The following is a 144,179-nucleotide window of genomic DNA, read 5'->3' as shown; positions in this document are numbered from 1 at the left end:
TGTCACAGCAGTTACTCCAGCAATCAAGAGATGAGGCTTCGGCACGCCAGGTTTCTGACTTGTCGATTACGTTTGACTGATGTAAAAATAAACTTGTTTTTAATTCATTAATTACTCAGTTCTTGCATGTTTTAACCCACCAAAGTCTTCCACGAGAAAATACTTCATATTCAGCGACAGTCAACATAGTCCATTGTCATCTCTCAAAACCTCTGGGGCTTCTTTTTCGAGACCAACCTGTGTCCCTACATATCTGCTGACTTTGTACAGGGGTATTATTCACTCTAGTAAGGAGAACACCTAGCATGTGTGGTGGGGGGTTGGGGGATAGGAGGACTCACCGCATACACCTCTTTAAGACAGGTCGAGTTAATGGTGTTTCGTCTCATCATATCCTTACCTCTTACTGACTCACTTCGACATCTCTCTTCATCGCAGTGTTTCATCTTTATTTTTCTACTGTCGTTGCTTGAACGGTTATTGCTCTTCTGAACTTACTGCTTGATTCCCCCCACCATTACGGAGGCCGCATAGTAATCATCTGATAATACACTATCACCCCCTTTCTCTTCAACTTTCTGATGCAAGAATTATCCGGTATTCTCACTCCTTCATGTCTTAAGTCTGTATATCCCTCTTCCCGTTACTTCCAGTCTTTAATTGTAGATATTACGAAACGAAAAAGATCTCATTATGAATATCTTATCCAGTTTTTCATTAAAAATAAACACATAAACTTTAATGTTCTTAATTCCTTGCACAAAGACTACCAGGGTTCTCTCCTGAGCGAAAAAACTCATGTGGAGGCAGCATGAATATAGCATCAGCATTGTATTATAGACGTTAATGATGTTGTGTGTGGAAATTACTATAATTATGTAAACTTTTACTTTGTGTATAACCGACTGATGTGGCTTCCACTTTTGTAAAGGTACATTTTTAGTCTGCTAATTTGTTCTCGTCCATTTGTGCATTACTATGTTAAGTCCGGATGACGATTTTGATGACGATGATATGATGACAATGATGATGATTATGATGCAGATGGTAAAGGTGATGGTGATGAAGATACTGATAAAATTAATCAATTTGAGCCCAACGTCCTAAATATAGGACGGAAGTAAGCGTTTTCGAAGGTTAATTCAGGGGGTCACTCAAGTGAAGGGTCCTATGTGCTTCACGACTATGAGCTAATATGTGGAGGGCGGTACGCTTAGTACCCTTCCCGCTCAATCCCTCACACAAGATCCCTGGGCACAAATGGGTTAACAAGAAAAAAACAAGAATCGGTGCCAAGGCATAGCAAACCCGTCCCCCGCAGTCATTTCAGTGGTGACGTATAAACACAACAGGATATCTAGTCAAAGATGTCACAAATCAAATTTGGAGTAAATCGTGTGAAAACTGACGATTTTATGCACATTTGAAATTTTAGGCCCGAGCCACCTGACATTGACCCCCCTACCGCTAACTGGGGGGGGGGGGATGACCCCCATGATATAATGAGGCATATTATAGGATGCAGATTTGAAAGCTGCACCTATAGGTTTTGATTTCATGTCGATATGACGAATTTGAAAGGAGTTATGGCGAAAAAAATAAAACGATATTTTTAACCTTTTTTGGGCCTACAGTCTGGCCCTTGGCCCAATTCGGCCCAAAATTTGATCAGGTAATCAGAAGGTCATAGCTGATCACCCCTGTAATTTTAGTCAAATTCGCTTTAGTCGTTTTCGCGTGAAGTTGTTAACAGACATATTGGCAGATAGACGGACAGACAGGCAGACAGACAGACAGACAAACAGACAGACAAACTGAGTGAAAACAATACCCGTTCCCGAACCCTTCCTTGACAGGGATGGGTAATAACGGAGAACAAAGATGATGATGATGGCGAAGACGATGATAATAATGATGATCATGATCTTAATGACAGAACAGTGATGATGATGTCTAAGATGATAATAATGATGATGATGATAATGATGGTGATGATGACAGGGATGATGATTATAACGATGTTTAATATATACTGTAGGCAAGAGGAACGGAGACACAAGCAATTCCTATGAGGGTGTAATCCGTGTACATGGCTGGTAATGATGGACGTGATAACGGCTACAGTATTATCAAACCACACACCATCCCCTGCCACTGAGGCCGGACAGATAAAATTTAAAAATCTCTCTTAATATCTGTTTATGACGCTATTTTATGTATTCGTACAGCAGTTGTATCCAGCCCTACATAATCTTCCGGAGAGAGAGAGAGAGAGAGAGAGAGAGAGAGAGAGCTGAAGGTGTTCACGTGTGATGAGGAGCAGACAAGGGCATCAGGTCGGGAGCCAGAGAAAATGTGGTAATATTGGTGGTATTTCCCAGGAGGCCGCGTGAGGGAGGGGCGAATAGTATCACTGTCAGGAACCTTGTTCATAATGGAGTCCTTACAATGTATAAGGGGCATGTTCTAAGTGGTTTCACAAATTTCGTAACACCACCTCAGGAATGATTTATTCTTAATATTTTATTGCAAGTTACTGCTACAAACTATATCGACGTTGACAGCACATATACAAGAGTATGGTAAGTGTACTATGATAACTAAATCGCTAAAGAAGATATGCTACTAAGCCTCTTATACCACTTAAACGCCGGCCTCATGTGTCCACAGAGGTGATTGGTTTTCATGTTTATACCCTCCACCTGACAAAGTCAAAGGGGGTGTTGTTATCACTGGGATCAGTAGGTGTCCGTCCACAGAGTTGGGCAGCAGGATGGCTGGCCGGGATTTTTATATCATTTTCGGGCCAGAACTCAGATAGTATTCACTATAGAATCATGAAATTTCACAGAGTTATGTCTTATAGTGAACTGGTGCCTTTTGATAGGTAGACTTCAATGTCTTAACCCATGGACTGTGACATGCCTTATATGGGCATGTCTTGCGAAGCTGCAACATAACTCTTATGAGCGATTTTTTCAACAACGCACCACAAAAGTTCTAGAAGGATCAGTGTGACACAAAATTTATGGGGTATAAGGGTAACTGATAGCTCTCATTCCCACAGCTCATCTTGAGCCCAGCTGCTAAGTTGCACCAGCAACAGTGACCCAGAAGTACACACTTCGTAACGCATTTCTGAAATATTATCGCCCCGGAAAACGCATGTTGTGGGTTAAAATTGTTTGAAATAACATAAAATTTAATGTGAGGTCAATAGTAGGTAATACAACAGAAGTAGGGTGGAGTCAAAGGCTTTTTGTCTCATTAACTCTACACCTCTTACTGGCTCCCATCAGCCTCTGTCTCTTCGCCACATTGTTGCCTCTTTATCTCTTTTCTATCGCTACTTCCATGGTCACTGCTACTCTGAACTGACTGCTTGCATCCCTCCACCTCTACGACGGGCGCGTAGCACCCGTCAAGCAATAAACTCTCATCCCTTTTCTGTCCAACTCTCTAATGCAAGAGTTAATCGTTACCCTCAATCTTTCATTTATGCAACGAGTCAACTCTGGAACTGTCTCCCTCTGTCAGTGTTTCCTACTTCCTATGATCTCCAGTCTTTCAAACGCAGTTTGTCCAGGCATCTCGAAATGAACAGATCTTGAATTTGGCTCACTTTTGCATTGTTTTTGTTCTTTTCTTGGAAGGAATTGTTTGCGGGCCACTAACCTTTGGTTCCTTCTTATTCACATAAATAATAATAATAATAATTTGTGTGAAAGTAGCGCCCTAAGCTCATCTTGCAGCAAGCTGGCAACCCACCTTGTATGCGGGGACCCTGGCGACAGCCTCTCTTCTGCCCCAGTATACTGTACACTGCTCTCTCTCTCTCTCTCTCTCTCTCTCTCTCTCTCTCTCTCTCTCTCTCTCTCTCTCTCTCTCTCTCTCTCTCTCAGCATAGTTTTCATGTTCCTGCCAGAAATGCAGTTTCTGGCAATTGCTTATCCAAAACTATGTCAGTTAGAAAAATATGTGGGTAGCTGCACGTTACAATTTCCTAGCCACTGACATACATTTCACAGGAATTTGTTAGAGTGACCAAAATTGCCATTTTGCTGCATCACGTGGAATGTTTGTACAACCCCTAGCCGCAGCTCGTGGGCTAAGTATTTTTTTTGAAAATGAAGAAAAAAAGATAATTTCCCAGAGATTTTAGCGTGATCTGCGCAAGGAATTTGAATGGCCCAGGTTATGTGTCCTCGAGGCATTCTCCTTACGCCCACCTTTACAAGAAAAGACCAAGGGAGGGGGTGAGGGCCGTTATACGCTTGGTTAAGTGTGCAAGGAAGTTGGAGGTATGTGCTTGGTCAGCTGTAGGATTGCAACATTGCCTGCGTTTGTTGCTTCATCTGTAATTTTCACTGTGATATTTAGTTTGGTTGTGAAGCGTTTGGTAGCTGAAACTATCAGCAAAGATAAGAAGTAAAATCAAACTAAAGGGCCCTCTCAAGGAGGGAATCACACCAACCGCAAGCCGATGCATATCTAGCACGGCTCTGAATATGACCTTTTTTCGTAGGAGCAACAAAAGAACCATGTCATTTTACTGAACGTGTTACATGATCTTTCTCCAAAATGTACAAAATGTGAGCTGATTATTAGTGCGTAATATGGTGGCGGTGAGAGGTATCAGAGGCAGTGTAGCGGGAAATATGTCAGTCTGATGCCAACCATCCAGAAAGAGACTGATAGTAATCTTGTAGTCAGCCCGACCGAACTTCCTCCCTCCTCTCCTTCTCTCCCCTACACTTTTCCCTTCTCTCCTCCCCTCCCCACTCTTACTCTTCCCTCTCCTCTCCTCTCCTCTCCTTCTTTCCTCTTCTTTCCTAACCTCTTCCTCTACTCTCCATTCAAGGTTGTTACCAGCCGCGACAGCGAAGCCGGCATTGTTTTCAGTTTGTTTGTGTGCCTGTGTGTCTGTTAGCACGATAACTTCTCAACCGCTCAAAACATCATTACAAAGTTTTACAGGTGTGTAGTAGGGGAAAAAATTCGATCACAAGTTCAGTATTGGTAATAGGAGGTCAAGGTCTGTGTGTCTGTTGCCACGATAACTTTGCAACTGCTCAAGATATCATCACGAAGTTTTACAGGTGTGTAGTAGGAATGAAAATCTCCTACGAGGGCATTTATTAGGTCAGAAACTCTTCAACAGGAAAAATTATACCCACATGGTAAAAGTTTACATATAGTGAGATACGACACCATAAATGAAGAACGTCCAAGTCGGGCAAGAACAGTTGTATATCCCCAATAAGCAACTGATTTATGTGCGGGTATCATTCTTCCAAGGTCAAGAATGGTGGAACTCTCTCGAAAACCGACAGGCTTGCTTATAGGATGCTGTATAAGCTGCCTAACTTCATCTACTGAAGGAAAGCATAAAACTGTCCAACACTTGGGTGTGTGATGAAAAGAGGTGAAAGGCTGTAGTGGATATTATGTTATCCTAAGAACGAGATTTTTTATTTAACATTTTTTCCTTCCTCTGTTCATCTTCTGTAATAACAAAAGGTCATCGCATTGGAGAGGTTACTTGTTAGTGTTTTGTTCATTTCATCTGTCTCTGATGCCATCTCCAAATCTTGAATATTGAACTGATCAAGATAGAAATGCTATAAATAACATACGAGAACAAACTGAGACGTAGTATGCAAAATAATCTATAGTCAAGGAATTGGTACTTCAAAGCCTCTTGTGTCAGCCAGACTACGATCCTCAACGATATACATGTAGGTTGTACTCCTTCTTCTTCTCTTTTATGAATACATTCTGAAATGTACCAGGTACAAACCTGAAATGTGTACAATCTGTCTACATTAACTTGCAGACATTTTGTACTTGTCTAGTTGATCGCAGCTCATTAGTAAAATAAGACAATACTACGGCTCTATATCCTTTGTGTAACGCTTTTATATGATAATTACCGTATTTTAATGATTATTTTGATCAATTCAACATCCAAGATTTAGAGATGGCATCATAGACCGTTGAAATGAACAAAGCACTAACAAATAACCTCTCCAATGCGATGACCTTTTGTTATTACAGAAGATGAACAGAGGAAGGAAAAAATGTTAAATAAAAAATCTCGTTCTCAGGATAACATAATATCCACTACAGCCTTTCACCTCTTTTTCATCACACATCTAACTGTTGGACAGTTTTATGCTTTCCTTCAGTAGATGAAGTTAGGCAGCTTATACAGCATCTTAAAAACAAGCCTGTCGGTTTTTGAGAGAGTTCCACCATTCTTGACCTTGGAAGAATGATACCCACACATAAATCAGTTGCTTATTGGGGATATAAAACTGTTCTTGCCCGACTTGGACCTTCTTCATTTATGGTGTCGTATCTCACTATATGTAAACTTTTACTATGTGGGTATAATTTTCCCTTTTGAAGAATCTCTGGCCTGATAATTGCCGTTGGTTTAATAAGCTCTAGACATTGGCGTATGCAATAATTCCGACACTATGCCGTCATACTGAACAGTCCTCTCACACTCACCCTCACTTCTATCCCCCACACTCTTGGAAAACTACTCTTATTTCACAAGAAACCAAGTCAAAATTTAGTGACCACTCAGAGACCCAAGTTTGTTCACAAAGAGTGCATGGAGGCGATCGCCTATAGATTCTCTCTTTGCTCGAACAAAAACAAATTTCCGTCATTCACTTTTGCATACGATACAACACTGCTGCATATCCGGCAGAGTCCCAAAAGCTCATCCAAGGGGGAAGCAACAGAGGGCTATTTCCAAGTTCTGATTCATTATTTCCAAATCTGTTGTCAGACGCCTTAATCCCGTAAGGGGTTTCCACAAACAAATCGCCTCCATGTCGCCATGTCCCCCGCAATTTCACTGCCCTTCTCCCAGCTCACATCCCCCTCTCTCATATACCTCTCCACCCCATCCCTTCATCTCATCCTTGGCCTCCCGCTCTCTCTCCCTCCCTCCACCTCCCTCACATACCCTCTCCTCGTCAGTTTCTCGCTCTCCATCCTCTCCATATGGCCAAACCACCTCATTGTATTTCTCCTAATGCTTTCTATCACATCCAACCACAACATTCCTTCTCTTCCTCATTGTCAGTCTGTCTCTCCATTTGACTCCACATTCTCCTCTCCAATAACTCATTTCCACCGCTCTCACTCTTGACTTGTGTCCCTCCAACAAGGTCCAAGCTTCACTTCCATACGTTAGAGTTGGTATTACAATACTATCATGCAGCAATTTTTTACTTCCATGCTCTCTTCCCTGTTTCTTATCACTGCTTTCAAAGAACCAGCAACCTTTCTTCCTTGTTGTACCTTTTCAAGCACTTCCTCTAAAATTCCATCCTTACTCATCACACTGCCCAAGTACTTAAACGCACTCACATTTTCCATTTCCTCCTCATTCAGCCTCACTGCATTCAGTGACTTCATTTCTCTCGAAGACCATGATTTTACGCTTCCCTAAATTCACCATTAGATTCCGTTTCTTACACACTCTTCCAAACTCATTCACCAAACCTTGCAGCTCCCCTTCGTCATCACTTAACAGCACAGTATCATCTTCAAATAACGGTACAAGGAGTTTCCAAACACTGCCCTCTCTCATTACTGTCGCTCTAACATCCACTGCCCTACCTTGTATCTCTTTTATAACCTCATCCATATACAGGTTTAACAATCATGGAGACATGGCACTTCCCTGTTTCAATTAAGCCTTCAAATAGAAAAATTCACTCATTTGACTGTCCACACACACTGTAGCCTTAGCACCCTCATGCATACTCTTCATGGCATTCAGCAACTTCCCATTTACTCCATATATTCTTAATACTTTCCACATTCCTTGTCTATCCACCCTGTCATATGCTTTCTCCAAATCCATGAAGGCCACATACAAATTCTTTCTCTTCCCTAGAAACTTTTTAACTAAAGACCTATAAATGAATATCTGATCTACACAACCTCAGGAGATCAGGAGAATGGCAGTGTGGAGGAGGAATGGCAGTTGTTTAAGAGTGCTGTGGTGGGGCATGTGGAAGAGGTGTGTGGTGTGAGACGAGTGGGTGGTGGTGTAAGAAAGGGAGGTGAATGGTGGTGCGAGGAAGTAAGTATGGCTGTGGCTGAGAAGAGACGTGCATATGAAGTGTGGCTGCAGAGGAAGGATGAGGTGTCATATGAAAGGTATATGGAGAAGAGGAATATGGCGAGAAGGGCTGTGTGTGATGCTGAAGTGGCAGCAGATGAGAGGTGGGGGTAGGCTGTTGACTGAGAATTTTCAACAGAATAGGAAAATGTTTTGGAAGGAGGTGAAAAGGGTGCGAAAGGGAGAGTCTGGGAGGGGATAGCGAGTAAAAGCAGAGGGTGGAAGGATGTTAATTGAGATGGATGCAGCAAGGACGAGATGGGCAGTGTTTTGAAAGATTGTTAAATGTAGAGGAGGAGAGGGAGGCTGAGATTGTTGCAGATGGAAGGGTGCAAGGAATAAAGGTGTTGGGAGAATTGAATGATTCTTTGATCACGATGGAGGAAGTGCAGGAGGTAGTAAAGGAGATGAAAACAGGGAAAGCTGCAGCTATGGATGGGTGTGCTGTGGAATGCCTGATAGGTGGTGGGGCGACTATTGTTGACTGGTTAGTAGGATTGTTGAATGTGTGCTTTGTGCAAGGTATGGCGCCAGTTAACTGGGCAAGTGGTCCCATTGTATAATGGTAAGGGTGAAAAGTCAGAATGTACTGGCATTAGGGGTATAAGTCTGTTGAGTGTTGTAGGTAAGCTGTATGGTAGAGTGTTATTAAGAGAGTTAGAGAGGGTACAAAGGGAGTGATTGGTGATGAGCAGTGTGGCTTTTGGAGAGGAAGAGGATTCATGGATCAGGTGTTTGTTGTGAGACAGATGTGTGAAATGTATTTAGCGAAAGGTAAGGATGTGTTTTGGGCGTTCATGAATTAAGAGAAAGCGTATGCTAGAACTGATAGGGAGGCTGTGTGGACTGTTATAATCTTGTATGGACTTGATGATAGGTTACTAAAAGGAGTGTAAAGTTTTTATGTAAATAATTGAGTGTGTGTAAGAGTGGGAAATACTGTGAGTGATTGGTTTCCCATGAGAGTGGGGCTTCGGCAGGGATGTGTGATGTCGCCTTGGTTGTTTAATATTTATATGAATGGTGTTGTAAGGAAGGTGAATGCAAGAGTGTTAGGTGGAGGTCTGAGTCTACTGAATGTTGTTGGTAGAGAGTGGAATCTGAAGCAGCTGCTGTTTGCAGATGATACTGCACTCTTGGCTGATTCAGAGGAGACTGAGACAGTTGGTAGAGGAGTTTGGAAGTGCGTTTGAAAGGAGGAAGGTGAAAGTAAATGAGAAAAATAGTAAAGTGATGAAGTGTACGAGGTTGGTAGATGGTAGGAGGATGAATATAGTTTTGAATGGTGAGTTGCTTGAGGAGGTAGAGTGTTTTAAGTATTTAGGGTCACATGTTGCTGTCGATGGAAAAATAGATGGAGAAGTGAAGTTTAAAATGAATGAAGTAGGAAAGATGCTGGGAGGAATGAAGAAAGTGATTAGATGTCGTTCGCTTAGAATGGATGTAAAGAGAAGGCTGTATGAGGGTATTGTTGTACCGACTGCATTATATGGGGCTGAAACAAGGAATATGGCTGTAGCAGAAAGGAAAAGTTTGAATGTAATAGAGATGAGGTGTCTGGGGAGTACAGTATGTGTGGAGTGACACATATGGATCGAGTGAGAAATGATGAAGTGCGAAGGAGAGCTGGAGTTGTTCGGGAGATGGCTGATCGAGTTGAGCAGAGGGTGTTGCGATGGTTTGGGCATATGAAGAGAATGGATAATGAGTGATTGGTGAAAAAGATAACTAGATCTGATGTGAGAGGTGTAAGGCTGAGAGGAAGACCACGAATAGGATGGATGGACAGTGTGAAGAGAGCGTTGGATGTGAGAGGGATGTTTGTTGAGCAAAGAAGAGTGGCTGTGGGTGATAGAAATGAATGGAGAGAAATTGTGGATGAATAAATGATGACGCAACCTTGAGGGGATATTCTCCCGCATTTTGTCTGATCAGCTGATCAGGTCAGGTGCGGGTAAGGGAATGAGTTTATTATAATGTGGCAGGGGTAAACCAGCTCTGCTGTCGAGCCCTGCTACAGATGCCACTGATTGTACTGCGCAGTTGACCCTCGTACGATGTGGTTCGGTGAAGATCTGTCCCTTCTTCCCTTTGGGGCTAAGATGCGAATGAATGTGTTTGAGTGGATGAGTAGGCTAACTTGGGAGTGTGTCGTCCTGTCTCGGCTACCTCCCTTTCCTGGGGGGAAGCAGCCTGGGTATATAGATAGATAGATAGACACAACCTCTTCCCTTCCTACGTATGGTAAGAATGATTAATGAAGACAGTTTTTGTAGACTATTATTCTTCAATATTAACATTTTAAATACCACCGACTATTTAGTTATTTCGTTCTGAATACTGTCAGAAGGATCTTATTGATTGTAGATGTGACCACTGAATCTTGAAGCATTCGTAAGTAGTGTTTTTGACGTTGTCAAGAAAAATCACAAAATGATATTTTTGATTCCTATCTACGAGTATCTAACATTGCTTGTAAACTTCAATGGTGGTGCAGTTATCTGTGCACTGCTAAAGTGCGCAGAGTAACAATGGATCTATAATTTTGGTTCAGATCTGACCAGCTTGCCCGAAAACCCTAAATTTCACTTTTAATTGGATACGCGACCGTAAACAATAGACAGAGAAAGCAGGGCAAAAGTGGAATTAGCTGTCAGCCCAATATTTGTTCTTTGCAGTCCTTAACAATAATGTTTACAACCATGGCGTAACCACTCTTTTCCTCCCTTCACATTCTTTTCCTCCTTATCTTTCCTCCCTCCACACACCTATCCTTTCCCACCTTCTCTCTCCTACCTCCACAGCTCTCCTAACTCCCTTTCTCTCCACCTCTATTTTCTCTCTTCACAGTCCCCCTCACCCCCTCGTTTCTCCATCTGCATTCCACCTGTTCTCTCTTTGTCCTCCCACAGTCCCCACCCCCACTTTCCTCTCTCCCTTTCTTTAAGCCTTTAAAATCCTCTTTTCTTTTCTCTTCCATCCCTCCGTCTCTTTCCCACTTTAACACCCTTTCTCTACTCTTTCCTCACCTCCCTCGCGTTCATTCCTCCCTCCACAATCCTCGTCTCTCATTTTGTTTCCTCTTACTCTCCTTTTTCCTTCTTCCATAGTTCCACTCCCCTGTACATTTCCCTCCACCTCATTCTTTCCTCTCTCTTTAGTCCCTCTACCCCCTTTCTCCTTCCACCTATCTTTTCTCCACGACCAGTCAGCAAAAGTACTTGGCCTTTTTTTTTTTTTTTTTCCCACACGTTTTCAGTTATTGGCAAAAATTGGCAGAGTTGCTAGTCTTTGTGCCTGTTTTTTTTTTTTTTTTCCCAAAAAGTTTGGTTATCTCCAGCTTTGCCTCCCCGACCAAGGTTACATTATAATGCTTTTGCCACCGGGCCCAACGGTATTCAGGTTATACGGGGCTGCATTTTGAACACTTGGGGTTTGGCACTGCATTTTCCAGAGATTTCTCTTGTAATTATTTTAATTATTTTTAAAGGGTACTCCCGGTATCAGGGGATATATTCTAGAGATGTTAGTATTGTTTTTGGAAAATCTGGAGGCTTTTACATTTTATTAGAGGTACGTTCACATTTTGATCCCAAGGAATATGGAACTAAGAGTTTTTCGAAACTTTTTAGATTTCGCCATTTTTTGGAATGTTTTGAATATTTTAACATTAAAGCTATTATATTTATTTTTACCATTATTCCTACGGTATTTCAGTCTCTGATGCTACATCGCGATCGCTTTGCATCTGAAAATTAGGGATAATCTTGATTTTAGGTAAGTTTTCACATATCTGAAGAGTATTCCAGAGATTTTATCAATAAATTACCAGCATTCACGTTTACCGCATGCTACATCTTGATCATTGTCGATATGACACATTGATTTTACTGTGGTTTGGTTATTTATGTAACATCTAAGAGATTTTACCAATTTTAGAGGATATTTAGAGATTTATTCCCGATACTTTGATGATAATAATATAATGTGATAATGTTATAGAAGTATTTTAGAGATTGTGCTGATTCTTTGGTGATATTCCCAAAATCTTAGAACTGGTTTGGGGATGTTTTATAGATTTTATCAGTATTTTAGCCGTACTCAGGTCTGTAAGTCATTACTTTTAGCTAGCAAAACGTGTGGCATAAATAGAAGGTTAGTTACTGATATTTCATGAACACTCAATATGTTAAATGTTTAAGTGGTGATCTACGAATTTTGTAAATATGTTAGTGATCTTGCAGAGAGTTTATCAGTATCTTTTGAATAAGTAGAAAATGATGGCATCACTTTGACGATAATCTTGTCTGAATGGTTCTTTGCTTTGAGTGCTGTGCCAGAGAGCTAGCCGATATTTTGCAGATGTTCTAAAAAGCTTAACCTTGACTCTGAAAATAGTTTAGAGCCTTTTTCAATGTTTTTCGTATATTTTTGAGAATTTTTTAATTTTTTGGTTATATTCTAGGAATTTGTCAGTATTTAGCAATATTCACAAATAAACAATATTATTAGGTGTGCCCTATGTGTGAGAAAGTGAACTGGTGGAGGGATAGTGCCCTTCCCCGTTAAATAACCAACTCAAACAGCCACTGCTTATGGGATTATAGCGTCTGACTTTAGGTAAATAGATATTTTGATGGGTAAGGGTGTGAAACTGGATGGTATTTTATGCAGTTGTGATATATCCTGGAAATATTTTCAAGACTTTGCTAATAATGTAGGGACATTCTCTAAATTTGGATATATATTTTAGCAACACATAGATACAAACTTGTATGCAATGCAACACTTTTGTGGCTGCAGATATAATATCTAGCAATATTTTAGGGACTACATATTGAAGTGTTTTTTAGGTACTCTAGAGACTTTTTCAGTATTTTTCCTTTGGGGGTTATGTAATTGTTTGTGGGATATTCCAGAGGTTCTGTGACTATTTAAGGTATTCTTGGAGATTCTATAAACATTGCTGGGATATTCTAAGGATTTTGTCAACGCTCTGGTATAGTCACATGCATATAGTGCTAATTTGATGGCGGACGATTTAAAGCTGGCCAATATTTTAGAAATGTTGTCAATACGCCTGTCATTTTCTAGATAGTTTATCACTATCTTATCAAGGTCCTAAGTAAGAGATATTACAATTTTTCTAGAATTATTGTAGGATTTTATCCACATTTCAGGGATATTCAAGAGAGTTTATCAAAATTTTAGTGACTGTCGACATATTTTAAGGTTATTTGAGGATTTAATTTTTTTCATTTTCTTGGGTAATCCACACAGATTTTATCAATTTTCAGAGATATTCGAAAAATTATAAATAGTTTAGGGACATTCGAATGTTTATCAGTAATTCAGGGACATTCAAAAACTTATCAATAGTTTAGGGACATTCGAATATTTATCAGTAATTTAGGGACATTCAAAAACTTATCAATAGTTTAGGGACATTCAAAAGTTTACCATTATTTCAAGGACATGTAAAAGCTTCTGAATAGTTTGGGGACATTTGAAAGCTTATCGGTATTTTAGGGATAGTCCAAAGTTTATCAATAATTTAGAGAGTCAATATTTATCAGTGTTTTAGGGAATTTCAAAAAATTATATCAGTATCTTGGGATATTTGAGGTTTTATCAATGCTTTAGGGATATTCGATATTTCTTTATATAACACGGATGCTCAAGAGAATTTTCCCTTCCGGGCTTATTACAGAGACCCTTGTCATCATAGTCAGGGTGTTCAAAAGATACTCATACTATAAATATGTGGGGAGATTATCTTATGTAACTGTTTTATAAGTTATTATTCTGAGTATAGAGATCGCGATAAATTGTTTCCAACAGTCTAGAAGATGTTCCACTATTTCTGTTATTTTCCAGATATATCAACATTACAACAACGTTTTCGATATTTTCATCATTCCACTTTTGGTGGGTAGCCTACTGTTGAGGTTTTGTCAACATTTTTGGAATATTCAGGAGGTTTAAACATTAATCACCGATTTTCATGAGATCTGTGGCAACTGTGGGTGTTTTTAAAAAGATTTCACCAGTTATTAGAAGTTATATTGCAAGTTAAGCACTTATCGGTAATTTCAAAGAGGTTCTGTAATTTTTAATGGATTTTTAGCAGTGACCAGCAATTTCCAGCGTTTACTAACGATTTTCCTAGAGAGTTCAGCATTTACCAACGATTTTCCAGACATTTAGCATTTTTTTAAAAAACATATCAACTTGACGGGGATTTTTCAAGATACTCTAACATTCAGCAGCAATTGTACTGATATTCTAATGATGCTCAGCGATTTCTGATATATATATATATATATATATATATATATATATATATATATATATATATTTACTCTGAAGGTGTTAGTTCAGTTGCTTCCAAGATATATTAACATAAATCAGAGATTCAGTGGAAATTTTATCACTTATTCCCTGTGATGCTCAATATTTATTGTTTTTTATGACTTTCTAGGGTCTTCTGAATGGAAGTTTATCGACATCAGAGAATTTGACTAGATTCCAGACCACCATATTTGACTTATTGGACTCCAGCATCTGATATTCACTGGAAAACTCATCTCTTCTCCCAATTATGCAGAAAGGACGAGAAGAACGGGAAGAGTCTTCCTGTGTCTCTTGTCTGTCCATCAAAAACAACCCTCGGTTAAGACAAGAAAAATTATCGTCCATTATATATACTTCTGAATGAGAACTTTGAAATGAAAATGCAGAATCTTCCAATATTCTCACTCTTCCTCCTCCCTTCTCCCGCCAAAAGAAAAAAAAAAAAAGTACAAAGAAAAAAAAATTATTTTTTGTTTAAGGCAGAAGATGAGAAGAGTGCTGAATCTCCCTGGAACTCTTGCTCCTCCTACAAAAGCAGACCTTCGCACGAGGTAAATTATTGAAGGTTATATTTATTTTAATGGGAAGGACAAGTAAAGTACAGCCTTCCTGTTCCTCTTGTTCTTCCTGCAAACAAAGAATCTAGTTACAACGGGGAATTGATCGTAAGTTTGTTTGATTCCAGGTTGCCGAAAATAAATAGTAGGCGTAGATGTGAAAATATTCATTTGGTAATAAATAAATACCAATATTATTATTTTCACAATGAGCTGCACCTTTATAAGCACCTTGATAGACCAGTGGCTATCCTCCTCCCCATAAATACGGTACGTACCTACTGTACATACTTACGTTCATACAGGTATACGAACACACACACACACACACACACACACACACACAAGCATACACGCATCGATATAAACATACACAGGTACAAAAATACATATATTATACACACACTTATATATGTACACACGCACATGTATATACAAATCAGAGGTATTACCGTTATCAGCATGACAACGTCTTTTTTTTTTTTTTTTTTCACTTTGTTCCTGTTACCGCCGGAGAATTGTAACTCATATTAATGGAAACCCCTGCAACTGATGGGACTAACTGATAAATTACACACTGTCACAATTTCAAGCAGTTCCCAGCAACAAACATACGAGTACACTAGGAAGAGAAAGGCCGTGGGTGAGCTTGGGTGGGCGGTGGAGGGAAGGAAAAGGGTGTGGAGGAAGCAAGGTGAAGCTGAGGAAACACCGCTGCCCTTCTTTCTCACACCTGTAGAAGGAAGAGAAATGTACTGGATTTGTGATGGCCGAAATTATACAACAGCCATTCAGTTAATATCTCCCCCCCCCCCCTCTCTCTCTCTCCAGCACTGTATTCCTTATACCACTTGCAAAGGCGTGTTATCAGGTAACTCGCACCTAAGATTCTTTCACTCAGGATTATCAATCACTCTTACTCAGAATTTTCTCAAGATTCTCTCACACTCAGTCAGATTTTTCTCACGCAGGATTCTTTCACTCAGGATTTTCTTCCTCTTACTGAAGAGTCTTTTATTCTCTGGCAGTGTTCATATACTTCGATTTCTCTCAGTCTCTCAAAATTCTTTTACTATCACCAACACAAGTTGGGCAACATAGCACATAACAAAGCGCACGCCATGACTCCTTGTGTGGACAGGGCTTTAAGGATGATCTACACGATCAGTTTTTAAGCACTATTTTGAAACATAATGACAAGATAGCTTTAAAACTCTTCGTGTAGACTGGCAGAAGAATAGTTTAATTTATGGCTGTCCACTGCAAGTATCCTCATTTCCTTCCATCCGATAATGTATTTTTATTCGTTCTTGCTCTTTCCAGGAGTTTTCATTCAGTTTAGAGAGAAATTTTAAAATGGAGGAGTTATGAGTGTTGCTGTCACTAATAATTTTACTACTAGAGAACTAATTTTAAGCACCATGTGAACCTGGCTGCTGCACCGCCAGTTTTTTTTATTAGGTTAATCAATCAGTCTATCTATCTATAAGTTGAAGAAATCGTAATTCAAACGGAAAATAGCTAATCTTGTTGATGAAGTTGACAGAAAATCAGCGCGTGCATAATACGAGCCTTCCCTTGGAACAAAACCTGCAACAATCGAATTTACGTCCCGGTTCCCCGTTCTATTATTGAGTGAACAAGGACAAGGGGTAAATAAATCTGACAGGCAAACTCAACCACCATACGTCTTCAAACTGGATATTTAGTGACCTGAATAATTACGTGTCCACCTGCCCCACACATGCACCTCTACATCACTCTTATACACTCCGAAGTGACCGTTTACAGAGAAAGTGAATCATCTTCCCTACGATAGCGGGGTTTACAGTGAGCTAAGTAATCTGTCTTACCCACCTGTCACACACACACTCACCTCAACACTGTGTTCGAGAAGTGGTTGTGTAGAGGGCCCGAGTGAACCACAGACCCTGCTTTAGCTGGATATTCAGCAAGCTAAGCAATATGGTATGTCCTGTCACAAACAAGCTCACCTACCCAGTGCGTCGAAACTGGCCATGGAGACAGGCAAATGTAATCAAACTATCTGTTTTAGTGGAATATCCAGCGAGCTAAATAATCTGCGAATGTATTAAAAGGCATCCAGCACCAGTAATATTACCAGCATCTCTTAGTTTCATTTATTGTCATTATAACTATAGTTGTTATATGCGCCTTGTGGCCCTACTGGACCACCCACCACTTGTCCTCACGAGAGCTGTTTCTGAATAGCTGCCACCACTACCGCTGTCGCCACACTTACCATCAGCACCATCATCATCACAGCTACCACCACAAACACCAGCAACATCACAGCTACCACCACCAACACCAACAACATCACAGCTACCACCACCACCATCATCACAGCTACCACCATCAACATCAACATCACAGCTGCTGTCACCACAACCACCATCATTATCATCATCACAGATACCACCACCACCACCACAGCTGCCACCAACACCACCGTCATCATCACAACACCACAGCTACCACCACCAGAATCATCACAGCTACCACTATCACCACCACCACCATCACAGCTACCAACACCACCATCATCATGACCACACCACAGCTACCACCACCAGAATCATCACAGCTACCGCTATCACCACCACCTCCACCACTGCTACCACCACCCCACGTACTACCATTTTCTCCTGAATAAAATCCTCTTCTCCTGGCATCAATGAAGTAACAGATATTGGACTGTAGATATACAGCATGCACCCCCTGCCCTCCCTCCATCTTCCACCGTTATGAAGAGACGCATGAAACTCCGCGGAAATGATCTACCTTATTTTCCATGCAGTATATCACCAGTGACCAAAACATCCCTTCAGATAATTTCAATTGACATGAAATTGAAACTGGCCCATCTGGGACTCAGTTCCAACCATCCTGCCAAGTTTCATAAAGATCCTCTTCCCAGTCTTGTACACACACACACACACACACACACACACACACACACACACACACACACACACACACACACACACACACACACACACACACACGCACACACGCACGCACGCGCGCGCAGTATTATAATGTATTAGATTGTAGACGACCACTTTATTTTTTTTAATAAAGCTAACAATAGTGGTGCTTCTCAGGGTTCTATCCTATCATGTGAGCATGCAATCAACATATAAAACTGAAAAACAACTCATCCCCCGTATGTGTCACTTTCATAGTGCATTAAATCGATGTCATAGTGGAACATGTAAATTGAATCCTCGGTACATTCCTTCGGAAAGCTGGGATTGCAAGGGGTTTCTTTGGTCTCATGAGAAAATATATAGCTAAAAACAAAATCTATTGAATGTTTCTTTTACCTACTGAAAGAATCTCTTCTCTATCTCACATGGTAGAAAAGTTATTTGCCTCTGAAAACAATCGCGGTCGGGCCGTATCATGTCGGGCCAGGCCGGGTCGTGTCAGGCAGCTCGTTGGTCAGCTGAGCGTTTTGTAAACATTGCTTCGCTACGCTTGCTCGCTTGTTCTTAATAAAGGGACATCATCGTAATGTAGACGTTACTGATAGTGTGTGAGGAAACTTAGTGTATGTGAACTTTTACTTTCTTTGTAACTGACAGATGAGTGTAATGAGGCTTTTTATATATATATTCAGGCGACTGTTCTTGCTCATTTGTGCTTAAAGGTGTTGTGTCTGAGTGATCATGATGATAATGAAGATGATGATGATGGTATTGATAATACATAACAACGATGATTATGATAATGATGAAGACGATGATGATAATGATGATACCATTATTGACAGAAAACAAAGATAATAATGACAGCGAAGACGATGATGATACTCATGATGATGATGATGATGACGATGATGATGAGGAGGAGGAGGATAAAGGGGATGGTGAAGACAATGATGGTAATAGAGAACCAAGAATCCTGGTACATGGGTAGTAATGGTGGACATGACAGCGACCACATTATTATCAAACCACACAACATTCCCTGCCAGTGAGGCCGGACTAATTTATTAACAACAGTCCCCTTAATGTCTGTTTATGACGTTATCTACATACATAGCGGTGGTGTTTAGTCCTATATGCTTTTCCGGAGAAAGAGAGAGAGAGAGAGAGAGAGAGAGAGAGAAGTTACTGACGTGTGATACAGATCAGACAAGGGTATCAGGTCTGGAGGCAAAAAATAAAAAATAAATAGGTAATACTGGTTGTATTTCCCATGAGGCAGCGTGAGGGAGGCGCGAATATTACTGCTGGGACCTTGTTATCGCCCGCTTTTAGAAGGCGGAGCGATAATGTTTTTGCCTGTGTGTGTGTGTGTGTGTGTGTGTGTGTGTGTGTGTGTGTGTGTGTGTGTGTGTGTTCCCATTATATCTCATGATTTGCTTGAGCTATCAACATGAAACCTTCAGGGTATCAAGATATGGCCAAAATCTTGGCCGAGTTCGAAAATGGGCACTTGGGGTCAAGGTCATGGTCACCAAAATGGCTGCCAAAGGTCAACTAGTTTTTATCGTCCATCTTTAGTACCATTATATCTCATGAACGGCTTGAGCTATCAACATGAAGCCTTCAGGGTATCAAGATATGGCCAAAATCTTGGACTTGACCAACAGCATAATCTGGCTGGCGAATACCATTCGGCTCCCGAATGCTTTTCTTTCAATTATAAAGGAACCTAAACAGTCCTTACCATGAATAAGCGGCGTATTCTAAGTGGATTCGCAGATTTTGTAACACATCTAAATAATTTATTCTTATCACTGTATCGTACGTTAAAGTACAGTATAATGTAACTAATCGCTAAGGAAGATGTGTTAATAAACTTACAATACCAGTTGAAAGACGAACCAACTTCTCACAGCGGTGAATTGTCATTATTATTATTATTATTGTTATTTTTATTTTTACTGTTATTATTATTATTATTATTATTATTATTATTATTATTATTATTAATGCTATTGTTATTACTATTATCATTATTATTTTGTGTGTTTTTTGCTACGTCGTAATTTCCCTTGTGATATTATTCTTGTTTGGCTGTGAAGTGTTTGGAAACAGTAACTACTAGTGAAGATAAAAAGTAAAACCAAACAATCTTATTCTCATCTGAGGCTTAAGAAATTTACTGGATGGAGAGAGGAGAGGATTGGAGAGGAAAGGGAAGGGGAGGAAAGACTAGGAGAGAGGGAGAGGGAAGGAGAGGGGAGGTTCGGTCGGGCCGACTGCAAGATTATTCCTATCAGTCCCTTTCTGGATGGGTGGCATCAGACAGGCACAGTTCCCGCTCCACTGCCTCTAATACCTGTACCTCTCACCACAGCCATATTACACACTGATAACTATTATTTTGTTTACTTTTAGAGGAAGATCATGAAGCACCGTCAGTACGATATCATACATTTGATGCTGTTACCAGACGATTTATTCAGTTCGGGAGAGCGCCTTTGTACTGGATGGATTAATGAAGATTGTATCTGACCCTTGCAGTTCCGAAAGTCTGTCCCAAGCTGAATAAAATCGTCTGTAAACAGCAAGAATAAACCGCAGCAATATGTCATATGACTCATGAGGATGTAATTGTTGTGGGATTTACGACCACACAACCCCTTCCCTTTTAGTCGCTCTCTGGGTCGCATTCTAGGTGCCTTAGAAGACTTCTTAGCATTTTGTGTGTGTGTGTGTGTGTGTGTGTGTGTGTGTGTGTGTGTGTGTGTGTGTGTGTGTGTGTGTGATTTATTCTGTACATTACACTTGAGAATCCTGTCTTATGCTACTGAGGGAAACCATGTCAATTATTACACACTATAAATAACATACGAGAAAATATTAAGATGCAGTAGGCCAAATAATACAGTATATACTTAAGGAAAACATGTTCCGAAGCCTCTTGTGCCAGCCAGACTATGATCCCTTACAGTTATGTAGGTTGAGCCCTTTATTTTCTATTTCTAAGGATACATTCTTAAACATACCATGTAGAAATCTGAAATGTATGTAGTCTTTCTCCATTAACTTTCAGAGACTTTGTACTTTTGCAGTTTTTTTATCACTGCTCAGTCGCAGAATGAGACAATACTGTAGTTCTACTGTATACCTTTTCCTTAACGCTTTTTTCATGTTAATCACTGTATTTCAATATTTATATCCTGATCAGTTCAACATTCAAGATTTACAGGTGGCATCTTGGGCCGTTAAAATGGACAAAGTACCAACACACATAAACTCTTCACTGCGATGACCTTCTTTATATTCAATTGTATGTAAGGAAGAGGAATAAAGTGAAAAAAAAATGTCATAATACTGATTAGATTAATGGAGGTTCTCTAGTACATCACCTTTATTGGGCTATTTCTGTATATGCCAGATCAGTGTGTTATTATATGTCATTACAGCAATCTATGTAGTCACGATAAATAACATGAAAAAATAATACGATGAAAGTATGAAATTAATAGCAAAGGAAGATTAAGATAGATGGATATCAGTGATGACATATCGTAATCTAGCTGACAGTCAACAAAATAATGGAAAATATTTACCTTCATCAATATGGTGATATCTTTTAGTAAATCAGCAATACTGCTAACACTAAATGTGTTTGAGTAGTCTTGTTTATATATATATATATATATATATATATATATATATATATATATATATATATATATATATATATCCTATTCGTGGTCTCCCTCTCAGCCTTACACCTCTCACATCAGATCTAGTTATCTTTTTCACCAATCGCTCATTATCCATTCTCTCCATATGCCCAAACCATCGCAACATCCTCTGCTCAAGTCTACCAGCCATCTCCCGAACAACTCCAGTTCTCCTTCGCACTTCATCATTTCGCACCAGATCCATATTCGTCACCCCACACATACTCCTCAGACACCTCATCTCCATTACATTCAAACTTTTCCTCTCTGCTACACCCATATTCCATGTTTCAGCCCCATATAACGCAGACGGTACCACAACACCCTCATACAGCCTTCTCTTTACATCCATTCTAAGCGAACGACATCTAAACACTTTTTCATTCCTCCCAGCACCTTACCTACTTCATTCATTCTAAACTTCACTTCTGCATCTATTCTTCCATCCACAGCAACATGTGACCCTAATTATTTAAAACACTCTACCTCCTCAAGCAACTCACCATTCAAAACTATATTCATCCCCCTACCATCTACCAACCTCGTACACTTCATCACTTTACTATTATTCTCATTTACTTTCACTTTCCTCCTTTCATACACCCTTCCAAACTCCTCTACCAACTGTCTCAATCTCTCTTCTGAATCAGCCACCAGTGCAGTATCATCTGCAAACAGCAGCTGCTTCAGATTCCACTCTCTACCATCAACATTCACGAGACTCAGACCTCCACCAAAAACTCTTGCATTCACTTCCCTTACAACACCATCCATATAAATATTAAACAACCAAGGCGACATCACACATCCCTGTCGCAGCCCCACTCGCACGGGAAACCAATCACTCACAGCATATCCCACTCTTACACACGCTCTACTATTTACATAAAAACTTTTCACCCCTTTTAGTAACCTACCATCAAGTCCATACAATCTTAAAACAGTCCACAAAGCCTCCCTATCAATTCTATCATACGCTTTCTCTAAATCCATGAATGCCCAAAACATATCCTTGTCTTTCACTAAATACTTTTCACACACTTGTCTCACAGCGAACACCTGATCCACGCATCCCCTCCCTCTCCTAAATCCACACTGCTCATCACCAATCACTCCCTCTGTACCCTCTCTAACTCTCATAATTAACACTCTGCCATACACCTTACCTACAACACTCAACAGACTTATACTCCTAGAGCTAGTACATTCATACTTATCACCCTTGCCTTTATACCACACAAGCACTTGCTCGTTCAATTGGCACCATAACTTTCACAAATCACACATTGAACAATCTTACTAACCAGTCAACAATAGTCACTCCACCACCCTTCAGGCATTCCACAGCACACCCATCCATACCTGCAGCTTTCCCTGTTTGCATCTCCTTTACTGCCTTCTCCACTTCCTCCTTCGTGACCAAAGAATCATTCAACTCTCCCAACACATTTATTCCTTGCACCCTTCCATCCGCCACAATCTCAGCCACCCTCTCCTCCTCTACATTTACAATCTTTCAAAATACTCTGCCCATCTCTTCCTTACTGCATCCATCTCAGTTAAAATTCTTCCATCCTCTGCTTTTACTCCCTCTTCCTTCCCAGACTCTCTCTTTTGCACCCTTTTAACCTCCTTCCAGAACATTTTCTTATTCTGTTGAAAATACTCAGTCAGCCGCCTAACCCACCTCTCATCTGCTGCCACTTTAGCATCACGCACAGCCCTTCTCGCCTTATTCCTCTTTTCCCTATACCTCTCATATGACACCTCATCCTTCCTCTGCAGCCACACTTCATATGCACGTCTCTTCTCAGCCTCAGCCATACTTACTTCCTCGCACCACCATTCGCTTCCTTTTCTTACACCACCACCCACACGTCTCACACCACACACCTCTTCTGCATGCCCCACCACAGCACTCTTAAACAACTGCCATTCCTCCTCCACACTGCCATTTTCCTGATTTTTCACTGCGTTCCACTCATCTTTCAATTTCTCCTGATACTCTATCTTTTTCTCTCTTTTATCCAACTCACTCACTTTCAAAACCTCCCTGCCACACCAAACTCTCCTAGCTCTCACCCATCTCTTACCTATTCTTAACTTCCCCTCCACCAGGTATTGGTCACACATACCTCCACCCTCCCCTCTCAGAACTCTCACATCCAACAATCTTCCTATTACATTCCTAGACACAACCACATAGTCCATCAATGCTTTATCAACAACCCTTCCACCCTCCTGTCTCACCCATGTATACTTATAAATATCTTTCTTCTCAAACAGCGTATTTCCAATCACCATCTCTCGCTCAACACACATTCCTATCATTCGTTCCCCAATTTCATTTCTTCCAGGCACACCATGCATACCAACTACACCTTCAACTGCTACATTTCCCACTGTAGCATTCAGATCTCCCATCATTACCACATGCACATTCGCTCCAAAACTCTGCAGACACTCATCAACATCATTCCAGAAAGACTCCCTGTCTTCTTAATCCTTTTCACTACCAGGCCCATTTGCACTCACAAACACCCACAACTCACGTTCAAACTTCGCTTTCACCCACATCCGCCTCGATGACACCTCCTTCCATTCAGTCACACACTGCTGTACTTCCGGACTCACTAACAAGGCCACACCTTCTCTTGCTCTTCCTCTATCAACACCTGACAATCTTCCATTCACACTTCCAAACATAGACTCACCCTTCCCTTTCCTCTTCGTTTCACTCAAAGCTAACACATCCAACTTTCTTCTCACAAACATTCTCCCAATCTTCTCCCTTTTAGCCTCAATCGTACTACATCCACGCACATTCATAGACCCATTCTTCAGGGTACGGGGATAACTCCATCCCTCATCCCTTTCTCTGACCTGTTTTTTTTTTAGGAACTAAAATGCAGAGGAGGGGGTCCCTAGTCCCCTCACCCCGCCCCATTTAGTCGCCTTTTACGATACGCAGGGAATACGGTGGCAGTATTCTTCCTAACACAACCTGGCCGCAGAGTAGTCGTACCACCCCATAATGCAGCCAGATTGTGTGTTGTGCAGTGCTATGTGTTGTGCAGTCCTCCATTATGTAATGGTATGTTATGTGGGTCTGTTCTTAAAGCGAGGACTTTGTTGTTTGCGGTGCACCCAACTCAGATCTAAGCTGATAACTTTTAAAGAGCGGATGATATTTTAATGTAAGCCTAGCTGGGTGGACGTCGTGAAGGGGCGTTTGTAGTCTAGATTTATGCTCGAGTTGTTGTATTGCCCTGGGCGTGAAGGATAGCAGTCATGAAGGTTTTCCTTCATTTGTTAGTGTAGGAATATTTGGAGATGAGATGTTATTGTAATGATGTGGTAATGTTTGTGTGATCTTTTGGAAGCCTGAACTTTATCTTGATTTTGCAATGATCATTTGGAAGCAGAACTGAGATTATCCTCAATTATGTAATGTATGACATCATTCACGAAGAAAATATAATTTTTGCGAGATTATGTAATGGACAAAAGATTAGGAAAAAGATAGATACTTCAATAAAAAGTAAAACTGTGAAAGGTTTTTGTACATGAAAGCTAAGGTCATTGGTATGATCAAATTTCAGTTTGACAGTTGATGATCTATTCGTGTAACTCAGCCAGCAAGCTCATCCACAAACAAACTGAATCAAGGCAAAATGCACACTAAACCACAACGGTTGGTACGTAAATACAGGGCCACCATTTATATTCTGGAAGGCAGAGGAGCCGGTGGTGCATTGGTCAGCACATCCAGCTGGCAATTGAAAAAAAAAAAAAATCAATCCTCTGGTTGGTCAGGCTTTTGGGAAAAGATCGCTTCCCTCATGTCCCTGTTCACCTACTAGTACAACTGAAGACCTGGATGTAAATAGGACAGCTGCAGGTCATGCTGTGGAGGAAGACTGGGATTGAGCAAAAACTTTTATTGTCTGCCTTACTGGTCCACATGCAGTCGATATCAATTAAATGGAACCTTCTTAAATACCAAAAAACTAATGCAGTTCTGGTCTTCGGTGTACTGTATGTTGCTTTTCAACAGCTGTTCATTCACTCAATGTAGTTCTGCCGTAAGGTAATTACAATGACACTCTATATGCTGGTAATAAACAAAAATGCATTGATTACTTTGAGAAGTAACAAAATAAAGTAGCGATTAGCGATCTAGTGGCTCTGGTCCAAGAAGGTTCAACTCTAATGTTGTGTTGATGATGTATTTCATTTTGACTTTCAGCCCTTGATACTTTTGATGAGTTTTTTACACACTTTAATAATCTTGCTCCCTTTTTTATATATAAAGTTGAGTGGGAAAATGAAAGTATTCTTCCTTTCCTTGATGTACTGATGGTGAAGAAAAATAATTCACTTAGCTTTAAGGTGTACAGGAAACCTACCAGTTGTAACTTGTTTAATCATTACTCTTCATATCATCAGTCTGCCACAGAATTGTCTGTTATCTCATCAGTATTCATTAGAGCTCTTAGAATTTGCAATCCGGAAAATATACAAGAAAATAATCTCATCTGGAAACTCTTTCAAAACTTAAAGTATCCTATCAAAAATGGATATCTTAAAGTTAGGCAATCGTACTGCGTACCTTAAAAAACCACCACAATTAAGAAATGCTTCCTCACCTTGCCTTATGTTGCACACTTGAATATGTTTAAGCCAATAGGTGACAATACTGATATTAATATAGCCTTTAAGTATGCCTGCACCATCAAATCACTGTTAGTTAAGAACAAATGCACAACGTATTCAGAAGCAGACATATATAAAATTCCTTGCAAAGATTGTAAATTAGTTTACATAGAGGAAACAGGTCGAAGTTTGGAAACACGGATTAGGAACACAAATATGCCACTGAAACATAATGCAACATTTAATCATGTTTGTGAAGCATACCATAGAACTGACTGGCATAAAAGTCATCACTTTTGGACACGAAAGATCATTGAAGCCATGTGAATCCAAGATTACGAGAATTTCAACTTTACAAGCTATACCTTATAATGAGGTCAGTGGTGGAAATGTCCCTTCCCGCACCGACACAGGAGAGGTTAGACAGGAATTACACCTGACCTGTCTGGTGGTGTCCCCTTTCCCCGTTGGGAATTCCTTGCTTACATCCAACCCCACTCCACCCTTACTTCCCCCCCCCCCCCACACACACACATTAAAAGAAGACCTTGTTTTGTCAGCATGTCATTCCTTCTCCCTATCTTGACCTGTGAAGATGGTGGCAGTGTCCGCCATAATGGTAAATATTCTCTATCTACAAGTGTTTTATTCACCGACTACCATGGAATCCTTAATTAATTACATAGGCATTGAAGCCTTACCTTCGTGGGGATTCTCTTTGTTGAGTTACAAACAAATCGAATGTGGAAGCTACTCATAATGTAGGCGAAAATGGAAAGTGTGCTTAAAATGTAAACCAGTGAAAGTATAATAGTATTTTGTTATGCGTTTGTCCCGACTTACACGATCGGATAATTTGTCAGAAGTGGATTCTGGCCTTGGAGTGAATACTGTACTTCCCTAAGGTCCGTGTCACACTGAGACGTCCATATTCTGGGTGGCAAAGAAACCTTTGCAGCACATATAACATAGTTATTTATATTGCATTTTTAACCCTAACCTCTATTACATATTTTTCATCTTAATATCGACATAGATAGCATCAATTACATGCAAGGGATGACTAATGTGCAAAACAAAGGCAAAAACAAATGTGTTACGAAATTTCTAAAGCTGCATAAAACACGACCAATACTTTTTGCAAATTGTCTGATCGTGTAGCCCGGGGTGAATGTTGAAATAAGAACACCCGTGTCATTAGGCCACGTTTTGGACGTTCTATTTTTCATACCAAACGTGATGTTAGTGACATGATAAACGAAATACCTGAAACGTGCCTTTATAGACAAAGTGTTTTTCGAACGTAAGATTATAAGCGAAGTGTTTCTTTTTTTTTTTTTTTTCAAGCTTTCCCTCGACTTAGGCCAACTCGGAAATAACATTTGCATCAAAATATATCCGATTCCGACCTCTGTGTGAATGCATTGTAACACATTTTGGAAGAACACTCCTACGGCATAGAGAGGGGGCAGGGGTGCGGGGCTTGGTTCAGCTCCTGGGGGTTCTGCTTTTCGATTCATAAGAGAATGATTTTTCATCCGTGGGTGTTCAGAATGATGCTAAGTCAGAAAGTATTGTATTAAACATATGACTTTATTTTGGGATCTTTACTTTTTTATTTATTTGTTATATTTTTGTGAGAGTGTACGGTATATACAATCTCAAGTGTCTGTTTCTCATTCACCCCGTTGCCGTGTTTTACACTTCAAATGTCCTGTCGCCAGATGCTTTTACTCAGGTTCAGAAAGGCTCTTTGAGCTGGAATACTGTAGTTAGAACTATGGTCTTCACTAACCTCCTCAGCACAAAAGATATCCTCTAAGTAATGAAATTGAATTATTCAGCTACGCAAGAGAGGTACCCTCTCCCTCCCATATGCAGGGAATACGTGGATAATTATCTTTCTGCCCTACCGACAGTGATGCAGGTAGACCTACATATATTCGTAAATATAAAGCATTGAGGATGCGGACTGGGAGGCCCTCAGGCAGTACTTCTTTGATTTTCCCTGGAATGATTATTGCTTCCATGGCCGTGAGCCATCTGAGTGTGCCTTGCGCATTACGGAGGTTATTCTCTCGGGCATGGAAGCATACATTCCTTTCTCATATCCTTTGACTAACGCAAGAAAGCCTTGGTTTAATCACGCTTGTTCTAATGCTGTCCGCAACAAGGAGAAGGCCTACAAAAGGCACCGGAGCCAACCCACCCCTGAATCACATAATCTTTACGTTTCTGCCCGGAATCTTGCTAAGTCTGTTCTTCGCTCTACTAAAAATAATTTCATCCATACTAAATGCTCTCAACTCTCCAACTCGAATTCTTCCCGCTCCTTCTGGCACCTTGCCAAAAATCTTTCTAACAACTTTACCTCATCATCCTTCCCTCCTCTTTTCTACTCTGATGGTTCTGTAGCTATTTCTTCTACTGATAAAGCAGATCTCTTTGCACAGACTTTCTCCTCCAATTCCACCTTAGACGATTCCGGTGCTGTTCCTCCATCACTTCCCCCCTCTGACTTCCTCATGGCTGACATTAAAATTTCTTCAGTTGATGTATTTTCTGCCATTACTGGCCTCAGTACTAACAAGGCATATGGGCCTGATGGGGTCCCTCCTGTTGTTCTCAAAAACTGTGCTTCTGTGCTTACACCCTGCCTAGGCAAACTATTTCGCCTTTGTCTGTCAACTTGTACCTTTCCTTCTTGCTGGAAGTTTGCTCTCATTCAGCCAGTCCCAAAGAAGGGTGACCACTCCCAACCCTCCAACTATCGTCCAATTGCTTTAACGTCCTGTATTTCAAAAGTTTTCGAGTCAATTCTTAATAAAAAAATTTTAAGGCATCTTTCCTATCACAACCTTCTTTCCGATCGTCAGTATGGGTTCCGTCAGGGACGCTCCACTGGCGATCTTCTCACCTACCTTTCAGACTCCTGGTCATCCTCCTTTCGGGACTTTGGCGAAAGCTTTGCCATTGCACTTGACATCTCAAAGGCTTTCGATCGAGTCTGGCATAAATCTTTAATTTCCAAACTGCCCTCCTACGGTTTCTATCCTTCTATCTGTACCTTCATCGCTAGCTTCCTTTCTGGTCGTTCTATAGCTGCTGTCGTAGACGGCCATCGTTCTTCTCCTAGATCTATCAACAGTGGTGTTCCTCAGGGCTCTGTCCTATCACCAACTCTCTTCCTTTTATTCATCAATGATCTTCTAAGCTGTACATCTAACTCTATCCACTCATACGCTGATGACTCCACCCTTCACCTTTCCATTCGGTTCCCGCAACGCCCATCTCAACAGTTACTTCAAGAAACAAGGGATGAGGCTATGGCACACCTAATGTCTGACTTGGCTCATATCTCTGACTGGGGTAAAAATAATATGGTTGTCTTTAATGCTTCTAAGACTCAGTTCTTACACCTATCAACCCGACAAAATCTTCCACAGGTATACCCACTAATGTTTAATAATATTCAGATTAATCCTGCATCATCCTTGAACATGCTTGGGGTTTCATTTACTCGGGACTTATCTTGGAAAGATCATATTGCATCTCTTGTAAAATCTGCTTCCAAGAGATTGGGTGTGCTAAGCCGACTCCGCTCTTTCTTTACCCCTGCACAATTGTTGACTCTATACAGGGGTTTTATCCGCCCCTGTGTGGAGTACAACTCTCATGTGTGGGGAGGCTCCCCACATACAGCTCTTCTCAATAGGGTGGAGTCAAAGGCTTTTCGTCTCATTAACTCTCCTCCTCTTACTGACTCCCTTCAACCTCTGTCTCTTCGCCGCACTGTTGCATCTTTATCTCTTTTCTATCGCTACTTTAATGGTCACTGCTCCTCTGAACTGTCTGCTTGCATTCCTCCACCTCTACGACGGGCGCGTAGCACCCGTCTGGCAGCAAACTCTCATCTCTTTTCTGTCCAGCTCTCTAATGCAAGAGTTAACCGTTACTCCCAGTCTTTCATTCATGCAACAGGTCAGCTCTGGAACTGTCTCCCTCTGTCTGTATTTCCTCCTGCCTATGATCTCCAGTCTTTCAAACGCAGTGTGTCCAGGCATCTCAAAATGATCGGATCTTGAATTTGGCTCTCTATTGTATTTTGTTTTTCTCTTGGAGGGAACTGTACTGCGGGCTCATGGCCTTTGGTTCCTTCTTCCTCGCATAAAAAAAAAAAAAAAAAAAAAAGATGATCAAAAATAGCGTAGAAATATGCCTACAGAGTGCTTAGAAATATGTTTGGGTTGAAATATGCATTAATAGAGAGCATAAGGAGACGCTGAAGTACAGATATGTTTAAAAGTGTATGGGAAAGTGGTTAAGCACACACTTGGCAATGATGTGTATGATTACGAGCCAACCAGCGCAGCGAGCATACGTAGCGAAGCGATGTTCTCGTTCAGCTGTGAAATGAGCGGCCAGACACGACCCCGCCCGGACCGACGTGACACGGCCAGACCGCGATGGTTTTCCGAGGCTAATAACTTCTACTGTGTGAGATGAGATGGAAAAGAGATTCTTTCTGCAGCTAGTAGATACATTCAAGAGATTTTGTTTTTAGCTATATATTTACTCATGAGACCAAAGAAACCCCTTGGAATCCTGGCTTTCCAAGGGAATGTACCGAGGGCTTCAGTTGACTTGCTGCACTATGAAGTCGATTTAAAGCCTTATGAAAGTGACACATGCGAGGTATGAGTTATTTTTCACCTTCATATGTCGATTGAGAGCGCGCGCGTGTGCGCCCGTGTGTGTGTGTGTGTGTGTGTGTGTGTGTGTGTGTGTGTGTGTGTGTGTGTGTGTGTGTGTGTGTGTGTGTGAAATGTGAGAAAGTAAATATTTTAGCTCAATTATTCTTCTGTTCTTGTTCAACTACCTCACCAGAAATGTTGAAAGTTTACACCAAGATGAAGTTATTATAACAGGGGTATGCTCAAACGCTCGCCCACTCGTCACGCCCTCACAAAGCGCATGTTACTGGTTGTATGTTTGCATAAATGTTTAGCACAGGAATATGTTTGCTAAGAATATGCCCATATAAATAGAGGGGGGAGACGTATTACACGACAAATAAGCGTCAATAACTGGCAGGCTTGGTACACACACACACACACACACACACACACACACACACACACACACCGGTATCCGTGTAAATAACAGAGGATAATATATGGCGGCAAAGAAATTTCATAAAACTAATATATGAAAACATGAATAATCAGTACACATTTCCCTAAACACCGATTTCAGCCTTGCAGCCTGTACCATTATTTACCCCTGTTGGTTAATTAATGTACCTGCTTAATGCCTCACCCCCTGATAACGCACTCTGCTGCTACACTATATTTTTAGACAACAGAGAGAGAGAGAGAGAGAGAGTGTTGGCGGTAAAATGTGAACAGGGATATTTATTTGGGTAATATGTAGGGCTTGAAGCTCTTTTTTTATGGCGCGCGCTCGCTTTTGTGTGTGTTTATGTTTGTGTGTGTGTGTGTGTGTGTGTGTGTGTGTGTGTGTGTGTGTGTGTGTGAGAGAGAGAGAGAGAGAAACCATACTGTATATCTCGCAATTATTTTCAGTTACATGTGGGTGTTTCTTTCTGGAACATGTCTCTCTCTCTCTCTCTCTCTCTCTCTCTCTCTCTCTCTCTCTCTCTCACACACACACACACACACACACACACACACACACACACACACACACATTGCTACCATATTTTATTGGCAACTAGAGTAAGAAATTCCCTAAACTGAGCCTGGAAAAAAGGCAATAAACAATAAAATGTGGATGAAATAGTTTTCGATTCCACGAGGACCTGAGATGTTAATTTTTTACCATTAAGCTGCCAGAGTGTTTTTGGCCTTTTCTTCGGGAATTTTTGGTTTTGTTTAGCCTGTTCATTATGGCGATGCTCCATTTAATATATTCTTCCTGTTTCCAGGCAATCAGAAGAGAGACAGGGGTGGAAACGTGACCTCGATGTTCCATAAAGCACCAGAAAAGAATAATTCATTTAGATCTGTCTGGACATATTGCCTCTGAGATACAGCCATCGTTATTACCAAAACACATGACAACAGCTGCACTCCTTTTTAACCTGGTAGTCGACGGAAAGATTCTAACAGGTATGTGGAATGTAGGATATATTTAATGGAAAATGATTTTTTTTTTTTTTTAATGTGTCCAACTTCTGGGCATAGGCTTCACAGCCTGCTCTCAAGGCCCAGTAGTCCTCCTACATACCATACACCTCTCTACATGTCACCACTTCGGCGCTAACACCCACCGTCCATATTGAATACGTGCTAGGGCTGTCTCATACAGGACTTGTGTATTGGTATTAGCGGGGGTACTTTTATGACATGTCGGCGGGTTATCTGGTAGATCAGGAAAGTCTGCTTTTATGAAATTCAAATCCTTAAACTGTTCCCTGCCCCAGCCGGGATTCGAACATGGGTCCATCAGGACTGCAGGCCACCTCTCTACCGATTCAGCCACTGCCTCCCCCTAACAAGCTGTGGTTTTTGCCTGTAAGGTGGAGCCAGGATTTAGATGGTGTGAATGATGTGTGATTCACTGAGTGATACATTTCACTGGATATGTTGCTTGTTTCCATTATTACCGGTACTTTAGTCCATGTACTTTATCTTAGTTTATGAACCATGCCTCATCACATGTTTACTTTGAATCTTACCACATCTCAACTCTGTGGCAGTAATTAGGATTGGAATAAAAATAATGATGATGTTACCTCACCACCCAACGAGTGGGGAAAAGAGAGGCGAGATGATGATGATGATGATGATAATGATGAAGTCGATAACGATAAAGATGCCCAAATAATTATTCAATACATGATATGTAGTGTCAGTTGTCTCGCCATTTGCCAGCTAAACTATATACAGTACACAGTACATACTTTTTTAACTCACGGACCTGAGGAACGTCTCTATTTTATTCATGTTGCGCCCTTGTACTTCATTGATGTCGCGTATTATATCAGTCCCACCGTTTTTGTTTCATTCGGGTCCGTTCAATAACAGGTAACACACAGGGGGTGGCGAATATGAAGCCCGGGGTTATGATGTGTTTCCGGGGAGGGGGTGGGGGAGACAGAAGATGTGTTGTGTTATATGTGTAAAAATATAAATCTATAATAATAATCCATGTGTACTGATTTTATATGTTGTGTAATTCATGTGTTATCTATGGCCACTTCGCAAACTCTTACGAACATGACTCATAATAAATATGTACTGTATTAAGGAATTTTATGATCGTGATGACGGTACTCTCTTGCTCACAATACGAGCTTGTTACTACCGCTACCTGCGCCTAACGCAGTAGACGGGACTCCCAAGATTATCTTTTGCAACGTTTAGACTGTGGAAAAGAAAACACACACACACACACACACACACACACACACACACACACACACACGCCACCTCAGATGAAAATTCAATGTTTGGTCCAGATTTTATGGTTTTTGCCTACCTCTGCATGGTATTCAGTTGATGGTGAGAGTCCGTAAGGAAGGAAAACGGAGAATTCAGTGTTGTGCTACGTATTGATTTAGAGGGGCTGGCGCGGGGTTACAGTGTTACAAAGGGGAGATGATATAAATTTTGGTGGGAGAAGGCGTTATGTAATTTTATTGGCTCCATTCTTCCCGCCACAATATGATATAGAGTATTTCAATATCATCACCAGTATGTTATTTATAATTCATCCCTGCTTAGCTTTTGATACATTCTCTGAGTGGCTTCATATTTTCTTTTCTTCCTGTCTCCACAATATTTTATTTAGCTTCAGAATCAAAACTTTTTTATATTTAGTTTTTCCTGCGTCCCAAATAATTACTTTTCACTGCGTCTAAAATATACCAAGCTTGCTGTGTCTTCTCTGTTTCAGCACTGCTTCAGCTAGACAATTTTAATCAGATTAGGAAATAACCCTGGTAGGACGGGGCTAAAAAACACTGCATCACAATTTGGTTTCAGTAGCAGCATATCCCCCACCCACAGTGAAAATACTGGGTCTTCAATTTTCCTGTCAAAATATTGTTATAAACTGTAGTTCTGTGGTTCAGGGATATGAAATATTTTTTCCTCACTCGCTCCATTAATCATTTCAGCATGATGAAGCCTTTATATATATAAATAAATAAATAAGTAAATATATATATATATATATATATATATATATAATTATATATATATATATATATATATATATATATATGTGTGTGTGTGTGTGTGTGTGTGTGTGTGTGTGTGTGCTCTAAATGAACGTCTGTGGCAAATTTCATAAAGTTTTTCAATTATGTACTTTTTATTTATTTATATATTATGAGTTTCCCCAGACGGTCCAGATGATTCTGTTATCCCCTTTAATACGATGACACCCTATGTATTCCTTACCACCGTCTGAGGATTAAATATCTGATAAAAGGTAAACCCTCTCGTAATGAAGGACGTAGAAAACGTCTCCAGTATCCAGTTCAGTACATTGTTTTTACCGCACTTCATGTACCCTTTCACGACCAGGTCGCCTGTTTTACCGAGTTTCGGACAATTAAATTTGGGCCAGGGGGCACCTGTTTGGTCAAGGGATTAACCATTTCACAGCGATAACGTGCTTATCAGTCCTGTACTTGTTATTTACATACGATTTGAGTCACCCAAGAACAGATCTCCTGTGGTGAAGGAGTAATGAAGGCTGTGTGTAACCCCTCCATTTCGAAGACTCCCAAACTAAATACTCTCGTCTGGATATTGCAGTGGACAAATAAATATAATTAAAAACTGACGTTACTATACTGGAAGGGTTGAAAAGAAATTCATCATCCCTTTACCACAATGATTTTTTTTATTTGAGAAATATCCTGACAGACTGTGTTAACCCCTTCATTACTTCGACAGATCTAAAAAAAAAAAAAAAAAAATCTTGCCACCATTAGATGATATAATTCTGCTTAGGGAACGTTGCTTGATATACTGATTCATTGCACTGACTCCTGTTAACAACTTTCTCTCGTAACCATATGGCTATTTATTTATTTATTTAATTTAGTTCAGGAAAAACATCTCCTACTGAAATGGTTAAGCTCAGGAGTGGCCTCGTAGTGAAGAGTTTATCTTTTCTGTGACCTTTATTTTTAATTGTTTATCATCCTATTTATAAACAAATTTTCGAGTTTGTCATTGCTGTCCACACTCACCTAAGAGCCAAGGGTGACATACAGAGTGTCCTGAAAGTCTTCCACGGATTATAAAGCTTAGCTTTAAGATCTCGTAATTCACACACACACACACACACACACACACACACACACACACACACACACACACACACACACACACACACACACACACACACACACACACACACACACACACACACACACACACACACACACACACACATTCATCATCGTCATCATCTCTCCTCTTTTTCCTACCTACTGGTAGGGTAAGGTGGAGTTCAGAAGGCAAGAAATATGAAAGAATATGTTAGTGGAAGAACTAATCATTATTAACATCCGCAGTCTCAGCAAGTGTGATGTCATCAACATATTTGACAAGAATATTCGAACTGAGGGAGATACTATAAATCATGGTAAGGAAGATTATAGGACTCAATAGTGCCCCCTGAGGGACTCCACAGGTTATGTCCCCTCAGGAAGATGTGGTGCTTTGGTAGCATACTCTGTGTTGCCTTCCAGTCAGGAAGCTTGAAACAAAAGAGAAAAGTGCTGGTCTGGAACCCAGGAAAAAGAGTTCCCATGTTGTTACATTGTGGTTACCAAAGTCAAATGCCTTTTTAAAATAACACGATATAGGCAATTTTCCTTGGCGAATGAAGACCACTTAGGACGGCATTTAGTAATGCAACTAAGTAATGAATGTTTGAACACCCCTTTAAACTACCATTCTGATGTTTAAATTTGGTCTAATATCTCCCAAAATCATATCTGAAACAGAATCCATTAATAATTTGTCCAAATCTGGAGTGAGTGATAAGGGTCTCAAGTCACCCAGTTCCATTATTACCATTTTCTTAAGAAGTGCTGTAATGGCGCCATCCTTCCATAGCTTCGGAAACAGTCCTTTCTGTAAAAACAGTTTTAAAATATGACACGGAGGTTCGCTGATCTCGTCTGCAAGCTATTTTAACATCCTCTTAGGCAGTGATCCTGGTGGTGATGATTTGCCCAGGTTAAGTGACAATAATTATTTAAACACTTTAATCCTGTCAGCTGTGGATACCTCAAAAGCTGGTAAGAAGCTAGGTAATTTCTTAACGCCAATGGCAGGGGAGTGAGTATGGATATGCATAAAGTGTGACTTGATTTTTTCATTGACCTGTGCATTATCTAAGTGACCTTGTATTTTTTTCAAGTCATTTCTAAGGTTTTCCAAATGCTCTACCGATCGTTCGAAAATTTTGCTGAAATTTCATTGGTATATCCCACATTTTCTGCTGGCTGGTTCTTGCCTGACTTATTTCTTGTTTAACAATGTAATATAAATGTCTCCATAAATCCATCCTTTCACGATCATACCTTTTACATCCGCTGCTAATGAGTTTAAGAATGCATGCCATAATCCACGGTTTATTTTCATGCCTCATGTGTTACCTCTTTGCTGGTGACTAGTGTTAAATCGCCTGAATAATGTAAAACAAGGAATCATCATACTTAAAAGATTAATACCTCTTACATGAAGGAGTTGCTTCCTACCACCTTTCGATTATATTCACGTGGAGGAAAGTTTGTTTATAGAGAAGGAGTTATAAATAGTCTCCACCAACACCTTCGAAACATTTATGCCCTTTTTTTAATTTAATTCTTTCTCCAACCAGATGGCTGAATTGTAACAGGTAGAGGCCTCTCGTAGTGAACGGATTAAACTGAACTAATAGGTGATAAACACAGCTTTATTAGTTATTATTTATATTTGGTATTTTATTCTGCCAAACACCGAACGATTTTATCCCATCGAGAGACAGTCCTAACAGTACGATATTGATTGATCTTCACCTATTACCATAGGTGGAGATCAGGGGCGTACCTACAGATTTAGGGGCCCGGGGGGCTAGGTTCTTTGCGGGGCCCCCCTCCTGGAGGGGGGCCCCGCAAAGAACCTAGCCCTCTCATTCTCAAAACTTATCTAATATCTCAGCCGGGATTGCCGGGACGATAAATATATATATTTTTAAATATTAATAAGAAAGCTTATAAATTTGTGAGGCTTTTTTGGGCCCCCCCTCAATTCGGGGCCCAGGGGGCAGTTTCAAACAGCCCCCCCGCCCCCCCCACAGGTACCGCTGGTGGAGATCTTTGTTTCCTTCTTTATTATTATTATTATTATTATTATTATTATCATTATCATTATCATTATTATTGTTGTTTCGTCCCTTTTCGTCTCCGATTTTCACCATACTTATTGACACTATTACACTAACTCGCTTTCAGTGATCTTGACTTACTTCTCAAGGTCACAGGTCCGAAAATGTTCATACATATGAATTTTCAACCTGAGTTTACTCCAAAACCATTATAGATACATGAACATGGAAGGAAATCCCGTGATAGAAGTATCTTACAAATGTTTGAATAGAAGAAAAAAACTGAAGGTCATTCGTGGTTGACATTACGATATTTGGAACACCCCACTTTTCAACAATTTTCCCCTGCTCTTCCAAACAGCAAAAATCAAACCATGCATGAGGCACTTCTTGGCCCTAGAGGTTTTGCCTGGTCCTGGGTCAGCTCTGTGTACGTTATAGAAGCATTTGACCGACGGTATTTGAGCTATTACAAAAAACATTTTTCTCATAGTTGGAGATCAGTAACTATAAGAGATAGCCTACAGTCTTCTCTTATATTGTTGATCTCCAGCTGTTATCATAGGTGGATATCTTTGTATCTATTATTATTATTATTATTATTATTATTATTATTATTATCATTATTATTGTTTTTATTATTGTTTGTATTATTATTATTATTATTATTATTATTATTTATTATTATTATTATTATTATTATTATTATTATTATTATTATTATTATTATTATTATTATATAATCATCATCATCATCATCATCATCATTGTTATTATTATCATTATTATTATTATTATTATTATTATTTACTTTATATTCATTATTCCGTCATTTTTCAACTTCGATTTTCATCATACGTATTCAGGATGTACAGCACCATGACCTTGTTACACTGACCCGGTTTCAGTGACCTTGACCTACTTTCCAAGGTCAAAGGTCCAAAAACGTCCGAAAATCATGAATTTGCAACCACAGTTTACTCCAAAAGTATTACAGATACATGAACATGGGAGATAAACCCGTGATAAAAATATTTTCCTAATAATTGTACGGAAAAAATTTGAAAGTCATTCATGCATAACATAACGATATTTCGCACACCCCATTTTCCAATTGCTTTTCCATACATGACAAAACAAAGGAGGCACTTACTGGCCCTAGAAGTTTGGTCTGGCCCTGGACCAGGTCTGTTTACTTTGTGTGGCAGTTTGACCAACGGTTTTTGAGTATTAATTAAAGAAAAGTTTGGGTGACCTTCGGTATATGTACGAGTACGTGACCATGGAAGAAAATTCCTTGATACAATTATATTTCAAACATTTTTATGGATAAAATATGAAGGCCATTCATGTGTGACATTACAACATTTCGTTCACACTACTTTTCAATTGCTTTTCCATTCAGGAAAAAACAAAACATAAATGAGTCACCTCTTGGCCCTAGAAGTTTTATCTGGTCCTGTACCAAGTCTGTATAATTTTGGGTGGCAGTTTGACGAACGTTTCTTGAGTTATATATAAAAAAAGAAAGTAAGTTGTGCCTGTCTGCAATATTCTTACAGGTGGAGATCAGCAACTGTCTCTGACAGTTACAGTCTTCTAGTTGATCTCAACTTATTACCATAGGTGCAGATCTTCATATCTGTCATTATTTTTATGATTATTAATATTCCGAAACTTTTCGCCTCCGATTTTGATCATACGTATTCAGAATGTACAGTGCCATGACCTTATTACATTGACCCACTTTCGGTGAACTTGACCTACTTTTCAAGGTCACAAGTCCAAAAATGTCCAAAAATCATATATTTCCACCCTCAGTCTGTTCCAAATATGTTATAGATACATGAACATGGAAGGACATCCTGTGATAAAATTATTTTCAAACATTTGTAAAGACAAAATCTGAAAGGTCATTAATGTGTGGCATTATGATATTTCGGACACCCCAGTTTTCAGCACTTTTCAATTGTTCATCCATACACGAGAGAACAAAACATAAATGAGGCACTTCTTGGTGCTGGAAGTTTTGTCTGGCCTTGAAGCAAGTCTGCATATTTTTTGGTGGCTATTTGACCAAAAGTTTTTGAGTTAATACAGAAAACGAGTTTCAATGATCTTGACCTACTTTTCAAGGCCACAGGTCCAAAAATTCCCCCCCACCAAAGAGAAAAAAAAAAAAAAGAATTTTCAAGCTCAGGTTACTCCAAAACTATTAAGATAAATAAACATGCAAGGAGATCTCGGGATAAAATTATTTTTTCAATATTTGTGTGAAAAAAGAAAATGTGTAACGGTAGGATTTTTATCCCACCGTTGTTCATCAGTGTAACGATGTGAAATTGGATTTCCCACCGTTGTGGTTCTGTTTAACTTACTCGTTGATAATACAAAGGGTACTCAACTTAGTCTCCCCTCAATGACTGATAAAGTATTCACCTAAGAAAAAACAAAGGGGGGGGAGGAGTAACTTCGACTTTGAATGATAAAGGTTAATTGCTTAAAGGGCGCTATAGCACGTTTTCTAACCGATGATTTTTAACGCCTTTCAGGTCAGGTTGACGGCCAGATGAAATCAGACTGAAGGTCAGATTTGGCTAGTAACCATGGGGACTCAATCCTACCACGTAACTAAGGCTCATCGAATTTCATGCAACCACGATTCGTACTGGGATTAGCCTAGTTCCATCAGATGATGACAAACCGATTATAGTGAAGGTTGTAAATGACCTTTCCAGTTCCTAAGGTGAATGAATTCGTCAGTAGACAGCAAGATATGACGTCCTTGTGCCGAGGGAATTAACCCCTTCAATCCAGTGGTATATTTTGTATTCTGTTCTTGCTACCACCAGACGATTTCATTCAGCTTGGAACAGACCTCCTGTAAGGAAGGGAGTAGAAGAGTTGGTGAAGGCTATATTTAACACCTTCCGTTCAAGAAGCGTCTCCTAAGCTGAATAAAGTCTGGTGGTAACAGTATGAAGAGAAAATATCACTGGGTTGAAGGAATTAAGCTGAATAGGACTAAATCGTCTGAAACTAGTAGAAACAAGAGGGAGGATGGCACCGGTCTGAACAGGTTGATTGATTAATTGAAAAATTTATTGTTCTAAAGGTATGCAGAGTACATATAGGCTACAACAAAAGGAGGTGATGCTTCAGGGTTAGGAACTGATAAGATTATCACTGAAAAATAAGTACGGTGTTCTCTGCTCTAAGGGCAGTGGGGTAGGGGTCATTGTTGATGTACAGTACAGGGTGTCCGGAAAGTATGTGAAAACTTACAGGTTAGTCTAGATTAGTAATGAGTAAAAAAAAAAAAAAAAATGCTACATCAACATGGGTCAAATTCTCAACAGTGAAGGAGCTACATAAACCTACTAGTGACCGTATAGAGATGACTTTCAGATGGGGGAAATGAGTGACAAACTTAAAGAGGCTATTGTAGTTTTTTATTTTGAGTAAAAATGTTGGAGTGGCCCTGGTGAGAGAGGATAGTGTTTGGAAACTTCCTGTACTGTTGTTTGCAGATGATACTGTGTTGTTGAGTGAAGACGAAGGGGAGCTGCAAGGCTTGGTGGATGAGTTTGGGAGAGTGTGTAAGAAACGGAATCTAAATGTGAGTGTAGGGAAGAGTAAAGTGATGGTCTCTGAGATAGGTGAAGTCAGTGAATGTACAGCGAGGTTGGATGGTGAGGAATTGGAAAATGTGAGTATGTTTAAGTACTTGGGTACTGTGATGAGTAAGGATGGAGGTTTGGAGGGTGAAGTGCTTGAAAGGGTGCAGCAGGGAAGAAAGGTTGCTAGTTCTTTGAAAGCAGTGATAAGAAACAGGGAAGTGAACATAGAAGTGAAAAAGTTACTACATGACGGTATTGTGATACCAACTCTAACGTATGGAAGTGAAGCTTGGACGTTGTTGGAAGGACACAAGTCAAGAGTGAGAGCAGTAGAAATGAGTTATTTAAGAGGAGCCTGTGGAGTCACATGGAGAGACAGGCTGACGAATGAGGATATAAAGGAGCGTTGTGGTGTGGATGTGGATGTGATAGGAAGCGTTATGAGGAACACACTGAGGTGGTTTGGCCATGTGGAGAGGATGGAGGGTGAAAGACTGACGAAGAGAATGTATGTGAGTGAGGTGGAGGGGGGAAGAGGGAGGGGTAGGCCGAGGATGAATGGAGGGATGGGGTGGAGAGGTATATGAGAGAGGGGGGTGTGAGTTGGGAGCAGGGCAGTGAAATGGCGGGGGGACAGGGCGACTTGGAGGCGATTTGTTTGTGGCCACCCCAAACGGGATTGAGGCGTCTGGCAATAGATAGACTTACGAAGCCAACATTCTTCGGTGTCGCCTGCCCCATTCCCATAAATAATCTAAAAGCATCACCATCTCCCTACCATACCCACCTCCAAGTGATCACAATTAGCCTATCTAAAATTAGTAAATAAAATAATGCTTGTAAATTAACTGACTAATTTTTAAAAAACGAATTAAAGTCGGATACTTCCCATGCTGTCCTCTCTTCTTCCAAAATGGCGTCGGGATACAACTTCCTATCCGATCTGCCCGGTATTCAAAAAACATCTTCAAAAATTTCTGGGATTTTCTGGCGTCCATTAGCAATTTACTATTAACCGAAAAAGACTTGCTTAGTCAAATTTTTTCCAGTTTAATATTTCCCTACCTTGGTTGCAATGTAAGAAAAAAATGAAAAAATAAAAAATAAATAAAACATTCTTATCCACGCTCAGCTGCTGAAAACGTTTAAAATTTTGGAACCTGCTCACCGATTTCAAAAGTTCAAAATTTGTTTTACTCGTTCCACCAAAAACTGCCATCTATATATCTTGACCGATAAGTTACTGCAATAAATTAATAACAAAATATGAAGCTACTCATGAAACGGTGTAGAAATAATGTAAAGTTGCACACTTTCCCTCTGCCAGTGCCACTTAGCTACGGAATGAGCAACAAAAATTTGAGCCAAAGAGCTCGTAGTGTTGCATTATGATCAACTGCCGTGTAAAAGATTTCTATGCTAATTAAGCTATTTGCATGAATTCTAAGATATTGCAGGATAATTTAACAGGTTGACGAAAAGAAACTATGACTAATAAACGCGATAAAAAATAAAAAAAAATTACATCTCCCTATGTCTTAAAGTTTTAGTGTTTTTATTCTATCTTGACCTAAAGCTGATATGTTTAATGCTGAGTTAACTACAGATAAACAGTTGAATACGAGGCTAGTCACAAAAGTCCTATGGAAAGGATGCATAGCCATATCATTAGAATAAGAAACTATTCACGAAGTGCAATAGAAAGGATGCAGAGCCATAACATTAACACTTGAATACGAGGCTAATCACAAGGAAGTTCAATGGCAAGGATGCAGCCATTACATGAACAAATACGGGGCTAGTCACGAAGAAGTGCTAGGGAAAGGAAGCAACCGTAACATTAAAATACGAGGCTAGTCACGAAGTAGTGCTCTCGAAACGAAGTAGTCATAGCATTGTCTTTCTGCCACAGTTACATGAAATAAGCTGCAAACTGACGAAAATCTGGACCAAGTTATAGAATGAATGGTGAGAAAAACTATAATATCAAGCCTTGAGAGGCTATGTGGCACTAAAGCAGCAAAGAATGGAGGACAATTAAATCAGATGCAAAATACGCAGAGCAGAGAGAAAAACAATAATATTAGAAGCAGAAAAAATTGGAGAATCACCAAGGAAATCAGTAAGGAACGAGAGGCGGAGTATATATGAGAGGAAGGGAAGAGCAGAAGACGGTCGCAAAGTATGAACGGGCATTCGAGAAAAAGGTGTCTGATAGTCAAGAGACAGTTACAGCGTGAACAGGGTGGCGGGGGTGACCACTCATTAAGTGACCATGAGTGAGGCGGGTGTGACCCAAGTGAAGACGAGCAAGGACAGTCTCTCATCGACGATTGGGATGAGTAGAAACAGACCATGGAAGAACAGAAGGTTTAACAAGATGAAGTTTATTGGTGACCTGGGAGTCTCAGGAAGTTTGCCATAGGTCACGGAAGAGGCGAGTAAGAAGAGCAGGAATGGGCCGAGGAGAAGACGTGAGAGCAGCAGGTAGAGTCCGTGAATCTGCCAGTTCATTTCCGCCACTCCCAACACGACCAGGGACCCAGCCACCCAGGAAAATTGAGTCGACTTCTTAAGCACAGAAAAACGGAAGAACCACTCTTGAATCTGGGTGACTAGGGAATGAAAAAAAGCTCGTAGAGATGAAAGTGCACTTTGGGAATCGGAAAAGATAACAAAAGAGGAGGAAGAGGAACGAAACAGAGACCAGAGCGAAAAGAACGGCATAAAGTTCCGCCGTGAGAACGCATGCAACAGATGGAAGGGAACTGAAAAAGAAGACTCAGGGGAGACAACAGCAAACCAACACCGCAAAAGGATTTGGAACCATCGGTAAAGACAGGAGCAGCAAAAGAATGAGAAGACACGTGCTCAACAAAATGAAAGCGGAGAGCGACAGGAGAGAGAAGAGAGTGAGAACAAGGGAGAAAAGAACAGACCACTGGAGGGGGTAAAAGCCAAGAGGGAAAAGAAATAGGGCGAAAGGGAGGATTGGCTGGAAAGGTGAAACCAACAGACTGAAGAAGAGCAGGGACACGGAAGGAGAAAGGAAGATGAGAGGCAGTCTGCAAAGAAAGGCGGAGAGAGAGAGGAGGGCGAAATATTTCATTAGAAGAAAACTGAAGTAGACGTGCATAAAACTTAACTCAACAAGTAAATTATAGGCGCATGAATAGTTAGGTGGCGAGATTTAAGACCCAACATTCTAGCTGGAACAGAACACTTCTTAGCCTCAGTTCCTAAGCAATTTATTTTACATAACTGAGGGTAGTATTCTCTTATGTTTTCACGTCTTAATAAACATGGTGTTCAACAGACTCACCTTCACGTGTGCTGGCACAGATATAGCCGGCTGGTTCTACTGCTCAGTAATATAAACGTCCCTCAACTCCCTCCTTATCCCCCAAAAGAAGGATGGTGGATGTACAAGGGCAACTTAAAGCCAACATTCCATTGAGTTCGTTTCAGATGAACCTGGGGCAACAGCAACCCCTTCCCCTTTGTCAGCCCCCTACTATAGCAGACACTGGATGGGAGGGTGGGGAGGTCGGTGGTGTACTGGCACTTTAGCTTTGAGATATGAATCTCCTTGGTTACTGGTCGGTCTGCCTTTATCTGAGTACTGCACCACTCTCACAACTATTTTATCAAATAGGCCTAATGCTGGCATGATATTCGTTGAGACTTAGGAAGTAAGAATGAAGTCTCCTTGGTTACTAGTCAAATATACAGTCTAACTACACCTGATCGTCAGCTAGACTCGACACTTCTTCGTGACTAGCATCATATTCTAGTATTAATCTACTGTTATAAATCCAGCATTCGTTGTGGATAGATGGCAATTAGGCCAATCTAGAGAATAATGAAGGGGTGAGACAGACAGACAGACAGGCAGAGTTCAGTGCTTCGATCAGTGTCACTGATTTACGTACAGTATATATAGATCTATATAGATAGGCAGATATTTATCAATAATCTATATATATATATATATATTTGTTTTATTATACACATGTACTGTATACATGGAAGAAGCAGGGAAACAAGAGACTTGATGGGGGCGACGAGTGTGGGTGTTTCAATATGGCTGCCGTAAGTCACACACTCGGTGCGGAGGTGGCCCCTCCATATTATAAAGCTCAGTGGTGCCACCACATGAAGGACAAGAGGTTAATGGGTTGAGGAATAACTATGATATCAATCAGGAGAGTGATAAGCTGTCTCAGTCGCTATCAAATTTCCTGATAGAGCACTCGAGTTTCGATATAGATAAACATTTGTTCATCAGGTATACCAGTAGTTAATCATAAGACGTAATTATACAGGGTGTCCCAGGAAATATGTGAGAAACTGCAGGCTATGAGCTTATGGACGAAAATGATCTCATCATTCACCCATTGGATTCTCAGTAACTGTAATTCCGAATGTGGTCTCTCAAATTTTACGTTTAATTCCTTCTGAGATACACACTCCCGCGGGAACCCCAGCGGAGTCCCCCTCACCAGGGCGGAGCCGCCACCCGACCCTCACCCCAGGAAGACACAACAGTGGGGCTTACACCGGGTCCGAGCCAGACGGGCCCCGGGACATCACTACCCTGCGCCCCTCTCTCCCCCAACACGACCAGCAGTACCATCACAGGAATGAGAAACTATTTCACGGCCAAGCAAGACTTCGCCAGGATCGGGGTGGGACTTGTGAACTGACAGTCCCAGTCGGCACCGCGGTCTTGGCCACCGTCCGGACCGGGGAAGGATTGGCCACCGTCCGTCCTTCTGCTGTAGCCCCTTGCAGCACCGCTGCAACCACACTTGGTATGCCAGAGGGAGGCGGAACCGCGGTCTCGTCCACCGTCTGGACCGGGGAAGGATCGGCCACCATCTGCCCTTCATCCACCTCGTCCTCCTACGGGAGTGGCACTGCAACCTCAGCCACCATCCGGGTAGGGGATGGGTCGGCCACCGTCCACTCTTCAGCTGCTGCCCTTGGGGACTTTGGAACCGCGACCTCGGCCACCATCCGGGTCGGGGAAGTGTCGGCCACCGTCTATCCTTCGCCCAGAGTCTCTAGGGCTTCCCCGTAGGAGGAAGTCCCTGGAGCGGCCCACCCTCCACCCAGAGGCTGCGCTGGACATTCTCTCCCCTCTCTCTCCAGATGTGGGCTCCCGGAGGAGCTGCCGTTGGAGGAGTGGTGGCAGGGCCTGTTTGCTGGGGAGGGGATCCACGCCGTACGGATCACCCTTGGTCGAAGCCCGGACCTGATGGCCGCTACCCATAGGGGAAGCCGCAGCCAACCCCTGACGGCATCCCAGTCTCGTGGCGACCGCAGTCCCCAGGCTTCCAGGGACGTCCCTCAAACCCCAGGGCATGACCTTCCCGGCTCTGCCCGACACCAGCCCTCCGTCAGGAGCAGAAGGCACCAGGAACGACTCCTGGCCCTATTTGGTCCCAGCCCCGAGGGCCACTCACCAGGTAGAGGCTCCGCCAGGAGGGAGAGGTGGCGTGAGGTCCTAATGGACCCAGGTTCAAATCCCGGCTGGGGCAGGGAACAGTTTAAGGATTTGAACTTCATTAAATCAGGATTTACTGATCTACCAGAAGACCCGCCGATATGTCGTAAAAATACCCCTGCTAATACCAATACACCAGTCCTGTATGAGACAGCCCTAGCATGTATTCAATATGGACGGTGGGTGTTAGCGCCGAAGTGGTGACATGTAGAGGTGTATGGTATGCAGGAGGACTACTGGGCCTTGATAGCAGGCTGTGAAGCCTATGCCCAGAGTCGGACACATAAAAAAAAAAAAAAAAATACAATAGCCTCTTTAAGTTTGTCACTCATTTCCCCCATCTGAAAGTCATCTCTATACGGTCACTAGTAGGTTTATGTAGCTCCTTCACTGTTGAGAATTTGACCCATGTTGATGTAGCATTTTTTTTTTTTTTTTTTACTCATTACTAATCTAGACTAACCTGTAAGTTTTCACATACTTTCCGGACACCCTGTACTGTACATCAACAATGACCCCTACCCCACTGCCCTTAGAGCAGAGAACACCGTACTTATTTTTCAGTGATAATCTTATCAGTTCCTAACCCTGAAGCATCACCTTTTTTTGTAGCCTATATGTACTCTGCATACCTTTAGAACAATAAATTTTTCAATTAATCAATCAACCTGTTCAGACCGGTGCCATCCTCCCTCTTGTTTCTACTAGTTTCAGACGATTTAGTCCTATTCAGCTTAATTCCTTCAACCCAGTGATATTTTCTCTTCATACTGTTACCACCAGACTTTATTCAGCTTAGGAGACGCTTCTTGAACGGAAGGTGTTAAATATAGCCTTCATCAACTCTTCTACTCCCTTCCTTACAGGAGGTCTGTTCCAAGCTGAATGAAATCGTCTGGTGGTAGCAAGAACAGAGTACAAAATATATCATTGGATTGAAGGGGTTAATTCCCTCGGCACAAGGACGTCATATCTTGCTGTCTACTGACGAATTCATTCACCTTAGGAACTGGAAAGGTCATTTACAACCTTCACTATAATCGGTTTGTCATCATCTGATGGAACTAGGCTAATCCAAGTACGAATCGTGGTTGCATGAAATTCGATGAGCCTTAGTTACGTGGTAGGATTGAGTCCCCATGGTTACTAGCCAAATCTGACCTTCAGTCTGATTTCATCTGGCCGTCAACCTGACCTGAAAGGCGTTAAGAATCATCGGTTAGAAAACGCGCTATAGCGCCCTTTAAAAAGGGACTCTTCCAAGCTGAATATAAGCCTCTAGTGAAGCAAGAATAAACTATAAATAAAACTAAAGCAATTAACGCTATAGCAACTAAGACTTCGTCCGGGTGTAAGTCCTGTGTCACTGTAACCCACAGAAGTTCTCTGCTGCACCCAACCCCTGGAGAGGGGGGGGGGAGAAGAATATACTTCTCCAGTATACCTGCTTGTCGTAAGAGACGACTAAAAGGAACCTTTTTGTCTCTAGTCTTGTCCTTGTTACTGTACTCGTCTTCTGTCCTACATCTCTTATAGACACTTCCGTGTTTCTTCCAGCCTCTATTTTCCCCTGTACTCCTATTAGGTTAGACATTTGGTCTCATGGCATGAATAGGTAACGGACATCCCACTGACGTCAGCATGTCGTTACTACAAACAGTCCATATCACTGACCTAATCTAAAATCCCCACTTTAGTTACTCGTTATCCTCTGCCGTGTCCTTCCTACACCTTACAATACCTTCAGAGCATAATATAGGGCCATATGACCTTTGCTATCTGGCACTTGGATTTCCTTCACTCACTCTCAACTGCACAGGCCCCATGTCCAATAGGCCACTTCTATAGGTTACAGTGGCAGCAACCTTTTGGTGCAGATGCGTCTAAGGTTCACAGATCTTGGACGCGTCATGGTGAAGCGATAAGGCGACGAAACTATATTATGTAAGCATTATGCGTTTACACGATTCACTGTGACAGATGAATAGGTTGGGTGAGAGAGAGATGCTGGGTAAAGCTTGAGATCTTTATTTTTCTCAATATTTCGGTCCTTCACAGAACCCAGTTTCTCTGAAGATGGGTTTCATGTAGCCACAGACCCGGCCTCTCTGATGATGGGTTTTGTGTAGGCTCAAACGTTAAAGAATTAAAGAATTCAAGTCCTGCCGTGTGCCTCCCTCCCACCTAACGTATCCACTTAAACGGTACATAGTAATTCATGCTCTGTCCTGTGACTTCCTCCTACCCAACCTATCCACTTATACGGTACATAATAATTCAAGCTCTATCCTTCGTCTTCCACCCAGCCTACCCACTTACACGGTACATAATAATTCAAGCTCTATCCTGTGCCTCCCTCCCATCCAAGTTATCCACATATAAGTACACACATGCCCCAGTAGTAAGCTCCTCATCTTTTAAACGCAAATTGAGTTATCTTGTGTGTTGCGGGGACGGTCGTCTGATGATATGGTTGTGGATGTGACAGTGGGAGTAGGAAGCTAATAAAGGATGCACGATAGACATTGATAACGTTGACTGAGCCGTCTTCGCAATACAAAAGTAATTGTTTGGTGGAATGGAAGAAAGGCATTTTATATGGACCATACTGTATAACCTCATTACACCAAAGAAGTTCATTAGATATGGATCGTGTCTGAAAGAAAATCGTAATCTGGGGCTAACAACAGAACGAAAACTTGTCGAACAGTGATAAGGGTGAGGAGGGTCCCTGATTAATCCTCCTTGTGTACAGGTGAACCTTGCTCACCACAAAATACTGCCACAAATACCATCATTCTATCACATCCAATGCAAATATCACAATCACCACACTTACCACTACACCTACCACCAACACCAACCACAACAATCATCACACCTACCACCAAACCTACCACAACTACTACCACACTTACCGCAACAATCACCACATCTACCATTAAACCTACCACACCGACGACCACATCAAGTATCTCAACTCGCAGCAAATCTGTTATAAGCTACTCACCTACCACAACTATTACCCCTACCTAAACCACCTCACCCTGCAAAAGCATACCACACCTGGCACCCCACTTCTTCTTTCCCTTACCTACTTTATTACGTTTTACAGTATTTTGTTACTGTTGCCTCCAGACGATTTTAGGTAGCCAAGGAGACATCATTTTTTTTCTGGCTGCATGACTGATATAACGAGGAGAGTGTATGCGAGTGAGGTGCAGGGGGAGAGAGGGAGGGGAAGGCCGAAAATGAGATGGAGGGATGGAGTGGAGAGGTATATGAGAGAGCGAGGTGTGAGCTGGGAGCGGGGCAGTGAAGTGGCATTGGACAGGGCGACGTGAAGGTGATTTGTTTGTGGCCACTCCTTACGGGATTGAGGCGTCTGGCAATAAATGGATAGATAACTGTTAACCCCTTTCCTAAACTCAGTCAATCGCTTAGTATGTGTTATGCTAGGTGTTTAAGGGGCGGCTTCCCGTCTCTGGAACGCCTAGAGTGCATCTGGGTTCTCTTTCTAAACCGGAGCTTAGACAAACAAGAGAGGGCCAGGACATAAAAATACAGGGCAACAACCTTACACATATATTGACACATTCAACTGATGTGGAACAGGTAGACAATCTTACACAATTTCATAGACAAAATCAGTACATAGGCTGGCATTAATGGGTCTAGTATCGCACAGGATACTGTATGCACAGGCGTCTAAGTCTGGTTCAGGAGGGCAAAGGCACTATTACACTGTTCGTGGTGGTGAAGCATTGTCGTGAGGCGTTCACTGCTCTGACACTGAGTTTATAGGCTGAATACTGGGGAGAGTGTTACTGACTTGTACAAGGGAGGGGAATAGTTACAGGTGTCGTTACAAGGGGGCAAGGGTAATACCACTGCTCGTAAGATTCACTGTCTATGCATCTGTATTCTAGAGTCCTACTTGGCCCCACTGTACACTGGGATTCTCTAGGGCAACTTTTCTCCTTTATTCACTTGTCTCTGTCTTTTCTGGCCTCACTGTATTCACTGTAAGCTCACTTTTGTACTCTTAGTGCCGATGTCCCTGTTCACTATAAATTCACTGTCTTTTCGTGCACACTTGGTTTCACTGGGGGAAGGGAAGGTCCAGGGCTCACAACTCTTGGCCTGGAGTGGGCGGAGGCCCTGTGGGAGTCCCCTTGTCCTGCGGTCACAGGACCACTCCCAGGAGCATTCTCTCTGCTGGGGCTCGGGCTGTGTGTGGCGAAAGGCCCCTCACTGTCGGGGCTGGGGACTGGGGTCTGGCCCATGGGACTGGGGCTGAACAGGTGTTAGAGGTGCTCACTCAAGCGCCTGGGGAAGGACAGGTGTCGCCTTCGTCGGGATGGGGAGTGGGCCCACCTGGGGGTCAGAGGAACATCCTCGGAGGGGCACTGGTTGTGGTCTTCTGCTGGGGTCACAGCCATCAGGGCTGGGCTCCGGCGTCGCTCTCAGCTGGAGTCCGTCAGGTAGGCATCCTCTTCCTCCGGACAGAGGGAGAACAACCCCGGGGACAGTACAGGGCCACTCCACCAATCCTCTGAGTAGTGGTCCTCCTCCTGGAGGTTGCCTCGGTCTGGGAGGACAGGCAGGTAACCTGTGCTCATGCCGGAGGGCAGGACTGACCACAGCTCACTGTTTCGTTGCGGAGTCACAGGGGGCGAGAGACTTTGGCAACTCTCCCCGGCGTGGCTACAGGCCGTCGCTAGGTTCCCTTGCGCAACAGGCGGAGGACGGCTACAGGCTGTCCCTTCACTGTCAGCACGGCTACAGGCCGTCGCTGGGGCCCTATTCCCTAACAGGCACTCAGGTGAGGTGTGGTTATAGGCTTTCACCTGCCTGCTGGTGCGGCTATCGGCCTTCACTGAGGTCCCACAAGGAAGGCGCCATGCAGGAGAGGAGCGGCTACAGGCCCTCTCCCCCCCTACGGACACGGCTACAGGCCATTGCTGGTGGCTTGCCCTCCGAGGCAACTGCAGAAGGAGAGGGGATGTACCTGTCTCTCCCCAGCATGGCTACAGGCCGTCGCTGTTTTCTGTAGAGGGTTTGAGCAGCACTAGGCAGCGTGGCTACAGGCTGTCTCCTAATTAGTGGTCTGGCTACAGGCTGTGACCTTTTTTGTGAGCAGCTACAGGCCGTCTCTCGTGCCCGGCTACAGGCCGTGGCCCTTTCTTTTTGTGTGCACCTACAGGCCGTCTCAGGTGTCCGGCTACAGGCCATGGCTGGGGTGCTGCTTGGAACTGTTAGGCCAGTTTCACCCAGATCCCGTCGGTGGTCAGCTCGCCCGGAAGGTAGTGCACTTGACTAAGGCGGTGGTGGCGGGCGAGTTCCGGGGAATAGAGGCGTGTGGCCAGGGTGATCTTATGGCCCTGTTGCCCGGGCGCACTACGGGCGCCGTTCAGCCCTCCGTGTCCTCCTCCTGGGGGTGTGGTGGCGGCTTGTGTTGTCAGCACCAGCATTTTAGTATTATTAATAGGTCAAAATCATCATTGCAGCAGCAGCAGTAGTAGTAGTAATAGTAATAGTAGCAGTAGTAGTGAAGGAAGAAAAAGTGAGCAGATGGAGAGAACACTTTAAGGAATTGTTGAACATAGAGGATGGAAGTAATGCGAGTATAAGTGGCTGGGGAATGGCTGGGAGAAGGAGGGAGGTGAGAAGACAGGAAGAAATCAGTAGGATAGAAGTTGTGGAAGCAATGAAGAAAGTTAAATTGGGGAAAGCCCCAGGACTTGATGGAGTGTGTGGTGAAATGCTAAAGTATGGGGGAGAGATAGTAGTAGAATGGATGTGGAAAATGTGCAGATTGGCCTGGGAGGAAGGTAGAGTCCCGGGGGATTGTAAGTCAGGTATAATTATTCCCTTGTACAAAGGAAAAGGGGAAAAAGAAGTGTGTGGTAATCATGCAGGCATCTGTCTTCTTAGTATAATAGGAAAAGTGTATGGTAGGATACTTATTGACAGAGTTAGAGAAAGAACAGAGGAATTAGTTGGAGAAGAACAGGGAGGCTTTAGGAAGGAAAGAAGTTGTGTAGATCAGATATTCATTCTTAGATCTTTAGTGGAAAAGTTTCTAGAGAAGGGAAAGAAGTTGTATGTGGCTTTCATGGATTTGGAGAAAGCATATGACAGGGTGGATAGACAAGGACTGTGGAACGTATTAAGAATATATGGAGTAGATGGGAAGTTGTTGCATGCTGTGAAGACTATGTATGATGGTGCTAAGGCTGCAGTGCGTGTGGATGGTGAACTGAGTGAATTTTTCTCTTTGAAGGTTGGGTTGAAACAGGGATGTGTCATGTCTCCATGGTTGTTCAATCTGTACATGGATGGAGTAATAAAAGAGGTACAAGGTAGGGTAGTGGATGTTGGAGTGGCCCTGGTGAGAGAGGGTAGTGTTTGGAAACTCCCTGTACTGTTGTTTGCAGATGATACTGTGTTGTTGAGTGAAGACGAAGGAGAGCTGCAAGGCTTTGTGGATGGGTTTGGGAGAGTGTGTAAGAAACGGAATCTAAAGGAGAATGTAGGGAAGAGTAAAGTGATGGTCTTTGAGAGAGGTGATGTCAGTGAATGTACAGCGAGGTTGGATGGTGAGGAATTGGAAAATGTGAGTACGTTTAAGTACTTGGGTAGTGTGATGAGTAAGGATGGAGGTTAAGGAGGGTGAAGTGCTTGAAAGGGTACAGCAGGGAAGAAGGGTTGCTGGTTCCTTGAAAGCAGTGATAAGAAGCAGGGAAGTGAGCATTTAAGTGAAAAAGTTACTACATGACAGTATTGTGATACCAACTCTAACGTATGGAAGTGAAGCTTGGACGTTGGTGGAAGGACGCAAGTCAAGAGTGAGAGCAGTGGAAATGAGTTATTTAAGAGGAGCCTGAGGAGTCACATATGGAGAGACAGGCTGACAAATGAGGAGATAAAGGAGCGTTGTGGTGTGGATGTGGGTGTGATAGGAAGCGTTAGGAGGAATACACTGAGGTGGTTTGGCCATGCGGAGAGGATGGAGGGTGAAAGACTGACGAAGAGAGTGTATGTGAGTGAGGTGGAGGGGGGAAGAGGGAAGGGGAGGCCGAGGATGAGATGGACGGATGGGGTAGAGAGGTATATGAGAGAGGGGGTGTGTGAGTTGGGAGCGGGGAAGTGAAATGGTGGGGGACGGGGCCACGTGGAGGCGATTTGTTTGTGGCCACCCCGAACGGGATTGAGGCGTCTGTCAATAGATAGATAGATAAGGATACTAGTAGGTGTCGTAGTAGTAGTAGTGGCAGTGGTGGTGGTGGTAGTGATGGTTGCCAGCCCAGACTCATCTGAACGTGAACCCAGTGGACTGTATCCCCAAACTTCCCTAATCTGCAGTCGACCATCCTCCTGTACGGGGATAGGGACATGTCGGGGGAAAGGGAGGGAAATGAGAGGCATTCGAACTAGGCACTCTATCGTCCGATCAAATCTGTGCCACTATTTGAAGGTAAAGCTCGCGCTTCACAACAGTTGGGTCAAGTTCGAGGGTAGCGTATTTCTGGTGAGAGTTGTAGGCTGTAGCTACCTTTACAATGATCCTCTCCTTGCCCTGCAGAGTTATATGGTCCATTGGTCCTAGCTCGGGGGATTCACATATCCCCAGCACCCGTCATTTTAGTGAGGTGACCTAAGTATTCTGTGCAGGAATTCGTAATTAACCAGCACCTTATAACACTCTCTCTCTCTCTCTCTCTCTCAGTTTTCCCAGATTTGGAAATTTTTCGCTAAATTCAAATCAAGCTTAACCAAATGTTTTAGGAATTTGTCCACCAGAGTTATAACTTTTAATTTTTATATCATGACTCAAAATAGATATAGGACTCAGTAGGAGACTAATCTGTTCGGTATTACACAGGGGTTTGGCAGTTTCTTTTTGTTTTCTTTTTTTCTTTTTTTTGTTGCTAAAATCTAGCATGTTGGGAGATGCATCTGGGAACACTAGTGACTAATCTTGATCAGCTGTTTGTGTTTGGACTGAACGACAGTATCTGTACTCAGCTATTAACAAGGACGGGTGTATAGTACGTTGCCGGTGTGTTAGAGCTCATCCATCTTTATTGACCATACGACGAATGATACTTTCGTGAAGCTCACACGAAGAAACAGTAAGTCGCAAGAGCTTTCTAGATTTGGAAACGTTGGTGTCTTGCGGATGTGTTCATGTGACGCTTTGTTCTTTGTCTTCACATATCGTAAAAATAGTTTAGTTGTCCATAAATAATAAGGGCATATTATTTGACATATCGTTTTTACGGCCTAATTATTTTCGGTGATTTCTTGTGCAATATAATAAGTGTGGTAGCAGGGTGGGCAGATTTTTTTTTTTTTTCTTTGTGTAAAAACATCGAGTCATAGACAAGACAATAAGTATTGTCAGGCCTGGCAGAATGCAATAACCATCTACATTATGGATGGTAAATCACCCAGCACCGTAAATTTAAAAGTAAGAGTGAGGTTAAATTTGATCGACTGTGTGAATATGAAATCAAATTCACTAAACTACAGATGTATTTGGTTTTATTAATGTAATTTAGCTTGCACAGTGGTCAAAATTAGTATTCTTGAAGTTGATAATAGCAATTTGTTTACTCAGATTTAATATAGCAACAAGTGCCACTCTTGTTACAAAAGTTAGTGAAGAGATGATATCCAGAAAGCTCTCTGGCGATGTCAGTAGAGGCAGAGATTTGGGTTTCTGTGACAAATAGGGCTAGAGGGGATGTGAGTTTAAGGAAGAAGTGAACAACAGAATTCAGCACTGTACTAAGACCATGGGTGCTGATCCAAACCTGCACTTCTTTGCTGATGAGCACGATTAGTAGTAGTAGTACTTGTTCCCTAGGCAGTCTGGCTGAACAGCCCCGAGTCCCTAAGGAAGGCCACGGTCAGGACCGGGCATTCCCACAGTAGTTGTAATAACTGCTGCCGCACGGTCACTGGACGACAACCAGGAGAGCCCTGTGCCATCAGTCCTACCCTACCGGTGGTGGCACTTTGAGGTTCCACCATGTTTGCTCTTCATGTTGCAGCAGCCATCATTAAAGTGGGGGGGGGGATGGAATATATACTGTAGATGGTGTGATGTGTAATGAGCATATAGTATGATGGAGACATTTGGAGGCAGATGTTAAAGAGAGTGTGGTGGTGTACTTTGTGTGGTAATGAAAGCACAGAAAATGTTCTGCAAAGGGAGATGGTCAGGGGCAGGTCCTGAGGACTGGTGAAACAGGAGCACCAGCTCTCTATGTCACTAGCTTGCCATGCACAGGAGTACTGCCCTGTTGAACTGGTACTACAGTCTGCTCCCTTGTGATGATAAAACTGTTTGTTTCCTCCCAGAGATTATCAAACTTTGTATGTGCGTCCTCCTTGAGTTAAAACTTTGTGTGTGCTTCCTGCCTTAGATGATGAAACATTGTTTGTGCTTCCTCCTTGCTGTGATAAAATTTTATGCATGCTTCCTCCCAGAAATGATTAAACTCTGTGTGTACTTCCTCCCAGAGACCATTAAATTTTGTGTGTGCTTCCCAGAGGTTATGTATGTATTGGATATGTTTATGTGAAACTATAGAAAATGTTGAGTGTTTTTGGCATATCTGATAGAGCCATGATTCTGGGGGCTTGATGAGTGAATGGTAGCGTGGCCCATTGGACTGGGCAAATTTGGGCTGTCTGGATGTTGTTGCTCCTCATCCTGTCCTAGGGTGGGAAAGGAGGTCCAGTTGATGATGATGATGATGATGATATGTTTTTCCTCCAAGCTTTGTATGATTCCTCCCAGATATGATAGGTTGGTGTGTACTTCCTGTCAGTGTTTCTCCAAACTATGTGTGCTTCGTCCTAGAGATGATAAATTTTGTGTGTTTTTCCTATTGATAATAACACATTGTGTGTGGTTGTACTTCAGGCAATGAGTGTGGAGGCAGAGACATACCAGGGTGACCAGGTAGTGCGGCAGCCACGCCCAGCTGCTGCAGACTTGGTGTCAACACTCAAAAAGGCTCTTTTTATCATCGGCTCCACTACTGTCATCTTTGTTGCACTCAGGAACAGCTTGACTTAGTGAGTAGGAGCTGTAGCTTATTTGATGTTTGGTTTAGTTACTTTACATTTTAACAGTAATACAGTAGAACCTCTTTGGTCCGGACCCCTTTAATCCGGATTTCTGTTAATTCGGACAAAATTTAAAAATAGTAAGCTCCAAAAATATGTTGAAAGTAATTCTAAAGTCATTTTCAGTATCGGCGCGGAAAGCGATCATCATTCGTTTAGTCTCGGATCACGCTAGGTTGCAACATGGGCGCCTGTTTAAACACACGCTAGCATTCGTTCCATCAACTAGTTCACCAACCATTTATATTTTTATGCTGTATTTCAAAAGTTAATCCTCCTTACCATGCCCCTTAATGCAAGTGTAGCTTCTGCAATGAATAAAGGTGTTAAAAGGAGGAGTTTGCTTACACAAAAATGGGTCAGAATATTCTGCAGTGTTTAATGATTACTGTAAGTTATTTTTTGTACTTAAATGTGCTTTACTTTTACATCAAACATTAGCTTCTTGCCCAGATGGGTGTTATCAATATGCCAAAGATGACAATGTATTTTTTGCCTACATAAGTTTTATTTTTATTCCAAATATTACAGCTAATTAATTAATTTATTTTTTTGCCTACATGGGCCTTAGTCACTTACTACAATTTAAAATGTAGGCTAGTTTCTTGTCATGGCCTTACCTGTAAATTATGCAGTACAAAACTATCGTACATGATTAGTTTGGTTATTTTAGTATCCTTTCATCTTTTGCAGTTACTTACGGTTGACATATGCCACATATGTTAATAATTAACAAACATACCATATGTAGATAGTTTTTGGTATGAACTGGAGATTACCCTGATGGTCCGGACAATCTGCTAATTCGGACAACCCTTCCCCCCATATAGTCCGAATGAGAGAGGTTCTACTGTATTACCATCTAGTAACACACATCCACTTAACACAGTTTTCACTATAAATGTGTTCATCAGCATGAGAACACTTAACAGTCAAGGTTTGCAATGAAGTGTCAAGATTGAAAAAAGTTACATGAACATTTGTCTTGGTTCATCCCCCTTTGGGGGAGGTGGTGGCTGAATTGGTAGAGAGGTGGCCTGCAGTCCTAATGAACCCAGGTTCGAATCCCTGCTGGGGCAGGGAACAGTTTAAAGATTTGAATTTTATTAAAGCAGGCTTTACTGATCTGCCAGAAGGCCGCCAACATCTCATAAAAATACCCCCGCTAATACCGGTACATCAGTCCTGTATGAGACAGCCCTAGCATATACAGTATTCATTATGGATGGTGGGTGTTAGTGCGGAAGTGGTGACGTGGAGGTGCAAAATGTAAGTCTACTGGGTCTTGAGAATGGGTTGTGAAGCCTATGCCCAGTCAGATGCATTAAAAAAAAAAAAATGGACATGAATACCACTTGATACATTTTCACATTTGAGATGATAATCTTACTGGACATTATGCTGACCTCCAGAGATATTCACCTAAAATGGTAGTTTTTAGGAACTTATATAGTGTGTCACCTAAGGAATTACTGCACAGTGTAGGAGACTCACGTGTTGTGAACTGGTTACTGTGTGTGTAGGATATTTACAGAAGAAATATGTGCAGCATGTGATGTGGTGTGTGGAAGGAAGAGAAGACGGAGGGGGGTGCAAGGAACAGCAAGGTGGACTGAAGAGGTGAGACAGGCTGTGGCACAAAAGAAGAAAGCATACAATGAATGGATGAGAAATAGGGGCGTGGAAGAAGTTAAGAGGCGGAAGAGAGACTTACTGTATATGTAGAAAGAAGGAGAGAAGTGAAAAGATTAGTAAGAGAGAGTAAGAAGAGAGTGGATGAGGAATTTGGAAGGAATTTGAGTGTAAAGTGGAGGGACTGTAAGAAAAAGTTCTGGAAAGAGGTGAAAAGAGTAAGACAGGGTGGCAGTGAAGTTAGCAGGGGAGTGAAAGATAAAAATGGTAGATTACTAGTGGAGAAGGGAGAAAAAGTGAGCAGATGGAGAGAACACTTTAAGGAATCGCTGAACATAGAGGATGGAAGTAATGCGAGTATAAGTGGCTGGGAGAAGGAGGGAGGTGAGAAGACAGGAAGAAATCAGTAGGATAGAAGTTGTGGAAGCAATGAAGAAAGTTAAATCGGGGAAAGCCCCAGGAATTGATGGAGTGTGTGGTGAAATGCTGAAGCATGGGGGAGAGATAGTAGTAGAATGGATGTGGAAGATGTGCAGATTGGCCTGGGAGGAAGGTAGAGTCCCGGAGGATTGGAAGTCAGGTATAATTATTCCCTTGTACAAAGGAAAAGGGGAAAAAGAAGTGTGTGGTAATCATAGGGGCATTTGTCTTCTTAGTATAATAGGAAAAGTGTATGGTAGGATACTTATTGACAGAGTTAGAGAAAGAACAGAGAAATTAGTTGGAGAAGAACAGGGAGGCTTTAGGAAGGGATGAGGTTGTGTAGATCAGATATTCATTCTTAGATCTTTAGTGGAAAAGTTTCTAGAGAAGGGAAAGAAGTTGTATGCAGCTTTCATGGATTTGGAGAAAGCATATGACAAGGTGGATAGACAAGGATTGTGGAAAGTGTTAAGAATATATGGAGTAGATGGGAAGTTGTTGAATGCTGTGAAGAGTATGTACTGTACGATGGTGCCGAAGGCTGCAGTGCGTGTGGATGTTGAACTAAGTGAATTTTTCTCTTTGAAAGTTGGGTTGAAACAGGGATGTGTTATGTCTTCATGGTTGTTCAATCTGTACATCGATGGGGTAATAAAAGAGGTACAAGGTAGGGTAGTGGATGTTGGAGTGGCCCTGGTGAGAGAGGATAGTGTTTGGAAACTCCCTGTACTGTTGTTTGCAGATGATACTGTCTTGTTGAGTGAAGACGAAGGGGAGCTGCAAGGCTTGGTGGATGAGTTTGGGAGAGTGAGTAAGAAACGGAATCTAAAGGTGAATGTAGGGAAGAGTAAAGTGATGGTCTTTGAGAGAGGTGAAGTCAGTGAATGTACAGTGAGGTTGGATGGTGAGGAATTGGAAAATGTGAGTACGTTTAAGTACAGTACTTGGGTAGTGTGATGAGTAAGGATGGAGGTTTGGAGGATGATGTGCTTGAAAGGGTACAGCAGGGAAGAAAGGTTGCTGGTTCTTTGAAAGCAGTGATAAGAAACAGGGAAGTGAGCATGGAAGTGAAACAGTTACTACATGACAGTACAGTATTGTGATACCAACTCTAACGTATGGAAGTGAAGCTTGGACATTGCTGGAAGGACACAAGTCGAGTGAGAGCAGTTGAAATGAGTTATTTGAGAGGAACCTGTGGAGTCACATGGAGAGACAGGCTGACAAATGAGGATATAAAGGAGCGATGTGGTGTGGATGTGGATGTAATAGGAAGTGTTATGAGGAACACACTGAGGTGGTTTGGCCATGCGGAGAGGATGGAGGGTGAAAGGCTGACGAAGAGAGTGTATGTGAGTGAGGTGGAGGGGGGAAGAGGGAGGGGGAGGCTGAGGATGAGATGGAGGGATGGGGTGGAGAGGTATATGAGAGAGGGGGGTGTGAGTTGGGAGCAGGGCAGTGAAATGGCGGGGGACAGGGCGACTTGGAGGCGATTTGTTCGTGGCCACCCCAGACGGGATTGAGGCGTCTGGCAATAGATAGATAGATAGATAGATTGTATTTACCTACAGTAGTTTTGATATGTACAAGAAATGATGTATGCTCGTAGGGTCCAGGCTCTGTTTCTCAGTAAGTCAAATTTTGTTTTGAACTCGTTCAAGTTTTTAGACTGGAATATCTCTTTGTCCAGGCTATTCCACATGTCTGTGCATCTATATGGAAAACTATATTTCCTGATATTCTTCTAGCATCGTAGCTTTTTTTGTTTCATTCTGTGTCCTTTTGTTACTCTCCCATCCCATACAAACAAATCTTCTCTGTCAATTTTTTCTACTTCCATCCTGGCCCTGAACACTGCAATCATATCACCCCTCTCCATTCTTTTAAGGAAGGCAGGTCTAGTTTTTCCAGCCTTTCCCTGTATGACAGATCTGCCAGGCTAGGGACCATCTTGGTTGCTGTTCATAGTACAGGTAAGCCCTTAATTCACGCGAGGGTTACGTTCCCAGACCCTTCGCGTGTGAGGTAAATTCGCGTATACATTCTGTCCTTGTGTGCACATAATTACGCATGTCTACTAAGTATGTTACATCTGAATAATACTGTTTATGCACTACATACACCTTATAAACTAGCATAAAGTATGAAAAATAACAAAAATGTAAGAAATTTAACACTGAAACCTGACAAGCACAGGTTTAGGTGGAGACACTTCAGCAGTCATGTGCACAAGCCCTCGCTGCCTCCCATATGCTACATTCTGCCTTCTTTATTGTCCAAACAGTTGACTCATTCACCCCAAACATACGGTTCCGATCCAGTTCACAGGCGTAGGTGGAGACACTTTAGCACAGTCTGGTGCACTAGCCCTCACTGACTCCCGTATGCTACGTTCTGCCTTCTTTATTGTAAGAACAGCTGACTCACCCCAAACACACGGTTCAGAGACAATTCACCATGAAGTCAGTTCACCATCAAAACATGGATGATTCCCTGTCATTCTATAAGTATACTTATTATTGATTAATTAATACTTTAATAACTAATTTTCAGGGGGATTTTATAGCTCATGTAAGTAAAAAACTAGTGTACTGTACTTGCTAAATAAACTGGCTTGTAAATAAATGACGGGGAATCGTCCTGACGGAGAATTGTCGCCGACATTCCTCCCTTAAGTTTGTCCAACACTTTAACTTTCTCTGTCAGCAACATCACTTTACGAGTCCGTTTTGGTGTGTTACCACGTGCATCACTAGTACTACGCTTAGGCCTCATGTTGGCAGACAAGGCAAGCAATCACTGGAAGGCAGAAAAATAAGCCACAAATAATGATTCGCGAGTCACTCATGGTTCGACCGTCGGATTCAAACTGACTGTGTTGTGCGTCACACACACACACACACCTACATATATGTATGCACACGGGCAGCAGGTAGGCATTTTTATATTTTATTTATTTCTTTTGTATATTATTATTATTTATTTGAATACTGTAATTTTATGTTTTAATTATTGTACGAAAAATTCGTGGATAACTGAAATCGCGTGAAAAAAGTTCGCGTGAATTAAGGGCTTACCTGTATTGTCTCGATCTTGTTTATATAGTATCTTTCTTTTTATGTGGGGACCACACTAGCACTGCATATTCCAACTTGGGATGGATCATGGCCACTGTCAAGTTTTTCATCATCTCCTCATCCATGTAATGAAATGCTCTCTTATGTTAGTCAAGAGGTTATACGTTTCTCTAACTGTCATATTAATGTGCATTATAGGTGACAAATTATCCTGGACCAGCACTCCCAAGTCTTTCACTTCTCTCACTTTTGTGATTGGTTCATTACCCATCAATAATTCAGTGATGGTCTCTTGGTACTTTTACGCATTTCCAATATATTACATTTTTTGCATTGAATTTCATTTCCCACATCCGGCTCCAATCTTGAATCCTATCCAGGTCCTCCTGCAGCATTTTACCATCTTCTTCAGCTTCTACTTTCCTTGATCTTTGCGTTGTCAGCAAACAGACATGCATAACTGTTCATTCCATCTACCACATTGTTTACATAAATCAGGAACATTACGAGTGCTAATACTGAACCCTGTGGGACTTCACTTTTTATTTCCTTCCAGCCAGACATCCTATCTTTTATTACTGTCCTCATTTGTCTGTCTCTCAAGAAGTCTCTCATCCACTCTAAGAGGTTCCCCTTCAGTCCTCCTGTGTGTTCAGATTTCCACATTAGTCACTTGTGGGCTACCTTATCAAAGGCTTTCTCCAAAACTAAATACACACAATCCACCCAGCTATCTCTTCTCTGTAGCATGACAGTCACCTTTGAGTAGAAGCTCAACAAGTTGGAAACACACAACCTTCCACATATGAATCCAAACTGACTTTCTGCCAAAATGTCCATCTCCTCCAGATATTTTATCCATCTGTCTTTCAGGATTCTCTCGCACAATTTTGCAACCATGCTGATCAGGGACACTTGTCTGTAATTCAGGGGTACTTCCATTTCCTTATATATTGGTACCACATTGGCCCCCTTCCATTCCTGAGCCACTTTCCCCTGCTTCCAGAGAACACACAATTAAACCATGAGTCTTATCCACCATTTGTTCTCTGCATTCCTATAGTATCCAATTAGAGATCCCTTCTGGTCCTGGGGCCTTCGTCACATCTTGAATTTCCAGTAATTTGTATACTACCAGCACTTCAACCTTTACAGCTTTTAACTCTGTGTTTCTAGTCACTCCCTCCACCTTCAATCACAAAATCACTTTCTCTAGTGAAGACTGATTGGAAGCATTTGTTCATTATTTCAGCTTCCCTAACTCCATAATTATTGATGTTTCCTTCTACTTTCAGCTTATTGGTTCCTTCCTTTTGTTTCAGTTTGCCATTAACAAACCTGTTAAACAGTTTAGGTTCTTCCTTACATTTGTCACCTATACCTTTTTCGAAGTTTCTTTCTCCGTCTCTGCGTATTATTGTATACCTGTATTCATTTCTAGCTCTTTTATATTCTTCCTTTGTTCTATCATTACTTCTCTTTCTCCATTTGTTCCATGCCTTATCCTTTTTTTTTTTTTTTTTTTTTTTTTTTTTTTTTTTATCAAGCACCTTTTGTTGAACCAGTAATTTCTCCAGTTCTCTTTCCCACTAACTTTGGGCACATACTTTTCCACACAATCGGATACGTTTGTGTGAAGCTACAGAACGTGGTGAATGTTTTTGGTGTATCTGATAGGGCCTGGATTCCAGGGGGCTTGAATGTTGGGTGAATGGAAGCGTGGCCCATCGGATTGAGCAAATTTGGGCTGTCTAGACATTTCTACTTCTCACCCTGCCCTAGGGTGAGAAAGGAGGTCCAGATGATGAGGATGTATTATAGAAGTCTAGAAAGATATCCGACTTCTTCTGTAACTCTCTTGTTTCCCAGAATTCTCCCTAATCTGCTTCTTCGAAAAATTTTCTTAATCCTGTAAAGTTTGCTTTCCCAAATTGTATCTTCCATTCCTGTATAGCCTAGTTCATCTCTTGTCTCCCAAATTCCTTATCTCATTTGAAACTCTATCACTACATGATCCATGATCACTTTTTCCTAGAGGGCACAGGTATTTCAGAGATTCAGTTGCATCAGGTTCTTTGGTTGGAATTAAATCAAGTCTTGCTTGTGTGTCATCCCCCCTAAATCATGTCTCTTCTTTGACCCACTGGGTCATTACAGTGTCCATTGCCATATTTAACAGTATACAGCCCCACAAATCTTCACTACTTCCTGAATCCCACTCCTCCCAATTTACCTCTTAACAGTTAAAGTCCCCCATCAGGATTATGTAACCACTTTTCTCAGTCACTTTCTGTAGGTATCTAACCATGTCTGACTGCATCTGATATTCCTCCCCATTCCATGCCCTTGTCTTAGGGGGGACATATGCTACTATGATGTCTCTCTTGCCATTCCCTCTGTTTTCTATTACCATGTTTATCACTTCAGCCATACCTTCTCCCAATTCCACATTATCCACATTTAAGCTGTTTTTCACCACTATCATCACTCCTCCCGTTTTTTCTTTTCTATCTCTTCTCCATAGTTTTTATTTCCCATCCCCTGTTTGGATTTCAGTATTTTCTGTTAGCTTGATCTCGACGAGGCACATAATGTCTGGCTCATTTACCCTGAAGAAATTGTTTGTATATTACAGTATGACACTAGTGAGTTGTGGGCTGTGAAATTTTAAGCAACTGTGTTTTATTTGAAGACAGTTGTACATACCGGTTTGAATTAGTAACTTTGCTAATGTTTTTGAGTAGAGAATAGGAGAGTGGAAGTTTATGATTAGAACCAGTTACTGATCAGCTATGGTTGGTATCTAATGGAGGGGAAGAGTAGTGTATGCATCTGTACTTCCATTTACACAGTTTTTTCTATCCATCTGTCTGTTGCCAGATGTCTTTAACCCATAAGGGGTGACCACAAACAAATCACCTCCATGTTGTCCTGTCCCCTGCCATTTCACTGCCCTCCTCCCAGCTCACCACCTTCTCTTCCATATGCCTTTCCACTCCATCCCATCCTTGGCCTCATCGTCTCTCCCCTCTTCCTTCACCTCACTCACAAACACTCTCCTCACTAGTCTCTTACTCTCCATCCTCTCCACATGGCCAAACCACCTCAGTGTATTTCTCCTAATGCTTTGTATCACATCCACTCCATGATGCTCCTTCACTTCCTCAATTGCCAGTCTGTCTCTCAATGTAACTCCACATGCTGCTCTCAGGTAACTCATTTCCACTGCTCTCACTCTTGACTTGTGTCCTTTTCAACCAGGTCCAGGCTTCGCTTCCTTACGTTAGAGTGGTATCACAATCCAATCATTCGACTTTTTTACATCCACTTATCACTCCTTTCAAATAGCCAACAACCTTTCTTCCTTGTTGTATCCATCAAGCACCTCATTGTCCAAACTTCCATCCATACTCATCACTCCACCCAAGTACAGTACTTATATCTGTCTATCTATTGCCAGACGCCATAATCCCATACAGGGTGGCCATTTGACCTTGAGTTATTTGTTTTACGGGGAGGGGCACTAACCCTCCACCAACCCACTTGTTGAAATGTAGGGAGCACGTGTGGTTTCACTATATGGTTACCACCCAGCGTTGTAAATGGTTTCTTGGCTTACAGGAAACTATTTGGCTTGTCACTCAATGGAAAGCTGCCTGTAAAGAAACAAAAAACCATAAGAAGTGACAGGAAAGATGGGAGAAATAGGAAGAGAGGAGGGCAGGCACAGAAAAAGAATGATAAAAGCTAAGGAAGAAGTAGGCAGCACTACATCAAGGAGTAGACTGTAGCACCAGTCGAGTAGGGCAGTACTCCCGAGGTGGATGGAAAGCTGATGACAGGGAGTGCTGGAGCTCCCGTTTCATCAGCCCTCAGGACTAGTTCCTGACCATCCCCCTTTGCTGAACATTTTCAGTGTCTCAGTTACACAGAGAGTAGGCCAGCATGCTCTCCAATACAAATTTCTCTAACTATCTACACCAAACTACATGCACAGTACACACTACACTTCCTTTTCCAAAATTCAACAAAATTAATGGCATCTCAACACTCAGCCTTGGAGTCCCCAAGGGGGGGACCATAAATGCCCCACCTTCTGCCCCTCTCCCGGTGACGACTTGAGCTGCCTGGAACCACTGTCTGACTTACTTCTTCTTCATTTCTGCAACATTCGCGGCCTTTCCTTTAACTTTCGCTCTGATGAGCACCACCTCTCCTCCTCTAAACCTCACCTTTTTGTAACTGAGACTCAGCTGTCTAAGGCAACTGACAGCAAACCCTTTTCTGTATCCTCCTACTTTCTCTGTACTCATTTCAAAGCCAAAGGTGGCTGTAGTGTATATATACGCAATGACATATTGCTCTCGTGTTCCTGAACTCGATTCTTCTGAATTCTCTACACTCTGGCTTCAGCTTTCCTGTCATTCTCTGACTAAATATATCTGTGCTGTTTACTTATCTCCTAATTCTACTGACTATCAAAAATTCTTCGACTATCTTACTTCTACGATGGAACACATTCTGTCCATTTCTCCTTTCTCTGAAATCTCCATTGTAGGAGATTTCAGTGTTCACCACCACCTTTGGCTCTCCTCTCCTTTCACTGATCCACCTGGTGAACAAGCCTACATCTTTTCTATCCTTAATGACCTAGAGCAGCTTGTACAGCACCCTACCCGTATCCCAGATCGCCTTGGAGAGAGCTCCAGCATACTTGACCTCTTCCTCACAACTAATCCTTCTGCTTACTCTGTTAATCTTTTCTCTCCGTTGGGCTCCTCCGATCACAACCTTATCACCTTAACCTATCCTATCACTCCAGTACAGCCTGTGGACCCTCCAGGGAAATGTCGTCTGTGGCATTTTGGAGCCGTGGATTGGGAGGCCCTCAGGCAGTACTTCTTTGATTTTCCCTGGATTGATTATTGCTTCCATGGCCGGGAGCCATCTGAGTGTGCCTTGCGCATTATGGAGGTTATTCTCTCGGGCATGGAAGCATACATTCCTTTCTCATATCCTTTGACTAACGCAAGAAAGCCTTGGTTTAATCACGCTTGTTCTAATGCTGTCCGCAACAAGGAGAGGGCCTACAATTGGTACTGGAGCCAACCCACCCCTGAATCACATCATCTTTACGCTTCTGTCCGGAATCATGCTAAGTCTGTTCTTCGCTCTGCAAAAAATTATTTCATCCGTACTAAATGCTCTCAACTCTCCAACTCGAATTCTTCCCGGTCCTTCTGGCACCTTGCCAAAAACATTTCTAACAACTTTACCTCATCATCCTTCCCTCCTCTTTTCTACTCTGATGGTTCTGTAGCTATTTCTTCTACTGATAAAGCAGATCTCTTCGCACAGACTTTCTCCTCCAATTCCACCTTAGACGATTTCGGTGCTGTTCATCCATCGCTTCCTGCCTCTGACTTCCTCATGGCTGACATTAAAATTTCTTCAGCTGATGTATTTTCTGCCATCATTAGCCTCAATACTAACAAGGCATATGGGCCTGATGGAGTCCCTCCTGTTGTTCTCAAGAACTGTGCTAATGTGCTTACACACTGCCTAGGCAAACTCTTTCGCTTTTGTCTGTCAACTTGTACCCTTCCTTCTTGCTGGAAGTTTGCTCTCATTCAGCCAGTCCCAAAGAAGGGTGACCACTCCCAACCCTCCAGCTATCATCCAATTGCTTTAACTTCCTGCATTTCAAAAGTTTTCGAGTCAGTTCCCAATAGAAAAATTTTAAGGCTTCTTTCCTATCACAACCTTCTTTCTGTTCGTCAGTAGGGGTTCCATCAGGGACGCTCCACTGGCGATCTTCTCACCTACCTTTCAGACTCCTGGCCATCCTCCTTTCGGGACTTTGGCGAAAGCTTTGCCATTGCCCTTGACATCTCAAAGGCTTTCGATCGAGTCTGGCATAAATCTTTAATTTCCAAACTGCCCTCTTACGGTTCCTATCCTTCTATCTGTGCCTTCATCGCTAGCTTCCTTTCTGGTCATTCTATAGCCGCTGTTGTATACGGCCATTGTTCTTCTCCTAGATCTATCAACAGTGGTGTTCCTCAGGGCTCTGTCCTATCACCAACTCTCTTCCTTTTATTCATCAGTGACCTTCTACGCTGTACATCTAACCCTATCCACTCATACGCTGATGACTCCACCCTTCACCTTTCCATTCGGTTCTCGCAACGCCCATCTCAGCAGTTACTTCAACAAACAAGGGATGATGCTATGGCACACCTGATGTCTGACTTGGCTTGTATCTCTGACTGGGGTAAAAATAATTTTGTTGTTTTTGACCTGCGGCATCCCGTCGATGTTCTTTAATGTCCACACGTTTTGTCACTGCCAATCCCATCGAAGTACATAAACGCGAAAAAATTGCAAGGTCCCTAATTTGCATAATTTTCAATTTTCGCGAGTGATTTTTGGTACGTATACACGTGACACCTTCCTCTACAAGATGCCAGGCAGGGACAATGCCTTACCCAGCATGACCTCCCCCCCCCCTGCATGCCATTGTCTCAGCAATTCACCTGTTATCAGTGGCCTGGCCAGTATAGCCATGTCATGCCACGATACGAAATTCAGGGCCAGAGTGATTCCCCAATCAATGACAATGTGGAGGACAAACTTTACATAGCATTAGAGGAAGAAACAGTTAGAAATGATGATCAGGTAATGTGGCAAAAAAAGGTCAGGTATTAGTGAGTGAAGCAATGCTTATAATGCCTATATTACTGCTTGAAAACCAATATACTTTCGTACTACATATAAATTCGTACCAAGTAAATAAATAAATACCATTTATGAGTGGTGTGAAATAGTTATCCTCCCATAGAACTCATTTTCTTTGGTGCCAGCCTGATAGAAAACCCAGTAAGGTAAGGAGGTACTCCTTCCTGTATCAAGTATTTTAAACCTCAGGTGAGCGATTTCTCTATGAGTTTTCGATGTTTCTCACCAAAAGCAAAGGTTTGAGCCCAAAAAAAAATTTTCCTAAAATGGTTGGGATTGGTGGGAGTCAGTGGTGGAAAAGTGGTCGGGATGGGGCGGATTAATGCATCTAAGACTCAGTTCTTACACCTATCAACCCGTCAAAATCTTCCACAGGTATACCCACTAATGTTTAATAATATTCAGCTTAATTCTGCTTCATCCTTGAAAATGCTTGGGGTTTCATTTACTCGGGACTTATCGTGGAAAGATCATATTACATCTCTTGTAAAATTTGCTTCCAAGAGATTGGGTGTGCTAAGCCAACTCCGTTCTTTTTTTACTCCTGCACAATTGTTGACTCTATACAGGGGTTTTATCCGCCCCTGTGTGGAGTACAACTCTCATGTGTGGGGAAGCTCCCCACATGCAGCTCTTCTCAATAGGGTGGAGTCAAAGGCTTTTCTTCTCATTAACTCTCCTCCTCTTACTGACTCCCTTCAACCTCTGTCTCTTCGCCACACTGTTGCATCTTTATCTCTTTTCTGTCACTACTTTAATGGTCACTGCTCCTCTGAACTGTCTGCATGCATTCTTCCACCTCTATGACGGGCACGTAGCACCCATCTAGCAGCAAACTCTCATCCCTTTTCTGTCCAACTCTCTAATGCAAGAGTTAACCGTTACTCCCAGTCCTTCATTTATGCAACAGGTCAACTCTGGAACTGTCTCCCTCTGTCTGTATTTCCTGCTGCCTATGATCTCCAGTCTTTCAAACGCAGGGTGTTGATGCATCTCGAAATGAATGGATCTTGAATTTGGTTCTCTCTTGTATTTTGTTTTCTCTTGGAGGGAACTGTTATTGTGGGCTCCTGGCCTTTGGTTCCTTCTTTCTCGCATAAAAAAAAGGGGGGGGGAGGTGGTGGCTGAATCGGTAGAGAAGCGGCCTGCAGTCCTAATGGACCCAGGATCGAATCCCGGCTGGGGTAGGGAACAGTTTAAGGATTTGAATTTCCTAAAAGCAGACTTTCCTGATCTACCAGATGACCCGCCGTCATGTTGTAAAAATACCCCCGCTAATACCAATACACCAGTCCTGGATGAGACAGCCCTAGCATGTATTCAATATGGACGGTGGGTGTTAGCGCCAAAGTGGTGACATGTGGAGGTGTAGGAAGACTACTGGGCCTTGGGATAGGTCACTGTCCCCGAGAAATAGGCCCTGATGCCTTTGCCCTGAGTCGGACACGTAAAAAAAAAAAAAAAAAAGTGAGTGGATGATGGTCGCCACCACGCGTACTCACATTTTCCATTTCCTCATCATCCAACCCCACTGTCCCATCAATGATTTCTTTTCTCTCAATGACCGTAACTTTGCTCCTCCTCACATTCGCCTCTAGATTCCATTTCTTACTCACTCTCCCAAATTCATTCACCAACCCTTGCAGTTCCCCTTCATCTTCACACAAAAATACAGTATCATTTGCAAACAACAGAAGAGGAAGTTTCCAAACACTGCCCTCTCTCACTAGGGCTGCTCCAACATCCAATGCCCTACCTTGTATCTCTTTTATGAATCCATCCATATACAGATTGAACAGCCATAGGGACATGACCCCTGTTTCAATTCAACATTATAATAGAAAAATTTACTCCGTTCGCCATCCACATGCACTGCAGCCCTAGCATCTTCATATATACAGTAAAACCTTGATATAGCAGGCTTCAATAGACCGGAATTCGCTTTTATTGGAATTTAGGAGCTACCGGACTAAATTCCTACATATCAGGAAAAGTCTGATAAAGCCTGAAGCAGTCCGGACTGCGTGACCATTTCAGCTATGTTCACCACAAAAAGTAAATCAAAGACATGTCTACCAGTGTACAGTACGGTATTATTATATACAGTATATTATACCATTTTGGTGGTAGGTGGGGGCGCTCACCATCCACTCACTCGATGTAGTGCTGCTCTCAGTTGTCTGTCCTTTCCTTTCCAACCTCCTTTCCTTCCTTCCTCTTCTGTCTTTCTTTACTTCATTCTTTCCTTGTCCTCCTGTGTACGGGTGACTTTACACTCCCACTTTTGTCTTTCTTTCCTTCATTCTTTCCTCTTCTTCTGCCTGTGGGTGACTCTACACTGAATGACAAGCCAAATGGTTTCCTGTACACCAGGAAACCATTTACTATGCTGGGTGGTAACCATATAACCAAATTATGGCACTTAGTGGTTTAGTGGGTAATTAAGTCCCTTCAATCAGATTGAGCCGGTGCAGGTTTATATCCAAGGGGTGGTTGGAGTTATTGCTCACGTAATGCCACTCAGGGATGAGTGAGGCTGGTCACTCTGATCTTAAATGTCGGGACCAACGTGCCTAGCTCCGGGCTTCAACGCTCCTCATGGGACATGGTAGGATTGGATGATGGATGGATGGATTATACCATTTGATTATTGTAGTGAAGGTATAATACAGTACTGTACTGCGATGGTAATGAAATTAGTTTAAAAACCGTTGGTGTAATCTGGACTAATGTCTGATTTACCGGAAAAGTCCAGGTTAGCAGGGGAAAGTGCGGATGTCTCTTTTTTCGGAATGGCTTCGGCCCTAATTAGTCCGTTATAGTGAGGTCTTACTTTACTCTTCATGGCATTCAACGGTTTCCAATTTACACCATATATTCTTAATATTTTCCACATTACCTGTCCATCTACTATGTCATATGCTTTCTCCAACTCCATGAAGGCTGTATACAACGTCTTTCTCTTCTATAGAAGCTTTTGCATTAGAGTCCTAAGGATGAATATCTCATCACAAACCCTTCCCTTCCTAAAACTTCCTTGTTCTTCTCCAACTAATTCCTCTGTTATTTCCCAGACTCTGTGAAAAAGTATCCTACCATATACCTTTTCTGTTACACTGAGAAGACAATGGTTCCTTTTTCCCCTTTTCCATTGTACAGAGGAATAATTATACCTGACTTCCAATCCTCTGGGACTCTGCCTTCCTCCCAGGCCAATCTGCACATCTTCCATATCCATTCTACTACTCTTTCTTTCCCCCATGCTTTAGCATTTCACCACACACTCCATCAGTTCCTGGGACTTTCCTATTTTGACTTTCATCATTGCTTCCACTACTTCCATCCTACTGATCTGCTCACTTCCCTCCATCTCCGAGCCATTCCCCAGCCACTTATACTCACACTATAGTCGAGACAACGAGAGGTGGCGGAGAAGCTCATCCCACTCTCTTCCCACTGGAATGTCTGTGATTGGTGGATGGTGGGATGGGAGGTGCGTGAGCGAGGTTAGAAATCCATTTGATGACCAGTACAGGTGTATCGTCTAATCTGGAAAGACATCGTCACCTGCCTGGTGCTACTCTCTCTCTCTCTCTCTCTCTCTCTCTCTGTATGTATGTATGTACGTTGTTTCTAACATTTTGTTGTGATGTGTTTTCATTATATTTTATAATCTCTTTTTTCATGGTCTCGAAATACAAAGGAAAATATTGTATTTATCATTCTGTACTTATGCAGTCAGTATCCCATTATAAGGCTCATCAAGTCATCCGTAATTCATCGCCGTATTTAATAACCTTAAATGTACTGCACCAGCCTCCCCCCTTCTACCCATCTCTCTCTCTCTCTCTCTCTCTCTCTCTCGAGTGAAAAAACGAAACATTAGAGGGGTATTGACAAAGGATTTCATGTAGCAATAAGTTTCATAATACGTAAGGAAGGAAGGTAAAATGAAAGGCAGCCAAGAGTGTGTGTGACCTGAGGAGGGAGGCTAATTCTCAAGGGACAATATATTCTGGTGTGTGTGTGTGTGTGTGTGTGTGTGTGTGTGTGTGTGTGTGTGTGTGTGCGCGTGCGCGCGCGTCCCTCTCTCACTATCATACTCCGGGACTTGTACACTGTTCCACGTCAATAAAGTCATTACCGGTATATGCAATCCCTCCACGTATATATATATATATATATATATATATATATATACATACATACTATTTTGCTTACATTTTGTTGTGGTGTGTTGAGAGAGAGAGAGAGAGAGAGCAGCATAGGGAAGAAAGGGTTAAGGAGTGGCAAGTATGGACAGGTGGATCTTGTGACCTGTGATTCCCTTCAGCCCTCCATGACAATCCCCAGGGACGTGAGCGCAGTGTGAGCCTCAGAGAATGTTTGCCTTTGTTTCCTCTGTATTTTGCATCTTGACTCTTCACCTCACCTTCCAGCTGCTTTGTCTGCTTGTCCGACGGAAAGCATTGCTTTTGGCTTGAGATGTATATTGTATGGCCATTCTAATGCTTTATTCTAAAATATCAACTTAGCAGACCTGCGTTCAATCCATCAAAAAAAAAAATCTTGACACAGGTGAACAATGTTTTCACAATGAGCGATGCTCCTGTTGGTGTTGGTTTAAGCCAGTTTATTCTGAATGAATATTTCCCAACCATATGGTACATAAATCCTTCTTTATGGTTTTTCTGAGAGAAACAGCTGAGATTCACAAGCATGAGAATTTTACTAAAGAATTATTTCAAAAGTTTCGACCAGTGCTTTAAAGTGACAAGACAAAGCTTACATAGATTATTTTATGATTGTGTACACTCATTGCTTAATTCCCACATATATATATATATATATATATATATATATATACACTGTACTGTATGTATATGTCTGAATGCATGCATGTATGCGCTCCAGAGCGACGGGGTAGGGGAGAGAAGAAAGGGGCTTAGGATTGACAAGTATGTCCCGGTGGACCTGATCTTGTCATTACCACTCCCTCAAAGCACACGTGTTTCTCTTTCTGTATTCTTCTCTCTCTCTCTCTCTCACTCTCCTCTCTCACTCTCACTCACTCTCCTCACTCACTCACTCTCTCTCTCTCTCTCTCTCTCTCTCTCTCTCTCCTTCCCTGATTTTGGCTTAAGGTGAGTATTATCCTGTCCTTTCTAATGTTTTACTCCTTAAATGTTTTTGGCTGGACTTTCATATTCTAGAATATCAACATGCACACCTGTATGTATTGTGATATACCACAGGTAATAGTCTGTGTACACATATTAACTGCTGTAGCAATAAATAAAGCTTCGAACCATGGCGATCAATTTGGTGACGGTACTATGAGGGAAATATAAGCGCTCTCACACCTCCCCATTCTGCCCATCACCGTAGACCAATCAGGGACGAGAGAAGGAAAGCCTTTTCCTCAGTCCTCCCTGAGGGAGGCGCTTCTCCGCCACCTCTCGCTGTCGCGACCATAGTTTCATGCTCTGTACTTAACAATTCCTTAAATTGTTCTCTCCATCTGCTCACATTTTCTCTCTTCTCCACTATCAATCTACCATTGGCTCAATCGGTAGAGAGTTGGCCTGCAGTCTTAACAGACCCGGGTTCAAATCCCACTGGGGCATGGAACAGTTTAAGGATTTAAATTTCATAAATATCAGACTTTACTGATCTACCAGGAGACCTGCCGACATGTCGTAAAAATACCCCCGCTAATACCATTACACCAGTCCTGTATGAGACAGCCCTGTCATTTATTCAGTATAGACGGTGGGTGTTAGCGCCGAAGTGGTGACATGTAGAGGTATATGGTATGTAGGAGGACTACTGGGCCTTGAAAGCAGGCTGTGAAGCCTATGCCCAGAGTCGGTCACAAAAAAAAAAAATATCTTTTACTCCCCTACTAACTTCTTTATCACCATGTCTAACTCTCTTTACCTCCTTTCAGAACATTTTCTTACATTCCCCCCTTTTTACATTCAAAGTTTTTCTAAAATCCTCATCCATTCTTTCCTTACTCTCTCTTACTAATCTTTTCGAATCTCTCTTCCTCTTTATACGTATCTCTCTCTCTTTTCCATCTCTCAACTTCCTTCGTGCCTTTGCTTCACAAATTTTTCCAATGCTATTTATTAGTAGTATCAGGAAACATTTTTAACGGTCAGATACCCTTATCACCCGCCTATACCTAGGTCCTTGATTTTGAATTAGGAGTTTTCCTTCCCCAAGGTCAGCAGTTATTCAAAGCTAAGAAGTCCAGCCTACACCAAGAACACATTGTAATCTTTAGGGGGGGGGGAAATGGATAAGATGAATTTAATTTTGGCTATATGGGAAAGTTAGTTCTACAGCAGGCCCCTTTGGATTTAACCATCATGCTCCTTCCAAACCCAACCACGTCCCATTTTAAAACAGTCATTATACCAGTGATTCAGCACATCATAGCTGTATTATAAGCAGTCTGAAAATAGTGCTAAACTTAAGGAAAAGGCATTAGCTGAAAGAAAGATAGATGTCAGCAGATAATGTAGATTCTGTAAGTAGCCCAAGAATTGCCAGTAACATACATACAGTTTCATATATTTACACATGAAAAGTTTGAGTATGATGTTACTTGAACACTGTATGCTCTGCTGTTTGTTTGTTTTTCACTCGTTTCATTTTGAAGGCTCCAACATGCTTGCATGCGTCGGCCTTGGTCACCTAATGGTGACTGTCCATGCTGCTTGATCTCTGGCAGCTTCCCTATTCAGTCCCTTATCCCGAGGTCACACTCAGTGACCTCCTCCCAGGTCTTTTTCAATGTACCCCTCACAACCCTACCCCTAACATTAACACTTCTCACTTTCTGCACCCAATTATCATCCCCCACCCTCTCCACATGCCCAAACCATCTCAGTCTACCTCTCCTTATCACAGCACCAGTACACTCCCGTCCCTTCATTACTCTCAAATCTTCCATTGTAAACCTAGGCCCCCCCCCCCCAGGCATCACACTCAGGGACGCACTGTACATCCACCTAATCATCGTTATTTCTGTACATGCGAGCCTGTGAATATCCTCTTCCTTTACTGCCCAAGTCCCACTGCCATACAGCATTACACTTTGAACACAAGCTGCATACAAACATTCCATAGCACAGAGGGAGTGTCCTCTCAATGTCAGGAGAGGTAACAGCTCCCCGAACTTCTTCCAAACACTCCTCACCCTAACCACAGAGCCAGCTCCAGCCCCACCTCCAGCACATGTCATGTCTCCCAAATAACAGAAATCTTCCACACACTCAAGAGACTCACCAGCAAGCTCAGTCCTTTCGTTTTCGTTTTCGTTTTTAAAGGCTCCAACATGCTTGCATGTGTCGGCCTTGGTCACCTAATGGCGGCTTTCCATGCTGCACGATCCATTGCAGCCTCCCTGTTCAGTCCCTTAACCCTAAGGTCACACTTAATGACCTCGTCCCATGTCTTTCTCGGTCTACCCCTCATAACCCCACCCCCAATATTAACACTTCTCACCTTCCTCACCCAGCTATCATCCCCCATCCTCTCCACATGTCCAAACCACCTCAATCTACCTCTCCTCATCACAACACCAATACACTCCAGTCCCATCCTACCTCTCAACTCTTCCATTGTAAACCCAGCCCCTCCAGGCCTTGGACGCAGGGACGCACTGCACATCCACCTAATCATTGTCATTTCTGTACGTCTGAGCCGGCGAATGTCTTCCTCCTTCACTGCCCAGGTCTCACTGCCATACAGCATTACACTCCTAACACACGCTGCATACAAAGACCCCTTAGCACGTAGGGAGAGCCCCCTCAATGTCAGGAGAGGCAAGAGCTCCCTGAACTTCTTCCAACCACTTCTCACCCTAGCCACAGAGCTAGCTCCAGCCCCACCTCCAGCACACAACATGTCTCCTAAATAACAAAACTCTTCCACACACTCACACACTCACGCCTGACAATTTCCACCTGCTCTTCCCAACACACCACACACATGAAATCAGCATTATCTCATAGTTGCCTCTAATACCACTATGTTACATCTCTTATGCATCCACTTAACAACGAGATGGAATTATTTCCCATGCCCTTGTGGCAGATCGCATATGGCCACTCTCCCTCTTCTTTGACAGTACCGCCACCAGCCCTAGATACCATCACATTTGTTTTATCTGCATCTACTCTTAAGCCATTGTGCCCCATACCATCTCTCCACTTCCTAAATTTTTCCTCTACCTCCCTTTCAGTCTCCGCAATCAACACCAAATCATCAGCATACAACATCTCCCATGGGAGTTCATTTCTGAAGTCACGTGAGAGGGTTTCAGGTACCATGATAAACAATAAGGGGCTCAAAACTGACCTCGGGTGCACACCAACATTCTCGGAAAAATTGTCACTCAAATCTCCATTCACAACCTGCATACGAGCTCCTACATACATGGCCATAACCACCCTAACCAGCCACTCCTCGATCCCAAGCATTCTCATTGCCCACTTCACCACTTCTCCAGGGACTCTGTCATAGGCCTTCTTGAAATCAACAAAAACAAAGTACAGTTCCCTTTTCTTTCCTATATATCTTTCCTGAAGCTGTTGAACAATGAATATGACATCAGTGGTCCCTTTGCCTAGCATAAACCCAGACTGCATCTCATCAGTATTGACTCCATCTCAAATCATAACTTCTGTAACTCTCTCCATTACTTTCATTATCTGGTCTAAAAGCTTTATGCTTCTATAATTTTCTCTTTCTAGGGCATCACCCTGCCGCTTGTACACATTTGCGAGTACACTCTTCAGCCAATCATCTGGTACAACACACTCATATGTAATCGTATTTATCAGGTCAGTGACTAACCTCACTCCTATATCTCCTGGGACTTTCAGTATTTCAGCAGTCAAACCAGACACACCTGCTGCCTTCCCCACCTGCATCCTGCCTATTGCCCACTTACAGTAGCAGCATCAATCAAAGGCCAAGGGCCAAACACTGGATCTGCTGGCTCAAAACCTTCCCTGTCCCAGTTAAACTCCTCATTCAACAACCGCCTCTAATGCTCTCTCCATGAGTCTGTAATATCCCCATTGTTCACCACTACCTGTCCTTCATCATTCTTCACACTGCTCACCCATGATATCCCTATTCTCCCTCTTCATCTGATTTGCCACCTTAAAAATCATATTCTTCCTTTCCTCATGGTTTAGGTTATCAAGTAAGTCTCTGTGATTCAGACTTCACCCTGTAAATCTCTTTTCTAGCTCTACACTTGGCAGCCAAGTATTCCTCTTTGTTACCACTTCTTCCATTCCCAGAAAAGCCTTCTTTTCTCCTTACACTGCAGCTTCTACACCCTCATCCCAGCACCAAGTTACTTTGTCATGGTGGACCTCTTGTCCATCCACATACTAAATCAGTAACTCTTAAGAAGTTGCTCTTGAGGGCTCTGTACTGTTTATAAATGTCTCCCTGCCCAGCCACCACTTTCTTTATCATGCTATAGAAGGCATCCCTTACTGCTTGGTTTTTCAGCTTCCATATTTTCCTCCTACATGCATAGGTCTTCTTTTTCATCACCCGCTCATTAAGCACTATGTCACTTATTAATAACTTGTGTTGCTGCACACATTCCTCACTCCATATAACTTTAACATCCCTCACTAACCTCCTATCAGCCCTCCTGACCAGGAAACAGTCTGTTTGGCTGCTTTTTTCCTTTGACTTGTATGTAATCAAGTTACTCACTCTCTCTTCCTAAAATGTGTGTTGCACACAGTCATATTCATTGCCTCCCCAAATTTGAGTTTCCTTTTTTCCCCTTCCTCATTTCATGTACCATATGCACATCCCCCATGCCTTCCTTCATATCCTTGAGCTGCTTCACCTGGATGACCATTTATGTCCCCTCCCAAAACCACAGTCTCATAATCCCCCACACCACTTACTACATTTATTAAGTCATCCCAAAATTTATCCTTCTCAGTCTCATCCAAGCCTGTCTCTGGAGCTTACGCTGATATAAATGCAACCATTTTCCCACTGAACAAAATTTTCAGTACTAGTATCCTATCACTTATTCCCATAACATTCATGACATATTCCACCCATTTCTCCCCAGCCAACACATCCATACCACCATGTCCATCCGTCCTACCCTCCCAGATCAACTTGTACTAACAATCCCTCCCAGTATTCTTTCTGGCTGATCCACCCTTATAGCTACTGCACTTCTTTTACACATCCCACATCCACTCGTTTCCTACTCAGTGTCTCAACCACTTCCCCTGCTCTACCTCTCAAACTTTTGATATTCCACAATGCCACTTTGATTCCCCTGGGTGATTTAGTGTCCTCAGGCTTGCTTTGAATTTCTTTCTTTAACTTGATCATAGTCAGTAAAAATAATAAAGACGAGAGACATGCCACAGGCCCCGCACATTCCACAGTCCCAGGTCTAGGCAGTGGATCTGGGACCCCTGGCCCACCAACCTTAACCAGTGGCTGTGGTAGTGGCCTCGGGGCACCCTTGCCAGGACAGCTACAGAGACACCTTCCAAGCGCGCCTTGGCCCTGTAACTGCCTCACCATTATACACCCATTGATGGGGCAGCCTCTTGAGGCGCTTCTCCCAGGTGCAGGCCCCTCTCTACTGGATGGAAGCGGCAGCCTGGGAACCACAATGTCCTTATCCTCTAGCACTTGTTAATGCAACGAACAGTGATACTGGATGCCATGCAGCTGCTGGTGTGCTACTGATAAGCAGCATCGGAAAAAATTTTCAGTGGTCATGTGCCCTTATTGTCATTAACCTCTACCTAGGTCTTTGGTTTTGAATTTGGGGTTTCCTTTCTCCTAGGTTGGCAGTCATCCGAAGCTAAAAAGTCCAGCCCACCCGAGGAACATATTGTAGTAATGTAAAATAGTCTATGTGCAATAGTCTATGCTGTGAAGTGGCTGAAAAATTGGAAAGCAGCTGAGGTTGATGAGGAGAATGCAGAGATGATTAAGTGTAGTGGAGAGAGCAGAATGAAGTGGTTGTTGGTGATACGTAGGAAGGCATGGATGAGTGAGACCGTTAAAGTAGAGTGGAAATAGGCAGTTATTGTACCCTTGTACAGAAATAAAGGCGATTGAAATGAGTGCAAGAATTATAGTGGCATAAGTGTATTGAGTGTTGTATGGAAGGTATGTGGAAGAATTATTATAGAGAAAGTACGACATGTCAGAAGTCCTAGTGAGTGACAAACAGGGTGGCTTTAGGAGTAGCAGAGAATGTGTGGAACAAATATTTGCAGTGAGACAGATAATGGAGAAGGCGTGTGAGAAGGACTTTAAGGTGTTTTTGGCATTTATGGATCTGGAAAAAACATATGACAAAGTAGGCAGAGAAGGATTGTGGAAGGTTTTACGCATGTACAGTGTACTGTAGATGGTAAGCTGCTAGGTGCTGTCAAGAGTTTTTATGTTGGTAGTGAAGCATGTGTAAGTGTAAATGGACATCTAAGTGAATGGTTCATGATCAATGTGGGCGTGCGACAAGGTTGTGTGATGTCCCCATGGTTGTTCAATATATTTATATAGATATATATATAGATATATATATATATAGATATATATATATATATATATATATATATATATACATACAGGTATATATATATATATATATATACAGGTATATATAATATATGGATGGGATGGTGAAAGAGGTAAAAACACGAGTAATGGAGAGAGGGATTGCGTTGGTAATGAATGGTGATGGATGGAATATCTCATATTTGTTGTACATTGATGATGCATTGCTACTTGCAAATACCGAACAAGAGCTTGGTAGACTAGTGCAGAGTTTTGTAGATGTCTGTGATTATCGTGCCTTAAGAGTAAATGCAGAAAAGAATAAAGTGATGGTTATTGAGAGAGAAGGTAACTCCCAGTGTGATGTTACAGTAAATGGAGAGAGACTGAAATTGATGAGAGTTCCAATACTTGTGAACAGTGATAGAAATGAGAAGAAAATATGCAAAAGAAGTGGAAAGTAGAGTGATGCAGGGAAGGAAAGTGGCTTTTTTTTTTTTCTCACAGCAAGGAAGAAGGAACCAAAGGCCATGAGCCCACAAACCGTTCCTCCCCCCAAAAAACAAAAACAATACAAAAGAGAGCCAAATTCAAGATTTGTTCATTCCGAAATGTCTGGACATACTGCGTTTGAAAGACTGGAGATCATAGGAAGTAGGAAATACAGACAGAGGGAGACAGTTCCAGAGTTGACCTGTTGTATAAATGAAAGACTGGGAGTAATGGTTAACTCTTGCATTAGAGAGTTGGACAGAAAAGGGATGAGAGTTTCTTGCTAGACCGGTGCTATGCGCCCATCATAGAGGTGGAGAGATGCAAGCAGACAGTTCAGAGAAGTGGTGACCATTGAAATAGCGATAGAAAAGAGATAAAGATGCAACAGTGCAGCGAAGTGACAGAGGTTGAAGGGAGCCAGTAAGAGGAGGAGAGTTAATGAGACGAAAAGCCTTTGACTCCACCCTGTCGAAAACAGCTGTATGTAGGGAGCCTCCCCATACATGACAGTTGTACTCTACACAGGAGTGAATAAAACATGTGTATAAAGTCAACAACCATTCTGGGGTAAAGAAGGTACAGAGTCGGCTTAACACACCTGTTCCCTTGGAAGCAGATTTTACAAGAGATATGATCTTTCCAAGATAAACCCAAGTGAATGAAACCCAAGCATGTTCAAGGATGATGCAGGATTGAGCTGGATTTTATTAAACAGGTAGTGGTTGCTCATGTGGAAGATTTTGTTGGGTTGATAGGTGTAAGAACTGAGTCTTTAATGTATTAAAAACTACAGGATTATGTTTGTTCCAGTCAGAGGTATAATATAAGTCAGACATTAGGTGTGCCATAGCCTCATCCCCTGTTTGTTAAGTAACTGCTGAGATGGACTTTGCAGGAACCGAATGGAATGGTGAAGAATGGAATCATCAACGTACGAGTGGATAGGATTAGATGTACAGCGTAGAAGGTCATTGATGAATAAAAGGACGAGAGTTGGTGATAGGACAGAGCCCTGAGGAACACCACTGTTGATAGATCTAGGAAAAGAATGATGGCTGTCTGCAACATCAGCTATAGAACAACCAGAAAGGAAGCTATAGATGAAGGCACAGATAGGATAGGAACCATAAGAGGACAATTTGGAAATTAAAGATTTATGCCAGACTCGATCAAAAGCCTTTGAGATGTCAAGTGCAATGGCAGAGCTTTCGCCAAAGTCCCAAAAGGAGGATGACCAGGAGTCTGAAAGGTAGGTGAGAAGATGGAACCCATAATGATGATCAGAAAGAGGGTTGTGATAGGAAAGATGCTTTAAAATTTTATTGTTAAGAGTTGACTCAAAAAATTTTGAGACACTGGATGTTAAAACAATTGGACGATAGTTTGGGGGTAGGAAATGGTCACCCTTCTTTGGGATTAGCTGAATGAGAGCAAACATCCAGCAGGAAAGAAAGGTACAAGTTGACAGACAAAGGCGAAAGAGTTTACCTAGGCAAGGTGTAAGCACAGAAGCACAGTTCTTGAGGACAACAGGAGGGACTCCATCAAGGCCATATGCCTTGTTAGTATTAAGGCCGGTGATGGCAGAATTAATGTCAGCCATGAGGAAGTCAGAGGGGAGAAGTGATGGAGGAACAGCACCGGAATCAACTAAGGTGGTGCAATGAAGGCTTTGCTAAGGAACAGAGGCTTGAGTGCTGCAGATACTTGAGGCGTACATGAAGGAGTGTTAGTGCCAACTTTAACATACGGATGTGAGACTATGGTGTGGCACAAAAATGAAAAGTCAAGAATAAGAGCAGTGGGGGTGGGACTGCAGAGGAATGTGTGTGGAGTACAGAGAGTGGATAGGATACGGAATAATGTGATTCATGAAAGATGCAGAGTGAGGAAATCTCAGAATCAAAGAGTGTATACTGAGATAGTTTGGTCATGTGGAGAGAATGGACGACAAGAGAGTGGTGAAAAAGGTATATCTGAGCGAACTTCAAGGAGGGAGGAGGTGAGGTAGGCCAAGAAGTAGGTGGAGGGATATGGTGGATGAGTGTGTGAAGAAGAGAGGTATGGAAGTTGGTGAGGCTAAGGGACTGACAAGAGACCGAGCTGGCTGGATGAATTTTGTGTGGAGAAGTGCAGAACCAAGGATTTGGCACCCCTTTTTAATGTGACAGTATTTGGATTGGCTGTAGCAGATAGGTATATGTGAAGCTTCAGAATGTGGTGAAATTTTTTTTTTTCTGTCTGATGGAGCCAGGATTTCAAGGGCTTGAATGGTGAGTGAATTGATACATTGCCCATAGAATTGGACAAACTTTGGCTGTCTGGACATAACTACTCCTGACCGTGCCCTAGGGTGGGAAAGGAGGTCGGGATGATGATGATAATGACTTATGAGAGCAGGTTTGTACAGTAGTTTGTGTGTGGTACATGTTTGAATTATTGTCCCCAGCCACTTGCAGCACTTTTGGGGAGCATCAGGCAACTTTTGGCAGCACCAGTGGGACAAGATCCTGCACACTTTTGGAGATGACCCTTTTGTCCTTCAGGTGTATGGTAAGATCTGTATGCTGTTCATGTGTTTTCCACAGCTATAGATAAATAAAGTGATAGGTATTGTCACTTTACTTTCATCTGGTGGAACTGGGCCACTTTCATAACTTGAATACTGTCATGGTTGCATGAAATTCAGTGAGCCCTAGTTATGAGGCGAAAATAATTCTCCTTTGTTGTTAGTCAATTCCCCCTTACAGTTTGACCTTACTTGGCCATCATTTGAACTGAAAAAGTCTAGGTTCACGATTGGTGTGGGTGTGCGACAAGGTTGTGTGATGTCCCCATGGTTGTTCAGTATATACTGTATATATGGATGGTGTGATCCATCCATCCATCCATCATCCAATCCTACATTGCCCCATGAGGAGCGGCCCGAGGCTAGGCAGTCGGCCCTGACGTTTAAGATGAGAGTGACTAGCCTCACTGATCAGTGAGTGGCATTATATGAGCAGTCAACCCCAACCACCCCTTGAATATAAGCCTTCACCAGCTCAATCTGATTGGAGCTCAATAATTACCCACTAAACCACCAGGTGCCAAGATTTGGTTATATGCTTACCACCCAGCGCAGTAAATGGTTTCCTGGTGAACAGGAATCCATTTGGCTTGTCACTCAGTGTAGTCACCCACAGGCAGAAGGAAGGGGAGAGAATGAAGGAAAGAAAGACAAGAGAGAGTGTAAAGTCACCCGTAGGCAGAAAGACAAGGAAAGACAGACAGAAGAGGATGGAAGGAAAGAATGATGGAGGAGAGGAAAGGGCAGACACCTGACAGCAGCACTACATCGAGTGATGAGAGAAGTAAAAACACAAGTAATGGAGAGAAGGATGGTGTTGGTAATGAATGGTGATGGATGAAATATCTCAAACTTGTTGTATGGTGTTGATGCAGTACTGCTTGCAAGTACCGGACAAGAACTTGATAGGCTAATGCAGAGTTTTGCTGATGTCTGTGAGCATCGTGCCTTGAGAGTAAATTTAGAAATGAGTAAAGTGATGATTATTGAGAGAGAAGGTGACTTCCAGTGTGATGTTACAGTGAATGGAGAGAGACTGGAATTGGTGAGAGAGTTCAAATACTTGGGTACAGTAATAGAAAAGAGAGGAAAATGTGTAAAAGATTTTGAAGGTAGAGTGACACAAGGAAGAAAAGTAGCTGGTGCAATGAAGGCCTTGATAAGGAACAGAGACTTGAGTGTTGGAGCTGCACAAGGCTTACATGAGAGAGTGTTAGTGCCAACTTTAACATATGGATGTGAGACTATGGTGTGGCATGAAAATGGAAAGTCAAGAGTAAGAGCAGTGGAGATGGGACTGCTAAGGAATGTATGTGGAGTACAGAGGGTGGATAGGATATGAAATAATGTGATTCTTGAAAGATGTGGAGTGAGGAAGTCGGTGGACACGAGAATCGAAGAGAATGTACCGAGATGGTATGGTCATGTAGAGAGAATGGATAACAACAGAGTGGTGAAAAAGGTATATCTGAGTGAATTTGAAGGAGGGAGGAGGCGAGGTAGGCCAGGAGAAGGTGGAGAGATATGGTGGATGAGTGTGTGAGGAAGAGAGGTTTGGAAGTCGGTGAGATTAGGGAACTGATGAGATCGAGCTGGCTGGATGAATGTTGTGGGGAGAAGTTCTTGCTCAGGGATTTGGGCACCCCTTTTTAACATGGTAGTGTCTGGATTGACTCAGTCAGATATGTTTATGTGAAGCTACAGAATGTGGTGAATGTTTTTGACGTATCGATAGAGCCAGGATTCCGGGGGCTTGAATGATGAGTGAATGGAGGTGTGGCCCATTGGACTGGGCAAATTTGGGCTGTCTGGACATTGCTACTCCTCATGCTGCCCTTGTGTGGGAAAGGAGGTTGTAAGGATGATGATGATGATGATGATGATGAAAACAAACTGACTCTTGATATATACTGTATGTTATTAACCTGTCTTATGGTTGGGTATTCTCCAACCAATTTGTGTGTGTGTGTGTGTGTGTGTGTGTGTGTGTGTGTGTGTGTGTGTGTGTGTGTTGATTTCGGTATGTTTCACAGGTACAAGCATTGTGTCATATTTGGTGTACTGGGGTGTTGGACTCATCTACACCTTCATGGATGTCACTGGCCGCCCTGCATTCCTTCGCAGATACAAGATCCAGCCTGGCACCAATGAACCTGTTGCGTCAGGCAAGCTCTTCAAGGTGGGTTGTTGTTTTTATAAAATGTTAGATTGTTAGAAGTATCTTTAATTTCTATGTCCACTGTGTTTTGATATCACAGTGCCGTGGAGTGTTTATATGCAAAAATTATTCCCACTAATGGAATGTTCATTAAGGAGGAGCATTTGCTTGTGTGTGTGTGTGTGTGTGTGTGTATATATATATATACACTCAATCCTCGTGAATCACAGCAATTTGAGTTTGGACCACTGCGATTTACAAATTCCGTGGTTTATAAATACAGTAATAACTCTTATGTGAAAAATGAATTTGGGTCTGGACTTTGGCCAACCACCCCCCCACAGCACCCTACTTCCACCTATTTAGGCACCATCAAACACAAACATACAAATTTAGGAATATTCAGTGCATGTATTTAATAGAAATAAGCAATGTTAAGGGATCTCACCTTAATCCTATGACAATATTGCTTAAGTGAATAGAGTGGGGTGGTGTTGGGAAGAGCTTAGAACCTCTCAGCATGAGGTGGGGGTGCTCCCTTCTCAACTCAACAAATGAGCTCCAAACGTTGACTGTAGGACAACGGTGTGTGCTTCTTGATGCCATACTGCTTAGAGCACTTCATTGGGGGTTCAGGAGGGTCCATGGAAGGTAGGAGGAGGGGGGGAAGGTGCACAAAAAAGGCAGGTAGCTCTCGTACTCCACTGCGATGGTCTGTAGTGTGCGGACTGGCGGGAAGAACAACAACAACGTGGCAGCATTAGTATGCACACTTGCCACCAGGGACGGGTGGTGATTGGTTGTTGGGTCGTGATTTTCAAATTGAATGCCGCGGTTTACGATTCTCCTCGGAAAAGGCCCACTTTGGTGCCTAGGTCCGCGATTTTCATGACTTAACAGCAATTTAAGGGTGCCGGCAGTCTGACAGCCACTTAGCCGTGATTTACGAATCTGTGATTTACAGCAACCCCTCGTTATACGATGGCTCTTTATATGATATTTCACATATGAGGTCGACATTTTAGTACCCTAAGCTCACTATACGATGGGAATGAATCACTACAATGATGGGTCATCCACATCCATGGCTCAGTGAACAGCGAATGCACAAATGCAACGCAAACGTCCCCACACGGTTGGTGCTGGACAACACACACTCACCCACTGGTCCAGCCTCATCAGCCAGCCCTGCCCAGCCTGCCAGCCCTGCCCAGCTAGCTAGTTCTGACAGTGATGAGTGAGGGCTGTGAGGCCCTTATTGTCCCTTAGCCTTGGAGTCGGGGCAACTCATCGTCAAGTCAATTCGCTGTCAGGATGATTCCCCGTCATTTATTTACATATCAGTTTATTTAGCAAGTACACTAGTTTTTTAATTATATGAGTTATAAAAGTGATGGTGATTTATTGTTTTTATAATAACTGTAAAATATGGCATCAAATAATGGGTATTAACTGAAAAAATGTGGTAGGTGGTGGCGACCATCATCCACTCACTTGATGTAGTGCTGCCTGCTCCTTCCTTAGCCTTTATCATTCGTTTTCTGTGCCTGTCCTCCTCTCTTCTTATTTCTCCCATCTTTCCTGTCACTTCTTATTGCTTTTCTTTCCTTTACAGGTGGCTTTACGTTGAGTGACAAGCCAAATGATTTCCTGTAAGCCAGGAAACCATTTACAACGCTGGGTGGTAACCATATAACTAAACCCTACGTGCTCCCTACGTGTCAGCAAGTGGGTTGGTGGAGGGTTAGTGCCCCTCCCCGTAAAACAAATAACTCAAAGTCAAATGGCCACCCCTTACGAGATTATGGCGTCTGGCAATAGATAGATAGATAGATAGAAATGAGAATCAGGCGATTTACGATAGTTCCTTCATCTTAACATAAGGCTATATATGAGATATTGGCATTTATATAAATGCCTAATGACCTTAAGTGAACAATCAACATACTTTGGAATTATACAAATAATCTTCATATTACATCTATATAAAGGTTTCGGGACAATTCGCCGTCAAGTCAATTCGCCATCACAAGAAGACAATTTGCCATCGGGACTTTTCACATTCTGGATGATTCCCCATCGTTTATTTACATATCAGTTTATTTTAGCAAGTACACTAGTTTTTGAATACTGTACTTGTACCTCTTCAAAGTCATTTTAAAATATACCCAGGATGTTGTAGTCCATCCCATCCATCCATTGCCAGACGCCATGTATCCCAAACGGGGTGGTCAAGGGCTTAGAGTTAATTGTTTTACAGGGAGGGGCACTAATCCTCCACCAACCCCACTTGACACGTAGGGATGCCAACAGCATCTGGTGTTCCCAGGCGGTCACCCATCCAAGTACTAACCAGACCCAACGTTGCTTACCAATGGAAATTAATGAAGACAGCTATGGGTGACACTAGAATATAATTCAAAGTCAACTACAGCGAGGTAGATACAATTATTGTCTAAAAGTGCAACTTATAAATGACATCCAAAGCCTACGCTATTGAATGAACATAGACATTGATAGATCCCCTTGAAAATTACTTATTAAAGTATCAGTTAATCAATAATGAGTATATTTATAGCATGATGGGGAATTGTCCTGGCAGGGAATCGTCCATATTTTGACGGCGAATTGTCAACTTCACAGCAAATTGTTTAAGAACCACATCAACAACCCTACATGCTTCAGTAAAGGTAAGAACTATTGTGTACTGCAGCTTTCATGTTTTTTTCCTCTTTATTCACTATTAATGTGTTACTTTAAATGTTTAAACATAAGAATATTTCATGTACGTGAGTGCTAAGGTTTGTGTATGTGAGAGTTTAGGCAGGTCTGGGAACGTATCCCCATTGACTCCATGCTATAGTGGGCTTGCTATACGATGGGGTTTTCAAGAACGGAACCCCATCGTATAACAAGGGATTACTGTATAAACACGCGATTTACGAGGATTGAGTGTGTATATATACAGTATATATATATATATACATACATACATTGGTTTCTCAAATTTTGACAGTTCAGAATTCGATGAATCAAATTTTGATGCATTTTGGAGTGGTCTGCCTACCTTACGTTTCGATGCAAAGTCGCACATTTCGATGCTCTCAGGGCCAGACTCTAACCAAAACAAGCAAAGATAATATTTTTGATGCAAACCAAAATGCTAGAAGTGGAGAAAAATTAAAGCAAAAAGTATGAGCCTAACCTAATATCGTATATGACGTGCTCTCAGGGCCAGACTCCAACCAAAACAAGCAAAGATAATATTTTTGATGCGAACAAAAATTCTAGAAGTGAAGGAAAATTATAAGAAAAAGTATGAGCCTAACCTAATATCGCATGTGACGTGTCAAGAAGAGAATGAAAATCAACATCATTTATTCATACTGTATGTGGACCACACGATGATAAGGTTCCGAGACTTCACCATCAAGTCAGTTCACCGTCAGATAATTCCTCGTCAAAACATGGACGATTTCCTGTCAGGACAATTTGCACCCTGGACTATTCCCTTTCATTCTATAAATATACTTACAGTATTATTAACTAATCAGTACTTTAATAACTCTAAAATATAACAAGAGAAATTAAAGGAAAAGAATCAATAATAGAAATACTAATACAAAATGAATTACAGGTGGTAGCAAATACAGTAGGCAGAATACTGAAACAAAGAGAAGTACAGTAATTATGAATATGAGGATTAACATCGAAATGAACAATAGAGACTGAGAAAAAAAAAAAGGTCATGTTGTTTAAGGACAAGATCTCCTTGATTGGGGTAGGCACCAACAACAACTAGCCATGTGCAAGGTGATGTTCTGTTGTCGGTGGCCATCTTGCGACTGTCCTGCCAGCAGCCAGCCCTCTACAGCCAAGTGCCGCACTTTCATTCTGTACCTTCCACCTGTGGACGTGCATTTCACTGCAATTTAGTTGTATGTATTTTCTTTGTATTTTTGTCGCAACTTACCTGTTTCAAAATGGCAAGCAAGAGTGGTTCTTTGGTAGCAGTGGTAATGGACAAGAGCAGCCTGGCACCTCTAAATCTTCGCAGCCAAAGGAGAAATAGCAATACAGGAAAGGGCAGAAATACACCAAGTATACACTTGTTGATAGTATGGCAATACAATGCAGAACTACAGTTACTTAACCACAATTATAGTTCATAAAGTTTACAGGGGGTTTGGGCAAAAAATCATGATTTTACGTAGTTAGGTTCGGAGGCCCCGGACCCAAACTATTTTTTCCCATAAGAAGTTCAGTTTAAATTTTGATGGTTTGAATATTGTGGTGATTTTTAGGTACCCATGCCCATCGAAATTCAAGAAACCACTGTAATATATATATATATATATATATATATAGTACATATACGTATATAAATATACAGTATATACACATACACTTAAGTTCCATCAGTATTTATGCCTGAAGATGAACCAAATGGAACCAAAAGTTTTATATGTTCTCAGTAAACATTTCCATGTGCCGGTATAATTCTTTGTGTTTACTGAGGGCATATTAATGTATTTTCATGCATACCAGAGAAGACAGCTTTCCTCCTGTTGATTTACTTCTGTCAGCCACTCTTTTTCCCTGCTACAAAATTGCAGTCTATTCTGTTGCTGCTACTCTCGTCACCGCTTTTCTGAAATTTCGGACGATATCCATCTTTCGCAATTAACTTGTAGCATCATTCTTGCCTTACGCTCACCGACTGTCTGCCTGGCTGTCTAATGTGAGAGTTAATAGCACTTTTTTTTTTTGTTAACCCCTAAACCGCAGGCTTATTTTGCTTTGACTTGTGTGTCCTGCGGGCATATTCGCACTCCGACAGACTCTCTAAAAATATTTGCCAAAAATCAGTTATTAGTCCTAGAATATTAAAATTACATATGCGTATGGCACATACCTTCAGCTTTCTCCTGGGATGTTTGTTGAGCCTTCGTCGAGTACAGTTGGACTTGTAGAGACCTCTGAAGTTGGGTAACGAAGTCTCCACTTTACACTTCCCGACAACCCGTAATATGATTACCACAGCCTGATATTATCACTAGAAACACTATTCTATGATTTTCAAATAGTTTGGAATCCATACTCAAAAAAAAAAAACGCTGTGAAAACAATGAAAATTACGAGCGCATAAGACCTTCCCACTTGCGATCGTTCGCTGCTAGTGTTCTGTCATTTATTATTCATAAAAACACTCACACTTTATATTTCTATTGCTATATAACACCTATATATATCTACAGTCTTTATCCATAAGTTTCCTTCAGTAATAGTAGTTTATTGTCACTGTAGGCATTCAATTTCTCTTTCAGTAAAATACGTAGCATTCACTTTCTCATCCTGTATACTAGCGTTGAGAGTGAATCTGTCACTTTCACCTTTACTTTCATAACTCATAGTATTCATACATGCTAGAGTGAAACTTTCACTTTCATTAGTCCTAGTATATATACTCGTATTCTTATATTGCTGCTCATTTACATTTCTATTTACATTCTTTATTTTATTTACATTATTTACATTTCTGTTTTATTTACACTGTTAGGCACTGTCACTTGCAGTAACTTGTAAAACTATTTTGCACTGTTCACTTATATTTGCATTCATTGCTTTCACTTGCTGTTTACACATTATTTACATTTCCACTTGCACTGTTTTACTCACCAGAAAGATCGTAGTCACTCTCTATCATTTTCATTGACAGTTAGCCAGTTCACGTTCCACAGCAGTCACTTAACCCTTTACCTTTTTCCACACAAGGTTTAGTAGGGGGTAGAGGTCACAGGGCCCTTTGCATGGGACTAAAAAGCGGTGGAAATTGACAGGCGTGAATCCGATGTGCTTTCACCTTGAAAGACGAAAGTAAACTGAATACAGTGTAGTGGCCTGCCTAGGGGGAGTGCAATGCTGCCAATGTCAGCCTGGTGACAGCTGCTAATATATACGCTATGAAATGATTGGCAGGAAATCTAGGCAATACATAATAAATTAGGTAGTTCCAGGCGAATGTAAATATCACTTAGGCTTCTCTCTTCCCTCCTTATATATATTTTTATTACGAGAATAGATTTTATGGCATATTTCAAGGGGAAATAAACAGCGAAAATTAGCGAACGAGTGCACGTGAGGTGTTGTCAGGTGATAATTAGCCAATTCCAGGTGTATGGCACTATCACTTACCTTTTTTCTTTTTTGTGTATGTTATTTGGTATAAGAATAGGGCATAGGGCTTATATCAATGGATGAAATCAGTGGAAAATTCCAGGGAAGATTTACTTAGCATAGAATACAGTGTGGTGGCCTGCCTAGGGGAAGTGCAATGCTGCCAATGTCAGCCTGGTGACAGCTGCTAATATATACGCTATGAAATGATTGGCTGGAAATCTAGACAATACATAATAAATTAGGTAGATCCAGGTGAATGTAAATATCACTTAGGCTTCTCCCTTCCTTTCTTATATATATTTTTATTACAAGAATAGATTATGCAGCATATTTCAAGGGGAAATAAACAGCGAAAATTAGCGAACGAGTGCACGAGAGGTGTTGTCAGGTGATAATTAGCCAGTTCCAGGTGTATGGCACTCTCACTTACCTTTTTTCTTTTTTGTAAATATTATTTGGTATAAGAATAGGGCGTAGGTCTTATTTCAATGGATGAAATCAGTGGAAAATTCCAGGGAAGATTTACTTAGTGTAGCACGGCCGGGCAGGCGAGAGGAGAGGGTAATGGAGGGGAGGAAGGGAGGGGAGTCAAGAACGGCGAGAAATGGCTAAACTGTCAACAATGGATGGGAGTACAGATGAGATTAGGAGTGCTGACTAGTGTTGGACATTGGCAGTACTGATAGATGATACAAGCCACCTCTTGAAAGCCCGGGTGAATTCAAAATAACACAGAATCACAAAAGTGACGCCCTGCGGTATGATCCCTTGCTCCCAAGCGTCACAAAAGTGATGCCCCGCGGTTAAGGGGTTAAGGAAGCTCCTTAGCACTTCATCCATACTATAACGAATTCATCTGAACCCTGCAGTTGAATCCGACCTAAGTTTCCATCCTTGCAGCTGGTAAACTATCATTATTAGGATAACTCTGGTAATAGAAAGCTCATCATGTTTCCATTTCCATCCTTATACTGTACCTGTAATTAATATTTACAGGTGAGTGTTAATCACAATTGTTAACCCAAATGGGAAGGTAACTGGTAGGATGTGAAATGTAGTGCTATTACAGGTATTGGCAAGAGACATTGGCAAATTTTAAATTCAATGCTGACAATCCCGCTCATCCACAGATTGTTGGGTTTGTGACATCATTATGGTGAGGAAGAAGATATGAGAGTTTCCACACCATTTAACATTAATGATATTTCCCTGGTGTTTTTATGCATTTTTGTTGTAGGTGGGGGCGCTCACCATCCACTCACTCGATGTAGTGCTACTGTCTGGTGTCTGCCCTCTCCTCTCCTCCATGCTTCTTTCATTCCATCCTCTTCTGTCTTCCTTTCCTTCATTCTTTCCTTGTCCTTCTACCTACAGGTAACTTTACTCTCCCTCTTCTATCTTTCTTTCCTTCATTCTTTCCTCTTCCTTCTGCCTGTGGGTGACTACACTGAGTGACAAGCCAAATGGTTTCCTGTACACCAGGAAACCATTTACTATGCTGGGTGGTAACCATATAACCAAATTTTGGCACCTGGTGGTTTAGTGGGTAATTATTGTGCTCCAATCGGATTGAGCCAGTGAAGGTTTATATCCAAGGGGTGGTTGGGGTTGATTGCTCATGTAATGCCACTCAGGGATGAGTGAGGCTGGTCACTCTCATCTTAAATGTCAGGACCAACTGCCTAGCCCCGGGCTCCTACGCTCCTCATGGGACAATGTAGGATTGGATGATGGGTGGGTGGATGGTTTTTATGTATGCAGTAATACATTGTCCTTCATAGGTGGAAGGAAATATAGACTGAGGAAGGCAGTATGTGGTAGGTGGGGGCACTCACCATCCACTCATTCGATGTAGTGCTTCTCTTAGGTCTCTGCCCTTTCCTCTCCTCCATCCTTCTTTCCATCCATCCTCTGCTGTCTTTCTTTCCTTCATTCTTTCCTCGTCCTTCTGCCCACGGGTTACTCTACACTCCTTCTTCTTTCTTTCTTTCCTTCATTGTTTCCTCTTCCTTCTGTCTGTGAGTGACTCTGCACTGAGTGACAAGCCAAGTGGTTTCCTGTACACTAGGAAACCATTTACTACGCTGGGTGGGAACCATATAACCAAATTATGGCACCTGGTGGTTTAGTGGGTAATTAAGGTGCTCCAGTCGGTTTGAGCTGGTGAAGGTTTATATCCCAGGGGTGGTTGGGGTTTATTGCTCATGTAATGCCTCTCAGGGGTGAGTGAAGCTGTTCACTGTCATCTTAAATGCCAGGACTAACTTGCCTAGCCCCGGGTTCCTATGATACTCATGGGCAGCGTAGGATTGGATGATGGATGGAAGGCAGTTCTAGAGTTGACCTGTTCTATACATAAAGGGCCGGAAATATCGGTTAACACTTGCATTAGAGAGTCGTACAGAAATGGGATGAGAGTTTGTTACCAAACAGACGCTATGCGCCTGACATAATGGAGGAGGAATGGATGCAGACAGTTCAGGAGAGCAGGTGGTGTGTGGCACATATGGAAGAAGACAGTTCAGGAGAGCAGGTGGTGTTAAACACATATGTAAGTGTGGCTGTTTATGTGTATGAGGTGTCATGCATTTGAGGGCTTGAATGGTGAGAGGAGTTTGGTTGTGTAACTGGACGGTCTTTTAGTAATTTTCTCCTGTCAGTTTTTTCTTAACTCTGTGGACCCTGCCTCACCCCATCCTTAGGAGGGAAAAGAGGTATAAATGATGCATGATGATGAGACTGAATTTATTTATTTACTCATTCTGTCTAACTCTAATGCAAGAGTTAAATAGATGATGGTTAGCTGGATACTTTGGGCTTTAATGGTGAGTGAATGAGAGTGATTCATTTAACTGGGCATGATGTTGATTAGGTCTCCTTCTTCATCAAGTATTTTCTTATGCTCTGGATTGTGCCTCACCTAAACCTTGTCTGGGAAAAATTATTGAAATGATGATGATGATGATGATAATGATGGTGTACTATTGATTGAAATGCAGTGTATGATGAGATGGACTTGGAGGCAACCTTATGATGAAAACTTCTTTCTATCTATCTATTTGCCAGATGCATCAATCCCGTTTGGGGTGGCCACAAACAAATCGCCTCCAAATCGCCCTGTCCCCCGCCATTTCACTGCCCTGCTTCCAACTCATACCCCCCTCTCTCATATACCTCTCCACCCCATCCCTCCATCTCATCCTTGGCCTCCCCCTCCCTCTTCCCCCCTCCACCTCACTCACATACACTCTCTTCGTCAGTCTTTCACCCTCCATTCCCTCCACAAGGCCAAACCACCTCAGTGTGTTCCTCATAACGTTTCCTATCACATCCACACCACAACGCTACTTTATATCGTCATTCATCAGCCTGTCTCTCCATGTGACTCCACAGGCTCCTCTTAAATAACTCATTTCCACTGCTCTCACTCTTGACTTGTGTCCTTCCAACAACGTCCAAGCTTCACTTCCATACGTTAGAGTTGGTATCACAATACTGTCATGTAGTAACTTTTTCACTTCCATGCTCACTTCCCTGTTTCTTATCACTGCTTTCAAAGAACCAGCAACTTTTCTTCCCTGCTGTACACTTTCAAGCTCTTCACCCTCCAAACCTCCATCCTTACTCATCACATTACCCAAGTACTTAAACGTACTCACATTTTCCAATTCCTCACCATCCAACCTTGCTGTACATTCACTGACTTCACCCTTCTCAAAGACCATCACTTTACTTTTCCCTACATTCACCTTTAGATTCCATTTCTTACACACACTCCCAAACTCATCCACCAAGCCTTGCAGCTCCCCTTCGTCTTCACTCAACAACACAGTGTCATCTGCAAACAACAGTACAGGGAGTTTCCAAACACTATCCTCTCTCACCAGGGCCACTCCAGCATCCACTACCCTACCTTGTACCTCTTTTATTACCCCATCCATGTACAGATTGAACAACCATGGAGACATGACACATCCCTGTTTCAACCCAACTTTCAAAGAGAAAAATTCACTTAGTTCACCATCCACACGCACTGCAGCCTTCGCACCATCGTACATGCTCTTCACAGCATTCAACAACTTCCCATCTACTCCATATATTCTAAACACTTTCCACAATCTTTGTTTATCCACCCTGTCATATGCTTTCTCCAAATCCATGAAAGCCGCATACAACTTCTTTCTCCTCTCTAGAAACTTTTCCACTAAAGATCCAAGAATGAATATCTGATCTACACAACCTCTTCCCTTCCTAAAGCCTCCCTGTTCTTCTCCAACTAATTTCTCTGTTCTTTCTCTAACTTTGTCAATAAGTATCCTACCATACACTTTTCCTATTATACTAAGAAGACAAATGCCCCTATGATTACCACACACTTCTTTTTCCCCTTTTCCTTTGTACAAGGGAATAATTATACCTGACTTCCAATCCTTCGGGACTCTACCTTCCTCTCAGGCCAATCTGCACATCTTCCACATCCATTCTACTACTATCTCTCCCCCATGCTTCAGCATTTCACCACACACTCCATCAATTCCTGGAGCTTTCCCCGATTTAACTTTCTTCATTGCTTCCACAACTTTTATCCTACTGATTTCTTCCTGTCTTCTCACCTCCCTCCTTCTCCCAGCCATTCCCCAGCCACTTATACTGGCATTACTTCCATCCTCTATGATCAACAAATCCTTATAGTGTTCTCTCCATCTGCTCACTTTTTCTCCCTTCTCCACTAGTAATCTACCATTTTTATCTTTCACTCCCCTGCTAACTTCACTTCCACCCTGTCTTACTCTTTTCACCTCTTTCCAGAACATTTTCTTACAGTCCCTCCACTTTACACTCAAATTCCTTCCAAATTCCTCATCCACTCTCTTCTTACTCTCTTTTACTAATCTTTTCATCTCTTTCTTTCTACATATAAGTCTCTCTTCCGCCTCTCAACTTCTTCCACGCCCCTACTTCTCATCCATTCATTGTATGCTTTCTTCTTTTATGCCACAGCCTGTCTCACCTCTTCAGTCCACCACGCTGTTTCTTGCACCCCCCTCCGTCTTCTCTTCCTTCCACACACCACATCACATGCTGCACATATTTCTTCAGTAAATATCCTACACACACCTTCCATGTCTCCCATCTGCTCCAATTCATATTTGCCCAATCGTTCCTCCACTTCTCTCTTATACTCTGCCTTTTTCTCATCCTCTTGTAACCTTTCCACTCTCCTTGCAACTACTCCTTCCTCCATTCTTTGGATAAACTTCAGTTTGATATTCATTAGATCCCATATATGTTTTGCTACCACATGTAACAAAGTAGTCGAACTTTAGTATACAATTTTTAAGTGACATACTGTGGAATTTGACAAAACACATGATGAGGATTTATTGTAATTGACTGGTGAGTGAATGAGTGTGGCTCGTTTTACTAGAGATGCTGTTTATATATATATATATACCCTACATCACCCCATCCTTGGCTGGGAAAAGGAAGTTGGGATAATCACTTTTTCTGTTTTTTCTCACTCCATCAGTGCATTCTGTGGGTAAATTTCAATCAAATCTTCATTGGCATCCCATTCGTGCTGTTCTGCTATTACCTGTTCAGTCTGCGAGGGTTGGATCAGTCCCCTCAGCTCCCCACCTTCCACTGGGTCATCTTTGAGCTAATTGTGTGTGTTCTCATCGAAGAAATAGGATTTTACTACTCACACAGGTATGTTTTTATACTGTTTTAAGAATATCATTGTACAGTATGTTATTTCTACATTCTCCAGTGCTTTGTGTATTAAAATTAGTTAAATCACTGAAGTGCCTTTTAGTAGTAGTACAGAGTTGGGTGGTTACCATATAACCAGATGCGTACCTGATGGTCTTGTAACTCAAGACACTTAGCCTGGTGTAGTCTGTTAGGGTTTACATCCAAAGGATGGTTGGATTTCATTACTTACATAGTGCCACTCAGGAGCAAATGAATGGTGACTCACCTTAAATGTCTGGACAGAATAGCCTAGACCAGGGCCTTATGCTCATGACAGGGCAGTAATGGAGTGGATGATAGACAGATATGTAGAATCGTCAATCATATAGCATAATATTTTTACATCCCCATGCCTTTTACAGTTTTGTTTATGTTAGCTTCAGCAAAAGTACTCAAAAGCTTTTATCATTCTGCAATACTAGCTTGGATAGGGAAGAAAAATTACTACCCATGTATTCCCTGCATATCATTAAAGACCTCACATGTATGTACTTGTTTCACCACCCTGTATAGTGCAGGAGAGTTGTGCCTGCTTGTGGTGTCACCAGTGTAATGGGATGGCTCATAAAATAATCCCTCCAGTCCCTCCCTGTCCCCTGAAAGAAGGATGGTAAATGTCAGGAAAAGGGTAAAGTCAGCTTGCATTCCACTGGGTTCATGTGCCGATGTGCATGGGCCACCATCACCACCACCACCACCACCACCACTTTGTGTACCGTACCATATATCTGTTGTCTCCTATTTGACTGTGCCAACTAACCACAGTTGATACTGCTCCAGATCTGTAAGGAATCAACCATTTTTGCTGTAGTCATAATCACAAATAATGATACACAGCTTACCTTGCTGACTATTCTAGAGATGCTTGATACCTGGTGTTGAGTCATTAGGGTTAACAAGGCAGTGATACCCTAGCCATGCATATAGACTCAATCCCAGAGAGGTGATTGGAGCTCTGTTTAATAATTTACTAATAATGCCATCAAGGAAGCAGACAGGTCATTTACTTTATGATGTATTTGCTTATGGTATCCTAAGTTTATGTGAGGGATCCCCTCTTGATTTGGTACTGATATAACTGGACAGTCTCTCAACTCCCCCCTCATCTTCCGAAGGAGGATGACGGACCACAAGTAAAGGGTGGCTTCAACCTGCAATCCACTGGATTCTCATCCAGATGAGCAAGGGGTTCCAACTGCCATGCCACTAGCTTACTAGTATGAAATCCTAGCCTTGGGTCCATTGCTGCTCCAGGGTGTCTGCCCTGTCCTCTCTTCCATCCTTCTTTCCTTCCATCTTTTTCTATCTTTCTTTCCTTCATTCTTTCCTTGTCCTTCTGCCTACGGGTGACTTTACACTCCCTCTTCTGTCTTTCATTCCTTCATTCTTTCATTCCTTCATTCTTTCCTCTTCCTTCTGCCTGTGGGTGACTACACTGAGTGACAAGCCAAATGGTTTCCTGTACACCAGGAAACCATTTACTATGCCGGGTGGTAACCATATAACCATATTTTGGCGCCTGGTGGTTTAGTGGGTAATTATTGCGCTCCAATCGGATTGAGCCGGTGAAGGTTTATATCCAAGGGGTGATTGAGGTTTATTGCTCACGTAATGCCACTCAGGGATGAGTGAGATTGGTCACTCTCATCTTAAATGTCAGGAGCAACTGCCTAGCCCCGGGCTCCTACGCTCCTCATGGGGCAACTTAGGATTGGATGATGGATGGATGAATGGATGGGTCCTTATACAGTACCATGAAATGGGTAATAAGGTATTGTCTGCCACCATTGTTTCTTTACATGGGCAAATAATGTTTTACTGTTGCAGGCTGTTCCACCACCGTGTGCTGTACAAACATTTCCACAAGATGCATCATGAGTGGCAGAGTCCCATTGCCATCACAGCCATCTATGCCCACCCCCTGGAGCACGTGCTGTCCAACATGGGCCCAGTGCTGCTTGGTCCACTGTTGCTTGGCTCCCATGTTGCCACCATCTGGTTGTGGATTAGCCTGGCACAGATCTCCACCCTCAATGCCCACAGTGGATATCATCTTCCCTTCTTCCCATCGCCAGAAGCACACGACTTCCACCATCTCAAGTGTGTAGCCTTAACTCCTTCAGTCTGAGAACATGCTTTTATGTGTTGTTCTTCATACCACCAGGTGATTTTACTCTGTTTATGGCTGACATATAGTTGTGATGGGATTGATGAAGGCAATATGTAATGCTGTCTGTTCAGTCCAGACAGTTTTATTTTTTACCACATACTTCTTTTTCTCCCTTTTCCTTTGTACTGAGGAGTAATTATACCTGACCTCCAATCCTCGACTCTACCTTCCTCCCAGGCCAATCTGCACATCTGGACTAAATAAAACTGTCTGGACTAAATAAAACTGTCTGGAGATAGCAGAAATCATTCATTCTTTCATTCATCATCTAATCTTGTGTTGCCCCATGAGGAGTGTAGGAGCCCAGGGCTAGGCAAGTTGGTCCTGACATTTAAGATGAGAGTGACCAGCCTCACTCATCCCTGAGTGGCATTACGTGAGCAATAAACCCCAGCCACCCTTTGGATGTAAACCTGCACTGGCTTAATCTGACTGGAGCGCCTTAATTACCCACTAAACCACCAGGTGCCATAATTTGGTTATTTGGTAACCATTCAGCATTGTAAATGGTGTCCTGGTGGACAGGGAACAATAATAAAAACAAGTCATGAGATTAAAGGGGCTGACTCCTTGAATGCAACAACATGTTTTTCATTTTGTTCTTGATCATCTCCAGATGATTAAATTCAGCTTAGAATGAACTCTTTAATTATGGTAGGTGGGGTTAGATATAGCATGCATTAACTTCTTCATTACAAAGTCTTCCATAAGCTGAGTAAGCATGTTAGAAAGCAACAAGAACAAACTAAAAAAATACATTAGATCAGTGGGATTAAATTCCATATGATCTTGTCTTTGGGGATTAAATTGGATAACTATTTTCATCAGTCTGGCTCTTTGTCTGTGGTGTAAGGCTGTATCCTGTAAGGGGTGGCCATGGCAAAAGCATTTAACCATTTTTGTTCTTAGCAGCAATCCCTCCTTCCATGACACATAACCTTCGCTGTATTTCCCCAACTTGCTCTTGTTCATCTCCTTTCCTTCTAGTCACTTCACTCTCAAATTCCCTCTCATTCTCTCCACTTCACACTCACTTCACATTGCTTAGCCACCTCATTGCTGCTTTATATTTTTTCCTTCATGAATCTCCACCATTCTTCACAGATCTTGCAAATGCTTATTTATCCCTCAGTATTACATGAGAGGCACCTCCGAGGTAACATGATTTAACAGCTCTGACTCCTGATTTATGTCCTTTAAGCATTATCCGTGCTCCATTGTTGTATGTTAATATTGGAACTGGTGTGGTGTAATAGTAGCAATTGCAACCCAGGTTCATTTCAGCATGAACCCACTGGACTGCAGGCTTAAACTGCCTTCCTCCTGCAGTCCACAATCTTCCTTTTGAGGAATAGGGAAGTCATTGAGGGACATGTATATAACCAGGCACGGGAGCTACCTAGTTACTTAATATCGATGCCATTACTTGAAGGTGTCCTTCTTCAGTTTCTAATAGAATGTTCTGTCTTGTAATGGAATATGACATGAGAATGGTCTTATGGATGTGTGGGGTAAAATTGGTTGAGAGGATCTCCTCATAAGAGCTGCAAAGATGGATGGGATTGTAAAATATTAGAGAAGAAATTTGTTCATTTTTGAAGGCTCCAACATGCATTCGTTGGCCTTGGTCACCTAATGGCGGCTCTCCATGCTGCTGGATCTCTGGCAGCTTCCCTGTGTAGTCCTTTATTCCTGAGGTCACATTTAATGACCTCTTCCCAGGTCTTTTTCGGTCTACCTCTCGCAACCCTACCCCCAACATTAACACTTCTCACTTCCTGCACCCACTTAGTGTGGTGATACTTGGTTTTTTAGGGTAGCTGTACATTGAGTGGCAAGCTAAATGATTTCCTGTAAACCAGGAAAGCATTTACAACCCTGGGTGGTAACCTTATAACCAACCAACACGTGTTCCCTACATGACAATAAGTGGGTTGACGGAGGGTTAGTGCCCCTCCCCGGAAAACAACTAATAATACAAACAAGAAGCCTCTGACCAGGACTGACCAAAAGGTGACGACTAAGGACCAAAAAAAGGACATGGTACAGATAGCTACTTGGAATGTAAGGGGTACAAATGATGAGGTGAAAGAGAGAGAGATTGTCCAGGTGCTTGAGGGTGCGAAAGTGGATGTATGTGAATTAACTGAAACAAAATGGCGAGGTGAGAGAATGGGAGTATGGATGGGGTATATGCGCGGGAGTAAGTGAGAATGAGAGGGCAAGAGAAGGAGTGTGTATTGTTGTGAGTAACAGATGGAAGGAAAATATTAGAGAGTATGGATTGGCTGGCTCAAAGATTGTATGGGTAATATTGAAAGTTGGACTACGATTGTGGGCGACTGTGTGCGTGTATGGGCCAACGCAAGATCGTGCAAGCAGAGTGAGAGAAGAGTTCTGGACAAATGTGGAAGTGTGCATGGAAAAGTTTGAAAGGAATGAGGGAGTTTTGGATTGGATATACGAATGGAAAAGTAGGGAATGTGAAGGTGGATTGAGTTGTCAGTGAGTGGGGTGTGCCTTTAGAGATGGATTAGAATGGCAGTGCTTTAGTGGACATTTGTGCCGGGAGGGGGTTGGTGATAGCCAATACCCTCTTCAGACACAAAATGATCCACAGGTATACATGGTGTGTGATGAGAAGGGTGGGTGGTGAACTGAATGAACGGAAGACAGTGACTGACTGTGTGTGTGGATGAAAGGATGAGAACGTGTGTAATGGATGCAAGAGCATATAGAGGCTGGGGGAGTTGACTTTCTGACCACCACCAAGTGGTGGTCAGAATCAAGGTCCAAAGGAAATGGAGAAATAGAAGAAGGGAAGGACAGGAGGAAGTAGTTCATTCAAGTAGAGCGGAAGGGTTGCAGGAGGACGGAAAAAAGGCAGAATATAAGAGGGAAGTGGAGGTGCAATTGGGTAAATGTGGATTGGAGCAGGTGAGGGATGTGGAAGGTGTGTGCAAGATATTCTCAGAAGAAATCTGTGCAGTATTTGAGGTGGTGTATGAGTTGAAGAGACGATGAAAGGGGGTGCAGGAAACAGCATGGTGGAATGAAGAGGTGAGACAGGCTGTGGCACAAAAGGAAAAAGCATATAGTGAGTGGATGAGAAATGGGGGTGGAAGAAGTTGAGAGATGGAACACAGAGATATATGTAGAGAGGTTGAGAGAGGTGAAAAGAATAGTAAGAGAGAAGAGAGTGAATGAGGAATTTGCAAGGAATTTGAGTGTCAAGTGAAGGGAATTTAAGAAAATGTTCTGGAAAGAAGTAAAGAGAGTTAGACAGGGTGCCAAAGAATTTAGTTGGGGAGTGAAAGATAAAAATGGTAGATTACTAGTTGAGAAGGGAGAAAAAGTGAGCAGATGGAGAGAACACTTTATAGAATTGTTGAACACAGAGAGTGAAAGCAGTGCGAGTGTAAGTGGGTGGGGAATGACTGGGAGACTGAGGGATGTGAGAAGAGAAGAGGAAATCAGTTGCTGAAGTATGGGGGAGAGATAGTAGTAGAATGGATGTGGAAGGATTGGCCTGGGAGGAAGGTAGAGTCGAGGATTGGAGGTCAGGTATAATTACTCCTCAGTACAAAGGAAAAGGGGGAAAAAGAAGTATGTGGTAATCATGGGGACATTTGTCTTCTTAATGTAATAGGAAAAGTGTATGGTAGGATATTTATTGACTAGAGTTCGGGAAATAACAGGAATTAGTTGGAGAAGAACAGGGAGGTTTTAGGAAGGGAAGAGGTTGTGTAGATTAGATATTCATTCTTAGATCTTTAGTGGAAAAGTTTCTCGTGAAGGGAAAGAAGTTGTATGCGGCCTTCATGGATTTGGATAAAGCGTATGACAGGGTGGATAGACAAGGATTGTGGAGAGTATTAAGAATATATGGAGTAGATGGTAAGTTGTTGAATGCGGTGAAGAGTATGTATGAGGGTGCTAAGTCTGCAGTGTGTGTGGATAGTGAACTGGGTGAGTTTTTCTCTTTGAAGGTTGGATTGAAACAAGGATGTGTCGTGTCTCCATGGCTGTTCAATCTGTATATGGATGGGGTTATAAAAGCGATACAAGGTAGGGCAGTGGATGTTGGAGCAGCCCTAGTGAGAGAGGACAGTGTCTAGAAACTCCCTGTACTGTTGTTTGCAGATGATACTGTATTGTTAAGTGAAGATGAAGGGGAGCTGCAAGGCTTTGTGGATGAGTTTGGGAGAGTGTTTAAGAAACGGAATCTAAAGGTGAATGTAGGGAAGAGTAAAGTTATGGTCTTCGAGAGAAGTGAAACCAGTGAATGTACAGTGAGGTTGGATGAGGAGGAAATGGAAACTGTGAGTGCCTCCAAGTACTTGGGTAGTGTGATGAGTAAGGATGGAAGTTTAGAGGGTGAAGTGCTTGAAAGGGTACAACAAGGAAGAAAGGTTGCTGGTTCCTTGAAAGCAGTGATAAGAAACAGGGAAGTGAGCATGGAAGTGAAAAAGTTACTACATGACAGTATTGTCATACCAACTCTAACATATGGAAGTGAAGCTTGGACCTTGTTGGAGGGACAGAAGTCAAGAGCGAGAGCAGTGGAAATGAGTTATTTGAGAGAAGCATGTGGAATCACATGGAGAGATAGACTAACAAATGAGGAAGCGAAGGAGCTTTATGGTGTGGATGTGATTGGAAGCATTTGGAGAAACACACTGAGGTGGTTTGGCCATGTAGAGAGGATAGAGAATGAGAGACTGATAAGGAGAGTGTATGAGTGAGGTACAGGGGGGAGAGGGAGGGGGAAGCCAAGGATGAGGTGGAGTGGAGAGGTATATGAGAGAGGGGGGGGGGTGAGCTAGGAGCAGGGCATTGAAATGGCGTTGGACAGGTTGACATGGAGGCGATTTGTTTGTGGCCACCCCTTACGGGATTAAGATAGATAGATAGACTTGCTCCACTCAGTTATCATCCCCCATCCTCTCCACATGCGCAGACCATCTCACTTTACCTTTCCTCATCACAACACCAATACACTCCAGTCCCAGTTTACCCCTCAACTCTTCCATAGTGAACGTAGCCCCTCCCAGATGTTACACTCAGGATTGTAGTGCACATCCACCATATTTTTGTCATTTCTGTACGTCTGAGCCTGCGAATATCCTCTTCCATTACTGCCCAAGTCTCACTGCCATGCAGCATTACAGTCTTAACACATGCTGCATACAAAGATCTCTTTGCACGGAGGGAGAGCCCTCTCAGTGTCAGGAGAGGCAACAGCTCCTTGATCTTCATCCAGCTGCTCCTCACTCTAGCCACAAAGCTAGCTCCAGCCCCACCTCCAGCACATAACATGTCTCCTAAAGAACAGAACTCTTCCACACACTCATGAGACTCACCAGCTAGTTCAATCCTTTCATGCCTGACAATCTCCACCTGCTCTACCCGACACACTGCACACATGAAATCAGCATTATCTTGCAGTCTACCTCTAATACCACAAAAGTACAACTCCTGTGCATCCACTTATCTCAGACACTGCACAAGATAGAATTACTTCCCACGTCCTTGTGGCAGATTGCACATGGCCACTGTCCCTCTTCTTTGACAGTATCGCCACCAGCCCTAGATACCATCACTATTGTTTTATCTGCATTTACTCTTAAGCCCTTGTGCCCCATACCATCTCTCCACTTCCTAAACTTTTCCTCTTCCTCCCTTTCATTCTCTGCATCAGCATACAACATCTCCCACGGGAGTTCATTTCTGATGTCATGTGAGAGGGCTTCAAGTACCATGATAAATAATAAGGGGCTCAAAAGTGACCCCTGGTGCATACGAACATTCATAGAAAACTCCTCAATCAGATCTCCATTCACTCTTAACTGGGTGTGAGCACTCACATTCATGGTCATAACCACCCTAACCAGCAACTCCTTGATCCCAAGCTTTCTCATTTGCCCACTTCACCACCTCACCCAGGGACTCTGTCAAAGGCCTTCCCCAAATCAACAAAAACCAAGTACAGGTCCCTTTTCTTTCCTGTGCATTTTTCCTGAAGCTGTCGAATAATGAATATGACATCAGTGGTCCCCTTGCCTGGCATAAACCCAAACTGCATCTCATCAATATTCACTCTCTCTAATCATACCTTCTAGAACTCTCACCATTACTTTCATTATATGGTCTAAAAGCTTTATGCCTCAATAATTTCCTCTTTCCATGGCATCACCCTTCACCGTATACACATTTACGATTATACCCTTCAGCCAGTCATCAGGGACAACGCATTCATATATAATCTTATTTATCAGGTCAGTGACTAACGTCATTCGTATATCTACTGAGGCTTTCAGTATTTCAGCAGTCAACCTAGACACACCTGCTGCCTTCCCCACCTGCATCGTGCCTATTGCCTCACTCACAGTAGCAGCAACAATCAAAGGCCAAGGGCCAAACACTGATTCAGCTGGTTCCAGACCTTCCCTGTCCCAGTCAAACTCCTCATTCAACAACTGGCTCTAATGCACTGTCCATGCATCTTTAATATCCCCACTCTTCACCATTACCTTTCATTCATCATTCTTCACACACTGCTTACCTGTGATATCCCTATTCTCCCTCTTCATCAGATTTGCCTCCATAAATATCATATTCTTTCCTTTCCACACCATTTAGGTTATCAAGTAAAAGTCTCTGTGACTCAGACTTCACTTTGTAAACCTTTTTTCCAGCCCTACGCTTGGCAGCCAAGTATTCCCCTTTGTTACCAACTTTCTTCCATTCCCAGAAAAGCCATCTTTTCTCCTTAACTTCAGCTTCTACAACCTTGTCCCAGCACCAAGTTACTTTATGTCTTGGTGGGCCTCTTGTCTATCCAGATGTATTGGATATGTTGAGAGGATAACTCAAGGAGTTGAGTAAGGTTTAGAAGTATAGAGGTACTAAGCCATTACTGGAGAGGTTGTCCAAGGAAGACTAATGTCATGGTAGTGTGTGCTGACTTCAGATCAAGAGATATTGTTTGATGGCTGGGACAGAATAGAGAAAGGCGGAGGAGTGGTCTCAGGTGAACAAATGTGACCCATGGTACATGGAAGATAGACAAAAATTTGAAAATGGGAAAAAATTAAAAAGTGCTGGTGGCAGTACTATCAAAACAGAGGGAGTGTGGCCATGTGCAGTTTGCCACAAGGGTGTGCAGTATATTTGATGTGGGTACGTAAGTGATGTAGTGGTATTAGAGGTAGGTTTAGAAAAAATGCTGATTTCATGTGTTTGATGTGTAAGGAAGAACATGTAGAGATTGCCAGGCATGACAAGATTGGTTTTGCTGGAAAGTCTCTTGAGTGTGTGGAGGAGTTTTGTTATTTGGGTGGCATGTAATATGCTGGAGATGCTGCTGGAGCTAGCTCTGTGGCTAGGGTATGAAGTAGTTGGAGGAAGTTTTTGGAGCTGTTCCCCATCCTAACATTGTGAGGGCTCTCCCCCCCATGCTAAGGGATCTTTGTATGTGGCATGTGTCAGGAGTGTAATACTGTATGGTAGTGAGACCTGGGCAGTAAAGGACAAGTATATTAGTAGGCTCTAATGTACAGAAATGACAGTGATTATATGGATGTGTTTTGTGTCCCTGAATGCAAGGCCTGGGTGCAATTGAAGAGTTGAGGGGAAGAAAGGGACTTCAATGTATTGGTATTGTGATGAGATGGGGTAGACTGAGATGGTTTGGGCATGTTGAGAGGATGAAGGACAACAGTTGGGTAAAGAAGGTAATAAGTGTGAACATCAGGGGTAGGGTTGCAAGAGGCAGACAAAACAGACCTGGGATGAGGTCATTGTATGTGACCTCAGGGATACGGGACTGAATAGGAAGGCCACCATAGAGCAGCATGGAGTGCTACCATTAGGTGGCCAAGGCCGATGCATGCAAGTGTGTTGGAACCTTTATAAACAATACAAAGTGATACGAAGTTGCAAAATACTGTACGTGTGTATGGATGAGCGAATGAGAAGACAAGTGTTGGATGAAAGGGTGTGGAGAGGGTGGGGGAATGGAGTCTCGGACCATCACTTAGTGATGGCCAAGGTAGAGCTGCAAAGAAAGTGGTTGAGGAGGCGAAGGGGAAGACAGGAGGAAGCAGCTCCTGTGAGAAGAGTGGAGAAATTGCAAGATAGTGAGAAGAGGACAGAGTATAAGAGCATAGTGGAAGAAAGATTGAGAAAGTATGAGCTAGAGCAGATGGAAGGGGTGGAAGACGTATGTAAGATATTCACGGAAGAGATAAGCGCAGCGTGTGAGGCGGTTTGTGGAGTGAGGAGGAGATGCAAGGGTGTGCAAGGGACAGCATGGTGGAATGATGAGGTGAAACGAGCTGTGGAACAAAAGAAGAAGGCATATGGTGAATGGTTGGCGAGTAGAGGTAGGGGAGAAGATGAGAGAGAGAGAAGAGAGAGGTATATGTGAGCAGGAGAAGGGAGGTTAAGAGACTGGTGAAGGAGAGTAAGAAGAAAGTGGATGAAGAGTTTGGGAGGAATCTGAGTGTGAAATGGAGGGAGAGTAAGAAATTGTTTTGGAAGGAGGTAAAGAAAGTAAGGCAGTGTGGAAGGGGAAATAGTAGGGGAGTGAAAGATAGGAATAATAGATTGTTGGTGGAGAAAAGAGAGAAATTGAGGAGATGGAAGGAGCACTTTGAGGATTTGTTGAATGTAGAGAGTGAGAGCAGTGTGAGTATAAGTGGTTGGGGAATGGCTGGGAGAACAAGAGATGAGAGGAGGGAGGAAGAGATCAGTAGGTCGGAAGTAGTGGAAGCGATGAAGAAGATTAAGCTGGGAAAGGCCCCAGGAATTGATGGAGTGTGTGGTGAAATGCTTAGGTATGGGGGTGAGATTGTTGTGGAGTGGATATGGAAGTTGTGTAGATTGGCTTGGGAAGAGGGAAGGGTTCCAGAGGACTGGAAATCAGGTATAATTGTTCCTCTGTACAAAGGAAAGGGGAGAGAGAAGTATGTGGTAACCATAGGGGTATTTGCCTTCTTAGTGTGACTGGTAAAATATATGGTAGAATACTCATTGATAGGGTTAGGCATATGACAGAGGAGCTAGTTGGAGAAGAACTAGGGGGATTTAGGAAGGGAAAAGGGTGTGTAGATCAGATATTTGTTCTAAGATGCTTAGTGGAGAAGTATCTAGAGAAGGGAAGGAAAGTGTACGCTGCCTTCATGGACTTGGAGAAAGCTTATGACAGAATAGATAGGAAAGGTATGTGGAAGGTATTAAGAATATATGGAGTGGAGGGGAAATTGTTGAGTGCTGTGAAGAGTATGTACGAGGGAGCTAGGGCTACGGTGCGAGTGGATGGTGAGCTGAGTGAGTTCTTTGATCTCAATGTGGGACTGAAACAGGGGTGTGTAATGTCTCCATGGCTGTTTAATATATATATGGATGGGGTCGTAAAGGAGGTACAAGGTAGGGCAGTGGATGTGGGGGTGGCCCTAATGAATGAGGGTGAGATTTGGAAGCTTCCGGTGTTGCTGTTTGCTGATGATACAGTATTGTTGAGTGAAGATGAATGGGAGTTGCAAGGTTTGGTGAATGAATTTGGGACAGTGTGTAGGAGGAGGAAGCTGAAAGTTAATGTAAACAAAAGTAAAGTTATGGTGTTTGAGAGGAATGAAGTCACAGAATGTGCAGTGAGGTTGGATGGTGAGGATATGGAGAATGTGAGTGCATTCAAGTACTTGGGTAGTGTGATGAGTAAGGATGGAACTTTGGGGGATGAAGTACGTGAAAGGGTACAGCAGGGAAGGAAGGTTGTTGGCACACTGAAAGCAGTGATGAGAAATAGGAGGTGAGTATGGAAGTTAAGAAGTCACTGCATGATGGTATTGTGATCCCTACCCGGACGTATGGAAGCGAGGCGTGGACCTTGCAAGAGGGGAACAAGTCAAGAGTGAGAGCAGTGGAAATGAGTTACTTGAGAGGAGCATGTGGAGTGACATGGAGGGACAGGTTGACGAATGAAGAAGTGAAGGAACGCTGTGGGGTAGATGTGGATGTGGTTGAAAAGATTAGGAGAAATACACTGAGGTGGTTTGGACATGTGGAGAGGATGGAGAATGAAAGACTGACTAAGAGGGTGTATGTAGGTGAGGTGGAGGGAGGGAGAGGGAGGGGTAGACCGAGGATGAGGTGGAGGGATGGAGTTGAGAGGTATATGAGGGAGGGGGGGGTGAGTTGGGGGGAGGGGAGTCAAATGGTGGGTGACAGAGTGACTTGGAGGCGTTTTGTCTGCGGCCACCCTTTGCGGGATTAGGGCGTCGGGCTATAGATAGATAGATAGATAGATTTTTAAAATGTGCTGGGAAGCCTCCTAAACTGATGATGTTGCATAAAGTTTTATTGTCTTTATTTTTAGGCAAGAATGAGGGTTTGGTCATTGTTGTCATATTGACCCTTCAGTCTGACTGCATGCATCCATCAGCTGAGCTGGAAAGGATTTCATTATACTAGACAGAAAGATGTGCTGTAGTCAGTTTAATCTTCCTGTGCTTTATTTGTTTCAGGTTTAACCAGTGCTATGGTGTGCTTGGAGTGCTTGATCTTCTTCACGGTACTGATGACAAGTTCCGGGCCTCCAAATGCTTCTCTCGCCACCTTATGATGCTGTCGTTCGTGCCACCACGGGAAGCCTACCCTGACCACCTCCCCACAGAGAAAGTCATCAAGGGAAAACAATGTTGAAGGCCATTGAGGTTCAGTTCTGGAAAAGGTAGTAAAAAGAAAGTGTAGTGATAGTAGTGCAGTTAGTCCTCATTTAAAGCTGTTAAACTTGGAGTGCTTTTATTATTAACTTGCTGATTGACAAATACCTTTTCTGTATTTAGGATTGCTTGTGATTCTGTATAAAGTTGTATGACAAAAGTTTTTAATAAGTAAACGATGATGATGATGATGATTATTATTATTATTACTATTATTATTATTATACTTCTGTAATACTTCTTTAGTACATATACTTATATGATATATAATACTTATACTTATGTGGTACGTGGGGGCGCCCACCATCCGCTCACTCGATATAGTACTGTTCTCGGGTGTCTGTCCTTTCCTTCCATCCTCTTCTGTCTTTCTTTACTTAATTCTTTCCTCGTCTTTCTGCCTACGGGTGACCTTACACTCCGTCTTTTGTCATTCTTTCCTCTTCTTTCTGCGTATGGGTTACTCTACACTGAGTGACGAGCCGAATGGTTTCCTGTACAGGAAACCATTTACTACTCTGGGTGGTAACCATATAACCAAATTATGGCGCCTGGTGGTTCGTGGGTAATTGCAGCGCTCCAATCAGATTGAGCCGGTGAAGATTTATATCCAAGGGGTGGTTAGGGTTATTGCTCACGTAATGCCACTCAGGGATGAGTGAGGCTGGTCACTCTGATCTTAAATGTCAGGACCAACTTGCCTAGTCCTGGGCTCCTACTCTTCTCATGGGACAAGGTAGGATTGGATGATGGATGGATGATTATTATTATCCATCCATCCATCATCCAATCCTCTGTTGCCCCATGAGGAGCATGGAAACCCAGGGCTAGGCAAGTTGGTCCTGACATTTAAGATGAGAGTGACCAGCCTCACTCATCTGTGAGTGGCATTAAGTGACCAATAAACCCCAACCACCCTTTGGGTATAAACCTACACGGGCTCAATCCAATTACGGTGCTTTAATTACCCACTAAACCACCAGGCGCCATAATTTGGTTCTGTTGTTATCACCCAGCATAGTAAATGGTTTCCTGATGTACAGGAACCATTTGAGTTGTCATTCAGTGTAGTCACCCACAGGCAGAAGGAAGAGGAAAGAATGAAGGAATGAAAGACAGACGAGGGAATATAAAGTCACCCGTAGGCAGAAGGAAGAGGAAAGAATGAAGGAAAGAAAGACAGAAGAGGAAGGAAGGAAGAGAGGAAAGGGCTGACACCCAATGCAGCACTACATTGAGTGAGTGGATGGTGAGCGCCTCTGCCTACCACCAATTTTATTATTGTTATTATTTTTATTATTGTTATTATTTTTATTATTATTATTATTATTATTATTTTGTGCTTTATAACCCTTCAGTTGTGAGCCAGAAGAATGTCTTAAGTCACTTAAAGCAACATTTTGCCGGGACATAACAAAGAGTTTAAGTGTGAACTGGCTGTAAATATCAGTAGCAGACAGTAATGTTCAGTCATCCCTGTTTTTTTTTGTGAGTATTAGAAAACAGACACACCCATGAACTGAAAATCCACAGATAATTAAAAACCATCTAAGAGAGCTCCCATAGCCATATTTTAATCATATAGTTGTCTAAAAACCATTTGTAATGCTGTAGAACATTACCAGACATTAGAATCTGCTTGTTTATCTCTGCCCATCTATCTGTCGAATGCCAGACACCTTAATCCCGTAAGGGGTGACCACAAACAAATCGCCTCCATGTTGCCCTGTCCCCCGCCATTTCATTGTCCTGCTCCCAGCTCACACCCCCCTCTCTGATATACCTCTCCACTCCATCCCTCCTTCGTATCCTCAGCCTCCCCCTCCCTCGGCCCCCCCTCTACCTCACTCACATACACTCTCCTTGTCAGTCTCTCACTCTCCTTCCTCTCCACATGGCCAAACCACCTCAGTATGTTTCTCCTAACACTTCCTATCACATCCACATCCACACCACAACGCTCCTTCAATTCATTTGTCAGTCTCTCCATGTGACCCCACATGCTCCTGTCAAATAACTCATTTCTACTGCTCTCACTCTTGACTTCTGTCCCTCCAACAAGGTCCAAGCTTCTCTTCCATACGTTAGGGTTGGTATCACAGTACTGTCATTTAGTAGCTTTTTCACTTCCATGCTCACTTCCGTGTTTCTTATCACTTCTTTCAAGGAACCGGACACCTTTCTTTCCTATTGTACGCTTTCAAGCACCTCACCCTCTAAACTTCCATCGATACTTATCACACTACCCAAATACTTAAATGCACTCACATTTTCCATTTTCTCCTCATCCAGCCTCCTTGTTCATTCACTGACTTCACTTCTTTCAAAGCCCATAACTTTACTCTTCCCTACCTTCACTTTTAGATTCCGTTTCTTAAACACTCTCCCAAACTCATTCACCAAGCCTTACAGCTCCCTTTCGTCTTCACTTAACAACACAGTATCATCTGCAAACAACAGTACAGGGAGTTTCCAAACACTGCCCTCTCTCATTAGGGCCACTCCAACATCCACTGCCCTACCTTGTACCTCTTTTATAATCCCATCCATATACAGATTGAACAGCCATGGAGACATGACACATCCCTGTTTCAACCCAGCCTTCAAATAGAAAAACTCAGTTCAAAATCCACATGCACTGCAGCTTTTCCAACCTCATACATACTCTTCACAGCATTCAACAACTTCCCATCTACTCCATATATTCTTAATACTTTCCACAGTCCTTGTCCATCCACCGTGTCATATGCTTTCTCCAAATTCATGAAGGCTGCATACAACTTCTTTCCCTTCTCGAGAAACTTTTCCACCAAAGATCTAAGAATGAATATCTGATCAACACAACCTCTTCCCTTCCTAAAACCTCGTTGTTCTTCTCCAACTAATTCCTCTGTTCTTTCACTAACTCTGTCAATAACTATCCCACCGTATACTTTTCCTATTACACTAAGAAGACAAATGCCTGTATGATTACCACACACTTCTTTTTCCCCTTTCCATTTGTACAAGGGAATAATTATACCTGACTTCCAATCCTCCGGGACTTTTCCTTCCACCCAGGCCAATCTGCACATCTTCCACATCCATTCTACTACTATCTCTCCCCCATGCTTCAGCATTTCACCACATACTCCATCAATTCCTGGGGCTTTCCCCATTTTGACTTTCTTTATTGCTTCCACAACTTCCATCCTACTGATTTCTTCCTGTCTTCTCACCACTCTCCTTCTCCCAGCCATTCCCCAGCCACTTATACTCTCATTACTGTCATTCTCTGTGTTCAACAATTCATTAAAGGGTTCTCTCCATCTGCTCACTCTTTCTCCCTTCTCAGCTAGTAATCTACCATTTTCATCTTTCACTCCCCAACTGACTTCATCTCCACCCTGTCTGACTCTCTTTATCTCTTTCCAGAACATTTTCTTACATTCCCTTCACTTGACACTCAAATTCCTTCCAGATTCCTCATCCACTCATTTCTTACTCTCTCTTACTAATCTTTTCACTTCTCTGTTTCTTTCTACATATACCTCTCTCTTCCGTTTTTCAACTTGCCACGCCCCTATTTCTCATTCATTCATTATGTGCTTTTTTCTTTTGTCCCACAGCCTGTCTCACCTCTTCATTCCACCACGCTGTTCCTTGCACCCCCTTTCGTCTTCTCTTCACCCCACACACCATCTCACATGCTGCACATATTTCTTCTTTGAATATCTTGCACACTCCTTCCACATCCCCCATCTGCTCCAATTCATATTTACCCATTCGTTCCTCCACTTCTTTCTTGTATTCTGCCTTTTTCTTATCCTCTTGTAACCTTTCCACTCTACTTGCATCTACTCCTTCCTCCCGTCCTTCCGTTCTTCTATTTCTCCATTTTACTTGGACCTTGATTCTGACCACCACTTGGTGGTGGTCAGAAAGTCCACTCCCCAAACCTCTATATGCTCTTGCATCCATTACACATCTTCGCATCCTTTCATCCACACACACATGATCAATCATTGCCTTCCTTTCATTCAGTTCACCATCTATCCTTCTCATCACTCGCCATGTATACCTGTGGATCATTTTGTGTCTGAAGAGGGTATTGGCTATCACCAACCCCCTCCCAGCACAAATGTCCACTAAAGCACTGCCATTCTCATCCATCTCTGCTGGAACACCCCACTCACAAACTACTCCATCCACCTTCACATTCTCTACTTTACCATTCATATCACCAGTCAAAAACACTCTCTCATTCCTTTCAAACATTTCCATGCACACTTCCACATTTGTCCAGAACTCTTCTCTCACTCTGCGTGCACGCTCTTGCGTTGGTGCTTACACGAACACAGTTGCCCACATTTGTAGTCCAACTTTCAGTCTTACTCACAATCTTTGAGCCAACTGATCCATATTCTCTTGTATTCTCCTTCCATCTGTTACTCACTACAATACACACTCCTTTTTTCGCCCTCTCATTCTCACCTACTCCTGCACAAATACCCCATCCATACTCCCCTTCTGTCACACTCTCATCTCGCCATTTAGGTTCAGTTAATCCACATACATCCACTTTCGCACCCTCACGGACTTCTAACTCACGAATTATGTAACTCACGGTGTCCTTATCTAAGTTACCATTATCACCAAACTCATGGAAAATGCTTTAACTCACGTGTTTCCACTAGAAAATGGTTTATTTCTAAGAAGATGTTTAACTCATGGTATTGTAGCCACAACTCGCGACTGGCAGCCAATCATATTTAAGCACACAGTCATTGTGATTGTGCAGCCAATCAGAACGATGCCTTCTCCATCCATGCCACGTACAACTAGTGGCCAGTACTGCAATTAGGCTAGTGTGCCGAAACCGCTACCCGTCTCTCGTCGACGTAAGCAGTGTCGTCAGTAGGATTTAGGAAAATGCTTTTCAGTATTTTGTATTATAATACAAGAATATGTAATGTCTTTTAACCCCTTCTTTACTGACCCCTCCCCCCACTGTAAACACTACGTTTACCCCCCATACTGACCTGATAAGCTCCCCCTCCCGTAGTGTGAGGGGTAGTGTATATTTTTTTGCCACATCGAACCTATTCACTCTTTGTGATTTGTTTGTATACTGATGATCACATAAACCCAGCACGATGTTGGTAATAAAAAAAGATTATAAAATAAATCATTACGGTTTATAAGTTTACATATCTTATGCTGAAGTACTGTTACCCAGGTAACTACTGTACAAACTAGCTTGAAAATAGTGTCCTGCACAGATGGATGGCTATTTATTTACCTTGTAAGCTGAGCGTGAAGTGTGTGGACACATGTGATGGTGATGGCGACATTGACCCACTTGTTGCCGAGAGTGCAGCGTCACTAAGCTCGCTACTAATTTCCTCCTCCTCCTCACTCACATCAACCTCGCTATCATTTTCAGGATCACAGTCATCTACTGACACATCAGACACTGCTGCATCATCATCTAATGCATCTAAATAAGTATCATCATGAGGAATAAACTCATCACTATCGGAATCCGCCAGAGACGCCATGAAAGAAAAATATCCTGTACACCCTCTCTCGTGGTCAAGTGCATGGTAACTGACTCTCTCAGGCAGGCCAAGGGGTGTAAATTTTGCCGTATGTCAGCAGAAAATATAGTACAATATCTGTAGTAGAAATTATAAATAAAATAATGATTGGTCTAAAAGAGGTTACATCACAGATGAGTGAGTAAGCCATTGGTGCCACCGCAACTCAGTCATGATGTATCTTATGATGTCAGAATTCGGCAGAACTTCGTCACAGTCTTTGTTGTCAAAACACAGAGCTGTTGCTAACACGAGGTCCTCAGAAACAGCCTTACTGGGCTACCCTGAGGCCCATAAGCTGCCATTCATTAGATGGTGTACCAGCATACCACGGTAGTGATTCAGGTGTCTCACGGGTGTTTACAGGTGATGTACGGGGGTACATCAAAACATATTTTAAGGGGTTAATATTGTTTATTATCATTATAAGATATGCAATACATACTTCTGAGACAGGATGTTAGTGTTGAAGTGGTGTTAAGAGGGGTTCCATTATTGTTATTACTAGGCTACCTGACACCATGGCAGAATCAAATACTGTATATTTTTCCCCATAAGGTGTGTTTTTTTAACTCACGTTATTCCAACTCACAGCGTTCAGAAGGAAATTACAATGAGTTAGGCTTGTGCAGTATATATACTATAAATCCTCATTTTTCGCTGCATGGATGTTCCGCCAAAACCTCGCAAACCATGAAACATCAAAGTGTGAAGTTAAGAATCAGTGGGAAAAAATAAGAGGAGTGTTCCGGTAGGACATGTACCTACCCTATCAGAAAGTATTATAACACCAAACAGGCTCCACCCAAAATTAAATGAAGAGTGTACAGCATGTCGGGGAGAGCAGGTGGAGACTGTCAGGCATGAAAGAATTGAACTTGCTGGTGAATCTCTTGAGTGTGTGGAAGAGTTTTGTTATTTAGGAGACATGTTGTGTGCTGGAGGTGGGGCTGGAGCTAGCTCTGTGGCTAGGGTGAGAAGTGGTTGGAAGAAGTTCAGGGAGCTCTTGCCTCTCCTGACATTGAGAGGACTTTCCCTACGTGCCAAGGGGTCTTTGTATGCAGCATGTGTTAGGAGTGTAATGCTGTATGGTAGTGAGACCTGGGCAGTAAAGGAGGAGGATATTTTCCGGCTCAGATGTACAGAAATGACAGTGATTAGGTGGATGTGTAGTGCGTCCCTGCATGCAAGGTCCGGGGGGGGGGGGGGGGCTTATGATGGAAGAGTGAAGAGGTAGGATGGGACTGGAGTGTATTGGTGTTGTGATGAGGAGAGGTAGATTGAGATGGATTGGACATGTGGAGAGGATGGAGGATGATCATTGGGTGAGGAAGGTGAGAAGTGTTGTTATTGGCGGTGGGGTTATGAGGGGTAGACCGAGAAAGACATGGGATGAGGTCATTAAGTGTGACCTCAGGGTTAAGGGACTGAATAGGGAGGCTGCAATGGATCATGCAGCATGGAGAGCTGCCATTAGGTGACCAAGGCCGATGCATGCAAGCATGTTGGAGCCTTTAAAAACGAAACGAAAGTGTTTGCTAGTGCTAAAACGGCATAACACTATAAACATGTGCCTGAAAAGACATTAAAACTGTTATAAAGAGCTGCAACACCAAAAATCCATACCAGAAATAAAGTGAAGACTGGCTTGAGTGGCATGTGAAGGTGTGATGAGAGTGGATAGGCTAGTTCCTGATGTCACTAATCAAGGAGAAGCTGCCACTTTTCACCAGATTATTTAATTTTCGACATCAAAGTCAGTTAACTAAACCCCGGTCATTTTATGTGCCCTCTTTGTCACTAAAAGGAAGGGAGAAATTATAACAACATTGTTTTACTCACTGCTATAAGGAAAGAGGCTGTAATATAGTCCAATAGAAAAAAAAATTGGTGGGCTGAGTCTACCATCTCTGTATTGGGACAGTTATTATTCTTTCCTTCCTTAAATATCTATAAGCTTTATTTTACATCCGTTTCAGGTATTTGTCCATCAAAACAAAAATAAATAGTGTTACAAGAAACATGTAATGATTCTTTGTTAAGAAAAGTAGCATGACACGGCTAAAGATCATACATTACGATCACAAACAATAACAATCTCACGTGTGTCTACTGCCCAGCTGGACCTGCTGTGTATTCACGACACGGCTGAAGATTGTACGTTACGATCATAAACAATAACAAACTCATGTGTGTCTGCTGCCCTGCTGGACCTGCTGTATAAAGATCATGGAAAACTGTTGCCTAGGAAAAGGGACAGTGCCTAGACTGAGTATCAGTACGCATCGTCTGGTGAGTGTCGGCTGCCAGCTGGGAGCATTGAATTGTGGGGAAATTCGCGAATTGTGAGACAACTTGGAAACTTTTTTCTTTCATGAGAAACGAGGTGTTGAAGTAAAATGCTTCCAAATACGAGGATTTACTGAGTCATTCTTCATTATTTGACAGAGGTATGTTCTGCCAAAACCGCACGAAGTATGAAACATTGAAGTGTGAAGTTAATTGTTTATGTGAAAAATTAAAAGTTTTCTGGAGGGACAGCTAGGTTACCTACCTAACCTTTCTATAAAAAAATATCCTCAAGCATAAGAAATACCTAACAAAATGAACTGAAGAATATTTTTAGGATACATTACATTGCAGTTAGGATCAAACTGGGTGATAATAACAGGTAAAAGTAAAAAAAAAATGTATGTACAAGTACACAATTTATTGAAATGTTTACAAAAAAAGAAAATCAAATGCAGGAATTATGTGAGGATGTTCTTGTAGGACATGTGAAGTTCTGTACAGGGTGGATGGGGGATAGTGACTATGGTCCGTCTATTTTATGAAGAGCATTTAGGCGTTGTCCCTCTTGGGGGGTCCCCGTCCCACAGTGTTGCCATACTTTGTACTGGGAAACTTAATCGGATTAGAGAAGAGGCGCTAATGACAACTCTCCCTCCCAGCACACCACTCTCTCTCTCTCTCTCTCTCTCTCTCTCTCTCTCTCTGCATATAGAAATTGCATTTTTTGTAGATTTCTTTCTATAAAAAGTCTATAGGTTTTCTGAATTATTAAAATTTGAGGAAAAGCCTCCTGATTGACTGTTTCTCTCTCTCTAACATTATTTTTTATTATGACTGATTTTCTCCTCAAAGTATGATGTTTTATTTGTGGTTTATAATTTCGATTTATTTTCCACACCACCTTTGAGGTTGAGGAAAAGCCTCCTGACTGTCTTGTTGCGCTCCTATTCAATTTCCACCACATTCCCTCCCTCCCTCCGTCTTGCCTTTTCTCCCTTATCTCCGGCCTCTCCAACCTCCCTTCCTCACTGTCCGCCTATCCCCCTTATCTCCATTCCCTTTCCCTCCTCTCTCTCTCTCACTGTCTGTCTGTCAACATTATGTTTTTCTTATGCGTGTGATACTTTCCTTAAAGTATGATGTTTTCTTTGTTCATTATAATTTTGACTTTTTTTCCACACCTTTGAGGTATAAGTCAAGGCGCTTTTTTTTTTTTTTTTTTTTTTTTTTTTTTTTTTTTATATAGAGGTTTTCCCTAGGAGGACTAATCAACAGCCTTTGAGGGAACAATTGTAGGTCCTCTGTTTGCCTTCTCTTCTAAAAAATACTTATTTACGTTGTAAATAAGTTCTTTTCCTCTACTGTGGAGCATACGAGAGCGAGTAGCAGGAGTAAGAGCATCCATCTCAGGTGGCAGCCAGAGCGGAAAGGACTTGGATTAAGACGGTCACTCTACCTTTACAAGCGTGGCAATGTTGCTTTCCAACATATATATATATATATATATATATATATATATATTATATATACTGTATATATATCATCCATCCATCCATCATCCAATCCTACATTGCCCCAAGAGGAGCATAGGAGCCCGGGGATAGGCAGTTGGTCTTGACATTTAAGATGAGAGTGACCAGCCTCACTCATCCCTGAGTGGCATTACATGAGCAATCAACCCCAACCACCCCTTGGATATAAACCTTCACCGGCTCAATCCGACGGGAGCACAATAATTACCCACTAAACCACCAGGTGCCAAAATTTGGTTATATGGTTACCACCCAGCGTAGTAAATGGTTTCCTGATGTACAGAAAACCATTTGGCTTGTCACTCAGTGTAGTCACCCACAGGCAGAAGGAAAAGGAAAGAATGAAGGAAAGAAAGACAGAAGAGGGAGTGTAAAGTCACCTGTAGGCAGAAGGACAAGGAAAGAATGAAGGATAGAAAGACAGAAGAGGATGGAAGGAAAGAAGGATGGAAGAGAGGAAAGGACAGACACCCGAGAGCAGCAATACATCGAGTGAGTGGATGGTGAGCACCCCCACCTACCATATATATATATATATATATATATATATATATATATATATATATATACAGAATATTTATATATATATATATATATATATATATATATATATATATATATATATACAGAATATTTATATATATATATATATACAGTATATATATATATACAGTAGTGCACCAACTTTCGCTACAGCAGGATTCGTGGAATCCACTTTCGCGGCATGCACCAAATATTCCCTAACTTCCACTTTCGCATGAAAAAAATCTATTTTCGCACACAAATTTTGGGTTTGGGACAATATTTTGAACTTTGAATTTCCTGCACCGCCCGCCCGCAACCCACCGCCATCTTGAATGACGTCATGTCAACACTCTGTCCACCCATTCCCGCCATTGTGTACAAGCGTGCTAGCTCCATTGTGTTGGATTCTCACGGTTCAATGGCCTATACTATACCTGGTAGTGTGGGGAAAGGGCCTGGTGGTGTGGGGGGAGAGCCTGGTGGTGTGGGGGGAGGGCCGGGAGGCAGTGGTGGTGATAAAAAGTGGCCGGGACATTCAAAGTCGGGAGGAAACGCCTCGGATACTTACCCCCAACATCCATTAAACACCTCAACCTGGTCTCTGTGGTATGTTTCTCCTCATATAATGTGTACTGTACAGTTTTTATTGTTTGTATCTCACAGTGCAATGTACAATAGTGATTTGATGTACTGTATTGCAAGTGAAAATGAAAATCTGATGTTACTTTAGGATAACCGGGAGCCAATTAGCCTTTTTGCCATAAAGACAATGCCCCAACTTTCGCTAATTCCACTCGCGCATTATTTTTGGACCCAATTAGGCGCGAAAATTGGTGCCCCACTGTATATATATGTACAGTATATATATATATATATATATATATATATATATATACCTGTAGATAGATATTTAATGGCTGTGCAGAAAATTTGTTAAATCATCCAAAATACCCCTTAACCTGTTGTATTTTATGATGGTTTTCTCATCCACGATTAACAGAAACTGGCAGGGTTGAAACTGCAAAAAATGAAGGATAGCTGTATAAAGGGTGGTTAAGTGGCATGGAAAGGGCAGCAGAGGGAAAATGTAGAAATTATTTTATTTAGGGACATTCATAAAAGGAGCGGTATTGGTGGATAGTGTAGAAGTTTAGGAATAACATTTTTTGACCCACTCAGCTTGAGGACATCACTTTTATGCTATTAGGATAGCTTTATTTGGATATGGAGAACACTATAGTTCGTTCATCTTAACCTAACCCAGATTTTTTTTGTTTTACAGTTTATTTTGCATATCTCTATGACAGAAAAAAGGCAGTGCTATGACTGTACATCCCTGCCTTGCACCTTTTCGCAATTAGCTCCATATTCTTGTGTTACCCTTTTGCTACAGCTCAGCATTCAGTATAGAGAGATGACAGTTTTAGACCAAGTTAGTGTAAAAAGAGTTTGGTAGTGAAGGTGTGATATGGAAACCATTTCTAAGCCCAAGTTCAGAAAGTCTCTCCTGTACATACTGTAATTAAATTATATGGAGATAGCAAGAAGAAATTGGTTTCCTATACACTGGGAAACCATTACTTTGCTGGGTGGTAACCATATAACTAAATTATGGTGCCTGGTGGTTTAGTGGGTAATTAAAGGTGCTCCAATTGGATTGAGCCTGTGTAGGTTTATATCCAAGGGATGGTTGGGGTTTATTGCTCACATAATGCCACGCAGGGATGTGTGAGGCTGGTCACTCTCATCTTAAATGTCAGGACCAACTTGCCTAGCCCCTGATTTATATGCTTCTCTATGGGGCGACATGGGATTGGATGATGAATGGATGGAATATTACTCTGAAAGTGTTAGTCTGAGAAGTGTTGAAGGCAGTAGTGCTGGTACTTCATTTTAATAACCTGGACCAGGATACACAAACACAATTATAAGCAGTTCCCTGTTGTAGCTCAGGTTTTGATTTGCAGGAAGGACAAAGAGGATTTTTAATCTTCCTTTGCATTCTGGGCTGGCTTCATAAATAAATCTTAGCTATGAAATGAATGTTACATCAGGTAATAACTTTGCAGGTAGATCAGGGAAGTGAGTGAAAAATCTTCCCTTGTCTAGGCCTTTCTGTAAAAACATATCTAAGTTATGACAAGGAATCGATCTTAAATATGTTTAAGAATCCCACCCATGAACCATGGGTTTTGCTGCTGGAAGAAATAATAAGGAAGTACCAGAAGAATGTGTAATTATAGCACTAGATATGGTTAACTCCTTGCATTCAGTGATTTATATTTAGTTTGTTCTTGCTTGCACCATATAATTTAATGTTCCTTGGTACAGACTTAGGAACTGAGGGTGCTAGTGCCTTCACTAACACTTTTGTCATCATCGTTATCATCACCATCACCATCTCAAGTTCAGTAAACTAGCCTAAACTGGACTGAAGGGTTTATAACAGCTCTGAAATGAGATGCTCTGTTGAGGAACTTCAGAGTCAGTAAGCTGAGAAAGTGGAGATTGGACAATGAATTTTTTTGCGAATGGCACCTTCGGAGTTCATCCACACATTAGCACCATGGAAATTATATGAGGTACTCATGGAGGAACTACAGTCTGTCCTCATCTAACACAGTTAATTTCTTCCGCACCCCTACTGTGTTAGAGAAATTTCATGTTACAGGGACTCTTGAAACCCCCCTATTTCCCTCTGCACCCCTGCTCAAAGTCCACTTTTTCCCCCCATGTGGTGCAAAATTTTGTTATACTCCCCAGTTTTAACCTCCTAGAAAGCATTAATATGGTTCAGAAAATTATAAAAGAATATTATTACAGTTAAAAGCCATGTTTTATTTACTTTATGGGAAAATAAGAGGAGACACCATGCCGGAAAGGAGGTAGAGGGTAGTTCAAAAGCGAGAATGCTGAAGCATGATTAGCTGGGAGGTAGATGACGCCCGTTGGCAAGGCAACACATCTATGATTCATCTCATCACCGCCCGCCTGGTTGAAATAACCGTGTTAGCTTCATCAATGGCCATGTTAGCAACGATAGTGCTTCCGGAAAATTATACCGTGTTAGACCATTATCGTGTTAGTGAAAACTATGTTAGACGAGGATAGACTGTATGAGGGTACTATATCCCTAAAATTCCGTATTCTGCCCTTCGTTTTCTTAATTTCAATCATGGCATTTTCAGAGTTTCTCCATAAAGTGCCTAATCTAAAGAAATGAACATTACTTTTGTTATATGTATATTTAATATAATAGGTATCATTGTCTGTAGGAATGAGATGTAATTAAAAATGAATGTCACTGCACATATTTTGGTGTGTTTGGTAATTCCGACAAAGCAGTTACCTCAGATAGTGCCATATTATTCTACTGTACTTTATTTTGTTATATAATTCAAAATCTTAATCCCATCCTTAGCAAGGAAGAAAACAAGTCATGATGATGATGATGATGAAATAGAACATACAGAACAGTATTTCAAAACTTTGTATCCAGTGTTTATTAATGTTAGGCAAGGGAGGAGGATGATACATTAGAATGATGATACATTTTTTGTTACCTGTACTCTGGCTATAAACTTGTGTTACTTGAAATTTCCTAATAAATATAGTTTTTTGCATTTGCACTCTTTCCTCTTCCTTCTGCAAATGAGTGGCTCTACACTGAATGACAATCCAAATGGTTTCCTGTACACCAAGAAACCATTAACCACAGTGGGTGGTAACCATATAACCAGATTATGGCGCCTGGGTTTAGTGGGTAATTTAAGGCACTCCAATCAGATTGAGCCTGCGTAGGTGTATATCCAAGGGATGATTGGGGTTTATTGCTCATGTAATGTGACTCAGGGATGAGTGAAGCTGGTCACTCTCATCTTAAATGTCAGGACCAACTTGCCTAGCCCCAGGCGTCTACGCTCCTCTTGGGGCAACGTAGGATTGGATGATGGATGGATGGATGTTTTATAAAGTTGCTTATCTACGTGGCTGATGGGAACTAAGGCTAGGATTATGTTATGGATGAATTTTGGTACATTACCTTTCCCTGCTCCAGTAGGAACAGAAAATACAACTAACAAACAGTCCACTATGCCCTCACTGTAATGCAGCTCCCCACATCATGACAAACCTACTCATCCCATGCACCTCTTTCTCACGACACAGATATTCATTCTTTTATTCATTTATAAAGGCTCCAACATACTTGCATACGTCAGTCTTGGTCTCCTAACGGTAGTTCTCAGCGTTGCTCAGTCTCTAAGAGCCTCACTTTTCAGTTGCTTATCCCTGAGGTCACACCTTGTGACCTCTAGTTCTTCAATATAATTTCAGCAAAAGGTCTCTGGGAGCACCTGGCTGCAGTGGCCAGTTTCATGCACTCCGCCAGGTTCACATTCTAGATGAGCCTGAGGCAGCAAAAGCAACAAGAAAACATGGTAAACAAATCCCACTTTAGATTTTTAAATTTTTTACCACATTAGATTATTTAAATTTTTCTCTTCTTAAAGATTTTTATTTTTTATTATGGAAACAGAATCTAAAGGTGAATGTAAGGAATAGTAAAGTGGTGGCCTTTGAGAGAGGTGAAGTCAGTGAATGTACAGTGAGGTTGGATGGTGTGGAAATGGAAAATGTGAGTACGTTTAAATACTTGGGGAGTGTGATGAGTAAGGATGGAAGTTTGGAGAGTGAAGTGCTTCAAAGGGTACAACAAGGAAGAAAGGTTGCTGGTTCCTTGAAAGCAGTGATATGAAACAGGAAAGTGAGCATGGAAGTGAAAAAGTTACTACATAACAGTATTGTGATACCAACTCTAACGTATGGAAATGAAGCTCGGACCTTGTTGGAAGGACAAGTCAAGAGTGAGAGCAGTGGAAATGAGTTATTTAAGAGGAGCCTGTGGAGTCACATGGAGAGACAGGCTGACAAATGAGGATATAAAGGAGCGTTGTGGTGTGGATGTGGATGTGATAGGAAGCATTAGGAGGAACACACTGAGGTAGCTTGGCCATGTGGAGAGGATGGAGGGTGAGAGACTGATGAGGAGAGTGTATGTGAGTGAGGTGGAGGGAGGAAGAGGGAGGGAAAGGCTGAGGATGAGATGGAGGGATGGAGTGGAGAGATATATGAGAGAGGGGTGTGTGAGTTTGGAGCGGGGCAGTGAAATGGCGGGGGACAGGGCAACGTGGAGGCGATTTGTTTGAGGCCACCCCGTACAGGATTGAGGCATCTGGCTATAGATAGATAGTTTATGGAAGTGTTAGTTTATATAATATTAGATAATATTTCACTTTTTCTGGGGTGGTGTAACTACAGGCCCAGTACTGGGAAAGCATTAGTATGATCTGTCTGATGTATCTGCCTATAGCTGGATGCGTTAATCCCAGAAGGGATGGCCACATAGAAATTGCCTCCATGTCACCCAGTCCTCTGTCATCAGGCTGCCCTCTAACTCACACACCTCACTCACATACTTCCACCATCCATTATTTTATGTATTTATTTTTTATTTACTGTATTTAGCTATTTTTTAAATAGATTTCATCAAGATGATACAGTATGTGAAACAATATTGTTAGAGTATCATATGATATGTGTTGTGTACAGTATTGTTCTTCTTAGTGTTATGGTGGTGGTAGTAGTAGTAGTAGTAGTAGTAGTAGTAGTAGCTGGTCCCTAGGCAAAATGGCTGAAGAGCCCCCCCGAGTCCCAAAGGAAGGCCACACCCGAGACCGGGCTTTCCCACAGAGATCTCAAGGAATGTATGTTGTGTTGTTGGTGCAGGTGATTGTGTACAGTGCAGTCTTCCATAATGTTTTTTTTTTTTTTTTTTTTTTTTTTTTTTTTTGTGGAAGGAAGAAGGAACCAAATGCCAGGAGCCCACAAACCATTCCTTACAAGAAAAAATAAAAACGTTACAACAGAGAGCCAAATTCAAGATCCATTCATTTTGAAATGCCTGGACACACTACGTTTGAAAGACTGGAGATCATAGGAAGTAGGAAATAAAGACAGAGGGAGACAGTTTCAGAGTTGACCTGTTGCATAAATGAAGGATTGGGAGTAATGGTTAACTCTTGCATTATAGAGTTGGACAGAAAAGGGATGAGAGTTTCTTGCTAGACGGGTTCTGTGCGCCCGTCTTAGAGGTGGAGGGATGCAAGCAGACAGTTCAGAGAAGCAGTGACCACTGAAGTAGCTATAGAAAAGAGATAAAGATGCAACAATGTGGCGAAGAGACAGAGGTTAAAGGGAGCCAGTAAGAGAAGGAGAGTTAATGAGATGAAAAGCCTTTGACTCCACCTTGTTGACAAGAGCTGTACGTGGGGAGCCTCCCCACACATGAGAGTTATACTCTACACAGGGGCGAATATAACCCGTGTATAAAGTCAACAACTGTGCAGGGTTAAAGAAAGTATGGAGTCGGCTTAGCACACCTAATCTTTTGGAAGCAGAATTTACAAGAGATGTAATATGATCTTTCAAAGATAATTCCTGAGAGAATGAAACCCCAGATATATTTAAAGATGATGCAGGATCGAGCTGGACATTATAAACATTAGTGGGTACTCCTGTGGAAGATGTTGTCGGGTTGATAGGTGTAAGAACTGATTCTTTGATGCATTAAAATCAACAAGATTACTTTTACCCGTCAGAGATGACTGTGTTATCCCAGATGATTAGCTGAAGAGTGTAACTGTAAATGTGTACAAGGGGAAGGGTGATGCCCTGGAAAGAGGAAATTATAGAGGTATAAAGCTTTTAGAGCAGAAGGTATGATTAGAGAAAGTGAATACTGATGAGATGCAGTTTGGGTTTATACCAGGCAAGGGGACCATTGATGCCATATTCATTGTTCGACAGCTTCAGGAAAAATATTTAGGAAAGAAAAAGGAACTGTACTTTGTTTTTGTTGATTTGGAGAAGGCCTTTGACAGAGTCCCTAGAGAGGTGGTGAAGTGGGCAATGAGAAATCTTGGGATGGAGGAGTGGCTGGTTAGGGTGGTTATGGCCATGTATGTGGGATTGTGAGTGCTCACACCCAGGTAAGAGTGAATGGAGATTTGAATGATGAGTTTTCCATGAATATTGGTGTGCATCAGGGGTCAGTTTTGAGTCCCTTGTTAATCATTGTACTTACAGCCCTCTCACATGACTTGAGAAATGGACTCCTGTGGGAGATGTTGTATGCTGATTTGGTGTTGACTGTGGAGAATGAAAGGGAGCCAGAGGAAAGATTTAGGAAGTGGAGAGATAGTATGGGGCATAAGGGCTTAAGAGTAAATGCAGATAAAACAAAATTGATGATATCTAGGATTGGTGGCAGTACTGTCAAAGAAGTGGGAGAGTGGCCATGTGCATCTTCTGCAGTGTTTGTGATAAGTGGGTGCACAAGAGATGTAATGGTATTAGAGGTTGAGTGCGAGATAATGCGATTTCATGTGTGTGCAGTGTGTCGGGGAGAGCAGGTGGAGATTGTCAGGCATAAAAGGATTGAACTTGCTGGTGAGTCTCTTGAGTGTGTGCAAGAGTTCTGTTATTTGGAAGACATGTTATGTGCTGGAGGTGGGGCTGGAGCTAGCTCTGTGGCTAGGGTAAGAAGTAGTGGTTGGAAGAAGTTCAGGGAGCTGTTGCCTCTCCTGACATTGAGAGGGCACTTCCTACGTGCTAAGGGATTTTTGTATGCAGCATGTGTTAGGATTGTAATGCTTTTTGGTAGTAAGACCTGAGTTGTAAAGGAAGAGGATATTCGCAGACTCACATGTGCAGAAATGACAATGCTTAGGTGGATGTGCAGTGCATCCCTGAGTGCAAGGCCTGGGGGGGGCTAGGTTTAAGATGGAAGGATGGGACTGGAATGTATTGATGCTGTGATGAGGAGAGGTAGGTTGAGGTGGTTTGGGCATGTGGAGAGGATATTGGATGATAATTGGGTGCATAAAGTGAGAAGTGTTAATATTAGGAGTAGGGCTGCGAGGGGTAAACTCAAAAGGGCTGGATGATGCCCACATCTCAGCCTGGCCGGGTGGACTCTGTCCTCACAAGGGAGGTAGGATTTAAAAGGGTGGACATCACGAGGCCGTGCATGCAACTGTGTGTTGTCTTTGAGTGACTGAATGGAGTGGCAAGTAATGTGAGCATGGATATGCTTCTGGAAGCTGGTTTGAGGTGGGCAAGGGGGTAGATTATGACAGTATTTGCATATGATATCGTATGCTGGGTGTTGTTTTGATGTTCGTTGATGTGTTTGGATGTGCTGCCATGTAGTGTAGTGGATGATGTGACTTTGTGGAGTCTGCGCCAAGAATTTATGTGCCTCTCACGTCGATAATCCTTGACTTTGAGGACTTTGGCATCTTGGTGTAGGTGGTCTGTGGGTGTAGTAGCTGTGCAGCCTGTGATTATTTTTAGGGCCTTGTTCTATATAGTCTGTAGGGTGTTGTAGTGTGATTCAGTAAGGCTAGAAGCCCAAACAGGGCATGTATAGTTCATCATTGAACATATATACTGTTTGTATACTGTTGTGGTGGTTTCTTTGTTGTGTCCAAATGTTATATGGGCTAGTGACCTTAGGGTGCTGAGTCTTGGTGCTGGTTTGTTTTTAATGTTTGTGATGTGTTGTTTAAATGACACTGATGTATGTTACGCCAAGAACTTGTGTGTGTGTGTGTACATGTGTGTGTGTGTGTGTGTGTGTGTGTGTGTGTGTGTGTGTGTGTGTGTTCTTACCTTACCTAATTGTTCTTACCTAATTGTATCTTTACAGGAATAAGTCAAGCTCGTACTGTCCCGTGTCTTAAACCATATTTATCATACATATCCTTAAATTTGTGAATTGTTTTGGCACACACTACTTCATTCGGTAGTGCATTCCATTGATCAATTGCTCTGTTTGGGAAACTGAATTTCCTTACGTCTTTATCACCTCTCTTCTTATGCAGTTTTTTGCAGTGTCCTCTTGCTGATGCTTCTCTATATGTTAAGTAATCATTTATGTCTATTTTCTCCTTCCCTGATATGCACTTATATAGCATTATCATGTCACCTCTTTTCCTTCGCTCCTGTAGTGTTGGTAGATTCAGTTTATTTAGTCTTTCTTTGTAGCTTAGGTCCCTTAAGCTTGGTATCCATCTTGTAGCGGCCCTTTGAACTTTTTCAATCTTGTCTATGTGCTTTTTGAGATGAGGACTCCAGACTACTGATGCATATTCCAGGGTTGGTCCAATGAATGATGTTATTATCCTTCTTAGCATGTCTTCATTTATGTATGTGAATGCTATTCTCATATTTGCAAGCAGTGTATACATGTTCCGTACCTTCTCGCTGATGTGGTCAGCCGGAGATAGTCTGTTATTGATGATCACACCTAGGTCTTTCTCTCTTTCTGATGTGTATAGGGTTTTATTTCCTAACTTATAATCCCAATCAGGTCTTTTTCCACTTTTACCAAACTTGATTACATAACACTTGTCCACATTGAATTCCATTTGCCATGTACTACTCCATTCATGAAGTTTATTTAATTCTTCTTGTAGCTCTTTACAAGAGTCTGTGTTAGTAATTCTCCTTTGTATTTTTGCATCATCTGCAAACATATTCAGATAGCTCTCATTTCCAGTGTTACTGTTTATATCATTTATATACACTAAAAACATGATTGGTGACAGCACTGAACCCTGTGGTACTCCTATAGTCACTTCTTTCCATGATGAGTAGTTTCCTCTTAGTACTGTTCTCATTTCTCTTTTTATGAGAAAGTCTTGCATCCAACAAAACAGTTTGCCTCAAATTCCTCCTTGATGGTACAGTTTCCATAAAAGTCTTTGGTGTGGTACTGTGTCAAAAGCTTTCTTGAAATCTAAATAGATACTGTCCACCCATCCTTCCCTTTCCTGTATTGTGTTTGTTACTCTGTCATAGTAGCTCAACAGATTAGTAACACATGATTTTCCTTTTCTGAAACCAAACTGTCTTTCTGTTATCATACTGTGTTCTTCTAGATGATTTACCCAAGCTTTTCTTATAAGCTTTTCTAATACCTTGCTTACAACACTGGTCAGTGATACTGGTCGGTAGTTGAGTGGATTTTGTCTATTTCCTTTCTTGAATAAGGGGACATTATTTGCTTTTTTCCAAATATCAGGTAGTTTACCTTGACTCAAGGATTTCTTGAAAACTAAAAATAATGGTTTACTTAACTCCTTTGCACATTCTCGTAGTACCCAACATGAAATTTCATCAGGACCACTTGTTTTTCCTCTGTCTAATCTACTTAACTCCTCCTGTATTACTTTTTCTGCTATTTGTATATCTGGTAGTATGTGTGGACATGCATGTTCCATATAGTCCCTCTCAAAATTTTTTTCTTCTGTAAAAACTAATTGGAAATTCTTATTTAGTGCTTCACAAATATCTTTCTCTTGTGTATAAGTGATTCTCTCGTCCGTAATTGATTGTTTTATATCTTTTACTTTGGTTTTGCTTCTGATATAGCTGTAAAACAGCTTTGGTTGATCACTACTTTTATTTATTATGTCCTTCTCAAACTGTTTTTGGGCATCCCTCCTTATTCTCGTATAATCGTTTCTTGCCTGTTTGTAATTATTATACGCCCTTTCACTATTATGTCTTCTGTATCTATTCCACAACAAATCTCTTCATTCTTTTGATTTTTTACATTCTGTATTGAACCATTTCTGTATTTTCTTATCTGCTTCTTTGTGCTGTGGGATGTACTTCTGGACTCCTATTTCATAAAATTCACAGAATTTTTTATATACAGCATTTAAATCTTGTCCTCTAAGCTCATTTTCCCAATCAACTTCTAAGAAATACTTCTTAAGGTCTTGATAATTTCCCTTTTTATAGTTTAGGCTCTTTTTGTAACTGTCATTGCTGTTTACTGTGCAATATGCTATCCTGAAGTTATAATTTAGTACTGCATGATCACTTTTGCCGAGTGGAGGGTGATATATTAAACTGTCAATATCATTTTCTTGCCTAGTAAATATTAGATCTAGCACTGAAGGTACATCAAGTCCTCTTTTTCTGGTGGTTTCCCTCACATGTTGCGTTAGGAAGAACTCTTGTACGAGATCCAGGAGCTTTTGGTCCCAACAGCTTTCTTGGCTAATTATATCTAGAGTATTCCAATTTATATTTGTATTGAAATCCCCAGTTAGTATAATTCTTTCTGATTTCTCTTCCATTTTATGTAGTAATGATCTTAAACTCTGAATTGTACTCTCTGCCAGGTCCTCATATTCATCTCTTTCCCATGTGTTTGATCTGGGTGGCATGTACAAATTGGCTACAATTCTTTTACCTTCAGATGTGTTGATCTCTACTGCAATCAGTTCTACTTGTGATGGTATATCTAATTTTATTTCATTGACTTTTAGATTTTTCTTAGTTAATATTATAATTCCTCCTCCTTTTTTTAAATTTCTGTCTCTTCTCCATATATGGTATTCCTCTAAGTTTAGTGTGTGTGTGTGTGTGTGTGTGTGTGTGTGTTGTCGGGGGGTGTTGTTTATGGTGAGGTGTGGAATGTGACTATGTTCTGTTATGTCCAGTTTGTGAGAAGGGTCACTATAGATTTGGCTGGGGCTATTTTGAGTCTGTTTGTGGTGAACCATTCGTGTAGTGTGTTGAGGTAAGGTTGAAGGATGTGTGCGGCTGTGACTGCGTTTTGGTGTGTAGACGTAAGTGTTATGTCGTCCGCATAGGAAGCTGTGTATTTGTGGTGTGTGGGGTGGGGATATGTTGTGCATGTTTAGGTTAAAGAGTGTAGGGGACAAAACAGATCCTTGAGGGAGGATGTCTGTGGAGTTTCTGATGTCTGATGACTGACCAGCAAAGATACATGTGCACATCTGCCTGCTAAATAGTTTCCAGGCATCTTATTGTATTATTGTGCTTGTTTGTGATGAATATTTTGTCTGTAAGCTTCTGGCAGAGGATGGCATCAGAAGCTTTGCTATTGTCTAGTGTGACTAAGGTTGTTATGTGTGGTGTCCTAGCTGAATTTATGCCATCAAAAACTCTTTGTGTAAGGTCTGTAAGAAGAGTGTTTGTGGAGTGTGGCAGCCTAAAACCATGTTGTGATGGGGCTAAGGGGATGTGAGGTGTTCTGTCTATGTATCTATTGCCAGACGCCTTAATCCCGTACGGGGTGGCACCAAACAAATTGCCTCCACGTCGCCTTGTCCCCCGCCATTTCTCTGCCCTGCTCCCAACTCACACCCCCCTCTCTTATATACCTCTCCACTCCGTCCCTCCATCTCATCCTTGGCCTCCCCCTCCCTCTCCCCCCCTCCACCTCACTCACATACTCTCTCCTCGTCAGTCTATCACCCTCAATCCTCTCCACATGACCAAACCACCTCAGTGTGTTCCTCTTAACACTTCCTATCACATCCACACCACAACGCTTCTTTATATCCTCATTTGTCAGCCTGTCTCTCCATGTGACTCCACAGGCTCCTCTTAAAAACTCATTTCCACTGCTTTCACTCTTGACTTATGTCCTTCCAAAAACGTCCAAGCTTCGCTTCCATATGGTAGCGTTGGTATCACAATACTGTCATGTAGTAACTTTTTCACTTCCATGCTCACTTCCCTGTTTCATATCACTGCTTTCAAGGAACCAGCAACCTTTCTTCCTAGTTGTACCCTTTGAAGCACTTCACCCTCCAAACTTCCATCATTACTCATCACACTACCCAAGTACTTAAATGTACTCACATTTTCCATTTCCTCACCATCCAACCTCACTGTACATTCACTGACTTCACCTATCTCAAAGACCATCACTTTACTCTTCCCTACATTCACCTTTAGATTCCATTTCTTACACACTCTCCCAAACTCAACCACCAAGCCTTGCAGCTCCCCTTCGTCTTCATTCAACAACACAGTATCATCTGCAAACAACAGTACAGGGAGTTTCCAAACACTACTCTCTCTCACTAGGGCCACTCCAACATCCACTGCCCTACCTTGTACCTCTTTTATTACCCCATCCATGTACAGACTGAACAACCATGGAGACCTGACATATCCCTGTTTCAACCTAACCCTCAAAGAGAAAAATTCACTCAGTTCACCATCCACACGCAGTGCAGCCTTAGCACCTTCAACATACTCTTCACAGCATTCAACAACTTCCCATCTACTGCATATATTCTTAATACTTTCCACAATCCTTGTCTATCCACCCTGTCATATGGTTTCTCAAAATCCATGAAGTCCGCATACAACGTCTTTTCCTTCTCTAGAAACTTTTCCACTAACAATCTAAGAATGAATACCTGATCTACACAACTTCTTCCCTTCCTAAAGCCTCCCTGTTCTTCTCCAACTAATTCCTCTGTTATATCCCTAACTCTGTGAATAAATATCCTACCATACACTTTTCTTATTACACTAAGAAGACAAATGCCCCTATGATTACCACACACTTGTTTTTCCCCTTTTCCTTTGTACAAGAGAAAAATTATACCTGACTTACAATCCTCCGGGACTCTACCTTCCTCCCAGGCCAATCTGCACATCTTCCACATCCATTCTACTGCTATCTCTCCCCCATGCTGTAGCATATCACCACACACTCCATCAATTCCTGGGGCTTTCCCCGATTTAACTTTCTTCATTGCTTCCACAACTTCTATCCTACTGATTTCTTCCTGTCTTCTCACCTCCCTCCTTCTCCCAGCCATTCTCCAGCCACTTATACTCGCATTACTTCCATTCTCTATGTTCAACAATTCCTTAAAGTGTTCTCTCCATCTGCTCACTTTTTCTCCCCTCTCCAATAGTAATCTACCATTTTTATCTTTCACTCCCCTGCTAACTTCACTGCCACCCTGTCTTATTCTCTTTATCTCTTTCCAGAACATTTTCTTACAGTCCCTCCACTTTACACTCAAATTCCTTCCAAATTCCTCATCCACTCTCTTCTTACTTTCTCTTACTAATTTTTTCACCTCTTTCTTCCTTTCTACATATAACTCTCTCTTCTGCCTCTCAACTTCTTCCACGCCCCTATTTCTCATCCATTCATTGTATGCTTTCTTCTTTTGTGCCACAGCCTGTCTCACCTCTTCATTCCACCATGCTGTTCCTTGCACCCCCTTCCATCTTCTCTTCACCCCACACACCACATCACATGCTGCACATATTTCTTCGGTGAATATCTTGCACACACCTTCCACATCCCCCATCTGCTCCAATTCATATTTACCCAATCGTTCCTCCACTGCTCTCTTATATTCTGCCTTTTTCTCATCCTCTTGTAACCTTTCCACTCTCCTTGCAACTACTCCTTCCTCCCGTCCTTCCCTTCTTATGTTTCTCCATCTTACTTGGATCTTGATTCTGGCCACCACCAAGTAGTGGTCAGAAAGTCCACTCCCCCAACCTCTATAAGCTCTTGCATCCATTACACATCTTTGCATCCTTTCATCCATACACACGTAATCAATCATTGCCTTCCTTTCATTCAGTTCACCACCCACCCTACTCATCACTCGCCATGTGTACCTGTGGATCATTTTGTGCCTGAAGAGGGTATTGGCTATCACGAACCCCCTCCTGGCACAAATGTCCACTAACACACTGCCATTCTCGTCTATCTCAGCAGGCACACCCCACTCACCAACGTATGTTACATATTGTAATATCAGTCATTCAGTGACTTTGGAGTGGGTGCAGAGGAGTGTGATAGGACGATGTGAAGAAGGCAGCGTGGGGTCTTTGTTGGGTCTGGGAATAGTGATGATAGTACCATGCTTCCAGATGCTGGGTATTATGTTGTGTGAGTAGTTGTAGTTTGATATGTTGGTGAGTGCTTGTATGTCTTGTGATTCAAGATGTTTATGGTGTATGTTGCTTACGTTGTCTGGGCCACGGACAAATGAGTCCTTAAGGCTGTTAATGATGTGCTTCGTCTGGTTGTAAGTGAAGGGTGCGAAATCTGGATCTGTGGGGAACTGCCTCTTACATTTTACTTCTTGTGTTTTACTTCTCCAAATGCTTTCCAGCACACCCACATCAGCATCACAGTACTCCTTATATTTTAAAAATATATATTTTAATTGCTTTAATTTCTATATTGATTCCTGTACACTAGGAAACCATTTACCATGCTGGGTAGTAACAACATAACCAAATTATGGCGCCTGGTGGTTTAGTGGGTAATTAAGGCGTTTCAGTCGGATTGAGCCTGTGCAGGTTGATATCCAAGGGGAAATTGGGGTTTATTGCTCACATAATGCCACTCAGGGATGAGTGAGGCTGGTTACTCTCTTCTTAAATGTCAGGACCAAATTGCCTAGCCTGGGGCTCCTACGCTTCTCGTGGGGCAACATTGGATTGGATGATGGATGGATGGATAATTAAATTCCATTAACAGAATATGTTCTTTGTTTCGCTGTTTCTTCTTCCCAGCACTTGTTGCCACAGTTTCTCAACTTTATTTCATGGCAGATTTACCTGAAATTGCTCTGCATGTACTGTGATGGTTAAATGTTGTGTCCCACTCCCAGGCTCAGTATGAATTTCCACTAAATCAGTGAATTATTTAGGTGGCAGGAGGGAGAGTTAAAAGGGGGTGAGTCAGATTTCTGGTCCTCATTGGGTGGAGATTCATATTGTGGCTAGGAGTGGAATGTGGAATACAGTACTGTATCTGACTGCCACTGTATCTGAACTTGGTATCTGGAGACACGTTTTTAAGATTTTCAGGTTTACAGCCTAGAAAGTGAAAAAAGATGAACATGGAACCACCAAAAGATGAGCACCAAACTAAAAGACTCCAAACTACACCAGTAAAGGGCATTTGCTGTCTGGCTCTAAACATAATTACAGTAGTGGGCAAAGTAAATTCAAATGTGCCCTGTAACCTATTTGTTCTTTGATCTTTTTCATCAGCATTACAAATACCCGTATAAGCAAATACTTGTACTGTGTTTCCATATAAAAAGCAGACCAGGGGAAATTTAAGGATGACAGATTTAAGGAAAAAAAAATTGACACATGATGTTTCCTGTGATCAAGTTCTCCTTCATCTATTTCTCTTTGGAAAACTACCAGATATTTCATTGAGTTTGCTACAATATAACCTGGTGGTAGAGCTCTTTAGTTGGGAGAGGTTGTGACACTATGGTTTAGGTCTCAGAGGTGACCAGGGTCATTGGTTGGTCTTCTGCCCTTAAATGTCATGAAGTACAGTAACCTCACCTTGGTTTCCCTATGCTTTGAAAGGAGCAGAATGGGACTGACAGATACCATATACCTTAGTACATTGTGACCAACATGTTCATTTCTCAGTTTTTATTCTTTTTTTATCCCTGGTTTTTATCTCCTATAATCCAATGACATGTTTTAATTCTACTTGAACTACCACCAGATTACAGTATTCAAATCAGGAAGGACCTTTGTCAGAAGTTCTCCCATAAGTTGAATAAAACTGCTTGAGAAGAGCAAGAATAAAATAAATTTGCTATGGCCTGAGTGAAGAGATTGATTCTGGATGTTCTTTGATTAGCATATCTTCAGCTTTGTCGTTATATCACACTTTGCACATATTATTTTCTCAAGAACGCCATGATGTCAGCCACCGCATATTGTATCGTGGGGGAATGAACGGCTGTGGGCCATTTCTACTTCATGTACATGTTTCAGCCTTCATAATTATTTTCCTTTCTCAGCTTCTTTTATATTTCATGGATGTGTTACTTCCAGCTTCTATTATCTACCTATCTCAACTCCATTTCTACTTCTGGTACTGATATGTATTTGTTCAGCTTTCATAATAATATACCTTTCTCAGCTCTAGTATGGCTTATGTCACAGAAAGTAAATTGTGTATCTTTGTATCCAGTTATTATTTTATTTTTCATGGTATGGTAGCTACTGTATTTGCTCATATGCTATATATTATTTGATAAACTGCTTACAGGTATATGCATTTAATACATATAGTCTTTAATTATAGATGTTTTTTTATATAATGGAAAACATTTGTCTGTATTGGGTGTATTTTTCCATTAAGTTTGCCTTCCGTAACTTGGTGTGTATATCAGGTTCTTTTGCACTTACTACTATATAAACTCCATCACTTGCTTGCTTGTTGTGGATGTAGTAACTCTGTAAAAGATTTCATCCGACACATGAAATGAAATTAACATTCAGTATTGCATATTATGTTAGGTAGACATGCTTAGACATATTTAAGATTTTACTACAGCAGTTACCAGTATAATTGCACCATTTTTAAGGTCATAATGTTAAGATATTGGTTAGGGTGTTATTTCCAGTCAGCTGATGAGTAAAGTTGCAGAGTTTTCTGATGCAGATTTTATTATACAATGAGACCTTATTATATGTTGCCTTGTTTATGTCTTTTTTTTTTTTTTCTTCTTCTTCTTTTAGTAACCACCCCAAATTACAGAAAAAGTTTCCCATTAAAGTTTCATTACCACAAATCAAGCAGATCTACCAGAGTGTTTTTAGTTTACAGTATTGGTTATAAGTAGTTTGAAATAATGTACTCTTGCTGCAATCAGATGAAGCTGTTCAACTTAAGAAGGGCCTCTCTTGCTCTGTCTGTTTATCTGTCTATTGCCAGATGCCTTAATCCTGTATGTAGTGGCCACAAACAGATTGCCTCTATATTATGCTCTCCTCTGCTAGCTGGCTGCTCTCTATCCAACTCACACACTCCTCTCTCATAAACCACCTCATACTCATACAGTCTTCTGGTCTCATGTTGAAGGTGTTTATTAAGGCTGTATCTAAGACAGTCTCAGACTGAATAAAATTGTCAGGAGACGGTAAGAGTAAAATGAAAGAGACATACATAGATGTAATGGGTTAATGACCTTGGCCTGCATCCCATTATATTTTTGCTGGAGATCTGAAAGTAATATAGCATCAGATGTTAAGTAGGAGGATGTGCCCTGAACAGATTTCTTGTTCATTGCAAATTCCAAAGGCTTGAATAAAAAAACATCCATCCATCCATCCAATCCTATGTTGCCCCATGAGGAGCATAGGATCCCTGGGCTAGGCAAGTTGGTCCTGACATTTGAGATGAGAGTGACCAGCCTCACTCATCCCTGAGTGACATTACATGAGCAATAAACTCCAACCATCCCTTGGATATAAACCTATACAGACTCAATCCGACTGGAGCACCTTTTACCCACTAAACCACCAGGCACCATAATTTGGTTATGTGGTTACCTACCAGGGTGTACACCCAGGAACCCATTTGGGTTGTCACTCAGTGTAGAGTCACCCATAGGCAGATGGAAGAGGAAAGAAGGAAGGAAAGAAAGACAGAGAGGGAGTGTAAAGTCAACCGCAGGCAGAAGGAAGAGGAAAGAATGAAGGAAAAACAGATGAGGAAGGAAGGAAATAAGGAAAGGGCAGACACCCAAAGCATCGAGTGAGTGGATGGTGAGCATCCCCACCTACCACCTCATCCTTAATAATTAGCCATATCTGATTACCGTAACTTATCAAATGACATATTTCTACATTACTCTTAGTTCTGGAGAAGAACTAATGGTGGCACCAGTACATCATGACAGAGGACCTGTCTGGATGTACATGGATGTACAAACATCCCTCAATTTCCCCTGCCTTCCAGAAGAAGAATTTCCCCCTACCTCCCAGAAGAAGGATAGTGGGCTATAGCAATAGTTTCCTGCAGTCCACTGGGTCCATGTCCAGATGATCCTAGGGTTGCAGTTACAGTAATCTCACAATTATCTGTTGTAATTCAGTCCCCCCGGGCCGGATATTGCATCAGTATCCCCCATCGGCCATCCATTCGGCAATGAGTTGGATAATGTCACTACCCTAAGCTATCCATCTCACCCTTCTACCCTAAAAACTTACCAACAATATTAGCCATGAATAAAAGATTAAAATCAAGCATAAAATACAATACTGTTGATACAGTACAGTAATACAGTACATAATATATTCATAATCATACTGTACTTACCTAGTGTTGTCATCAGTGGAGGGTTCAGAGATGGCCTCCCCAATTACAGAACAGTAATGTGATGGAATTCAAGCAGCACATGAAGTGCAGTGCAGTGAAATAACTACCAGTTTAGGTGACTTAGAACTTGTTTTTGACTTATTTTTGGTGATAAGCAGCAAGTGAAGTGCAGTGAAGTGAAATAACCACCAGTTTAGGTGAGTTGGATAGTGTACTTGTTTTTAGACTGTTGGATGAGTAACCCTTGTCCAAAAATGTATCCTCACTTAACGCATGTTATACCTGAATCAGTATGCAGTAAATCTGTATGCAGTGGATTGTTTTCAAATGCATCCTCATTGCAAAACAAGGGCATGCTGTTTATTATTCTTACTATCCCATGATGATTTTATTCACCTTAGGAGAGAGATTTGGAAGTGGAGGCCCTTCCTAATTTAAATAAAATACAATAAACCCTCCCTATAATAGACTAAACCGGGGTAAGCCTGATTCAATAAAGCCGAAAATCTGTTACATCCGATGGTCTCCCTCCCCCCCCCACCCCAAGGTGGGATTTTAAGCATGTTTGAAAATAATGAGTACAATAGCATAACCTAGTGCTAAAAATGAAATCTATAACCATTTTACGCTAACTTGGCCCATAATTTTGTCCTTATGCAGTTTATTTCACATCCTTGTTGGAGTAAAAAAGGTAGGAAATACATGTATTCCATCTTGTTTGGTGGACATTGATATAGCTACTGGAAGTCCGGTGGCTTTGTAGTGTCCAATCAATCTGAAATCCAGTCTATCGGGGTATGTCAAATCGAGGGTCTCCTGTAGTTTGAAGGTAATAAGAAAAATGAAAAATAGGTCTACTCTTCGCCATAAGATGAAAGTGGTTAACCCCATAATTCACTCTCTTTTAAGGTAGTGGGTTAACACTTACATAATTATGGGCACATTCTACAACTCTGATATGCTTTCTACAGTGTTCAAGAATGCATAGAAATAATATGCTTGATGCTTCACACTTTAAAACTCATCATATGGGCACGGTCTACAACTTCTATCTTCTTTTCACAGTATTTAAGATAACATATGAACAGCATGCTTACTGTTTTTGTGCTTCTGCACGCTCATCTGTGTCTACTGTACTTGGCCGAGCTTTTTTTTCCCTAGATCCGCAGCGCGCGGTATTGGCCAAGTAGACACAAGGGGATGACGTCTGGCATAAAGGAGAGGGAGGGAGGAATGGAGAGGGGAATCGTCGCCGGAGAGAGAGAGAGAGAGAGAGAGAGAGTAGGAGTGGGGGAGGGTATCTGGGAAGATTGTGATAAGAAATGATAAATTTGTTGCGATGGTGCCATGGTGTACGACAGAGTTAATGACTGTGATACGGGATGGGTAGGCACGAGGATAGAGAGGAATGGATAGGTAGTGTGGAAGGAGAGAGGAAGGGATGAATGGAGAAGAGAAAATGTACCGTGGAGGTGGAGGGGTGGAAAGGCGATATTGTGTACGTGTAAAAGAGGAATGTATGGGTAGATTGTACAGAAAGAGGGAGGAATGGAGGAAAGGGAAGAGAAAATGTATTGTGGAGATGGAGGGGGTGAAAGGACGGAGATGAGCGTTGTGTATGTAGAAGAGACGAGTGGGTGGGTAGGAGAGGGAGGAAAGAATGAAGGAAAGGGAAGAGAAAATGTAATGTGGAGGCGGAGGGCTGGACTCTCAGAGCGTAGTGTATATACGTGCAGTGGCACACCGAACCAGTCAGTCCACCCGAAGCTGTCAGAGGAGGAGGTGGTTGATCCAACAGTCTACCGGCAACTTCACCTGTCTTGCCTTCCCACCTTTCCACGCTTTCTGTTTGATAATACTGCGCACTAGGAAAATAAACGCTTGAGACGTTATGGTAGAAAGGAACAGGTTGCCCTATAAAGCTTTTCAACTGTATAAACGTGAGAAATAAACTGTTGTGACGTTGCATAAGTGACCTGTCTGTTTAATGTGTATTTCCTGTTGATGCCATAAACACATAGCAACACAAGTTAGATTTAGTCTAACCTGATGTTCAGTAATCTGTTAGCCCACATAACAGGTTAGATTCATTAAGCAGAAACACCAGTCAGTCTTCAAAGATTTCTCGTTGATCGACATTACCAGCCAGTCACAGCATTTGGGTATTTACCGGGTGCACTCATTTGTACTTTGAACCTTCAGGTCAAAATCCGACCGCCTGAATCGTTGCTGTCACCCCACCATACCTGCGCAAGCATCCAAGATATTATTGAGCAAATATTAGTAATTAAACCAGTCATTTATTTACCAAGAGATTTCAACCGAACTACGCCCCTAAAAAAACATTCCCGTGCGATCATCCACCAGTTACCTTCAACCAGTGAACGAGAACAAGAAATCCTCGCTTATCTCACCACCACCACCCCCTTCCATCATACGAAAGTCAGTCCTTCGTCAACAAGATGGCCAACAAGGTGATGGAACTCCTGCAGTCGAAGGCAAGGATTCGCAGTGACATCGTGAGGGAGTTTCTGGCCGAGTTCTTGGGCACCTTCATCCTTATAGTGAGTACCAGTACGATTTATTTTATTTTCTATTTTCTTTCCTTGCCTTCTGGCGCCTCACCGCATCCTGGGGTGGGGGGTGGGGAAAGAGGTCGGGATGATAGTATTGTATTATTATTATTATTATTATTATTATTATTATTATTATTATTATTCACTTTTTGCGATCATGTCCCAAATCAGGTTAAGCCTTTCTCTGGCGGTGGTCAGACTTGAGTATTTCATTCTCTGAGTTCATGAGTATTTTTTTTTTTATCTGCACATTTAATATTACCCCTCCCCCATGTTTATGTACTAATATTTCCCCTCCCCATCTATATGTACTAATATTACCCATCCCTGTATATTATCCCTCCTTATCTGTTTGTATTATTATTACCCCTCCCCCATTAATATGTTCTAATATTACCCTTCCCCCATTTATATATTTTAATATTAACCCTCCTCGATTTATATGTTCTAATATTACCACTCCCTATGTATATGTACTAATATTACCCCTCCCCCATTTATATGTTCTAATATTACCCTTCCCCCATTTATATATTTTAATATTACCCCTCCTCCATTTATATGTTCAAATATTACCACTCCCTATGCATATGTACTAATATTACCCCTCCCCCATTTATATGTTCTAATATTACTCCTCCCCCATTTTTATGTGCTAATATTACCCCTCCCCCATTTATATATTCTAATATTACCTCTCGTCCATCTACTGTACATGTACTAATATTACCCTTCTCCATATATATGTACTAATATTACCCCTCTCCACCTCTGTCTGCTAATATTACCCCTCCCCATCTGTATATGCTAATTATTACCCCTTCTCCGTCTACATGTACTAATATTGCCCCTCCCCATCCATATGTACTAATATTACCCCTCCTTCATCATTATATACTAATATTACCCCTCCTCATCAGTATGTACTCTTACCCCTCCCCCTTTTATGTGCTCTAATATTACCCCTCTAATATATGTACCGGGTATTAATATCAACCCTCCCCATCTATATGTACCGTACTAATATTTCCCATCTGTATGTACCGTACTAATAATACCCCTCCCCATCTTTGTGTACTAATATTACTCCTCCCCCATTTATATGCACTCCTTGCTCGTCTTTGTATCACTGTTTTGCTGTGTCATTATTTCCTCTTTGTTTTCTGCCCATTTATTCATGCATGCCATATTCCACCCATCCCTGCAGCCTTTCAGTGGATTGATTTCCCTCACCTGAACATTTTCTGATGTTACACTGAATTACGTCTATCATTTTATCTATAGTCAGACACCTTAATCCTGTAATGGGTGGTTACAAACAAATCGCCTCCATGTTGCCATGTCCCTTGCCATTTCGCTGCCCTCCTCCCAACTTACACCCCTCTTTCTGATATACCTCTACACCGTCCTTCCATCTCATCCTCTATCTCCCCCTCCCTCTCTACCCTTCCACCTCAACTCATAGAAACTCCTAGTTAGTCTCTCTTTCTGCATCACATACCATAAGTGTCCCTAACAGCAAAGAAGATTTTGAGTCTTACCATTCTTGTGTCTCTTTCTCCTAATAATATTCAGAGGTCAATTTTTTTTTCATGGAACTTTCTTTTTATCATGTATTTCTGTCGTATATATGTTTCGTATGCATTTTATTACCACCGCCCCAGTTACTGGTTTCTAAACTGTAGGGAAAGGTGTGTTTACGATTACACTTAGTGTCTGGGGGTCTCTCTCTCTCTCTCTCTCTCTCTCTCTCTCTCTCTCTCTCTCTCTCTCTCTCTCTCTCTCTCTCTCTCTCTCTCACACACACACACACACACACACGTAATGCGTCAGGCAGGAATGTGACCGAAATGCCTTAAGTATGCAGTCGTATCTGAGTAGCAGGTAAACTTTTGCCTCTGACTGTAGGTGCAAAGTAATGTGCGAAGTGGGATACAGGTGCACATGTGAAACGTGCAGGTGTTATACCACAGGTGCGGTGTGTGTGTGTACAGATGTGCCAGTGTGTGTGTATGTGTGTGTGTGTGTAATTCACCGGGTCGGTCAGGATCACTTGATGGTCGTGATCGTCAGCTTTTACCCTCCCGGAAGGGAGCTGAGAGCTCATATAGTCCGATCTA

At 42.0% G+C, this 144,179-nt stretch overlaps 2 protein-coding genes across 7 annotated transcripts in view; both read left to right on the top strand.

Moving 5' to 3' along the window:
- Nucleotides 1-54,882: 54,882 nt before the first annotated feature.
- Nucleotides 54,883-111,199, top strand: LOC145398002 (fatty acid hydroxylase domain-containing protein 2). Its single transcript, XM_080270971.1, has 7 exons — nt 54,883-55,014; nt 56,817-56,971; nt 83,423-83,526; nt 85,576-85,721; nt 97,411-97,592; nt 99,465-99,737; nt 110,337-111,199. Exons 2-7 carry the CDS (start codon nt 56,820-56,822, stop codon nt 110,512-110,514), a joined length of 1,035 nt encoding a protein of 344 aa, XP_080127097.1. The 5' UTR covers nt 54,883-55,014; nt 56,817-56,819; the 3' UTR covers nt 110,515-111,199.
- A 30,626-nt stretch (nt 111,200-141,825) lies between these two features.
- LOC145397228 (aquaporin-7-like) overlaps nt 141,826-144,179 on the top strand; it is a 120,401-nt gene continuing 118,047 nt past the window's right edge. For all 6 annotated transcript variants that reach the window (XR_013896899.1, XM_080270456.1, XM_080270448.1 and 3 more), the window contains exon 1: nt 141,826-142,047. Coding sequence is in view for 5 of the 6 variants with exons in the window: in XM_080270456.1 (XP_080126582.1) it covers nt 141,946-142,047 (102 nt within the window). In the remaining variant the exon portion in view is untranslated. The remainder of the gene's footprint in view (nt 142,048-144,179) is intronic.

Source organism: Coenobita brevimanus, chromosome 5 (genome assembly GCF_032717465.1).
Source record: "Coenobita brevimanus isolate Jiangsu-jjx chromosome 5, ASM3271746v2, whole genome shotgun sequence".
Taxonomy (NCBI): domain Eukaryota; kingdom Metazoa; phylum Arthropoda; class Malacostraca; order Decapoda; family Coenobitidae; genus Coenobita; species Coenobita brevimanus.
Note: the sequence above shows the minus strand (reverse complement) of the source record. Positions and strands in the feature narration are given on the sequence as shown.

What these genes read in the sequence shown, in the direction of transcription:
- LOC145398002 (XM_080270971.1), top strand. Translation starts at nt 56,820, where the DNA reads ATGAGTGTGGAGGCAGAGACATACCAGGGTGACCAGGTAGTGCGGCAG. An exon ending in CTCAGGAACAGCTTGACTTA is followed by an intron (nt 56,972 to 83,422) that starts GTGAGTAGGAGC and finishes TATTGTCCCCAG; the next exon opens with CCACTTGCAGCACTTTTGGG. An exon ending in CGTCAGGCAAGCTCTTCAAG is followed by an intron (nt 85,722 to 97,410) that starts GTGGGTTGTTGT and finishes TCACTCCATCAG; the next exon opens with TGCATTCTGTGGGTAAATTT.